The sequence below is a fragment of the Takifugu flavidus genome, chromosome 19 (assembly GCF_003711565.1).
Source record: "Takifugu flavidus isolate HTHZ2018 chromosome 19, ASM371156v2, whole genome shotgun sequence".
Lineage (NCBI taxonomy): Eukaryota > Metazoa > Chordata > Actinopteri > Tetraodontiformes > Tetraodontidae > Takifugu > Takifugu flavidus.
Window position 1 is genome coordinate 9,658,544 of NC_079538.1, and position 137,120 is coordinate 9,795,663.

General features: G+C 47.6%; 11 protein-coding genes and 1 long non-coding RNA gene across 20 annotated transcripts in view; 5 read left to right on the forward strand and 7 right to left on the reverse strand.

The window, feature by feature from the left end:
• Nucleotides 1-2,891: 2,891 nt before the first annotated feature.
• stx7l (syntaxin 7-like) lies at nt 2,892-7,890 on the reverse strand. Of its 2 annotated transcripts, none has more exons than XM_057017099.1 (10): nt 7,491-7,890; nt 6,609-6,702; nt 6,401-6,470; nt 6,232-6,322; nt 5,978-6,115; nt 5,822-5,868; nt 5,653-5,743; nt 5,500-5,572; nt 4,890-4,972; nt 2,892-4,162 (listed from the first exon to the last, which is right to left on the reverse strand). In XM_057017099.1, the coding sequence occupies exons 2-10, from the start codon at nt 6,691-6,693 to the stop codon at nt 4,067-4,069; spliced, it is 774 nt and encodes a 257-aa protein (XP_056873079.1). In that variant the 5' UTR covers nt 6,694-6,702; nt 7,491-7,890; the 3' UTR covers nt 2,892-4,066. The 2 variants fall into 2 exon arrangements, with proteins under 2 accessions (XP_056873079.1, XP_056873080.1); XM_057017100.1 differs by lacking the exon at nt 7,491-7,890 and adding an exon at nt 6,996-7,281.
• A 712-nt stretch (nt 7,891-8,602) lies between these two features.
• LOC130515861 (protein LEG1 homolog) lies at nt 8,603-10,844 on the forward strand. Its single transcript, XM_057016402.1, has 8 exons — nt 8,603-9,060; nt 9,160-9,246; nt 9,347-9,420; nt 9,673-9,774; nt 9,900-10,018; nt 10,087-10,228; nt 10,315-10,411; nt 10,496-10,844. Exons 1-8 carry the CDS (start codon nt 8,763-8,765, stop codon nt 10,645-10,647), a joined length of 1,071 nt encoding a protein of 356 aa, XP_056872382.1. The 5' UTR covers nt 8,603-8,762; the 3' UTR covers nt 10,648-10,844.
• Nucleotides 10,845-12,537: 1,693 nt separating this feature from the next.
• dpf3 (double PHD fingers 3) lies at nt 12,538-23,525 on the reverse strand. Of its 2 annotated transcripts, XM_057016400.1 has the most exons (12): nt 23,363-23,523; nt 18,946-19,106; nt 18,235-18,342; nt 16,906-17,039; nt 16,738-16,833; nt 16,297-16,369; nt 15,903-15,944; nt 15,091-15,228; nt 14,883-15,011; nt 14,592-14,704; nt 14,413-14,494; nt 12,538-14,142 (listed from the first exon to the last, which is right to left on the reverse strand). In XM_057016400.1, the coding sequence occupies exons 1-12, from the start codon at nt 23,392-23,394 to the stop codon at nt 14,075-14,077; spliced, it is 1,176 nt and encodes a 391-aa protein (XP_056872380.1). In that variant the 5' UTR covers nt 23,395-23,523; the 3' UTR covers nt 12,538-14,074. The 2 variants fall into 2 exon arrangements, with proteins under 2 accessions (XP_056872380.1, XP_056872381.1); XM_057016401.1 differs by lacking the exon at nt 15,903-15,944 and having other exon boundaries at nt 23,363-23,525.
• Nucleotides 23,526-23,921: 396 nt separating this feature from the next.
• wdr21 (WD repeat domain 21) lies at nt 23,922-27,063 on the forward strand. Of its 2 annotated transcripts, XM_057016397.1 has the most exons (14): nt 23,922-24,186; nt 24,267-24,384; nt 24,457-24,584; nt 24,726-24,883; nt 24,994-25,076; nt 25,167-25,269; nt 25,360-25,503; nt 25,606-25,655; nt 25,743-25,822; nt 25,893-25,985; nt 26,090-26,187; nt 26,263-26,439; nt 26,563-26,677; nt 26,756-27,063. In XM_057016397.1, the coding sequence occupies exons 2-14, from the start codon at nt 24,278-24,280 to the stop codon at nt 26,986-26,988; spliced, it is 1,569 nt and encodes a 522-aa protein (XP_056872377.1). In that variant the 5' UTR covers nt 23,922-24,186; nt 24,267-24,277; the 3' UTR covers nt 26,989-27,063. The 2 variants fall into 2 exon arrangements, with proteins under 2 accessions (XP_056872377.1, XP_056872379.1); XM_057016399.1 differs by having other exon boundaries at nt 23,926-24,384; nt 25,743-25,807.
• A 76-nt stretch (nt 27,064-27,139) lies between these two features.
• On the reverse strand, nt 27,140-31,893 carry zfyve1 (zinc finger, FYVE domain containing 1). The gene is made up of 12 exons (XM_057016396.1): nt 30,758-31,893; nt 30,439-30,682; nt 30,090-30,350; nt 29,803-30,017; nt 29,617-29,723; nt 29,423-29,531; nt 29,257-29,354; nt 29,060-29,177; nt 28,699-28,869; nt 28,447-28,627; nt 28,267-28,380; nt 27,140-28,187 (listed from the first exon to the last, which is right to left on the reverse strand). Exons 1-12 carry the CDS (start codon nt 31,244-31,246, stop codon nt 27,955-27,957), a joined length of 2,340 nt encoding a protein of 779 aa, XP_056872376.1. The 5' UTR covers nt 31,247-31,893; the 3' UTR covers nt 27,140-27,954.
• A 222-nt stretch (nt 31,894-32,115) lies between these two features.
• On the forward strand, nt 32,116-33,922 carry pigh (phosphatidylinositol glycan anchor biosynthesis, class H). Its single transcript, XM_057016403.1, has 4 exons — nt 32,116-32,770; nt 32,935-33,144; nt 33,221-33,304; nt 33,426-33,922. Exons 1-4 carry the CDS (start codon nt 32,594-32,596, stop codon nt 33,495-33,497), a joined length of 543 nt encoding a protein of 180 aa, XP_056872383.1. The 5' UTR covers nt 32,116-32,593; the 3' UTR covers nt 33,498-33,922.
• Nucleotides 33,923-42,029: 8,107 nt separating this feature from the next.
• rhov (ras homolog family member V) lies at nt 42,030-44,592 on the reverse strand. Its single transcript, XM_057016132.1, has 3 exons — nt 44,278-44,592; nt 44,100-44,158; nt 42,030-43,677 (listed from the first exon to the last, which is right to left on the reverse strand). The coding sequence occupies exons 1-3, from the start codon at nt 44,480-44,482 to the stop codon at nt 43,231-43,233; spliced, it is 711 nt and encodes a 236-aa protein (XP_056872112.1). The 5' UTR covers nt 44,483-44,592; the 3' UTR covers nt 42,030-43,230.
• A 636-nt stretch (nt 44,593-45,228) lies between these two features.
• Nucleotides 45,229-49,681, forward strand: vps18 (VPS18 core subunit of CORVET and HOPS complexes). 2 transcript variants are annotated; one of them, XM_057016131.1, is made up of 10 exons: nt 45,229-45,380; nt 45,494-45,631; nt 45,722-45,863; nt 45,942-46,033; nt 46,183-46,433; nt 46,509-46,862; nt 46,943-48,205; nt 48,336-48,545; nt 48,641-48,877; nt 48,961-49,681. In XM_057016131.1, exons 2-10 carry the CDS (start codon nt 45,529-45,531, stop codon nt 49,255-49,257), a joined length of 2,949 nt encoding a protein of 982 aa, XP_056872111.1. In that variant the 5' UTR covers nt 45,229-45,380; nt 45,494-45,528; the 3' UTR covers nt 49,258-49,681. The 2 variants fall into 2 exon arrangements, with proteins under 2 accessions (XP_056872111.1, XP_056872110.1); XM_057016130.1 differs by having other exon boundaries at nt 45,231-45,631.
• Nucleotides 49,682-50,307: 626 nt separating this feature from the next.
• ino80 (INO80 complex ATPase subunit) lies at nt 50,308-73,849 on the forward strand. 4 transcript variants are annotated; one of them, XM_057016125.1, is made up of 37 exons: nt 50,308-50,466; nt 51,556-51,614; nt 51,727-51,917; nt 52,001-52,152; nt 52,258-52,325; nt 52,394-52,540; nt 52,616-52,736; nt 52,821-53,026; nt 53,114-53,167; nt 53,265-53,468; nt 53,544-53,748; nt 53,821-53,888; nt 53,953-54,174; nt 54,252-54,332; nt 54,689-54,784; nt 55,553-55,612; nt 55,696-55,838; nt 56,254-56,338; nt 56,415-56,532; nt 56,701-56,786; nt 57,518-57,685; nt 57,755-57,888; nt 58,145-58,212; nt 58,288-58,381; nt 58,491-58,704; nt 60,163-60,303; nt 60,473-60,698; nt 67,121-67,248; nt 69,750-69,844; nt 70,130-70,202; nt 70,273-70,431; nt 70,560-70,662; nt 70,755-70,843; nt 71,160-71,318; nt 71,504-71,714; nt 72,443-72,670; nt 72,742-73,849. In XM_057016125.1, exons 3-37 carry the CDS (start codon nt 51,766-51,768, stop codon nt 72,948-72,950), a joined length of 4,767 nt encoding a protein of 1,588 aa, XP_056872105.1. In that variant the 5' UTR covers nt 50,308-50,466; nt 51,556-51,614; nt 51,727-51,765; the 3' UTR covers nt 72,951-73,849. The 4 variants fall into 4 exon arrangements, with proteins under 4 accessions (XP_056872105.1, XP_056872108.1, XP_056872106.1 ...); XM_057016128.1 differs by having other exon boundaries at nt 71,543-71,714; XM_057016126.1 differs by having other exon boundaries at nt 71,163-71,318.
• Nucleotides 73,850-73,938: 89 nt separating this feature from the next.
• Nucleotides 73,939-75,529, reverse strand: chac1 (ChaC, cation transport regulator homolog 1 (E. coli)). Its single transcript, XM_057016133.1, has 3 exons — nt 74,883-75,529; nt 74,753-74,788; nt 73,939-74,639 (listed from the first exon to the last, which is right to left on the reverse strand). The coding sequence occupies exons 1-3, from the start codon at nt 75,051-75,053 to the stop codon at nt 74,256-74,258; spliced, it is 591 nt and encodes a 196-aa protein (XP_056872113.1). The 5' UTR covers nt 75,054-75,529; the 3' UTR covers nt 73,939-74,255.
• A 3,439-nt stretch (nt 75,530-78,968) lies between these two features.
• Nucleotides 78,969-86,794, reverse strand: dll4 (delta-like 4 (Drosophila)). Of its 2 annotated transcripts, XR_008947387.1 has the most exons (12): nt 86,356-86,794; nt 85,956-86,210; nt 85,585-85,642; nt 84,700-84,963; nt 83,188-83,248; nt 82,620-82,750; nt 82,358-82,527; nt 82,036-82,255; nt 80,787-81,525; nt 80,484-80,592; nt 79,556-80,054; nt 78,969-79,517 (listed from the first exon to the last, which is right to left on the reverse strand). XR_008947387.1 is itself a non-coding variant. In XM_057017110.1 (11 exons), exons 1-11 carry the CDS (start codon nt 86,407-86,409, stop codon nt 80,049-80,051), a joined length of 2,067 nt encoding a protein of 688 aa, XP_056873090.1. In that variant the 5' UTR covers nt 86,410-86,794; the 3' UTR covers nt 78,969-80,048. The 2 variants fall into 2 exon arrangements, 1 of the variants encoding a protein (XP_056873090.1); XM_057017110.1 differs by having other exon boundaries at nt 78,969-80,054.
• A 50,298-nt stretch (nt 86,795-137,092) lies between these two features.
• The window catches only part of LOC130516514 (uncharacterized), a 4,149-nt gene continuing 4,121 nt past the window's right edge, over nt 137,093-137,120 (reverse strand). Inside the window, exon 3 of the long non-coding RNA XR_008947508.1 lies at nt 137,093-137,120. This exon is cut by the window's right edge and continues 261 nt beyond it. This is a non-coding gene — a long non-coding RNA (uncharacterized LOC130516514).

Consider the following 137,120-nt stretch of genomic DNA (forward strand, 5'->3'; position numbering starts at 1 on the left):
CACAGCAACGTGGCCACCTGGGAGACCTCCGTTCCCACGTTTCCTCCCCGCCGTCCTCCATCCCTTCACCTTCACCGCTCATTCTTCCGTCCCACCAACGGCGAGGCGGCGAGATCCTGACGTCTGTTGTGTCTGACGGGGTGGGTTCAGTTTGCCCCCCTACATTTTTGTGCCAGGTTACATCCCGCTGGACAAACAGACTCCCTCATATATACGAGATAAGCAAGCAAGGATGGCATTTATGCTGTTCTCACACCAGCTGTGGCGCACAACGAACGAGGCGGGAGGTCCTCCTCTGTTTAAAATGAATAAATCCACTTGTGTTGCAATCAGAGATAACTGCAGGAGAACTCATGTAAGAGTTCAGGAATGTGTTAACACAAATCGCCTGCTAACGTCAGCCAAAACAGCTTTTTAGGCCAGCATTCAGCCCTCAAAGTCAGGCAAGTACAAGCAAGTGTGACGAGATTGTAGCCTCGTTACCAGGAAAACATGGCCGTATCCCCGCGGTGCCTGAGACAGTCGGCCTGTGAGGTGTCCACACGGCAGCCTTGAGAGAGAGCAGCTGGAGAGCAAAGTGATGAGCTAAATGCAACCTAGTTGCATGACAACAGAAGCTCAAAACGAGCAACATTCCATTTCAGGTGGTGGGGGTGTCGGAGTCGGTCAGAGACAAGCAGATAAATATGTTTGTGGTCATTTGAGGAAACCTCTGACATTGTGTCTCTGCTTTCAGGTCCGATCAACTGGATCCCCACTCATCATCCTGCTGTGTTTGAGCGCAGGAGGAATAAACAGTTGTGCACAGGCAGACGGGGGCCTCTGCAGCGTGGAGCCAACAGGTGAGCGCAGCGGTTTCCTCTCCTGTCACATAACTCAAACTTATTTCTTCCTGAGGAAAAACATCAATATTTACTAAAACACAGAGAGGCCTCTCAATAATCCCTCATACCTCGCTGGTGTGTTGTTCTGTTCCGGTGCCAGTTGTCATCATACTGCGCCAGCTCTACCACATTTATGCATAATTTCCCCCCCATGCAAATAATAAATAATCCCCAAGCAGAGCTCTTTTTTTAACAGTAAACACTCGTGCATTCCTCCTGCTGGACTCGTGGGATGCATTCCTGTGCTGCTGGCAGGAATGTGGCCTTGGCGATTCTGGACCAGATTTTTCTAATTCAGGTGAGAGGAAGGTGCACAGACACAGGCAGGTAAACACCACCACCACCTCTCACTCCTTACATTTTACCTCTAGTCTCACTTAAACCAAACCTGATTTATTATTCAGCATAAATCTCATGGAAATTGGGAGTTTATTGACAATCATTCTTTCAAAGACGATGGTTAACCTACTTTTAATTCAGTGGATAACATTAGCACATGTGAAGCAGATAAGTTTTCCATCAGTATGATGCAATATAGTCAGAGCATCTGCTGCAGATGTGATGGAAGGTCACGCAGAAGACAAAACAGGACAGGAGAGGAGGCTAAACTGAAAGATAATACATTCTCAGGCTCTACCAGGGTAATTATTATGGACTGCTTTGGACCCAGAGCTCAGCAAAAGGCTCATTGTCTCCCCTCAAGGGCGCTGGAGTGGCTGCCTGAAACATGAGTAGCAGCTCTGAAGGACAGACTGGGCTCATTCACACGGTCACTGCCAAATAAACCCTCCAAAATTTGTCATGAAAATGGGTTTAATCAAGCTTAAACTATCATTTGTTATGAGGATATGTGATATCCCAGCACATTCATCCTTGGCTGGGATTTTAAGTGTATAGTGGACCATGAGGCTGTAGTACAGGATGTCCTTAAATAATTGGTGCTTATGGTCTTCGGTGAAATACTGCCCCCTGTTGACAGCAGTGCTTTCTTCAATGTGGTACGTTAACATCCATCTCATTATTGATAACTGATACGATGGAATCTATCTTTTATGGACTTAAAGCTAAAATAAATGAAAATATCTGCATTTCTTCACATTGTATGGTTAGATTTCGCTAAACTGCGGCTGCTTGTCTGACTGCAGGCCTACAAATACACACAAAGGAAATTTTGGCCAAAACAAGACTCAACTGTTGCATAACCATTTTCCCTAAAGACCCTTTGTAATTACATATTTACAAGAGCTAATTTACCAAATGGAAAGAACAGCTCATAAACCTTTTCCTAATGGCGCATTTAAAATGATGTCATGCGGCGAGTTGAGTGTCCACATTTGTGACACAACCATTTTATGCTCTTTTAATGACACACATCAAATGATTGGATAACTGTAAGCTGTGGAATCTTGGCAAAACCTTGCCACCCCCCCCCCCACACACACACACACACACACACACACACACACACACTTAATTGAGGCAGTAAACAGACATTAAGGAAAATGACAACCTCATGTCAAACTCTCCCCGTCCTCATCCCAGTCTGTCTCTGGGGAAAAGTGCAGCTCAGCTCTTAGCATCTACCTACAAGTTCCCATGTGTGCAGTCAGCTCCAAATACTCCCTGTCCTACTGACGCCCAGTTCAACCTGTTCTCTGCACAACTGCCTGTTTACACTGTGTCCAAACCCTCCTCATCTCACGCTCCGCGGAGGGAACTCTGCGTCATGGCGGGCCATTGCTTCCACATCCCAGTCCAACACCAACACCGTCTGGTCTGACACACATCAGCTAAAACTCAGCTGCCAGATGTGTTTTCCACCCTTGTCAGAGGTGTGCCACGGGGAACAGCCTTCGTCTACTGAAATTTTTTTTTTCCCCATCTACATCACAGGTTCTTTAACATTAAGAGAACTTGTATCTTTTTCATATACTGCTCTTTATTTCATTCGATTGTAAAACACGACTGATTTTAACTCCCCAGATCTCCAGTTGAAGTGACTCAAAATTATATTTTAATTAAGAAGTGCATCTTTATTTAAGACCATGTATCTCGTTCATTGGGCACAAACAGGCAGCCACGTCTCAGTTTTAAACATTTGATCATCAAATTAGAACAGTTAAAGCAGATAAGAACTATTAGTAATATCATGTGTTAGTAATGCGTATAATAATTCGGGCAGCGTCTACTGCCTTTTTCTCATAACTATTTATTTATTGATACAGTTTCAGTGCTGCTGCAGTGTTGGAAAGAATCTCTGTGGCTTTTCTACTCCACACTTACAGCAGAAAAAAATATTTCATCTTGATAACAATGGAGTGTATAACGCAATATCAACTCACAACAGCATGAATTGTGACGAAGATTAAATAGCACTTAAAACAAATAAGACAACAGGAAGTCTCATAACTACATCATTAATCAGAATATTTGTCCCAAATCAACAGTCTTCATTGTTTTATTAAATTACAAGAAATTCTGGGGGTGGGGAAAATGGCAGCTGCAGAGAATCCAGAGCAGATAATAATCACACCTCTGAGCCTCGGACACCAAACTGCAGCTTTAACATGCAGAAGCCTCCTCAGGTAACAGGTGGGGCTGCAGCGACGCTCCACCTGAGCTCACCTGAGCGGCGTACAATGAATTCAGAAGACCTAAGATGACGTCATTCTCTCTGAAACGGTTTCAGGAAAATGGACCAGCGTGTAAAAGCCACCTACAAGGGGAGCTGCAACAGCGCAAATAATGAGAGGAATCTCTCCTCCAGGCGATGTTTGATCTCTTTTTGCACTAAAGAAAAGCCTGAGACAGAGGTAGCTTCGACAAATGTTTGTTGCTATCTGATTGATGAACCATAGTTATAATAGTTCCAATAGTTCCTCGGTGATGAACCCATAAAATAGTTTTAGTGTGGTCATAAATGCCGTTATCACGGGACGGGGTGAGCGTGGAGTTAGTGACGGAGACGTGACACAAGCTTACAATCGATAGCCGTTTCAGAGTTGGACATTTCATAGCACGGCCCTCAGGTGAGCACCAAAAAATACCCCTCTAAGATCTGGAAGACCCTTAAAGCTAAGGACAGCTGAGCGGGTGAGAGTTAGGCGGAGAAATGAGGGGAGAAAAGACAGCGTAGAGGCCGAGGAGGGTGGGTGGAGGAGGGGGGGAGGGAGGAATGGCCTTCACGATTTGACTGAACCCCAGATGATGAGCCCGACAACAACCGCAGCTATAGCCAGCACGATCATCAGGATGCAGATCTTCTTCCTGGAACTCCGCTGTGAGTGAGAGGGGTGACACAAAAAGTAAGATCATGAAAGGGATTTAGTGGTGAAGTGACTCACAGCTACCACATGAATCATACAGTTTAGCCGTGTGATTTACTGAACGGAGACACAATGGGTGCCTTGTTGGGGAGTACCACCAGAGGGGAGGAGGAAACTGTCCTCAAACTGTCTCTCCCTCTGACAACTTACAGTTTAGTCCAATTACAGCCATTTTAGGCAGAGGAAAACCATTTATTCCTGTTAACGGGGTCATCGGAGTCTATCCCAGCAGTCACTGGGTCAGAGGCAGGACTACGCCCCTGCACAGGTCGCCAGTGAATCACAGGACACGCATACACTAACCCTCTTTTCCTCCAATACTTCCAGGAACTTTTATTACCAGGAATTTATTTAGCTGGATGAGAATATCCATCCTGGTAATGTGTGCGGGCTGATTTTGTAGGGGGACGCTCGCCAACCCCTCCAGAGTTTTCTGTTTTACCGATCATGTGACTGACTTGGCCCTTGAATAACATTCTTTTACCTCTAAAAGCTCATGAATTTTTCTGCTTCTGCAAATCATTTTTAAGACCTAAAAATGTGTCCATAACCTCGTACACGAAGTGGCTGCAATCCCCAGAAATGGAACCTCCTTAATCAAATTGTTTTTTATCATTAATTGCATTTTTAATCACATTATTCCAGGATAAAGGACATTTTTCTCCATTTTCTGGTTTACCTGGTAGTCTGCTGCACGTGACAGCTGCTGCGTGCCGCTGTGCACATGTGTCTCTGCACTCTCCACGTTGGCCTCTATGCTGTCTGCAGCACACACAGGAAAGACTCATTATATTTACAAGTGAAGCACCTGTGCACTAACCTACACAGACGTTCGTAACTCAAACAAGATCCCTGTTTTAACTTATCCATGCTTGCTTACATCATTGGTGAACTATTCCAGGAAAAGAGTTCACCGACCTCTGAGCTGAACCACGAACTTTGTGCAAACTAATCCTGAAATGATCTGTTCACTGTGTTGAAATGTTCAAATGTGTTGTGTCTTGTGAGCAACTGCTTTAAAGATTTAAAAAAAAACAAAGCACTGAGACTCATAACAGGCTAAGATCACCACAAATCAGTGCACTGAGAATCAGATGTGATGATACTGTCCACAGATATGGTTGGCATTCGATTAAATATAAAAAAGCTCTACCAGGTTAGCTTAGCCTAGCATACAGACCATGGAAAACCACAAGCCTGGCCTTGGCCAAAGGTTGATGAGCTGATTAACATCAGGGTGGATGACAATGTTTCAGTTTTGTGGCTGGCGGAGAGGCGGACATTCTCACCAATCATGTCTCCCTGCTCGTGGACCATCATCCCCAGGTCTTTGAAGATGTCGTTAATATCCGTGATGTCAGACTAAAGGGACAGACAGGCAGTTTTGTGTGAGAGATCGTGGCCTCTCCGAACTCTGCGTGTCACTTGACTTTCATCTGCACCTCTAACTGCCTGATGGATAACTCCCGCTCCTGGATCAGCCTCAGGTCTTCTTCAGTGATGGCCTCTGTCTGAGCCTGCATCTGGGAATCACTGCAGGAGCAAAATCAGGTGACACAACATGATACCGATGCTAGCATAAATAATATTAAATATAAACAGTGGAGCTACCTAATAAACTGAGGAACATCTCCAAAGCTGTCTTCTGGTTGTCCTCCCTGTTAAGATAAGGTGAATACATTTGAGTGGACTGTGTGTGTGTGTGTGTGTGTGTGTGTGTGTGTGTGTGTGTGTGTGTGTGTGTGTTCAGCAGAGCTGGTCCCTCACCGACACCCTGGAGCTGGCTCTGACTCTGGCCACGAACTCTCTCTCTCTGTTGGCCGCCTCTCGCTGGATCTTTTGGAAACTGTTCAGAGCAGCGGAGAAGTCGTTCAACAGGCGCTCTTTCTGTATCTTTCTTTGCCTCTGAAGCCAAAAACAGAGCACAAAGTTTAACAGAGACAAAAGTAAAGTTTCCCACCTGTCAAATTCAGGAATGCATGAATATACAGAGATTTTTTTAATTAGAGGTGAAGCAGCACCTGATCAGGGCCGACAGGGAGAGAACTGTACGCCTTCATCAGCCTGTCAGTCTCCTTCGCTAGCTGGTTGCCCTGCTGCTGTTTCTGTTGCCTGGTAACCAGAGACAAAACTGTTACCGAATATAATCGTTTTGTATTTGGAGGAAAACCACCCCGACGATGAGCTCACAGCATCTGTCTGAGCTGGCTGGTGTCCTGCTCTGTTCCCAGCAGAGAAACAGCCCTCTGAAGCTCAGAGGCTGGTGATGAGGAAAGACAACAGTGTGAAGGAAGTCAAACATTATTCACAAACATATCCACATCCTGCTGCTGGGTGTCGTGATGCAGCTTATTTTAAAGGCTCCACGTATGTATGTGTGGGAGAGAGTGTGTATTACTCAGCAGCGTCAGCTTCTGGATGCTGGAGCTGATGTTGTGAGCCAAGGCATTGGGCTCCTCTTGAATCCCAGCATGGTAGGACATGATGGAGGTCTGCAAGGAGAAGAAAAATGTAAACACTCGTATACACTCGTATGTGTCCTGCTATCAGCATTTCCTAACAGACATCTTAATCCAATTATTAAACATTTTCAGATCTAAAACAATCAGAATAATGCAAAACCAAAATGTACACTAGAATCATATGCAAGATTTACTATAGCAAAATTATGAATATGATACATTTAAAAACAAAGGCAGAACTGGTTCATATGAGGCCGTTTGGAGTGTATTTTGAAGCCCACACTTAAAAACAACTTTTATACTACTTTGCTACTTTAACCTACATAGATTCCGACAGGGCCCGGGTCAGGACTTGTAACCCAGAGAAGTGGACTTCCTGTATCGGGGACCAATGCAAATAGATGCAAAATAAGATACAACTCGAATTCTCGACATTCTGTGGCCTGTAAAGTTGAAACGAATCTTTGGGCGTGTTTTTAATGAATCCCGTAAAGTCCCTCCAGCCTGTCAGATCTTCTCCCAGCGACCAAAAAGCGGAAATAAGACAACATCTACAATGACAGGAACACGCCACGGCGCGATCTTCTGCTACTTTCTCTCAGACTACATTACTGTTGCAACGTCGTCATAGCGCCTCTAAAAGTCTGTCATTTGCCTTCAAAATCGCACAATCTCTGATCTCCACTGACGCGCTGTCCGTTCTGACCGGTCGCGGAGAATTTAACGCAACTTTAAGACGACGTTTATCGGTCCCGTCTGTCGGTTCCGTCACTCTTTCGTAAAGGTTCTGATGAGTTCTGGAAGAATTTGTGTTTTACCTTTCTGGCGTCTCGCTCAGCTGCGGAGTTACTTCCTGGTTGTGTGACCCGCCTCGGTCACATGACAGCTGCAGCCGCGAGGCCTGATCACGAGAGGGAACAGATGATGGTGGTGGATGTTCCTGCCCCGATGGATCAATAAGGGCTCTGTTTTTACACGACACTACCCGAAATCACACTTTAAGAGTAAAGAGATTACAGAAAGTTGAGTCCCCCGATCGAAAATCCACGAGTGGGAGAGGAAAAACCGCGAAGTTTGATTTCTGAAGAAAAATCCCAAAATAAAAAGTGATGCGGAGAAAACTCTTCACAGTGTACCGCTTGAGCGCTTTTAAACCTCTCAATCTGTATGACTTTTTTTTTTTTAATGTAAAGCAACCTTTGCTTTACAAACATCAATGCGGGTCCCCCTCTGTTAGCTTAAATGTTCAACGATCGCGTTTCTACGGTAGCCTAGAGTTGACAAATACATTTGAAGATTAAACCTGTTACTGTTACATGTCAGTTAGAATCTGGCACAAATTTGAGCTTGTGGTGCAATAATATCCATTTTTGTATATAAAAAAATAGAGATAGTTGTATTGTAGACGACTTCTGTCGTGTTCCCGGGGTTACTTACATACGTAAGTGCCTCAGTAAAGGGAGCACAGGTCAATTTGTTGTTCATATTTTGTTTTGGGTCTCTTTATTATTATTTTTTTAATTTTTTTAAGTTGAACATCTGCTGTGTGGTATCTGCTGTCAAGGTTCAGGTGTTTTAGCCACAAAGCACACCATCTGTACTTCCTTACCTATACTGAGAACTACTGTCACAACATTAAGATATTATTTTATGCGCTTATTTTCTTTTAAGAGTTTAAAATGACATTTTGTGTGTTTTATCATTATAAATCACACAGGGCTCTGTAACTGGAAAAGATTTTAAAAAATCCTTTTTTTAATATTTAGATAAATCTGCTTCTACACCCAGGAAGGTCTCATCTTTCCCCCTTTATGAACAGCCCTGTCGATAGAATCATAAAACCTCTGGTTATAATTTCTTACATTACATATTTCCTGGCTTCAGGGTTTAATGGGACCTGCCGGTTATTAAACCATTTGTTTTGTTTGGACAATATTGGGCTCCATGTGCACACGTTATCTTATCTCCTCAAGGGTCCACTGAACCATTGTCAGATACAGAGTATTTAAGCCCTGTGTCAACATTTGGAGCCTCAGTCTAGAGTCGCTCCTCTAGGCTCCGTCTCTGTCTGCAGTCCCAGCTCTGCAGCCATGCTGCGTTCCGTGCTCCTCAGCCTTCTACTGTCCTGCTCAGTGTCTCTGGGCAGTTCAGCTGTCATTCTTGACAACGGTGCGCCCATCCTGTGGGCACAAACGTCCAGCCAGTTGTCTGAGTTACCGATGCTGAATGGCACCGTGACTCCCAACCCCTGGAACTACCTCCATCGCATGAGTCTTATCCGACTCACGATAGCGGCCACAGACACTAACATGGGCTTTATTGGGAGCAGCGGCACCGCGAGTCCTCTCTGGGGACTGCCGCTGCAGCTTGCATGGATGCTAACGTCAGGTACACTCATGTAAAACATCTGATACACCAGAGGGTTTCCAAACTTAGCATTGGACACATGCACTATAGATGCAACCTGATTATCTGTTGATCCCACAGGCCGTCTCGCTGACCCAACCGGAGCTTCAACATGTGGCGTCCAAACGGGAGATCCCATGTGTATTTCCACTCAGAGCTGGTGGGGCTGTAAGCGTGACACAAAAACAGCGCTAAAAATAAAAAAAGAGCAAGAAAATAGAGCACCAGATGTGTTTTGGTTTTTTTAAACACTTGTTTCCCTCTTTAGGTGTGAATTACTTCAGTTCTGTGCTGCCCTTCCTGTCTGCTGTGCAGCAAGGCTTCATGGGAGCAGAAGTTCAGGTACTTTCCCGTCAAACCGCAGTATAGATTTGAGCTCATATTCTCTAGCAGGTCACCTTTTGAAAGCTTGCGTAACAGCCCATACCTTGTTTGCTTTGGCAATACTGTTCAAAACAAAAGTTAGCATGCAGCTCCTGCTTTTGATAAACCTATCAAATTCCTATTTTTGTTAGGAAATATAGCACTTCGCTCATCTCTTTTTGTCCCGATGTCATAGTCTAGAGATTTAAAATTGAATAAATAACTGTTTAGGTCCAGCTGCTGTTGCCTGAAGGCGAGGACTTTTGCACCACATATGCCGATTGTGCTGCACGCTTCCCTGACGCCATGTCCAAGTGGGATGCCTTTTACCAGGTATACCAGCACTGCACCTTCCAACCATCTGCCGTTAGGATGGCACCCAGCCGTCCGACCCCCTGCCTTTACTTAAAACTACAATCATATGTTCAGTCTCTGTTTGTCTGTCTGTGTGTTTGAAGGGTCTGAAAGCTTTAGTTGACTCTCCTCTTCCTGAAGGCGTAAAGAAAGACACGCTCCTCGGCCTCTACTGGGCAGCACAAATGGCTACATCGGCTGGCTCGTCGGCCTGCAGCACCAGGTCGCCTGTCTGTCTGCTGTAACAGAAACTGTGAATTATAGGACTAACTCTTCTCCTGGCTATCTCAGGCAGAGACATTACTCCTCCGCAGAAACGTCTTTTGCAAACAGCTGGGTGAGCACAGCCGAGTATGTCGCCGCAGCACATTTCCAGTCCAGTCTGGAAAATTCCGCCATGTTCATCAAAAACCTGCCAGGTCGTGTGCTGAAGGCAAGTACTGACAGCTCCACCTGTGAGTGCATTACTTTACTTAGACCAAATCTTCTCATCTTTTCGTTTTGTCTGTCACGTCGTAGTCGGATGATCGAGCTCCAAACATCGCTGACTTGAGTCAGGAGGAGAACCACACTCTGAGTATCTTCTCCTGGATGTCAACTATCAACAGCATCCTGGGTGATACAGCCGTCCGCACCATTGTCGTCTTGTTTTAGGATTAAATCAGGGGGCTTTGCAGGGTAACAGCGATCGTGTCCACAGGTGGATCTCTGGTGCGGATGTGGAAGAGTGCCATGTGTTCGGTGACCACCAGGGAGAAAGGCAGAGAGATGCTGGGCCAGCTGCTGTTGAACCCCAGCTTCGCCACCAGCAGTTTGCTGACCATCATCACTGAAACGTCTAGAAGCTGCTGAGGAAGCGAGAGTTTTCGACTGACATCGTGGCCCACCACAGAAATCAAACTGTGATTACATTGTTTAACGTATCACGTAGAACAGAACCCCAAGCTTTACCACCACTCTTATTACAAATACCAACAAAAAATTAAATTGTTTATTAATTCAATGCATTGCTTTTGTAAATCACTTAAAATAAATCGAGTTATGATTCATGTCCTTAATCTTAAATACCAATACTTTGAGTCATTATCTCTAAAAATATGTTATGTCCAGCATATTTACTGAACGCTAAGCTAAACACTGTCCTCTAGTGGTCACATGGGGAAGTAATAACCTAGTTGAGAAGCATGATAATCATATACAGTCTGTAGAGTTGTGTCTTGATGCACTGGGCCCTCTGGGAGGAACACAACGCATTTTTACAAGACAAAACACAGCAACATGTACTTTCCACCATTCTGGAATTTTATTACGCTGTAAACATATTTGCAAGCGTCTTTGAAGTGCTAAGTGTCGATCTCTGTTCATCTGCACGGCTCAGGCAGCAGTTAAGAGTTTCTGGTCCTTCCTTCGCAGTTTGTGCCCAGAATCAGCTGCACTGTTTGGCTCATGAGGAGCGTTTTCTCTGTCCTGGAAAGATTGTTGGTGGACACTGGGGAAGCATAGCCTGATCTTCCTGATCCACTTGGTAATGCGACTGGAAAAGCGGATACGTCTGTTCTTCTTCCGGTTTGGTGGCTGTTCCTGAGTGCCTCTGCGTTCACAGCTCCCGTGATGCCAGTTTGTTTGGGAACCTGACAGAAGCTGTTGGTAAGAAAAGGATGTGCAGAACCTCTAGCGGCGTGATCCACTTGTCTGCATCCAGCTGCATCATCTTCTTTAAAAAGGTCCACGAATGTCTTCTTTTCACTTGTGTCTCCATAATTCATCAACTCTGGGATCCCATCAAGGCTGATACTCTGTGTGGTTCTTGCTTCAGGCCCTGCGTCTTCCTCAAACCCCAGATATGAATTAAATCTCCAGCGCGGCTGTTTGTTGTTTTGTTTATGAAAATATAGAATAGTCCAGCACGTCATCTGATGATTGGCCAATGCAGGTGCTGATTTCACTGAGCTCAGCATCATCACCTTTAGCTCTAAAGAGACCGTCTGAGATGGCTAGGTAAACCGCTGAGGCTCCAAGAGCCCACACATCTATGGCCCCACTCAGAGCCATACCCAGTCTAATCTCTGGCACCAATCTTCTGTAACAACCTCAGTTGGCCTTGCTGCTTTGTTTTTTATGATTACCCGTCATTAACAATATACATATTTTATCCATATGATGATGTAACAGTCACTGAACAAGCACACTTCTAAACCCATCCCTGCCGGGCCGTCAGCACCGTCCTCAGCTGCCCATCAACTCATGCACAGCTAGGAAATGTGACCAGCCGTAACGTGACTTGGTCATAATCAGTGGTAGAACTGTCTGTTTATTCAAGGTGATGCAGCTTCCCTACTCTGCACAGCCCACAAACCTCCAACAGGGAAAGAAAGAGTGTGTCTTATGTCTCACCCATGCACCGTCTACCTCCGAACATATTGGATTCCCTTTCAGTACACGATCTGTTGTTTCTTTTTATCTGTTGTGGTTTTGTTAGTACTTAAAATAAAGAAAAGCATAGAGACATAATGCAGTTTCAGGGTATAAATGCGGACTGGAGAAATCGGCAGCAATGCAAAGTGCACTAAAGTGGCGGTGGCGTGCTCTGTGTAGACATGGAATATTAAAATAAAGTCTTGTCTAACATTTGACTAAAACATGTTTGTATGATAGAACCATCCTCTACGGTGATGTCATCAGGAAGGTCGTAAATTCAGATGGATTACAAATGTGGCAGAAGCGTCCTGCTTGAAAGGAAGGTTTAATGGAAAAGTCTTTATTTCCAAACAAAACATATACATATAAAACACAGTACACATTTCAGACCCATTTTGGATCATTTCATTAAACACATCAAGACATTTTGAAAAGGAAGACGCTGGGGGTGAATCCATTACTTACGCAAAGCACAACAAAACCTTTTTTGCATGGTTTTCTACTCTAACACATGATTGTCTGATGAAAAACAACATATGGACAATGAAAATACACACGATGGAAGACGTGATAACCTGTGTTGATGCTTACACCCATTAAAATGTATTTTATTAATGTTATTACTGAACTTGTTTGTAGTCTGCTGCAGACAAAAACTACTTTAGCCACAAATCAGAATGGGAGAGAAAATAGACACAAGTCAGGCAAACTAGAGGAAGTACTCCAGCATTTAAAATAAAAAAAACACAGGTGTAACAGTTCAATAAAACAAGAATAAAGAAGGGAAATGATGATATTTGCATCCACAATATTCCTCATAGAGTTTGGCTAAAACTAAGAAAAGCATGACTAAAGGTCCTGTTTGTGAGATTTGGCAGCATCTAGTGGTAAGAATACAGATTACATCAGACCTAGAAAATTAGTTAAAATGTTTTAGTTAATGAATCTGGAATTAGAATTAGCAAATTTGATCTTTGATCCGCCTTAATGGTTTTATACATTAACATGCTGCTACAAAAGCACGTCTCTATATATTTAAATCCTTATCAAGATGATCAAAGATCTTACACACCGGACCATTTAGAATTTTACATCTAATCAAAACATAATCAGCAAGATCAAAATAATTGTGACAGTATTAATAAAGGTTTTTCAATCGATATCAGCTAATAAAAGTGCAACATATTTGCATGTTTCTGCCCTTTGTCTCCCAAATCTACCGTCTTTAGGCGTTTACAAAATGCTTTCCGGTTGTTTTTGCAGTGTCTAATTGAGGTGCACAGCATCCCTCCAAGGGAACAAAAACCAGACAGCAATAAAAAAAAAATGTCACCGTGCTCTGAGGCACGATGCCCGCGGCTGTTTTATCACCACGTTTCCCAGTAGTGCGAACAATAAATCTGCACAGGGCTTGACAAAAGCCTGCGTTACCAAAACTGAGCCTGTCCAGATATTAAATAATGTCACCGTCAAGTCTAAACACGGGAGAAGAGTAAAGCTGGGAGGGAGAACTTAAACAGACATAACTCAGGATCCCCCCTGCTGTAGATCCTGAACAGCAGACACTTCAACATAAACACACTCCAGTACAAACAGATTCAAATTTTATTTTATTTTTTTCCCAGATGTTTGGCTTCCGCCCAGAAATGCTGCACAGCGTGGGCCATTTTCTGGCTTTGGCAGCAGGCGAGGTAGAAAAACCACTTTATCTTGGCATCGTCTTCACCTGTAGGGTCGTTCGGCTGTAGCTGAGGGTCTCTGTGCCCCACGGAGAAAATTACCCTGATAATTAGCCTGCTAATACACTGTGTGTGTGAGTGTGTGTGAGGAAAGTGTGGGGTGAAAACCTCTGCTGAGGGCATCACGCTTCTCCATAAGCGGAGGCTTTGTCTTTTAGCAGGTCCAGACACAAGTGACAGCTCCAGCTCCCTAGAGAGAGAGAGACAGAGACACAGAGAGAGAGAGAGAGAGAGAGAGAGAGAGAGAGACAGAGACAGAGACACAGAGAGAGAGACAGACACAGAGAGAGAGTGAGAGAGAGACACAGAGAGAGAGACAGAGACACAGAGAGAGAGAGAGAGAGACAGAGACAGAGACACAGAGAGAGAGTGAGAGAGAGACAGAGACAGAGAGAGAGAGAGAGGGGTGTTAGTTTTCATTCCAGACGCCAGTAAAACATCAGGCGTGTGGCTGTTGTACCCTCAGGAGGCTGGGTCATCGGAGGCTTCAGGCAGTACATGTGGTATCCTCGGTCACAGTCGTCACAGAACAGCAGCTGATCCTAAAAGGACAAGCAGAATTCTCCGTGTTAGCTAAACATTTGAAAGATGATCGATGCAGTCTGGACCAGGTGTATCAGGGTGGAGGGTCCGTCTTACATCGTTCTCTGAGGTGCCGCATATGCTGCACGACTTGCACTCTATGCACTGCCACTGGTACGTCCTCACCGCCTGCATCATGTTGTCGGTGAACTGCAGACACGTGGGGTGGCCTGTGGAGGGAGGACGGGGACACTGGAGTGAGTGTGGGGCCGGACGGAGAGTGTGAATGTTTTAGATCCCCGAGGAAACAGCTCGGACGCAGAGCCGATGGGGACAAAATGTGACACTTTTAGTCTTTTTGGTTGTCTTGGCATCAGAAAGAAGCAATCAAAAGATTTTGGTTCTCACCAGAGCGTCCACAGTCGGAGCAGGACACCAGCTCCTCAGCCTGGCCCGTCTTCCTGTTGGAGTCCTGGTCGCCCAGGCAGAAGTCACAGTAGTCGTTGGGGATGATGGTGCCGTCGGGACCCTTCTGAGCTGCACACAACAAGAGATCCATGTCAAGAAAAGGGGCCTTTTCTCACCTCTTTCTAATGTGTGATTATCAGGGTCTCACGTTTGTGGTTGTCTGAGGGCCGCGGGGGGGACGGGGCCGCCTCCGGTTCCTTTTCCTCCTCGCCCTCCTCCTCCGCCAGGTGAGTGTGGGTGTAGTGGTAGCTCAGGCCGGGCCGGTTTTTGTAGCGTTTTCCACAAACTGCAAGAAAAACAAGAGCGCTTGATCAGAAAAACAACATCCAACGGAGCCCCGCCGTGAATTTTTCATTTTTAACTGTTTACGCAAACAAAACCTCATAAATGTCTCACAACCAACTGCCGTGATTACAACTCTGAGGTCGCTTAATCTAAGAGGACATTAAAGGGAGAATTTACTACTGCTGATGCTGCAGTGGAGCTAAGGGAGTCAGATTATGCAAAAATCTTGTGGATCTACAGCAGAAAGGATTGAGGAGCACGCAGACCTGTAGCCATCATAGAAGTATGAAGTGACGGCGCCGGATGTCACTGATTTCTACAAGTTCTCATATATGAGGGATCCAAATGAAACTCCTTTTCACTCCCACTTCTGCAACGGCTACAAAATGGAGGTCACGCCAGCGCCCGTGAGGGTGTTACAAACATGCATCCGTCAGCGCTGGCTGCTGCTGAAGCATCGTTTGTTTGCATGCCGCGAAGAAAGCGAGCGAGCTTTAGGGCACAGCGTAGCGCTAATGTCATGCAAAGCTACAGCCTTGACTTGAGGAGCCCCTGATGCAGCGTTTGAAGCATGAGATCTCTGAAAGGGATTAGCATTCAGGCAGCCATTCTCAAGACTGGATGCCCGGAGACACGGAGCATCTAAGAGGACAAGATGGCGACAGGTCCAGATACCTTCTTCAGCCTTTTTTGAGTTATGCTTTTGTTTGTATCTATCTGGAACAGAAAAGACACAAAGGCAACAAAATAATAAAGGAAAGACAGAACAAGACACAAAATGAGGAACGTGATTCATTTGTCGGGGTTTGTCAGCCCGTCTCTCGGCATCCCCGCGGCTTTCCTCTCCAGAGGGATTCTGCCCGAGTACGTAAGTGGCATGCTAGTCTGGATTAACGGAAAACCCCTTTGTCATGCTGCAGCGGACTGCTCTTAGGACATAAAGAGAGCGGAAAATGAAAGACAAAGGTCTATAATTCATCTCCGATGTCTACAAATACAAAGAATTTGGAAGACGCATGTGCAGAGAGGGAGCCAGCCCCCACCAGGCCCATGTGTTCTCTTCTCTTACTATCACAGACGTAGGGTTTGTCCTGGTCTTCAATGCTGACAGCTTCTGCTCTTCTGCGACTGGATCCTCTGTTCTGAAAGACAACACGGGCACACAAGCGTTGTGAGATTTCTGATTTAATTCCAAATGTTAAAAGGAGATAATAAATTAACAGTACTGAATTAAAAAATATTCTTGAAATAAATGGACATTTTTTGTTTAATTTATAGTATCCTTAGCCCATTATAGTGTTTTTGATCATTTAGAAGGATATTTAAGCGGCTTCCCTTCCATAGGTGCTATCATGCTGCTCTGTAGTGTCTTTTTTTTTTTTAACCAATAAAAAGGCACTAAAAGTGGGATTAGGTTTTCTGCTGATTCCTTGGTTATTTGACAATAATCCCGTCCTCCTAATACCTCTGCTGCTGCTGAAACTCCTTTGACTGTGCTCTCCACACTCACTTTGTTTCTGTTTCTGTTCTTTCGTTTCGGAGTGTCCAGCTCAAACTCTTCGTCGTCGTGGAAACCGTCCCCGTTTTCCTCTGCCTCCAGAACTCTCTACAGCGACACGCGTGCAAACACAGTCATCGAGAAACGGTTGAAGGATCCCGTCTGTCCCGATGAAACTACCTGTATTTCCAGCAAAGTCTCCTCCTCCTTACAGAGGTTGTTTTTTTTCTCCAGCACGCCATCGCCCCTGAGGAGGGCCTCCAAGGCCGTGGAATCCCCTGGAGGGACCTCGCGTTTCGGAGCCAGCTCGGCTTCTAAACGGGGGGCAGAAATTAAAATCTGTCGTTACTGTGGTTTTAAAAAAAACGCCACTACCACTCGTATAGAGGAAGGCCGTTGCAACCATTTCACCATATCTGGGCGCTGCTCGGCCCATGACAGCAGCTTGAAACCATAAGCCCGGTGATGTCATTCTCATGTCACGTGGATCTGGGATCGAAGATCGGAAAGAGCATTTGGGAAGCAGAGGTCAGATGAAATATGCTGCTGAATCATATTATGGAAAATGTAGGATCTGGGAGATCAGGGAGAGTATGGGGAGGGAAGGGAAGCGGCTGCTGAGGCAGGGAGAAGATAAACTAGGAAAATCCAGCCGATCTTCAAGGATTTTCAATTCCATTCCTAAATGACAGTGTGACAGAGCGTCTGTGCAGCGTCACCCGAAGACAAAAATGTCCCCGGTCCGGAAGCGTTAAATAAACATCAGACGTACCGGAGCGCCGCAGCAGAGCAGCACCGACTTTCCAGGATCTCTAAACAAAACAGCCTCTGTTAAAAACAGAGCTTGTCTATTTCTGCGTGTGACCGCTTTTCTGTCTCCCTGGAGTTTGTTTTTAACATTTGGGCTCTTCCAAAGCTGAACTGCATCTGCGGGAAGCTCGGGAATATTATATTACGGCTGGAAGATGGCGAGGAGGAAACAAAAGTGAGGCGAATGCAAAACAAGGATGGGCCTTTATTTCTTCACTTATCAGGCTGCTGTGGCATTCCTTTGTTAACCCCCCCCCCCATGATGAGGGCGCGCATACAAGCACACGCGCGCACACACACACACACACACACGAAAAGGCCAGACTTCCATCTCATAAGATTCATTACATTCTATTGCCTCATGGACAAATGATTAGAGAGGCCCGGTTTAGGGTGCTTCTGTGCCGCTGTGAGGGGGGGTGGGAGTCGTGTGGGGGGGTGTTTGAGCACAGTGCATGTGTGTGTTTGTGAACATAAAGAGGAGGCATTGATTCAGGGGGAAGAATGAACCTGGAGACCTGGGGGGAGAGAGAGAGGGAGCGAGAGAGGCTAACCAGAGCCAGATGGCCAGGTAGCGAACGCTAACGCCACCGAGCTCGCCTGACACTTTGCGCAACACAAACACGACATGTACAGCAACGTGCACTCGCACAAAGGTGGCGGATGTGCCGTGAGCTCTGACAGTTTTTTCCTTTTTACCTAGGCGAAGTTCACACAGGCGGAGCTGGGGGTCGAGGGGCGCGAGGAGTCGTCTCTTCTTTCTCCAACAGCGGGCGGGGTAGGTATACATCTGTCCTGCTGCCTGGCCTACACACACCCACCCACACACACACACACACACATGCATAAATAACACATATGCAACACATAAAAAAGAAAAATCCTGCATTTATGGCCAAATTTTACAAACTAAAGACCCAGTGTTCAAGATTTAGTGCTCTTCCTGACTGGTCAGGTGGTTACAGGGTCATGGGTCCTTTTCTAAATCCGTTCTGCTAATAATTAAGGCCTACAGGAGGAGTGAGTGCCTGATTTTCAGCAGAAATGGAGAGGAAAAAACAGGATAACAACGGGGGAGGGACCGACCTAGAATAAATTCAAATATTGTCTGTTACTGTAGGTCTGCCACAAAGTATAGGGTGTGGCCTGGAGGGCTTTGCATAAAAGATGGAGAGCGGGCTATTTGCGTCCGTCCCTCAGTAAAGAACAGATTGTTCCTTTTGGCTGAAGTGGGGACCCAGATGTGCATAAAGCATTCTTGTCATCGAGTGGTACCTCATATAATATACAGGAGGGGGCTGTTTTATTAAAGAGCTGGTGTATAAATCCATCCTGCCCCCACAGAGTGTTTTCACTTTGATGAGGTCTTGGGTTACACTAGTGCCGTTGCTCGCCCTCCGCCCCGGTCACCTGGCTGCCGCTGGCATTTTTCCATCCAGATGTAGCAGTTGTTCTGGGCTACGCCGGTTTGAGAGTCCAGAAAGGGCATGCGCACGCTGCGCTCGGCACAGAGGCGAGCGTTGTAGCTGCGGCAGTGCTCAATGGCCTCCTGGTAGAACTGGTCACCGAGCCTGATGGCAGACAAACAGAGACAGACACTCGTCAGCCATTTTTGATTAAACTCAGGGTTCACCCCTGTTGAATTGCTTCCGTTCGGCTTTTTCATTTCCATGAAACAATCCCGTTATTTAGCGTCTAACAGCTTTTTGGATGGTTTGCAGCACTAACTTGCCCCGAGCAGCTAATAATTTACATCACCTGTGAGCAGACCCGGTCCATTAGTCAGATTTAACTGTGCTGGCGCCCAGAATGATGCATAGATCCAGGTCTGCGCGATCAAAGCTCACAGGATACATATGGATGTGCTCAGATATTGACCCAGTGAGAGTGCATGCATTATAGAGTGAGCCATCAATATTATTTTCTATAGCCTCTAACAGATCCACTGTTTTACACTCTCAGTGGGTTTCAGCCTTCATTTAATAGCTGAAATCAATGGGAAAATATGGGAATTTTAATGGGTCAGAGCAAAACGAACACTGTCTGCCTGATCATTATTGCCATTCTGAGGCTGCTCTATGTGAACACGTGAAGAATGTTAAAGAGTAGCACCGGTTGTATCCAATCCCACAAAGATGTGCAGTGTCTTGAAGAAGAGGATGGGGGAGGAAAAGCTGTAACAGAGGCTATGAATAAAGCAGGCGTGTATAGATAGAATGTTTAAATTGGGGCTTTGTTGATTTGAGCGCGCTCTTCACCCACGGCCTGTTTACGTTACCAGACATTTATTCACAGCAGAAGGCCGAAATTAAAGATTGTGTCTTAAATATCACCGAGGGCTTTGGGGGCATTTGCAGCAAAGGCACGATCACCAAGTTGTTTGTGATCTCAGTTAAGGTGAAAGAAAGAGGCCAGATGAACGCAGAGCTCTGGTATGTTGACAGACAGGGTGGGAGAGGCCATATAGAGCAATAAATGAAGATTCTTGCAACAGGTAACATAAAAAGCATTCCAGTAATCAAGGCGACAGCTTATAAAAGCATGAATTAGCATGTATATGCTATCTGACTGCAGCGGGTGATAGCAGCCTCAGTCATAAATAACTTAGGATGGGATCAAGAAGGAGAAGACATTACAGCTAATATCACTGTTCACATCTGTCTCTCATAACGTCTGGTGAGGAGGACGCATTCCAAACAGCAGCACCACAACCATGCAATCAGTGAGACCTCTATGGTGGCCTTTGTTTACACGTTTAGCGCCACAGCGTGCGCTCAGTGCGACATCTGCACTGGAACATGTGGTGTTTTGCTAGCTGAGGGTTGTTTTTTTTTTATTCGGGAGACCTACGGAGATGAGGAATGCAGCTGGTGGGTTTTTACAGTACGGCCGAGCAGCGGTCGTTGTGATCCAGACAAATCCGGGAGACTTCCTGTCACATACCTCACATTCCCTGAAGTGAAGCTGCGCCTCATTCATCATTTGCTGCATCCCTGCTCATCTGTCTTCGTCCTGTACTTTTGTGCTCTACTTTTAACTGCCATTGTCCCCAGGCAGCTTCGTAAACTCTTACGTAACCAATTGTAAGTGCTGCGTTCATGTGCGTGCACATGGATCGGTTTAAATGGGTTGTGTGTCCTCAGACATCCTCCCCCAACCCACTGAAAATGATCCCATCAGATTGGTCTTATATAATTCCAGGTTTGCATGTTGGACAACACGTTCTCCTTGGTCACCAGCTTCCTGGACACTGAGGGCTTGTGTCCTCATGATTGTCTCCCATTAACAGAGGAACTTTGTGTGCTCCTCAGTAAAAGCTTCCTCGAGATTGAGCTTATCCGCTTGAATCCAAAGAGTCTTCCGGCTGCCATTCCCATCAGACTCATCACCCGGGTCTGTTTTATTTTCTCTGATAGTTGCGACTAACAGCACACAGAGCTTAAAGAGCAAAAAGCAACCAACCATATGACGATGGAGATGCGAGGACATTCTTCAGACGTTTCTCAACAAGATTTTAGTTATTTTATATACAATTTAAATCACCCAAGTTACTTGTTGTCTCAAACATGTGGGTCATTGCTAATGAATATGGTGCAAAAAATACTCTTTAAACATGAAACTGTTGAAAAGGGTCCTTGGCAGCAGTGGGGTGAGGAGGGCGTGAGTTATCTGCATCTGTGTCAGGAACCACAGGAAGAATGGGAGGAGGGGGAGGAGCCAAGACTGGGATGGAAAGAGGGGGTCTCTACATGTCCCGAGGCACACGTGCTCCCTTTCAGACCCTGTCACACTAATTTCCCCCCAACACGGGGATGTGTGTACGCACAAGCACGCGTATTTGTCTGTCCACAAAGGGAATAACGGGGAAGTGGTGCCAGAGTTCCAGGCCTGGAAGAGGCACAGAAGCTGGAGCCCTGAGCTAAAGATGTCAACATTTAAATATTTTATACCTAAAAAACAAGGCGTATGCTTCGTTTCACCGCTCTCTGGGACACGAGAAGTAAAAGGTTTCCATTAAAAAAAAAATCTGGAATATTTAATCACCTTTGCCTGGAAACCATTCCTGGATATTCTCAATCCCCCAGCTGGGAAAGACAAAGGCCAGAGTTCACCTCTGTGCTGTGGGTGTAGCACAAATGCACTCAGTGAGTGCAGCGAGACAGACCCCCCCCCCCCTTGAAAACCACCAACGCTCCCCTCTCACGCATATTGGGGGAAGGGTGGGTCTCTACGAAACCATCGCCTACACGCGCAGTAAACACTCACAATAAAAACGCACACATGTTGACCCCCTTCATACGCACATAATCACGCATCTACTTGGCCCACAATCCTCACGCGAACGGGGGCACGACAAATCCAGATCCTGGTAAATATGCAGGGGGGGCTGAATTAAACACCAGCTTTTATGGAACCATCTCTGCACGTGAAGCGTGTCCCTCATTTGAATACTTATCATGTCAGCTCTGAATTAATGCCCACTGTGCAAACACACACACACACACACACACACACACACACACACACACGCTCATGGCGGGCCAGGATTAATCACAAGAAAAGATGCAAAGTGTGAATGATTGCCGACTGATGATGGATGGAACTCATCTTGGGTGCATATGAGACTGTGATCCATACGGATGACAGCCATGTTCTGTCAAGCCTGTCAAATTAGTCAGTTACACTGATACAGTTTGGGCCAATTTGACAGTGTTCTGATGCAGTTTGGTTCGGAGGGTTGGGATCGAGCTGCTGCTTTCAGCCTACGCGAGCACTGTTTTCCATTTCGTTGCAGATATGGCAGGTCAGGGGGTGGGGGTCTGTCTGAGAATTTCAAAATATAAACGGCAGATGGGGATTCCCTCCTTCCATTCTCTCTCTCTCTCTCTCTCTCTCTCTCTCTCTCTCTCTCTGTCCCAGCCCCAGCCTCTTTACATGCGTCTCAGCAGATGGACCCAGGAGACCTCTGGGACGCTGCTAATCTGCTGTTCAGCATGACTGCAAAGATATAAGCGACACAACATAAATATCCATATACACCTAATCTGTTTAGAATACACCAGATTACAGGTTTTTCCAGCCAGTGTGCTTCTCTTAGGATATTTCAGGTTGTCAGTGGGTTTAGACAACTATAAAATTCAGTGTTTCAACACCGAAGTGGATTCTCATCTGTATGTTTTACGCAACACATTCCACGTGAGCAATCAGATTTAAATGAGTTTATTCACTGCCAAGCCCTGGTGGCGGCTCTCTTCTCTTTATGCATATTATATATAAACTCTATTTTGGTAGCGCATGCTGCGGAGCTGCAAAGATCATCAAGAAATCAGTTTCTGCATCTCCAACTTCAGGGGGAAAACACGCCCCCCAATTATGTTATAGATTACGGGTTTCCGCTGCAGACATGAAAGGAAGTTAATTTCTGTTATTGGCTGCTATTTAATAACCGGTTATTCAGGTGGCGCAACAAAAAAGCCGCTCTGTGGCAATAAACGCGTGAAATCGATGCAGGTTTGCTCCTGCAAAGGTGACACAGCGTGTCAGTCGCTGTTATTACCGAGGAATACAGTCAAAGACAACTTTGTGACCAAGTGGAACCAAGTGCACGAGTGGACATTTGCGCGCTCGTTAGAGATGCGAGCACTGATCCACGCTTCTAGACCATCATCTTTACTATTATTGCACAACATCACAACTGAACGGCGCGCACGCACGGAGAATGCCCTCAAATGTCCTAGAAATACATTTAGAATGAAAGCACCTTTCGTTCTCATCAAATAAACTGAGAGCAAAGAGTTGTTAGTTTGTAGGGGGGGAAAGTACTCACGATTTCAGAGGATTATGAATGACAGTCGCCATTTTCCTCCTGGACTGTAACGTAATATTCCAAATCTCGGTTTACTTTGGGACCCTTATGGAGAAAAAATACATACATACACAACAGCCAATGCGGTCCTGGGCACTGTGCGCCCTACCAATACAACCACGGCATGCACGTAGAGGGCGTGGCTTACAAAGAGTATTAAAACCAATGGTCAGGGAAGACGTGATCGTTTCATGAAATATAATTAACTTTACTCAAAGTGCTACCAGTTGGAAATGAAAATAACCAACATCCTGAGCTCTGTCTCGCTGAATTGTGTATATTTCATTAGCTGAAGGTGTCTTAGATAAGACAGCAACACGTAAACAATAATGCATCTTGAAATTGTCATTAATCAATCAAAAACTATAGTAGGCGCGGAAAAACCTACTTCTGGCATTACTTTACAACTTGAATGTTTCTTTGTAAGCGATTATATATATTTGTCTCAGACGTGGCTGATAAATAACAACCAATAGATTTCTGTGACGTCATTTACTATTGTTAAATATTAACCAATGAACGTCTTCAGGAGGCGGGTCAATATGGCTGTAGCTGACAGCACTCCGGTTAGCATGTGAGGGGACTTGAATCTTCAAACTCTAAAATTATCAGTTTAAGGGGTTAAGATACAAGAAGTCTTATGATATACACGGAACCTATTTTGATATACGTTGTGGGAACACTTACGTGCGATAAATTTACAATAATCGTGTAGCTAAAGGTGTTTGAAAATGTATTGCTAACGTTAGCTAAGAAAGGCTAATCACAGCTAGTCCAGCTAAGAGGTAAACATGCTTGCCTGACACGTTGGAACCTTAGATATATATTTTTAAATGATCGGTTTGCTATTAATATCCTGCGTCAGAATATTTGGGAATGAAGAAATGGAATTGGCGAGAAGGGCTGCGGCCACACCGACGACCAGGTGCAGGTCAATATCGAGGCTGGCGCAGAGGTCAAAGGTCGACTCAGGAAGATCAGCGGTTTGTCTAATATTCTTGATGATTTTCTGACGGATACAGGATACCAGCTCATCATTTGTGCTGTCTTTGCAGGTATGGACCGAGTGAATCAGGGCCATCATATAGAGCATCTCGTGGGAGACATGAAAACCAGTCTGTTGCTGCTTCTTCCTCTACCTCGTCTTCCTCTCGCTCCTCTGAAACCAGCACTGCTGCACCAGGTCAGGCTCGGCACCAGATGCTGCCACATGAATGTGACAGTAACTAATACTCACTACTGAAGTTTAATCTTTGATCAACAGTTGTGCTCCAGGTATTGCTGTAACAATTGCTCGTGCTTTATTTTACCCTCCCTACCCCAGAGCTGCCTGGCTTTTACTTTGATCCAGAGAAAAATCGCTATTTTCGCCTGTTGCCTGGGCACAATAACTGTAATCCGCTCACAAAAGAGAAATTACAGGAGAAAGAAAGGGAGAAAGAGAGGCAGAGAATGCTGGCAGAAGATGAAAATCCCAGAAAAGTGAGTTTCCTGTGAGATCACTGCAGTCATATGAAATATATACCACATTTATAATAGAATATCTGTTCTTTGTTATGGAAGGGCTCGACTGAAAGTTATCTTTTATCTAGAAAGCACCAAGAAGTGGACTGAACTCATCCTTGGTCCTACACAAAAGGCACCTCGGCCTGTCACAGTTACACTCCTATTGCAGGTAGAGGTCATGTCATAGTTCTGTTAATGTGAACCAGATGCAAATAGCTGTGATGAGGCATCTGAACCGTTCAGTACTTTATGTCTCCAGGCAGGTCCATGAGGTGAAGGTCAGTGGGATGAGACGACACAAACTGGAGATCCAGAGTACAGATAACAGCAACCCAAACACTGACAACTTTAGACTCATAGTGGTGAGAAGAAGCCCTTCACGCATGTGTGCTTCATGACAAGCTTTTTTGAGGTAAATTGTTCTCTGACCCTTTGTTCTTTGGCTCTTTTAGGCAGATTCTGCTTGCGAGCGAGTGTTCACAGTCAACGATGTGTCGCACGGAGGCTGCAAGTACGGCATCATGAGCTTCAGCAGCAGCAGCCAAGGATCTCTGTCTGTGGAGCTGTGCGACAACCTCTACTTTACCAACCGTAAGGTGGGAGTATTCCACGCTAAGCTGAAGCAGTTGTGCTACTTTATAACTCAATGATCAGAATCGTGCACAGGAGGAAATCTGACCTGGCTTTACCTGTTTCAGGTGAACTCCATCTGCTGGGCCTCTGTAAACTACCCAGACTCCCACGTCTTGTATCCTCTTGCAGGTGTCACTTAAACGTTTAAAACTCAAGTGCTGGTTTGATCCCACCTCTGTTCCTTTACTCTCCTGACTGTCAGACTTTGCCTGGTTGGAGCGGCAGATACTCCTGGCTGTGTCAGCTTGCTCCCTGCTTCCCTCTTCAGTAATTCCAATCCAGGTTATGATCAATAGCATCATGTCAACATGTGGTTGGTCGCCTCCCATTTACTAACTTAATCTGTCCTCAGACCAACCCGGGATGCTCTGTAGCTTTAAGATCTCCTCAGCTTGGTCTTGTGCTTGGTGCCTCAACCCACAGTTTGATAAAACCTTCAGCACAGGTCTGTCGATGCCTCCTCTTTATTACATATTTATAACGAGTCTGACAGCCACCACCACTGACCTTTGTAGTGGTGACATCGGTAAATAACTGTTTTGTTTGCAGGTCTCTCTCATAGGGTGATACTGAAAGACGCAGAAACGGGCCGGACACAGACGTACAGCTCTAGCAGCGACGTTTTGGCTCAGCAGTTTGCTCTGAGGGTGAGACATCTCTTCAAGTGAAGGTGTTGGGCCCAGTAGGACACGGAATAGGCACCTGTACCGGTTTGTCTGCAGGTACCTGTGCTGTTTAATGGATGCAGATCAGGAGAAATCTTCAGCATCGACCTACGGCAGCGTGGTCGCAGGGATCACAACTGGAAGGCCAGTCGCTTCCACCAGGAGTCGGCCATCACCTCCGTGCGCGTCCTGCAGGATGAGAACTACCTGCTTGCTGCCGACATGTTGGGCCAGGTCAGCCTTGGTTCAAGCTTACTAATGACTAAGGAGATTAGAAATTTGTGATGAAAGTAAACGTTCAGCAGATTAAGCCAGTCACATAAATACCTGCCATTACTTCTATTCATACTTTTGCAGATTAAGCTGTGGGACGTTCGCGTCACAAAGCCTGTGCAGGAATACAAAGGTCACCGCAACGAACATGCCTATCTTCCCGTCCATGTCTGTGAGCCCGAGGGACTTCTGATGGCAGGTATGAGAGACGCAGGTACCACTTGTGATCAGAAAAACAGCCTTCCAGTCTGAATCCCGTCCTCTGTTCTGCTCTCAGTTGGACAGGATTGCTACACCAGATTGTGGAGCCTAAAGGACGGCCATCTACTGAGGACCATCCCGTCGCCTTACCCTGCTGCGAATGACATGATCCCCAGTGTTGTCTTCTCCTCCAAGATAGGTGGCTGCAGGGGGCTCCCCGGGCTGCTCATGGCCGTCAAACACGACCTTTACTACTTCCCGTACAACACAGACTACCAGGACGTTGGAGAGAAGAACAGTGGCTTTTAAGAAATTGCTTCTGTTCCATTTTTGCCAAATGTATAAAAGGACTCATAAAATAAATAAGCAGTTGATTGACAGCAACGTGGTAAACTGAGATGTTTTATACTTGCTGAAGAAAACAAATGTGTTGGAGTCTTAGTGAGACACAAACTCGCACTGGGTTATTGCATTTTAATACATACTGTATGAGCTTACATGAGGATACAGGTTAACCAAATCCCCCTTCCAGTCATTAGGTAACATCCCAGGTTAATCTCACAGATCCTACATGTTCAAACTGGGCAGCCTGAGTAATGAAGCATCTCCTGTATGAGGGGCCAGCCTCAGAATCTTTTTTTCCCCCCAGAGGTGTGCTGCTAACTGAGCCAGCCACTCTGTAAACACCAGTCTGACCTCATAGCCTGGCTTTAATAGCAGGTTTTCCACAAAGCCATGAAATAAACCCTTTTTTCCTTCTTATATATGAAGGTTGCAAGTAAAAATGAACAGTCTATGTTAGCCTTATTGTCACATCTATTATATGCCCACAACTAAAAACAGATTTGGGATTATGTTAGATGGTATTATTAAGTAGTCACATAAGTTGGAATGTGATGCTACATTTGCTTTCTTCAGATGGTTGGACGCGAGACGGCAGCTGAAACTGGCTGTTGATTCAGAAGACGTAAAACACTGTGTGGTACTGGAAGATTGTCAGATGGTTGTTAGGGTTTCAAGTTTTAAGGGGAGTTTTACAGCTTACCTGATCTCAGTAAACAAGTGTGATAAAGAGTTGCTTTGATAAGGTTTCCTCACTCCCACCTTGATATTCAAGTCTTATTCTTGCGTGTTGTTCACAGTGTGAAAGAGGCATAATCAAGTGACGTAACGGTGTTGTGCTAGCCGGGAAAGTCCAACTGGTAAAAGAACCCTTTTTTCTCAACATGTCAGTTCCGGTCTTTGCGTGGAACCTCGGCCACTCCGCTCCTGTTGCTAGAGCTCCCCGGCTTTCTCGTTGCAGCTGTTGCACACCCTCACTGTGTGGTCCCAGCCTCGAGATGGCACGGCCCGCCGTCCCTGAGAGCAGTCGCCACACACACCCTGGCCACAGGCGCGGCAGTGATGGATGGAGAGGCGAGGGGAGAACTCTCTCTGGCACTCGTTACAGGAATGGATGTCCTGGTCGGGGACCCAGTAGGCCGGGCGGGCTGCGTCTTTTACCAGGCCTGGAAGCACAAAAGGATGCCACCACTGTTGATTTGTACCAGCAGATACTTGTTTAATGCAGTTGGATCTGAGGCTCACCCAGAGGTATGTCGATCGCACCAACTACAGCTCCTAACGTGTTCTGCACGGCCTCCCCGACCTTCCTGGCTATCAGGGTGCCTCCCTCCTCCTCTAAGGCAGCATCCAACAACTCTGCAACATGCAATTTAATAAAATCAAAACGTTAAATGTGTTGCTTCGAATGGAAGCGGTTCGTACCAGTTGGGATCCCCCTGTTGTGGAAGCAAGCGTCACAGACTCGTACGGGTGCCAGGCCCCAGCCCCTCTCCGGGACCGGCCGTGTTTTAGAGGAGCATGAATCACAGAAGCCCTCTCCACATGCACGACAGTGGTGCTTGGTGTCATTGGGTTGGAACTCTTCGCCACATTTATGGCATTTCTAAAGCACACAGATTATTCCTTTAAGATGTCGCATCGTTTCATAGTGATTCAACACAATATGTTACATACCAGGATGAGGGAGTTGGGCTTCCAGTAGGCAGGAGCTATCTGATCAGTGAGCCACGAGGTCACGGCTTTGGCAGGTTTGACGCTGAGTTCAGACACTGATTGAGAAATGTATTTGACTCCATCCAGCAGCCTTTGAGCAGCATTGTTGTTGTCTTTCAAGAAGCCGTCAGACTGAAAAAGAACCCAACAGACAGTAAAATACAAATATATACCTGATAAAACTGTTGCTTTTACAGCAAGGGTCTGACCTGACTGTCTGCACATTTACAAAAAATGTAAATATAGCCAAAATAGGCTCGCATGGAAACAGCATTTAGCAGTTAAGCTACATGAAAAAGTGACTATGCAATGATGTTCTTACCCCAGGCCATACATGCTGGATCTCTGTTCTAACCACAGTTTCCACTGGGTCCTGATTCCCATACCAGTATTGCCTACTTCTGTAGATCACTGCACAGTTCGGACACTCGATAACATACCTGCACAGAGATGAATCTGTCTCACATGTTGGATTTGAACACGTTATTTCTTCTGAAAGGTAAGGCATCGTTTTCTCACCCGGACCAGGCATAGATGGCCAGGCCAAACCAGGGTGAGTCAGAGGACGCTGTCGTTTTGGGAACCACAATCACCTCCTTCCCTTTTTCATAGCAGGCCTGCGGATTAGCACAGATTTTCAGAACCCCCAACAAGCAGGTCTGGCCTCGGCTTACCTTCTGCTTACCTTGCATGTGTATATACGGTTGTCGTACTGTGCAGTGTAGCGGCAGCGGTGTTTGGCCTCGTGGTCAAGCCCCTCCTTTAGGTGATTCATGCTTTTTTTACAGCCCGAGCTGAAAGCGGACCCCCCAAAAATCTTTTTAACCCCTACACTTAATCAGGATGCGATTTGATGCAAGCAAGGACAGCGATACGTACCCACAGCTGAGGCAGATGCTGGAGCAGGTAAAGTACTCATCTGGGAAGAATGAATTACTGCTGATGTGCTCATCTGGAATGTCACCACTGAAGCTCTCACTCAAGGCCTGGCGCAGGAGACAGACAAAGTTAGTAGCACCACACTGTAGCCAGGTTAAACATCTGCCTCCAACCCGCCACCATTACCTGGAGAGCCTTGTAGATGACGCAGGCGGCGCGTGGCGAGCGGGTGGTGTTGTTATCCAGCTGCTGCTCCAGGCTGCGCAGCAGGCCGCTGAAGTCCGTAGGGGGGTTGTAGGTCCGAGTTCCGCGATACTGGATGGAGCTGAAAGCTTCTGGAAACAGTCCCAGCTTCCTGAAGCGCTCCTGAAGAAGGCGGTCTGTTGACTCAGCAGGTTTATCTGGAGAGAGAGAGAAGAAACGATCACATAAGTGAGATTCGGTCGGTGTCGACCCCGGAGTGTTTCCTGTACCTGATCCTAGGAGCTTTGTGTGGACGGTCTCGTGGAAGATGATTACTGCGGGACCGAGAGTGGACAACGGGACATCCAGACCGCAGCGAGCGGTAGTCGCCTTCAGCTCCTTGGCGAAATGTTTCAAGTACGCATCCGATGCATCACCAAGGAACTTGAAGAGGTCGTCATGGAGACGGTCCGCGTGGGTTCGATAGATCACCACATCAGAGACGGCCAAGACTTTAAGGAGCAGCCGCGTTCGTTGACCCTGATTGGCTCCTGATAAGGTGAGGGTAAAACACACTTGGGTCAAACAGCCCCACCGTGTCCGCCACGTTTATTAGATATTGTTCTTTGTGCATCATACCAGCCCCGAGCAGGCCTTCTGTGTCAATGACTACCACATGATGAACAGGGTCCATAGCCGCCCATACCCCTACGGTGCAGGACTCCTGGGTGGGTGAGGTTGTGAACACCTCTCGTCCAAGGAAAAAGGTGTGGTTCAGAGTGTGAGACTTGCCCTCTCCGGTGTTTCCAAAGATGGAGACTACCTTGAGGAGCTCAGTGGGATTGCAACCCAGTCTACTCACAAACTCCTCCTCATCCTTCACCTGAGGATTAAGACAACAATCAGCCTTGTAGGCATGACGATATGTCATCAAAAAGGCTGGAATGCCGCGGTGTACCTGCATCTCCTCCCTCTCATCCACCAAACGGAAGCTGCAAACCTTCTCCAGTTCTGCTTTGAGGATTTCAATTTGTGACAGCTCAGCGCTCCCGCTGTTATCCTGCGGAGCTTTAGCGGTGGGGTAGGGAGACAGGGGGTGCTTCTTCTTGTTGACCCCGCTGTGGGTGCGCTTCTGGCAGTCCAAACACAAGTTGATCTTACAGCCCTGGCAGCGGACCAGCGCTCTGATCCGTCCGCCACTGGCAGAGCAGCTGCTGTCACCTTTGCAGGAGTCACAGAAAGGAACATGGCCCGGTGCGATCCGAACCCGGTCGTGATTCCTCATTCGCTCCTGGCGATGGAGCTCCAGTTCGCACCTGGTACACTGCAGGCTGCCACATTCATCACATTCATATGTGGCTTCATCTGAGCCGCCGCAGGCATAACTCTCCTGACAGCCCAAGACTGTGTTCAACCCTTTATCAACATCTGAACCTTGACGGCTCATCTCAAAACTGAGGTCCGAATGAGACAAGTAAAACAAGCTATGGCTCTGTTAGAGTACGCGTAACCGGATATGATGTACTAATCTTTTGTTTTGAAACCCCCCAAATCGCCAACTCATAACTCAAGTGTTAAACTTTTAATAGATATTGCAGAGTGTTCAGCTAAGGTCCAATGGTGTTTAGTTAAGGACTTGCGTAGCACAGTACGTTGAGATAGTAAAATAAAACACTTTCCCTGAGTAAAATTTACTTTTACTGTTAACCGCCTGCTAGCTAAATTTAGCCATCTTGTCCGGTTCAAACTATTCCATCATTATATGTCAAAATAGGCCTCAACATTCGGCGTTAAACCGAAATTTAGTTGATGTTAATGACACACACGTAGACTGACTCCAGACAATAACAAACAACCTTGGGATCAGTCGACTGACCTAGCTGGATCTACTCTCGTCCCATCAACAACGACACGTCAACTAAATGCTGCCTCTTCATCGCGGTCCATCGCGAATACAGACCGATACAGGAAACGAAAGAGAGGAGAAAAACTTAGCTGGTGGGGCTTTTTAAAGGGTCAGACCGCTGTAGATGTTACTTTTACACCAGCTGATCGGCTTGTTTTCATACAAAGTTCATAAGTCATAAAAGCAATGCATTTTGGGAAATGGAGGACTTGTCAGTCCGCAGGCGAGCTGTAACTGTGTTAATATTCTGCTTCCATATGGCCTCTTTAAGTTTATATTATTATATACTAACGTATGCCCTACTATGTGTTTGTAATGCAGTGACAATGTTGATATTTAATTATCTAAAGTTGTATTTGTACGCAGAACAAGGTACTAGACGCTACCCAGAATGCGTTGCGCCATCCAGCTGCTAAGGTGTTTGCTTGTATTTTAACCAGCGTACACCGACATTGAAGCGGACGGAGACAACATTCATGAACAAAACAACTAACTCCAGGACCTTGGACCTTTACGCTTAAAAGAACGTTATTATAAAAAAAAACGTAAATCGACAGTTTCCACCATCCTTACTTTAAGTTCGTCAGATATCGAAACGTATATTCAGGTACATTTAACAAGTGTACCCTCAGTGCAGTTTAATCGATGCGCCCACACGTCCTGCTTGTGTCGGATTTATCTGTTTTCCCGTCGACACTCTGGTGATTTCATTATTTGCTGTTTAAAATTACGGTAAATTAAATCACGCAGTCGCAGTTGGGTTTTTCCTCGTAGCTGAAAGCCCAGTAAAGCAGCTGACATAGCCTGGGGACTGTTAGCCCAATGCTAACCCGCTTTCAATGGTGATTAGCTAAACATCGATTCTGCTCGTTTTTGTTGACGATCACGATGGAGGATGAATCGTTCACCGACATCTCTGGCAAACCCGTATCTCTGGACTGTCGGAACCACTCCAACTTTTGTAGGGAGTTTACTGTAAGCTCAGCCAAGATCTCTATCGGAAAAGTGCTGGCGTACACCTGCTGTGTTTGGCTCGTGGCATACGCTGTGTTTTGGGTCACGGAGGTCAGTCAAATACTTCTTAATATCCGCAGAAATCTGAAATGCATTGAGTCCTCTCATCCAGATCTATCGTTACTTTGATATAATGAATGCATGTAAATCGAATTTCCCCTCTTTTTTTAACGTGATGCAACTACTAATGAACAGTTCCCTGTCCCCTCCTGCAGAACACGGCTGTCCTGTCCAGCGCCATCCTCATCACCCTGGTTGGCATGACGCTGCACATCCACTTTGTGAAAGTAGACCACGAGTCTCTGCTGGTCATCGGCTCCTTGGGCATCCAGGTGTCCTCCAGCTACGCCTCTGGCCGAGAGACCACCACGTTCATTGAGATGAACAAGATCAAGGATATCGTCATCAACGAAGCCATTTACATGGTGAGACAAGCCACAAAGGTAATTCCTCTGTGAAATCATTTTTAGATCTTCTGAACTGCCGTCGTTCACCTTGCAGCAACAGATCATCTACTACCTGTGTGTGCTGTTGAAGGACCCCTCTGACCCTGACGGAGCGTCGAGCGTCGTACCGTTGTTTCAGGTGAGGCTAATCGCAGCTCAAAGCCGCTGTCTTGAAGGCACCTTTCGGTGTTGATTATCGTCTCGTGTGGAAAATTGACCCTGTTTTTGATGGAAAACATGTGCGTGTCTGTGTCTCTCAGAGCTCAAAGCCGAGGCTGGACTGTCTGGTGAAGGTTTACAAAAGCTGCCAGGAGATTCTTTCCAAGTGCTGATGACAATCAAGTGGTGCATAAATGCTGTGTCTTGAGCTGTTTACCCTTGTTAACATAATATGCAGTTTATTTTCCCGTTTTACTCATTTTGTCACATGATTCACAAATATATGAATGATGTAAATGTACAGAATAATTCAAATCTATTAACAGAAACCTTTTAGCATTAGTTTTAGGTATTTATGCATTTAGATTGTATTATTATTGTAGTTTCTGTATTTTGTATCTAGTTTTGATATATTTTATGATATGAAAACCAATTAATGACAAACAAACCAAGGTTATTGTTATTGCTCACTGGTTGTTTGAGGTTTGCTGATATACCAACTTTCACCAGGAGGTGGCAGCACAATCACACTGCATAATTATCCAAGCCTGCATTACTCAAACAACATAAATGTCAATAAATACAACAAACTTGGGAACATCGTGTCCACTCTCAGTGCTATTTTCATAAGCAAACAGAGAAGAATCTAAAAAAAATGTATCAGTGCGCTGTCAGATGCGTGGCGTGTGCAGTAAAGATTCAAAAATAAACGTTCACACCTTGTTCCTTAAACGCATTCTCACTTCCTCTTAAGTACTAAAGGTGTTTTCACGGTGTGGCGACTGTTGATGGGCTGGGCCTAAACTTTTGGATGTTAACTCGTTCATTTTAAAGGTGACAATTATAAAAGTGTGGCCAGAATGATCTTTCCTGAATAAAATGAACATACATAAAAACACTTTTTTAAATGTTTTAGTTAACCCGTGCTAAGATGATAATTTCGTTCCTTCATCCTTTTTTAAAAATTTGTGTTAAAATCCTATTTAACGATTGGATACTACATGTATTTTTTAGTTTTATGACATGGTAAATAATACAGAATACGCAAGCAGTTTCACAATAAACCGCTAGGAGTCAGTATTATGCGGAGGAAGTTTTGTAGGTTGTTCACAATTAGTCCTGCACATCTGGACACTGCAATAATCACGCATTCTTCTGGGCAATGATGCTAAAAGTATCAAGTTGCACGAATCTATTTTCACTCAAAACATTGACTGTCTTCAAACTCTCTGTAGGCATTTGTTTTACTAGAGGACGCATCTTCAAAGTCTTAGTTCTGCTGTAGAACTTTCATGCATCAATCATCATCATCTAACTGTTCAGATTTTCAATGCTTGTAGTGTTTAGTGGTGTGGAGATGGCCTTCATCAGATTAAAACAAACCTTCTATTTAAGGTGTGTTTGTCTCTGGATGAACTCTGGTGGGAAATCTGCCTTCACAAGATTTTATCTGCAGAAGCTTTTTTTAAAGGCACAAACCCCTTTTAAAAAGGTGATAAAGTGTTTAATGATATGCTTATGGTTTAAAAGGCCTAACAGCTCTGAATCTGAGGCGCCCGGCTCCAGGCCATCTGTCCAGCACTCTCCGAGTCCTGCTCAGACCTGCATGGGCGCTCCATCCTCCACAGGCCATTAAAATAAACAGGAGGGTGTGATTTTCAACAGGGCAAACCTGCGGGAGGCCTCCAGGACAATGTTCACCTCCCAGAGGTGCAAAGTCAGTGACCAGGCGGAGGAGACACCCTGGGAGTGACCGAGTGTGACACCTCAGGGCTCGAGAACTGGCCTCATGAAGCAGCCGCCCTGTCCCTCACAGGTAACGTGGAGGCAACAAACAGAGAGGCTTTCTTTTCAGCAGAGGTGGGGACTGTTAATTACCCTCCTTTATAACAGGGCTTTAATGACACGTTCACCTTTGTGGCTCCTCCTCTAGTCATTTCGAGAACATTAAAAGTGGTTTGTGTAAATTCTGACCTCCTTCTCTGATCTGTGGTAAATGTTTTATACAGATAATCCGAAGGATGAGATCTTGAGGTCAGTTTACAGGGACTGAGTGGTGGGAAGATCGACCTGGAGCCCGCTGAGATGGGGAGTTCCCCTTTTACCACCCGCCGTGCACACACAGAGGCGTGCACCTTCGGGTCGCCCACACGTGGAAAACATATTAAAGATGTGTTTAAAGGGCGTCAGACAGGGTCAACTTAGAAACGGTCTCCTTCTTATAGGAGGATTTTAGATTTCGGCGCCTCCTGCCGTGCCTTCTGACCTCTTGTTGCCTCCTCTGGTTGAATGCAAACGGTTTGCAGAAGTTGACAAAACCAGTTTGTGAGACAATGGCGGGATTGTGTCTCGCTCCTGCGCAAGCCGAGGGAAAATACTCTGTTTTTGTTTGAAATGCGCCTGTTTACCCGCTCAGAACAGTGGTCGGAGGCAGGTGTAATCTGACGTCTGTTTGGATTTGAATGTTTGGCCTCGGAGGGGGGTCGCGGTACTCGGGTCAGCCGTGCGCTCTTGCAGAGCCTGTTGTTTTCTCCTCCACCACAACAGGATGATGTGAAGATAGACGCAACTTTTCCATCCTCTCAGAGAGGAAAACAAGTCTCAAGATGTGTTCTTCAACAAGAGAGAGGTCACCTGAACGGGAATGTTGGACGTTGTGGCTGTTTTTACTCAGGGAGGACGGATTATGCTCGTGTTTGTTGAACTTTTCCGTGTTGAATCTACGTCAGCGGCTCTGGAGGAAGCTGCGATTGAAAAGGTCAAGCCTGGTTGGCTTTGTAGAACCGGTCTTGGCACATGAAGAACACCTACCAGCCACTCAGGAACCATTTCCCTCACATGAACCTGTGACCAAATGCACGTTTCCAGTCATGGAAAGTGCTCCTGATAGCCATCATAGCTTCTTTAATCCTAGAATCGGGGCTCTGAAGAGAGTAAGTAGGCCGTGACACTGAGCTGCTGTGGAAGCGAGCGTCTGCTGTGATTAATAATTCAGTCTCCATGGGCCACTCTTGCTTACTCAGAAACCAGTTTCATGCTGGAAAGTCCCCCCTGACCCCCGCCTCGCACAGGTGACAACCTAAAATCCCAGCTCAGGCTGTCACGGCGTGTTCACCGAAGCTTGTCTCACCTCCGCCAGACCGCCGCCGCTGCGATCTGCTGCTTACCTGGGCAACGTGACACCTGTCCATTTTCTTTTTCAGTTGAAATGCAAATTGAGCTTTTGACTCAAACGGAAAACCAGCTTCCGCCGGCCACGCCCTCGCCGAGCGCCACCTGCGAGCCGCGAGGTGAGCTCCAGCAGACCTGCTGGCAGGAGATAAGAAAGGGAAGGAGCCGGCTCGACAGGTCCGCCCGGTGGTGTGTGCAAACACACATCCGCTCTCCTCTGGGGCCAAGCCTGCCTCCTTTTGAAGCCTCTGGCCTGTACTGGTTCTCTGACTGGTCTGGCAGTGAGCGATGTGATTGCATTTCCCTTGTGACTCCTGCTGAGCGTGTGGGTCACATGTCGGCCCCCCGATCCTGCGTGAGGACCGGCTGAGTCAGGCGGCAAAAAACAGGCCGTAAATGAAAACAAATGTGCCTCTAATTCGCGACGCGCCTGTTCCGATTACCGACCCGGGCCGAGGAAGGTGACCTCAAACGTCCACGCTGATGTCACCCCCCGGCCGGGACACCTCGATCTAATGACAGAGCCTGATAATAAACACATGCGTGTCCCATACGTCACGCATAAGTACAGCACGCGCGCTCTGCAATCAGCTGCTGCGGGTATGCGAGTGTGGCGTGTGGAGCGGTGCCCCCACGCTCGTGGCACCTACAGCTCGCACTACAGCTCCACACGCAACGTGACATCACCAGAGCGAGCGGGCCGGGATCAGGGCCAGTCAGGAAGGAAATGGAGGATGACTGTTTGGTGTCTGACTTTTATTTCTCTCCTTCTCTGCATATGTTGCTTGTTAAAGGCAGAAAAGAATCTGCTGGCTGAACAGAGGAGGAAAGTTTGAAGACATAACAGTCCTTCATTTGGGTGCGTTTGACGCCACAGCTGGAGGCTCATTTACGGGACGCTATAACAGATAATGACAAGTGGTCCCTTGGAGCCCTCCAGCAAGTTTCTGTTACATCATGACAACAGGTAGAAGAAACAACACACACTTGAACGTTTGTACATCCTGTTCTGTAGACATTTAGGCTGTACTCACAGCTTACGTAAGGCTGATCCTGGGACTATTTTCTATATTCACAGATCTCCTGTGTCTTTAAACAAAATCAGATAAAACCACAAGAGAGACTCAACCTGATCAAAGAAATATGCCCGATTCCTTTTATGCAGATTCCACCCGACATATTGTAATATTTTACATTGAGGTGGCCTGATTGTAACTTCATGGAACTGTTTAAAGTTTCTTTCAAACCTGCTTCAATCAATTTGAAAACCAGTTGAATCAATAAAGATAATCAGCCCATTTGGAGGTTACAAAAGTCCAATAGATCTTGAGTGTTTACCGCCTCCCTGTCGCCCTCTTCTTATCCAATCATTTTCTTTGTTAATTTGGCCTTACCATGAAACCAAAGTGCCCCTAATTACTCTATTTAACAATTATACAGATTTAGACTGTTATGGTGCTTGTTCTGGCCTCGTAAATGCTCATGATTCACAAACATTAAAGTACACACTATTTGTTCCAGACCAGTTCCAGGAACCAAAGGCACCCAGTGTCCTTCGCTGCTCTCCCTCGTATTTCGCACTAATGGTTTTGCAACTGTAATTATAACACTTGTGTTTTTGTCTTCCCGATGAGGTCACGCTGGATCGATGTCGTAAACCGGATGAGTAGGTGTGCGCTTACTAACCGGACGGCAACCAGTGACTCTCTGTCAAACAAGTCCAAACACACCTGTGTCGCTCCGACTGAAACGCACAGTCGCCATTGTCGCCGATCCGAGGAGCAGGTAAGCAGGCGAGTACCTGTCACAGCGGTGCTGGTGCTACTACGATGGCTGACATCACCGCTTACTACAATGCCACAGTGTCACAACAACCCCTGCCTCCCGCCTCTCCTCAGTCTCCCCCGCTGTGAGAACGCCTCACCCCCTTGATTCCCAGACGGGCGCCACACCCATCCCTGCAGAGCGGCAGCCAATCCAGGCCCCTCTCGCGGGTGAAAACAATAACCGTCAGTTTTCAAACGGATCAATCACAAGTTGTTTCACCCGTGACTCCCGTTTGAATCTGACTATCCCCCCCCCCGCCGTGATCATCTCTGCACAGAAGGTCGTCCCTTTCAGTTCAAATCAGATGAAGATCACTCTCCTTTCTTTCCCAAAGATAACCCCATCGTTTAAAGGTGATCGTCCTCCTGAATAGCCCGTCAGACGAGGACAGTGTGCAGATAACACCCTGACACCTTCGGGGAATCAACATCCACACATCCCTTCTACTTTACATCACAGAAGCCACCGTCAGAAACACTCCAAACATGCAAACAATTAGAATATAATTGCGAGGAAAAGATTTTAAATACACTCCTGGCTGGATTGTTTGTGGAAGAAAAGTTTGGGGCTGCTTTGATTGGTAAAAGCAGACCTATAAGAGGTCAATCTGGAATAACTTTCAACTCTGGGGATGCAAAATGATCGATTTCTCTACGATTGAATTCACCAGTCTTCTTTTTTTGGGAGCAAAACTTTCATTTCTGCACCAGGCTGGGTCTTAGAGTCATTAACTACATAACGACCTCTGTAGCCCCCCCGTTTGAGATGCTAAATTCGAGCTGAATACACTCTGAAAACGCGCATATCGCCCGTCTACTGTGCCCAGCTTTGATCAGGCGCGCTCAAAGATCTACAGTCATTAAACCCTTCGATGCCCATCAGCAAAGAGGCCCAAACTGACGACATTTAGTCGTTCAAAGCGCCAGATAATGACCCGACTCGACTTCAAGCATCCTGCAGCAGCGAGCGGCTTTATCGGCTGCCGGTGCCGTGAGAGCGTCTGCCTGTGGGAAATTGTTTGCAGGTTCACCCTCCTGGTGTCTTACTCAACCTGAGCAGATGAATCTGTTGACTGTGGGACGGGAATAAACGTTGCTGCCTCCAGGCTCCCTCCCATTGGGGGAGGGGGGAAGGGGGACGGTTCACACCGAAACTGACTGTTTATGTTTTGACAGTTTGTTTTATTGAATCCGGTTTGTTTGTCTGATTGTGTTTGACTCTGGATTTGAAAATAGATGGAAGGAGAAGGAGATTACCTGTTGATTCTTGGTAACACGCTTCACTGCTCAGGAGTGAGCGCGCACGGGCGCGCACGTGTGCAGTCAGTGCAGCAAAGGCAGAATCTGCAGAAATCGGACTTTTCCAGGTGCATTATGGGTCCGGCGCGTGGCGATGACCTTGACGGCGGCGTGACGTCACAGCGGCGCCGAGATCCGGGTCATATGTGGAAGAAAGTGGAAGAAGGTTGGACAGGTTGTTTTGGGGCTTTTTATATATGCACGCGTGGAAAGGCAGATGCTGTACCACACGTTTCAGTTCCTGTAGGGTTCTACATTAATTCCAAACGATACCGGAACGCGCCAGCATTATGGAAAGTCCCCCAGGGACATTGAAGGAAAATTGTTTAAGAAGTCACAGTCACACACACACACAGAGTCCAGGTTCTCAGAAAAAGACGGACGGCAAACACAATAACAATCATTTTCTGGGGAATCTTTTGTTTGTCCGTGTGAACAAAGATGCCGGCGGCTGTGCCAAATCCTCCGCAGGGCATAACTGTTCAAACAGAACGAGGTGCACCAATGAGCTCCGTCATCGGGCCGGCAGACCTGTCGGTGCACCTGCTGATTCCCAGGCCTCAGTGCCAGTTTCGGACTGGAGCCAAACCCAGAGAGAGTGAAACTGGCCCGGATCCAGAGGAGGAGCTGGTTGATGACTCCTAATACGGGCGCTACAGTCGGAGGAAAGGGAGCAGAGCGGGAACCTAAAACCAGCGATTGCACAATGTTGTAGTGCAACTTTATATAAGTGTTGGGCTGTATCACAACTGTTTAATGACTCAAAACCCTGAGGAACATCTGGCTCTTAGGGTGGTGATGGCTCAGTCTGTGGGGAACTGGGCTGAGAAGCAGAGGGTTCTTGGTTTGAGCCCCAGTGCAGGCAAAGCTTGGAAGCTGTTCTGTTAGTAGGGAGGTGCCAGAACACCTTCAGAGCATTGCCCAGGTTTCCTTGAGCAAGGTACCGAACTGACAAATGCTCATATAGGGTTGGACGCTGGGTGAGTGGACCCTGAGGCAAGATGAGAGACACTCGAGTGTTCTCCGATGGTTGTAGGGAAGACGCTGTAAATAATAGCCAACACCTCTGCAGAAACACGCTCCTGGTCATGAAGCTATCATTTAGGACATTAGCTCCAACAGCCAGGCCAGCAGAAACATTTTTTAACAAGCCAAGAGTTTAGTCTGAACCTCCGATGTCCAGAGGTCAAAAGGAAAATATTGGTTTTCAGGGGAAAATGCCTGTTTGAGTCAGGACTGGACAGAAACGGTGGTGAACCTGTAACTGAAAACTCAGAAGTGTTCAAAGGAGAAGGGATGAGTAACAGTTTCAGGTCTGTTGAGCAAACGCTGACGGGAAAATTGGACTTGGCTCGGTCCAAATGTCAAAGGTCATGATGAGATATTATGAGATCAAGGCTACAGTTAGCATCAGGCTAGGGTTAGGCTAGACTGAAACCTTGAGACCTGGTAGACGTGACTTCTTAAAAAAACTTGTGGGGATCATTCTGTGTGTTTGATGATAAGCTTGTGTCCAGTCAGGTGTGTGAGTGTGTGTGTGTGTGTGTGGTGTGTGTGTGTGTGTGTGTGTGTGTGTGTGTGTGTATTCCACCTCCCGACAACCACGCTGTGATCAACTTGTTAGCTGAAACAATAGACGCGTTAAAGCAAAGACGCTAAAAGAGCAGATGGGGAATAACTTGATCTGACGATTCCTCTGCAGGTTAAACCTGGGTTTGCTTTTCATTTCCCTTTTGGCGTCGACCCGAGCTTCCCGGATCATCTTGGCTCGCAACAACTGGTCCCGGAGTCAAAAGGTCATTGTGTGATGTCAGATGTCAAAACCCTCGATCCTCTCCGCGACCTCTCCTTATGAGGTCATTTATTTTTTTTGCCTCAAGGTGAAGGCAGTCCTGCAGTGACCCGCTGATAACAGCCCTTCAAACAGAACCCAGTCATGTGACAGGAATGATGGAACACTGACTAATTGCTAACAGATTGCTGATTTATCGGGCCCGGCTTTTGTTTTTCCATCTCTGACTCACCCGCTTGGACCTGAACACAGCAAATCCGCACGGTCTGAGTAGTTTTCCAAACTCGGGCAGCTTTAAAGAACCGGCGGTGGGTTGAACTGTCAGCTCACATGATTTAATCACCCTTCCAACCATGTTGGGAGACACGGCCATCAGTCACAGCATGGCACTGCCGAACCTCTCCGCATTCATGTGGATTGCATTAGAATCGGTTCAGCGGGAGCACGGCTGGAAGCCAGAGGTCACTTATCATATCTGTGGACCCAGGTCCGGTCCAGGAAAAGTACCAGGAGCGGAGAATCAGATTAGTGGAGACTCCCCGCGGAGAGCAATGGCTTTGTTTTCCTGCCTCCCCTAGATGCTAAATAATCCCAGCAGTCCCAACAATACAGGAGACTTTAGATTTTCCACTCGCTTTATTTGAACCACATCGTTCAAAGTGAACAAAAGGACACAGAAAATGACGCCAGTTGATAATGACAAAAGATACAAACGCTCATTATTGTCCACGTCTTGCCAAATCATGACCCGTTTAAAACAAACAGAGTATTCCGACTTCTATAAGAAGCACAAAAGCAGCGCAGAGCCCGCCCGGCTCTGCTGGCTTTGATACACATTTACATACAAAAGTACTGGTTTCCAGTCACATAGCAGCAGTTAGAGGCCGTTCTGATGCTGCAACGATTGTCATTTGAAGAGTTAAGGAGGGTTTAAATGGAAAGAAAAGGGCCTGGCTGATGGAGGCGGGTGGAGGAGGACTCCTGCAGAGCCCTCTTGGTTCCAGACTGACGGGAGTTGGGTGACGAAAGCCAAAGTTTGCCTCTGGCAATCACAACCTTTCACCCTTCCAAACCCACAACAGTCTGAGAATCAAGAAGAGGGAAATACGAATCTACAGGAGCGCCCGCGAACGCATCCTCCAGCCCTGCTCAGCTGCTGGTGGCGTTCAGTAACCTGGGCGAGCTTGGAGGTGTGTAGAGCGGCTGCGCTAGCAGAGAATATCTAGCCAAACCAGCCCGGGGAGCCTTGACAGGCAAGTAAGAATGTGTGACTTCGCGCTGCAGCCGGGACGTGCAGCTGATGTGTATAAATAGAGCCGTGTCATCAGACACTGAAGGAGGTGACGCCCCAGCTCGAACGCAGAGCGACACTTTCTGTCGCCTTCTGCTTCGTGTTGATCAGGAAGTCCCCTCTGGGACTGGGGCGTTTCTCTGTGAGCTGTGGCCAGGAATACCTGGTTCTTTAAAAAAAGAGCTGCACCAAAGCAACGGTTGTTAACCTCATTAAATAAAACCAGGGTTTGCCTCATTAAAGCGGTTTGTATAATGTATAATTAAGCACAAATGTCTCCGGAGGCCAAACATGAGGAAACTGGAAAAACGGAAGTGCAGAAAACAGCGATGGCGCCTTTGATCCTTTGATCTCTCTCAGCTCCTCCGCTGCCACAGAGGTTTCTCTGGACTGGTGCACAGTCCCAGTATGGAGGAAAACACCTGGAACAACCTCCATGTCTCACCGACCTCGCTGCGATTGTTTTCCTGAATCTTAAATAAATTAAATCACAAAAGAGTTTCGTCCACCAGGGGGAGTCGAGAAGTTCAGACGAAGCAGAAGAACTTCTTCCAGCTGCACCTGGAGAAGGCCTTCACCCGCCTGTCCGAGAACCTCCTCTTTTTGCTCTTGCGTGCTTTGTTCTTAATGGCGGCGAAGATGGCCGCATCAAAGGCCTCCTTCAAGTTCTTTTGTGTGAGGGAGGAACACTCGATGTAGTCCGCCGCCCTGATCTTCTCGCCGATGCTCCGGGCCCGGGAGCTCAGCACGGGCTTGACTTTAGAGCGGTTCAGGTTGATGAGGATGTTCACGTCCAGCAAGAGGTCCGACTGGGTCCCGACCAGGACGATGGGGGAGGACGGGTTGTGAGCCCGGATCTCGGGGACCCACTTCTTGGTGACGTTGTGGAAGGAGGTGGGATTGACCAAACTGAAGCAGAGGAGGAAGACGTCGGTGTGGCCGTAGGACAGCGCTCGGAATTCATCAAACTCCTCCTGGATGGAGGAGAGGCGGAGGGTTAGTTTCTGACAGAAGGACGAGTGAAAACGGGCTGAGTCACCGAAGCGGAGAGGAAACATCGACAGTTGGGGTGAAGTATCATCCCTGAGTCACGGTTCGGCTCCTGACGCCATGGCTCAGCTCACGTGAGCGTCACAAAACGGCAAGTGCAATAAATCTGTCAGGTGCTGAAAAACTGCTCAATCGATGTTATAAAAACGACCAAAATGATCCCAAAACGCTACAAAAATGAGAAGATGTTGCACCATTTGGACCTCTATAAATATTCAGACTCTTCCCACAAACAACGACTTGTTTCAAAAGGAATAACAATTACTATTGTTCAAAATGACGGATTCTCAACACTTTTGAAACAAGGACAATTTTGAGCTTAACATGATTCCTGGGGGGATCTCACCTGTCCTGCAGTGTCCATAAGCTGGACTTTGACCGGAGATCCTTCGACCTGGACCTGACCTGTGGCAAAAGGCAGCAATAAGTTAACTCTAATCGAATTGTACTTCGAAATTGGGCTAATTTATTGAAATTCCATTGTGATTTCACTTCAGGAAAGCTGACAACAGCTCGTGACTCACCACAGAAGACGTCAAAGCCCGTCTGCTGGTACTCTGCCGGGTATCCATTGGAGGTGTAGCTGACTATCATGCTCGTCTTCCCGACGGCTCCGTCCCCGACCAGCATGCAGCTGATGACATCGGGGTCCAGCTCGTCCTCCCGGGTCAGTCCACAGTCGGAGGGGACGCGGGACTCGTGGTAGAAGTAATCCATCTGAGGTGGCATGTCGAGGCGCGCAGGAAGGTGGAGGAACGCGGACACTTCTCCAGCTCTGGCGGATTTCAGGCCGAGAGTCGGATGAGCGTTTCTGCCTTGTCTGACGGGCAGCGTGAGTGGGACGGTACTTATCTGCTGGGTTTCAGGGTTGCGCTCAGGCTGGTCGGGATTTACATAAACACTCCCACCTAAGAGGCGCAACTGTTCTCGCTCAGCGCTCCAGCAGCAAAAGTCCCTCTGTTGATTTTTTTCGCAGTTATAGTATCGCAAATTTATGATTAAAAGTGAATGCAAGAAAAATGGATTTGAATGCAGGTCGTGAAAAAAACAACAGTTTATAGTAAAAGAGAAACTATTTAACCCACAAGTGTTATATGGACGTACACTGCTTGCCAAAACTAATGAGCAAATCCGCAAAAGTACTATGAATTTATAAATATCAAAATAAAACCTTAAAAACGGGCATTACACGTGTACACTTAGGCAGTAAATAGTGCTTAGGCTGCCACATAGGTTTGCTATTAAGATTTGTGTTACACTTTGAAGATGTTTGAACATCATTTCAGCCAAGAGAAGCTACAAATTATTGGCTCACGAGGAAAAATCACGTAAACTAGAGAAAAAATATCAGAATGATGCGAGAATAAAACTTAAATGGATATTTGATGTACACAATCACGAACTGCCCGACAATTTGCGCAAACTGCGCCCCCTGCTGGTAGCATGACCACAATGACAAATGTGATCACATGACTCGTCACCTGATTCTCGTGCCCTCCCTGTGTTGTGCAGTTGGAAGCTAAGCTAGCGGCATGAATGATTGAATTTTAATATTATCATATGTGTAGTGCGTACCGAAATATCACGCCGGGGATTACACACCAGGTCTCGGTTTAGAGGGATGTATGTAAGTAGGCCTGCTGGAGCCTTTTAAAGGAGAACTTAATGCGCTGTCGACACAAGTCGTTTCAGTTTTTGGATGAGAACAGTCATTTTAGCAGCAGCGACATTTATTTATAGGTGGTGAAATAAGGTGGTTTACGCTTCATTCTGCCATGGCATCGATTCTGGACGAGTACGAGGACTCGCAGAACCGAGGGAAAAGCGCTCAGCGGCTAAGTCGCTTGTCGACCACAAACGTCGGGATACCGCACACAGGTGAGCCCCGTCTTATGATTCAGGCTGCACTATGGATGTGAAAACAATGGATTGCGCACTTAATCCTCACACCGACTGTCCCCATTTTAGGTTTCGTCAATGTTAGACTCGAAGAAGAGAAACCCATATTCAACAAGCAGAGGGTCGATTTCACTCCACCAGAGAAGATAAATCATCTTGTCGTCTGCAATAATCAACTCTGCATGAATCTAGGAAAGGACTCCCTGCTGAGGCAAATACTGCAATTAATTAGCATGATGACTGCCCATCTTTATTTCCACCTTGTAACCTGGAAATCTTCTCCACTCAGGATCGACCTGACCAAACCAGATCAACGAAACCAGATTGAGTTGGGAAGAAAAGACGACAGCACAGTCCACAGACTCTTCCTTGACCCCACTGGTGAGAAAAACCCAGTAAACATTCACCTTTCATTCATTCCACCTTTCATTACATTCAGTCACATGCAGTGATTAACTGTTTATTTGGAGGAAAGATATTTTTTTCTGACAACATCATCGACATCCTCCTCCATCTTCTCCATATTGCAGGCTCACATCTGCTCATCGGCTTGAGCACAAGAGAGTGCCTGTATCTCAACAGGAACACACAGAAGGTGCGTAGTCTGTCCCGCTGGAGAGGCCACCTCATTGAGTGCGTGGGCTGGAACAAGCAGTTTGGCAACGAGACCAACACAGGACCCATCCTGGTTGGAACCAGTCAGGGCGTCATCTTTGAAGCTGAGATCTCTGCAACTGAGGCCAGCCTGTTCAACACCAATCCAGATCAGTACTTCAGACAGGTCGGGGCACGTGCAGTTTTTAACCCCGGCGTTTATGACGGGGACGCTGGATGATTCTGATTCCGTCCTGGACAGGTCCACTCGCTCGAGGAGGATGGTAATCCTGCGCCAGTCTGCTGCCTGGAGGTGGAGCGCGGCCTGGAGAACAAGGACTACATCATTGCCACCACCCGCAAACGCCTGTTCCAGTTCGTGGGGAAGGAGGTGGAGGGGTCCGAACAGCAGTGCTTTAGCTCCATCTTCAGCCAGAACCAGGACCAGCTGCCCAGTTTCCAGGAGTTTCCAGCCAACATGGGTTACAGCGAGATCACATTTTACACCTCAAAGCTTCGCACCCTCCCAAATGCGTTCGCGTGGATGATGGGAAACGGAGTTCTCTATGGTCAACTAGACTTTGTCAGGCCCAACTCTCTGTTGAGCGACGTGCAGGTGAGTGTGTGTTATTAAATTTACATCCCATACCCTCTTTGTTTCACATCATTTGTCCATGATCCTCCTGTTGCACACAGGTGTGGGAGTACACCTCGGACATTGACATTAGTGCCAACAAGCCCATCTCCATCGTGCTGACGCAGTTCCACTTTCTGCTGCTGCTCCACGATCGCGTCAAAGCCATCTGCACTCTAAACGGGGAGGTGGTGTACGAGGATGTGTTCCCAGACAAAGCTGGCACTCTGAAGAAGATGATCAAGGATCCGGTTGGTGGGCTGGTCTGGATCTACACCGAGAAGGCAGTCTTCCGCTACCACATCCAGCGTGAGGCCAGGGACGTTTGGCAGATGTACATGAGCATGAATCGGTTCGATCTGGCCAAAGAGTACTGCCGCGACCGGCCCGAGTGCATGGACATGGTGCTGGCCAAGGAGGCCGAGCACTGCTTCCAGAACAAGAGATACCTTGATAGTGCTAAATGCTATGCGCTAACCCAGAAGTATTTTGAGGAGATAGCGCTAAAGTTCATCGAAGCCAAACAAGAGGAAGCACTGAAGGAGTTCTTACTGAAGAAACTAAACAATCTGAAACAGAACGAGAGAACTCAGATCACCCTGCTGGTCACCTGGCTCTCCGAGCTCTACCTGAATCAGCTGGGCCAGCTGGAGAGCGACGGAAACACCATCATCTTCCAGGAGACCCGCAAAGAGTTTCACGACTTCCTCAGCAACCCCAAGCACAAGGAGTGCCTCTTCAACAACCGCAGCACCATCTACGACCTGCTGGCCAGCCACGGCAACGTGGACGACATGGTCTACTTCTCGGTCGTCATGCAGGACTACGAGAGGGTGATATCGCACTACTGCCAGCACGACGACTACAGCGCCGCCCTGGAGGTGCTGTCCAAGCACTGCGATCCGAAGCTCTTCTACAAGTTCTCTCCCGTCCTCATGCAGCACATTCCCAAAAAAGTAGTCGACGCCTGGGTTCAGATGGGCAAGCGGCTGGACCCAAAGAAGCTGATCCCGGCTCTGATGAACTACAGCCAGATGGGCAGCAGCCAGCAGATCAACGAAACCATCCGCTACATAGAATTCTGCGTGTACGAGATGACCGTGACCGAGGAGGCCATCCACAACTACCTGCTGTCCCTCTATGCCAGATACAAGCCAGACTCTCTGTTGTGGTACCTGGAACAAGCGGGCACGCAGGCCTCAGAGATCCACTATGACTTGAAGTACGCCCTCAGGCTTTGCTCTGAACATGGATACCTGCAGGCCTGCGTGCTGGTCTACAGGATAATGGAGCTGTACGAAGAGGCCGTGGACCTTGCTTTACAGGTAAGTGACGCAGTAGGTTGGAAATGCCCCGAGATGAATCGAAATACTGTTTTTCATCAGGTTATTTTCAACCCTGGAATAATACATTTTGAGAAATGGTGCTAACTTGTGATGTGTTCACTGTCCACAGGTGGATGTGGACTTGGCTAAATCTTGCGCGGACCTGCCCGAGGATGACGAGGAGCTTCAGAAGAAGTTGTGGCTGAAGATCGCTCGGCATGTGGTGCAGGAGGAGAAAGATGTGAAGAAGGCAATGAACTGCCTGTCCAGCTGCAACCTGCTCAAAATTGAAGACATCCTCCCTTTCTTCCCAGACTTCGTGACCATTGACCATTTTAAGGTCTGTAATTAGCCGACGTTCAAGCGTGTTCCATAAGAGTCCCATCCACCCTTACTGACAGAATGCAGAAAATAACAAAAGCCCTTTTCCCTCAGGAGGCAATCTGTAGCTCTCTGGAGGAGTACAATCAACACATCGATGAGCTGAAACAGGAAATGGAGGAGGCCACAGAGAGCGCCAAACGCATCAGACAAGACATCCAAGAAATGAGGAACAAATATGGCGTGGTGGATTCCCAGGAAAAGTGTGCCTCTTGTGACTTCCCATTACTCAGCAGGCCCTTTTATCTGTTCCTGTGCGGACACATGTTCCACTCCGACTGCCTCTTTCAGGTAAGGATGAGGCCGCACGCACAAAAACTCCCTTTTGCTGCTGTATTTTCTAAAAACACGGACTTCTCAAATCTCGCCTGCAGGAAGTGACCCCCCAGCTGTCGTCTTATAAGCAGACTCGTCTGGAGGAGCTGCAGAGGAAGTTGGCCGCTACCGCTCAGACCTCAAAGTCCCGGCACCGTCCAGCCCCCAAGGAAGAAGGAGACACCTCCAGCATAGGGAAGGGCAGCGCGGTCACCAGCCGCGAGCAGATCAAATCAGACATTGACGACATCGTGGCGTCTGAATGCGTCTACTGCGGCGAACTGATGATCAAGTCCATCGACAAACCCTTTATTGACCCGGAGAAGTTTGAGGAAGAGAAATCCAGCTGGCTATGAATGAGCTTACCGTGTACTATTTATGTCGCTGGCACTGTAGCGGCTGCATCGCCTCCATCTTTGTTATGCAGCTTTCAAGCTATTTTAAAGACCTTTGTATGCCACTGTCAAATAAATGATGCAAGATGTGGAGCAGGGGAATAGTTCCCAGCTTTAAAGTAGCTTCATTGTGCCTGAGCATCTCTTATATTGACAGAAGAAGGTTCAAAGCCTGAAATCTGACATAACTGCACTATTGATCAATTCCATGCACTTGATTTGTCTACTAGAAATACCGAATCTGTGATCCTTAGCCATTGCGTCGTGCTGGTTTTAGTTTTTTTCATTCACTCATTGTTTAGCAAATCAATGATGGAACATTCAAGCTCACTGTAGCCACCCAGCTTTGTTGTTTAAATGTAATAAATACTTCAGTGTCGAATAATCAGCTGTTCTGAGAGACCAGTGCATCCACGTAGGAGCGTGTATTCATTACATGTATGTAGTCGCACATGAGGTAGCGCAAGCAGACCATGGATATTTGAGGCAGAAAGCTAATTTATGCAGCTAGAAGGTGTAAACGTTGGAATTCCTAAAATTATTCACAGGTCTCTGCAAGTATGATGAAATACACATATACCCATTCCAAAGGAACACTGATTAATGCATTACTGTGCAGTTATGTTTATTAAAAATACGTATTTAATGGGTTCACTAAAATATCCTAAGCAACCCCCCCCCAAAACAACTTTCATTTTATTATAGACGTTAACTCCCTCTCTTTACCTAAAACGGATTTCCCCTGTGGTGACGTCAGACGTAGCTCGGCAATCTTCGCAGTAAGCAGACGCTACCAATCGACCTCGGGAATCAATCGATTACATTTCAGTAGCTTGTCGATTTTAGCTTTAACCCCCCGTGAATGACAGACCCGCGACTATTAGTATTAGAGATGGAGAAGTAATGTAACTGCGACAGCATTTGGTCTTGTGGGTGCCGAGAAGCGGGTCTCCTGCGATCTGGGATCGATTGAGTTGCCTGCTCATTGCTGTCCCCTCGCCATGGCGTCGTGTCTCTCCTCTCAGTAACAGAAAGTGGCCGCCTCTCTGCTGCTGCTGCCGACTCAAAGCTCGAAGACTCACTGGGCGACCCAAACCGCCATTTTGGAGTCAGAGAACCGAGAGTCGGCAGCAGCGGAGAGAGAGACGCAAAGGGGGACACGGGGCCGAGGTGAGAGTCTCCGTGGTGGTTGTTATCGCGAAGGAGCAATGGGGGAAGATGGCCGGGAGGGAGAAAGAATTTGAACATGGGGATCATTCGTTCACCAGGCAATCGAGTCCCCGCGAGTGTCCGCAACAAGAGCGGATGAGGCGCGGGCGAAGGGCCTTGCTGCCGCCGCATCGCGGCTAGCTTGTCTATGCATTCGCCGTGAAGCCAATATCATATCTTAATACATTGTTTAGATGTGGAGGTGGTGGCCTTAAAGAGACAGAACCAATTTGAATACCTCATATTAATGGCACGAGAGGACGTATGTGTCAAAATTGATAAGCTAATGTCTTGTGGTGGCTACAGAAGAGCTGCAAGCATGTCGTCACTGAAAACAAAGATCTGAAAACGGAACCACTTTGGCCAATTAATATGCTGGTTGTTTCCATAAAATAGTTGCTTGGCTGTGTGTGTTCTCCGCCACCTTGACCCTTTACTATCCTTGATCTGTGGTAATGCTACTTACAGCACGGCAGCTAGCTGACAGGCTACACGCCGTGGTGCTGGCCCAAACATTAGCCTTAGCGTAAGCTTCTGCTAATGCTAGCTCTGCTGTGCTAGTTAGCTTACCACATTAGAACGGCGCCATAGCCCAGGAATCTAAGTAGATCATGATATATCTTAAAAATTGAAACACAAATCTTAACTATTTGACACCCCCCCTCCACACTTTTTTTTAGCGTCCTATTACAAAAGGGAATAAACTTTGCACTCGGAATTAAATTAGCCACACAGCTGGTTTATGGTTACCTTGTTAGTGAAAAGTAGAATTATAGAGGATAATTTAGTTAAAATAACTTAAATTTAGATTTCTAAAATAAAAAAAATCACGCTTTACCATGTCAATGAATTACAGTTTTTGTGGGGAAAAGTGAAATCAAGGCTAAAAAAGTCCAGTACAATCAGGTCTCGCACTGATATTGACATTTTAAAAGTTGAATTTAAGACAATACACGTTTAAGCCACATTGCACACAAAATAAAGTCCCTAACACGTGACATTCACATAGTTTATTGTTGTTTATGTGATTATCATTGTTCTTTTCTTTAGGTTTATCGCTTTTGATCATTATCCTCGGATCCAAATCAATGCAGTCAATAATTAAAAAGGTCGGTCTGCTGATTATGACACTCCAAATCTCAATTTTTCTGCCCCGTTTCGGACGGCTGTAAAGCTGCCACTTGTCCCATGTTTGCTCAGACCTTTATTTTATGTGTCCAGTAAAGTCGTTGCCCTCTGGGGCAGGAGCATCTGTGCTCGATGGCATCAGGGCAGGGTGCCCTGATGGAGGTTGGGCCATTGGGAAGCTCCACCTTGGCCAAACCTCTTTACCTCCAGCGGCTGGAGAGAGCCCTCAAGTTAGATGGTTTCCTGCGCCAGACGTCGGGGGTCTTCAACAGAGACATACCCAGGTAGATTAAAGGCGGCGTGCAGGTGTAAAGGCCAGCTCACACCGCTGCCCAGTTTACATCGACTTTCCTTTTTTGTTGGCCAGTGATGACAGCGATGACAGCGACGCAGCTCTGGGGACGGGGTCACCCCTGGGTCCTTCTGCTCCCCACTCATCTTTGACCGTGAAAAGGGAGCCATGTGAGCAGGAGGACGGACTGACTGAGGCGAAGCCCTTTAATGGAGCGCTGCTTCAAGGTGCCAAACATTCAGCAAACGCTTGTTATTCACTGATAATTACACATGACCGCTGGAAGGGGGCTTTGAAGTTCATGCCGTGTGTTTTTTTTGATAACTCTACAGACCACAAGGCTGATAAATCCAGCCTCTACAACTTCTCCAAGTTAAAGAAGAACAGGAAATGGCTGAAGGTATTTCAGATCCACCTCACAAACCCAAGTCGGTGTTTCGCGCCGCTCATCCCCCCCTCTGTTTGCAGAGCATCCTGCTGAGTGACGACACCACCGACTCGGACACAGACTCCGACGACTCTGACTTCAGTTTGTCTCGGGAGGAGCTGCAGGACATGCTGAGGCTCCATCGCTTCTCCAGGCAGCATCAGAGCAAGTTCCACTCCGACCGCGAGGTGCGAACACGCACAGAACACGTTTGTTTGGCCACGTGAACGTTGCATTTATCCCACCTGTGTATATCTGACCAGCTTCACCAGTATAAATACTACAGCACTGGTCTCTTGTCCACCCATGACCCCTTCTATGAGCAACATCGCCACCTACTGGGCCCAAAGAAAAAGAAAATCAAAGAGGAGAAGAAACTAAAGGGTATTTTTATCAGCCCAAACCCGAAATACTGAACATTTCGGTCACGGTTGTTGATGTCGTGTGATTGTGTGTATTCTTTGACAGCCAAGCTCAAAAAGGTGAAGAAAAAGAAGAAACGGGGAGAGGGAGATTCATTGGACGAGGGGCTTCCCTACATCCCCAAAATCTTTGCAAAGTTTTCCCATGATGCACCGCTGCCCGTGGTCAAGAAAAAACATCTCACTATCGAGCAACTGAATGCACGGCGACGCAAGGTCTGGCTCACCATCGCTAAGAAGGAGATCCCCAAGGTGAGCATCTCAAGTAGACCTACACACCCTTTTGAGTGTGTGGTGAGTCCTTTTTGTCCTCATTATCCTTTTACTCGTCTTTTTAAGTCCTTCAAGCAGAAGACATCAGCCAGGAACTTGGTGCTGACCAACGCTAAAAAGGTCCGTGCCTGTGCTGCAACAATACACTCGTAATATCGGCTCTTCAGCTCAACGTGGTGCTCATGAAGGCCAACATCTGCATTTTTTTTAACCACAGCTGGCTCACCAGTGCATGAGGGAAGTCCGGCGCGCAGCCATCCAGGCCCAGAAGAACTGCAAGGAGACGTTGCCTCGGGCTCGCCGGCTGACCAAAGAGATGATGCTCTACTGGAAGAAATACGACAAGGTGGAAAAGGAGCACAGGAAGAGGGCGGAGAAGGAGGCTCTGGAGCAGCGCAAACTGGACGAAGAGATGAGAGAAGTAGGCGGCGGGGAAGCCGTCCGGCGGGCTGCATGGCAGCAGAGACGCCAACTGGTGTTTGGTTTTCTGTCGCAGGCGAAGAGGCAGCAGCGCAAGCTGAATTTCCTCATCACGCAGACGGAGCTGTACGCTCACTTCATGAGCGGTAAGGCCAGCGTGGCGGGGCCAGAGGGAGACAGGGCACAGGAGGACATCTTGAGGAAGCTGGACGACTCCACGACGCAGAGACAGATTGACATCGGAGGAGGGCTGGTGGTGAACACGGGACAGGAAGACTACGGTACGGACCGGCCGCATTGGAGCAACCCGCGGGTGCCAAACAAATGTGGCTAATCCTGTTTGTATGTTGCAGACAGCGAACGCTACAAATCCCAGGCCTTGAGGAACGCCAAGGAAGCCTTCCAGATTCATCAAGAGAGAGTAAGTCCCACACACGCTCACACACACACCTTCGACTGTTCGTGCTTATTCTGAACTCTTGTAGACGCGGATGTTTGATGAAGAGGCGAAGGACAGCCGCAGCGCCTCGCAGCACGCGGCCTGCGGCTCATCCTCCGGTGGCGGCTCAGGGTTCGGAGAGAGCTACAGCCTCTCCAACCCCTCCATCCACGCAGGCGACGACATTCCACAGCCCACCATCTTCAATGGCAAACTGAAGGGCTACCAGCTCAAGGGAATGAACTGGCTGGCTAACCTCTACGAGCAGGTGCGCCGACCCGACCGGTTTTATGGGCAGGATCACTGTTGTCTTTCGTTTTTGATGAACGTGTTTTCTTGCCGCAGGGGATTAATGGAATCCTGGCAGACGAGATGGGGCTGGGGAAGACGGTCCAGAGCATCGCGCTGTTGGCACACCTCGCTGAGGTGAGAGGGCTCGACGCTCGAGGGCTTCTTTGTGCACACTTCAGAAAAGCTTTCCAGAAGATCTTCTTGATTTTTGCTGTCGTTGCTGGCTCATGAAAACATCCAACATCCAGCACCTGCATCCTTTTGCGTCCCACGTTTCTGCCTGTAGATTCCATCAGATGACTCATGACTTTCTTCATTGTTTCGAGTAACCGAGAACTGGCAATGTTTCGGCCCCCTAACACCAAAGTAGCCGATTCCAGGCAAATGTGTGCTTTCAGCCGAGCCGTCAGTGGCAGGAAGTCGCTTGGAATGTTCCTCCAGGACGTCCTGTGGCCGATCGCTCACATGCTCTTGTATTCTGTGTCCCGCAGAGAGACAACATCTGGGGCCCGTTCCTCATCATCTCTCCCGCATCCACACTCAACAACTGGCACCAAGAGTTCAGCCGCTTTGTGCCCAAATTCAAGGTGAGCGTCCGATGGCGCTGCTGACCGAGCATGTTAGGAGGAAACACCTGCGAAATCCTGTCTGGGAATCTCGAAAACAAATTCCGAATAGGATGTATTGTCATCACCTGGCATCACTGACACATACACCCACAGCTGCACTCGAGGGTTCACAACATTTATAACATAGAATCACAAGCTCTGTGAAGGTATAAATAAAGAGTTTAGAATATAACAGCCACATCTTATCTAATTTGCCATGTGTTTCAGAAGTATCCGGTAGGGGGCAGTGTTGCGCTGTGACACACTCCTAAATAGTTATCAATGCGCCGCTTTGTTCTGTTTTTGGTTGGACTCTGATAGGCTGAGCTCCTTCTTGTTTATCAAGCACAACAATATTGAGACTACACACACACACACATTTGTGTAACTCTTTGTCATGCCTAACAATCAGCTGGGGTTGTTTTTGCTTTCTCAGTCTGAAAATAAATCAGCTCATGTCTGTTTCACTAATGAGGTGTGAAAAGAGCCTATTATACAAATTCGAAGATAAGCTTCCTGTGCTCTGAACACAATGGCGCACCAGCATGTCGCTGAGTGATGTAATGATGGTCGGATCGTTTCACATCATTTTACTGCAGCGAGCGGAGCCGTGATTCATGCGGGTTTCCTCTGGCGCCCATCGCATGACTTTTACATCACACGGCCTGGTGTGAGAGTGTGAATGTATGGTAGTTCGGTGTGGTTAAATGTTCACATCTGTTAAAGAGTGGCCTGCTTCTCCGTCAGGTGCTGCCTTACTGGGGGAATCCTCACGACCGCAAGGTGATCCGGAAATTTTGGAGCCAGGTAAAGATGTTTTTTTCCTCACTTGTCCCATTAGCTTTTTGTTCCCTCCCATTAGTCTGACATGTTTATCTACATGTGAACAGAAAACACTCTACACGCAAAATGCCCCGTTCCACGTTGTGATCACCAGCTACCAGCTGGTGGTCCAGGACGTGAAATACTTCCAGAGGGTCAAATGGCAGTACATGGTTCTGGATGAGGCCCAGGCGCTGAAGAGCAGCAGCAGGTAAAACACCCCACCAGGCTGCTGTCTTATCTTAAGCAAACATTCCCGACTTCTTCTTTAATGTGTTTAAATGGGTGTAATGACACATAATGGTTGGGTGGGGCTTCTTTTGTCCCACCCGAATGATTCAGACCAATCACGAGGTCAGAGGTCAGCGACTGGTTAAGACCTCGCAGACATCTGACGTTCAACATTTGAGCTTTTGAAGGTTTAGAAGGTATTCCAAGCTATCACTCAGAAAAGGGGAAAAACAGATTTCCGTTATGTTCAGTCGAAAAAGAAAGTAAAAAGATTCTCATTTATGCAATTTGTATTCAAAATAGCAGGTAATGATGGAATAAGTCTTTCTAACAACTAAAATAAAACAATTTAAACTCTCGTCGTTCTCGGGATGAAATCTTTTCTCTCATTTCAGCGTCCGGTGGAAAATCCTGCTTCAGTTTCAGTGTCGAAACAGGCTGCTGCTCACGGGGACGCCCATTCAGAACACCATGGCCGAGGTGAGTTGTGCGCGTGCCCGAGTCAGCACGTGAACCCGACAGGTGTTGAAAGCCGTGTGTTATTGCTGTCCCTCAGCTGTGGGCCCTGCTGCACTTCATCATGCCGACGTTATTTGATTCCCACGAAGAGTTCAACGAGTGGTTCTCCAAGGACATCGAGAGCCACGCCGAAAACAAATCGGCCATTGACGAGAGTGAGTAGCGGCCACGGTCCCGGAGTCCTTCCTGTTACCCCGCTGGCAACACATTGAATGTGTCCAAAAAGCTTATACACGAATGTAACGGCGTTAAAGTGTGCTGTGCTGAGGGTTTGCAGCCATTTCGTGCTAAGCTTGTGTTGCTAATCAGCCATCATGTTTCAGACCAACTCTCCAGGCTGCATATGATCCTGAAGCCTTTCATGCTGCGTCGAATCAAGAAGGATGTGGAAAACGAGCTCTCGGACAAGGTAAAGGAGAGTAGTCTCCTGTCTGTGTGCGGAAAATCCAAACGAGCCTGATTTTTGACCGCGAACGCCTCCTTTGCATCAGCCTTGAGTGATGGCTGTGCTGGCAGATGTTGTCTCGGTGTCTCACACACACAGAGACGTGTTGTACGAGTCTGTCAGAGGAGCGACGGGGTTCGCGACTCCCCCGCATCTGTCTTTATCCACTCCCCCACCCCCACACCCACGTGCGCTCCCGTCAGCCAGCTTCCCCTTTTTCGGTTAGCGGTTGGGCCTGAACAGTTGTTGTTACTCCGTCTTCATCTAAGCGCGACTCTCCAACCAGAGGGCTTGGTGTGTTTTAAAGCTTGTGGGTCCCGAACCCATAAATTCATTTGCTTGATTGATTCCATGTGTAAACATCTCGCCTGTGCAGTAGTGGTGCATCAGCGGTGTGTAATGGAACCACATGTTATGTGCATGCAGACAGCCTCTACTTTGAAAATCAATCATTTAGCTAAGCAGCTCCAGTTGAGCATGATTTCTTTCGCTCTTTTCTTCCCACACATAATTTGATTTAGTCCTCAAGTTCAGTCGACCGCAGTAACCTTTGACCTCGGACGGTTGGGGCGGATGGATCTACAATGTTTTTGTATCTGATTCATTTGAAGAAAAGTTCTATTTATTGCCTAAAACAACAGGAGCCTGTCAGGAAGCTGTCCCTGACCCAGACTTGCTGCGTCTTCCTTGAACAGATCGAGATCCTGACCTACTGCCAGCTGACATTGCGGCAGAAGTTGCTCTATCAGGCCCTGAGGAACAAGATCTCCATAGAGGATCTGCTGCAGTCTTCCATGGGCACGGCTCAGCAGGCCCACAGCACCACCTCGTCCCTGATGAACCTGGTTATGCAGTTCCGGAAGGTACGGCCTGGGCTGAACAGGTGCTGACCTTTCGCCCTCTTTTTTACTAATCGCTGTGCTTCTGCGTAGGTGTGTAATCACCCAGACCTGTTCGAGCGCCAGGAGACACGTTCCCCATTCCACATGTCCCTTAAACCCTACGTCATATCCAAGTTCCTCTACCGGCACGGCCTCATCCACGCTAATAACCAGGCAAAAAACAAGTAAGAGGAAACTCCGAGACGCACTTCATTTTCACCAGTAGGCCCGAAATCCAAAGAAAACACTTCTGCACTGAACAGAATTTACATTTCTACTTAGATTGTGAAATGCAGCTCCTCAGGAAGTCTGTGTCTTGTGGACATTGGCTGATTTGTGTGTCTCACAGGACAATTATCCCAATCGCAGCTATTACCAGGGTAAACGTGGGACCATATTCTTTTGCACAGTAACTGAATCTGTGACTTTCTTCCCTTTCAGAATTCTTCAAGTGCTGCTGTCTCCCTTCTCTGCAAACCACATCCAGCAGTCTCTTTTTCACAGGAAAGGTGAGCAGATTTAAGCTCTTGACTCTTTGCCCCCTGCTCTTTTTGTATTTACCGTTTTCATCGTTACTGTTTTAGGCGATGACAGAGGAAGCTGTTTCTCGTTTCTGCGATTCATCGACGTGTCACCGGCCGAGATGTCCAATCTCATGCTGCAGGGCACTTTAGTGAGGTGGGACAGGAGCCGAGAGAAATCCGTCTCAGAGTGGTGCTCCTCCAGGCAGAAAGCAGTTATCACCTTCAGATGTGTGATCACCTCGTTTTTATGCGTTCCTTCACAGATGGTTAGCCCTTTTTCTGTCCCTCAAAGCTGCGTATCGGCTCCACCATCAGCGCCTTTTCAGCCTTGAAGAAGGCGTTCAGGAGTCCGCAGACTCGCAGCGGAGCAGAGAAATGTCACAGTCCAAGAGCAAATGTCTTTCTCGCAGGGACTTAATTCTGTGGCTGAACAGACCCACCGAATTTCCCAACACACACGCCAGCCCCGTCCTCCAGGTGAGTTATACCTGCGATTAACCGGAGCAGCACGACATGCTTTAGTCCATAGCTCCAGGTTCCTCTGACCCCCACTTGGCCTTTTTAAAAAAGCCTTGAGGTCACATAGTTGACACTCGCCCGCAGAACTGGAACGGGAGAAGAATTAGATGGATTGATGGTGAAATGAAAGTCAGCCTGTGTTACTTCAGCTTCTACTGGCAGTGAAAGTGAAGCAGAAAAATGGAGTGCGGTGTTTTTAGATTCTCAGGGAAGGACCAGATCTGACAGATGGGTCCTATTGTGGTTTGAACTGGGCGCACTGGTGAGCAACTGGATTCAAACCACTTCCCTAATGCTGTATTATTCTCTCTGTCTAAAGACAGTGATGCTCGGCCATGCGTTCTAAAACACTGCTGTCTTGCCTTTGTGGTCCGGTACACATGTTCCAAGAGTCGTCTTCTCATTCTTCTCCACTTGGCTGATCAGTGCAGAAGCGCCGTGTGATGTGTTGTTTTGTTCCCATCAAAGAGTCTTGGCAGCTCGGCGGGCAAACGCACCACGCCTCGGCCCTTTTCATCTCTCCTCCACTGCTTTTGTGTCTGTTGGGCGCTGACAGCACATAATTCTTTCTCTTTTTTTGAGTTATTTGGCAGCACAGGAACCTAATTATTAGTCAGAAACAGGACAGGATACACAGCACATCTACAGGGTCCAATTCAAACATGAGGAAGACAAACAGCTGCAGCCTGTAGATTCACAGCAAGGTCACTGCTGCAGTCAAACTATTAGTCGACTGAAGAATTCTGCACGCTTTCAGCTCTGTTACACTTGCCTTGAAGGCCAGTAAAAGGGATTTTTGCCTCTGGGTTCTTTTCTATGTCTCATTTTCAGTTTGTACTGTCCCTCGGGCAACATGCCTGTGCTTAAACTGCATTTTTGTCCATGATCTTATCACTGAATTTACCATGTTGGCTTCAACTCCAGAGCCAGTCAGGCGAAAGAACAGTAGGGATGTTTTAGGAAACCATTTTAATTATGAGACAAAGAAACGTACCTAGGGATTGATGGAAGGACCAGTGTCTGCAGAATTGAGAAACGAACCGCTCTAACTAGGTTCTCAGCCCTACCATTAGGGGGCGCTGTATACTCATCCTTTATGTTGTGTCACATGGTGACGAAAGGATATTTAAACATATCTAAAGCTCTACTTAGATCACACACACACACACTTTTTTTTTTCCTCTAAGGATTACACGATGATGCATTCAGTCATCCTACAACACTAAACCTAAAAACAGCATTATTAAATACTTTATATAATATTTTTGTGCCTGTATCCAATATTTTATGTAACATTTTAGGCATGTTTCCCAGGTAAAGACTTACTCAAACTATGTGCTACACTTGTATCTGCATATTTCTATCTGTTGGCATTTTACATTTCTCAGTATAACACAGCATTTGTGTGTGTTTCAGGACCTGGTGTTTACAGCGTTCAGGCCTGGTATGATGGGATACACCGACGCAGTGATCCACTGTCGAAACTCTACCAGGACGTCGCTGCGGCCCTTCCAGCCCCTACTGCCACCCAAGTTTCTGTTAGCTGCTGCCCCCAGGGTGCGTGTGTGCGCGCAAACATCACAGCTTTCCTCACCATCTCCAGCTTAGATCTTTTACTGGGGGAAATTTGACCGAAAATTTACATAATACTCGTTAGCTCACGTCCAAATTTTCTCTGTGTTTGTTGTGTTTTCTCGCAGTTTAATTGTGTCTTTTGGTTTCCTAGGTAACAGCAGTTCTCATGGAGCGTTATTGTGCCGACCGCAGCGCGGAGTACGAGTGGAGGGTCACGCGTGGCGGAGGGGGCACAGTCTTCAAAGAGTGTTTCCTCTATGGCTCCCCCGAACTTGCGTCCGACTGGCGTAGGAGGGCCAATAGCTTCCACCCACGTTGGCCGGGCGGCGCGATGGCGCTCTACCCACGTCATGGATGGTCCTTCATTCGGATACCCGGTAAGGACTTTTAAAGCTGCTTCAGCTGGGAGCAGCAGTTCACATTACTGCAACTGTGAACGGTTCCTCTTCTCCTGCACAAAAACAAAACTCTTCCCATCTGCGATGAGGCTGGAGACCAGGCGGCAGGAATCTGCCAAGTCCCCAGTTTTCTTGCAGACCACCCTTAAGATGTGCGATGATGTAGCGACACTCTCATGGGTAGTCCAGGAATAGCTGCAACATTTGCTTTAGCAACATTTGCGCCTTCATGTGTGCACTGACAGCTTTATCAGATGGTGGCCAGCCAATCTTTCACAGAAGGGTGTAATGGGGGTCTGTGGGAGAATGTACAGAGGCCAGTCTGGGGTCAGCAGGGCAGAGGCAGGCTCATCAACCTCCCCTGTTGCAGCCTGTCTCGCCGCCAGGCAGCCCCATCCCTCACAATAAAATGGAACCGCTGAGATAAAGAGACTCCTGCCGGAGGTCAGGCAGGCAAACACCTACGAGCCGTTTCCATGGAGGCTCGAACGTGGGATCGGGAGCGCTTATCACGAGGGCCCGGGCTCGTTTGAGCAAAGGGTCACCTGGAACTGAGTGGGAGCTGATTCGCTGCCAGCGTTCAGATAACTGATGGATGTCCAGGGTGAGAAAGGCCATTCCAGTTTTACAGACAACACTTCCCTTCTCACTGACCCGTGCAGCCCCCCCCCTTTGGCCATGCATTATGATGACTGCTCCTTTTTTGTGTTTGGACATAGGTTCCTGACACAAACTGTATATGTCCTCTTTATACCCTCAGCCAAGCCTGTAACACACAACAGGCTGCTTGTTCTGCCACTTAAAGATGCCGATAGTGGAATTTTTTAGAATTATATCCATTTATATAAGGGACAATAAAAGGATCCGTTTCTCACGGGTTTATTAACATCTTATACCCATCTATGCACACACGTACTTGTGAGATTGTTTGTGTGTAAAAGTGAGAAACAAAACAAGTATTTGTGTGTCTGTGTGAGAACAGTCTGAAGGCTCTTGTGAAGTTATACGCAGGCAGACAAAGCGAGGAAGTTTAGCTACTGGTCATTGTTCCAGCGCTCGGTTAGGTAACACTAATAGATGGTGTGTGTGTGTGTGTGTGTGTGTGTGTGTGTGTAGGGTCCATTCAGGGAACCATGGAGTGCTCTCACGGGCTGAGGTGTCTCCCTGCAGGATCTCCCATGCTTGCCAATAAACACACACACACAGACACACACACCAGACTGAGGTGGACTAGCTTCACCCCATCACCAGGGCAGCAAACTGATCTGATGTCAGTTTGGCCTCCTGCTCCTTTCTCAGCTTGAGTAGGAAGGAAGTGACCCAACGCGCCGGCACCCGTCCTCGGGCGAACGCATTGTTGCCACATCAAGGCCCAGATATGTACAGTAGCCCAGATGAAGTTTCCCAGCCTCCATCTCCTCTGGGCTCCCGGCCCCACACCTTCCAGAACAAACGGCAGAGCTGAATGACTGTTTGTTTTGAGCGCCATGGCGTGAGTACGGCTGCCGTCTCATATCGACGGCGGAATCTAATCACAGGACTTATTAGAAATCAGGACACCGCGGTGGAAAAAACAATTGAACCTGCAATGTCCTGTGCCTCAAATTAGCGTGTGCTGTTGACGTTGTTATGGTTACAGCGATGGATGTTTTCAGAAGTTGAGAGTGCGGCAACAGTCGAATGAAATCGAATGGAAAAAGTTACAAACTAGAAAAGGCTGCAGACACACGGGAGGGAGGAAACGGCACAACAAGTGGCGCAGCTCCATCATTGTGGGTGACGTGTGACGTGTCCTGGTTGTGTGTCCAGTGACATAACAGCGCCAGCGTACCTCCACTTATGCGGGAACAAAACACACTTGGGCTTTTGAAAAATCGCCCCTCTTTCCACGTCGTTGGCCCCCGGAGAGTTAAAGGTGCAAGTGGGAGTCATCCGTAGCTCAACACCAGCGTGCTTTTAAACACACTGGTTGTTCTGTGCCGCTGGACGCTCATGACAAGTTGCACCTTGAAAGGAAACGGATTTGAACGTGCGTGCATTCACAGAACATTCCAGGGCGACACAGAAATAACTTCCCATGCTGTGTGGCCCCCCTGTGTTGTTTTCGGTAATCACAGGGAACGGCTCTGCTAAATGACGGCCTTCTCACTTCTCACCGGCTCTTTTTTCGGACTTATTGTGCGTCGAGATTTCGCCGCCACTGGAGGAATGTGTGTGACAGAGGCGGCGTGTATCTCGAGTGTGTGATCGAGACAGGCCCTGGCCCGGCCGCTAACATCAGGCTGTGGGAAACGCAATTCCATTTTCCTGTCCCTTCAAAGAAAACCTTGCTCTCCGCTTAAATGGCAGGAAGCGGCTCCTGGGTTCTCTGATAGACGGCAGACACAAAATGGCACTACAATCGTGTGTCTCTACCACACTGAGATGCAGCTGAATTCATGAAAATGTGCGTTTTTCTTTAATTATTCTGGTCCCATTTATGACTCTTAATGTGTCCCCAATAACTGAACTATCAGGTCCAGAACTGGCCTGAAGGGGGCGACATTTGCCATATTTTACCTCCGTACTGACGCCTTAAGACATCAAGACCGCTCATTCCGTCTCAGCCAGCTAACTTCCATCTGTGGTCTGCGATGGGTTTGTGCTGGCCGGGGGTAACGGTGGGTAATCTATCTTAATGACAGAGTTCACAGTGGGCTGCTGTGGTGTGGTGAGATTCCCCCATGAACCTCTACAGACTGTCTGTCTCTGTCCCTGCTTAATGACTCTTTGAGAACCAAGAGAAGTACTTATCTTGCATTTGAGAGGCGAGACGGTGATGCGTCCGCCGCGTCCATCGACTTTCCCCTCACAAATTCTCCCACGTTAACGTTTCAGCGTTGATTCTGCTGACGGGGATCTAAAGGTGACGTTTTCCTGTTAACATCTGGATGGGCCGATGCCACAGCAAGCGAAAATTGCATTTCAGTCTGAATACTGTCAATACACACAGAAGCAGCCTAATATTTCCATTATCGTCAGTGTGGAACAAGTGTTGCCCATTGACTTATTGATCGCAGTGTAATATATCATCATACAGTGAGGGGCTGACTCACATGGCCCCCCATCTGTCTCTCTTTCTCACATAACCATCCAGCCATTTTCTTTCATCAGGTCTTTTTTTTTTTTTTTATTCTGCAATCTCATTGCTGTTAATCTCCTCTTTTTGATGGCATCTGGCCCACTTCCTCCCCTGGCTGAGGGTGGCTCTGCTCTCCGGCTTTAGAGGCAGCAGCGAGAGGGGAAGGGGACAGGACAGTAGGTTGTTCTGGCGTATTAATGAAATTAACGGGTGTAGTTGGTTTGGGAGTATCAGGCGCCAGGCACCAGGGCTGGGCCGGGGTTAATTAGCTGGCAGCAGGCCTCTAATTGGGTCAGGACCGTGTCAGGCCCCTGGCTCTGGCCCTACAGGGATTGGATTACACTGTCAGGGGACAGACAGTAGGGGGAGGACGGCAGAGAGGGTGTGTGTGAGGTGGGGGAGACAGGAGTGTGCTGGGCGCGCACGTTGTGGCAAAAGAGGGAAGCACGGAGAGGGTGTGTGGAAAAGGCGGGAGGAAGGCTGGGGTCGCGCGGCCTAATCTGCCAGCAGGAGGTAAAAACGAGAGAAGATGGGGGGGCGGGGGGCTGAATACCACCGTTAGACTGGATTGGATTTAGGTGGGTGGAGAGGGGAGGGTAATATGAAAGGGGGGATGCAGAGCAGGTGGTGAAGCTTGATATGTGTATCCATAGAAACAGAGAAGTGGTGTGACACCACATGGGATTTGCTCGTGTTCTCGGGGTGTGGTCTAAACACAGGCTCCCTCCTCAGTTTGGCAGGAATAAAAAGTTGTTTTTTTGCGTCCACGCTGGTGCCGCCGCGTCCAAACATTTCTGCATTCCACAGACGCTTCGTTCGTTTAGCTCCTGTTTACGGCCCCTCGCGCGTCCCCCTGCAGCCACATGTAGCTTACTGTAAGCCATAAGTGTTATGTTGGAATGAGACGGACCGCTAAAGCCACCCTAAATCAGTTATTATTTATCTTGGCTTCGCTTTATAGGATGCAGGGTGGGATTTGCGACGCAGATCTAAATATTTTGAACTCGGCCACCTTTTCCTGCAAACCGCACGCACAGATGGAGTTCCGGCTGTTATATCAGGCGTCGGACTGCATTAATAACTGATTAATAGGGGCGTTCAAATAAATCGAATGTCACATATGCCGCCGTAAGTCCAACAACGGCATCCGGATGCTCGAGATGGGAGTTTTTCATGTTGACAGTTTATGCCCTAGAAGAATTGGTTTACAGCCATCCAACATTTATCCCCGAACGACTGCAGACATCCTCAGACGGGGTCTTGAATCCGTCTTCAGACACGATGCCGGGCTCCGAGGGCTTACATATAATCACCTAAACAGAAACAGATTGAGCGCCGCAGCCTTATATGAGCATCTGTAGCCGCGCCAAGTCGCGGTTAACGTCGGGGTGTTTGTCAGCGTGGCCTCCAACACGGGTTGCCTGGTCCGTGCCCCCGGCTGAGCTGGAGGCCCGGTTAGACTGGCACCTGTGGTGAGGAGGCCCCCGTCTCATCTCAACCACAACATCGCCACTGCCGCCGCCGCCACCGCTGCGCTATTACGGCCTGGGCGCAGCCGGAGCCACCACAGACCCCCTTCACTCTCTGTCTGGGGCGGCTTTTTCCCTGTATTCCTCTCTGTGTGTCGCGCTCTCCTCCTTTTACTTTTCAATTCATCCGCTTTTGTTGACGCCAGGGACAATTACAGGGCTTTGAAGGACGGATTTGATGATTGTGTATTTCAGACGTTGCTGTGCTGGTTTCTTTGTTCGCGCAGCGCTGAGCCACAGCTATGCACAGAAACGGAACACCGTGTTCCGAACACCATACAATAAAACTAAAGTTAGCCGAAACTGCAACAGATTAAGTTTATTGTCTGGTGCTATTTGTGTCGTGTGACTCATACGAGCTAGGACGGGTTGTCTTCTTTCTTTCTTTAAATGATTTCACGATATAATCATTTAAACATATATATAATTCACATTTAGTGGTTTAAAACAGGTCAGATAGCAAACAAATCCTGAACTGCCAGCTAATAATTCATTACTCTTTCCGCCGACAGCCTGAAGAGACTCGGGTTTACTAATTTTCCTTGACTAATCCTTTTAATCTTGGCCATTTGTAATGACTTGCAGAACATAACTTAGCATGCCAGCTGCGAGGGTTTTTCCCGCGATCAAATGGGATTTTTAAACCCCCCAAAAATAACATTGTTTCGGACGTCATCGCTCCAACGCTCGGCCGGTTGGTACTGGTCCAAACGTGTTTGACTGGCTATCAGCACTGAGCTGTAGGTGAGGCCGCCACCAGCTCCCCTGAGCCGTTCGCCTGTTCATCTGTTCTATTAGTTCCTCTTTAACATCTCGAAAAGCCCTGACCTTCTCTCGGGGTTAACCTGAAGGGCCTCGGGTCAGAGTTCAGCCCGAGTACACATTAGCATAAAATGCTACCAGATAAAAGCGGCAGGTGTGGTTGGTTTTGTTACCCATCGTGGTTGATTCCATGTTATTAAAGCTCCCGTTTAGTAATTTAGCTTAATTTAACAACGCCAGAGCAGGAAATCTGAGTGACAAGCCTCTTAGCAGGTTTGTGTTGTACATCGAAAGTCTCAGGAACAAACACTCGAGTGCAAATGGTCAACCTGACTCTCCCCGAGGGACTCTGAAGCCACCCTGTCAGCTGACCCTGGCCCTGGCTTTAGGTCCTCCACACTTGGGGTCGTGACCCTGCGGTCAAGCACCACAGTGTGCCTGTCACGGGGTCAATGGCAGCCTGGGCCCCTTTCTTATGGTGTTTGATTGTGCAGGATGACGTTAATTCCTCATAAGCTGCCGATTGAAGGGAAAAACCATTCAAATTCAGAGCCGCTCCCCATATATGGACACGGGATGCGAACCTGGCAGCAACAGGGCACATGTTTTTAAATTTCTTTTATTCCCTTGTGCAGAACTCTGCATAAATCGCTGTCTCCAGGTCTCACTGTCGGTCTCGTCTGCGCTCGTCAGCTGCCCAGTCGATGGAGCACATGCTTCATTTAAACAACCACCAGATCAGGAACAGATTAAGGAAGATTGATCCCGGGGCTTATCCCCTCTGGCGAAAGGATCTTTATCCTCAATGACGTGGCCCCACGGAAGATTCGTATCGATCAGGAAAGAACAACATGCGAGTTGATGAGACGACTTTGCACTTATGTGACTGTTAAATAACCAAATAGTTTAATAGTCTGATAATGAGGGCGTAGATCTCCCAAAGTTATCCTACTCTACCTATCTTAATATCTCTCTTGTTTTTTTCCTAGATAAGGAGAGTCTGATCATGGAAAGCGGCAAACTGCACACGCTGGACGTCCTGTTGAGCCGTCTCAAGTCCCAGGGACATCGAGTCCTCATCTACTCCCAGATGACCCGCATGATTGACCTGCTGGAGGTACCGGCAGAACTCACTGCACTTAAAAAAAAGTCTAAAACACACGTTTTATGGACCGCACGTGAGTCTGACACGTGACCTCATCGACACACCTTCCCGGGACGTCTTGGCATCAATCCTCATTGTTTTGCGCCTGTTCCTCAACTGGTTTGTTTCCACTGGTAGAATATTGAGCACCAGTACCTCTAATCATCCTGCCTGTCTCTTGTTACTGCACTCATTAGAGGGCTAATTAACAGGTCAGGCCTAATTCGCAGGGTCTCATCTGCAGGGGAGGCAGCCAGATGGGAGGGATGACTGGAAGGAGTGAGGAAAGGGGGAGACGGGGCGTGTCGAGGGCTCGGATGAGAGAAAAATAGTTAATGAAAAAGAAGATATGCAGAGACTGGAGGGGAAATACAGAGCATTTGAGCTGCAATCAGGTTTTTTTTTAGTGTAATCAGCATGGAAAACCTTACTGAAGGACTTTCCTTTTGTTGTGAACGTCACCATGGAGCCAAAAGCCTCTGGAACAGCACCAGGACATACTGATTCATCATATAGAAGCTGGCTCCACACTCAGTGTCCTTTTCTCTGTTTTAACAGGGGGGGGTTAAAGACCGTCTTCCTGTCTGTAGTGTGTTTAAAAAGTCAGGGTGAGAATGATCTTGAACGCACCGCGCCAGCTTCCCCGTCCCCTAACAGTAATGGCATCTCTCTCACTATCGGGTTAAAAGATCTACAAACGAATCGGTGTATTTAGGCCATCTGGGTTCTGTTTTCTTAACCGTATTATCTTCTGTTTGGGGATGAAAAACCGCTCCAGATGGAGTTGATTTCCTGAACGCCAGACCGTAAGTGAGCGAGCACAAGCGACTGATGCTAATCTCTCTGATTAGTGTCATTGTTGTTCGCCGCCGGTCCGCTGCTGGTTTTGCAGGTGACATCACAGGCCGGAGTGGCGGAACGGCCCGGAGAAAACTAATATCGCCGGCTTTCTTTGGCAGGGAGCGACGGTGGGAGCGGACCACCAAGTCGCTTGGCTGGCGTGTCTGCGGCTGCTGAGGCAGCGTTTGGCCGCATGGCTGCAGCTATGATTACAGCGCCGCTGGAAATGCCCACACCGACTGCTCGGCCCCAGAGCCATCAACTCGCTATATTTGCCTTTGTCGCTTCCTCTTTGTCATCCTTCCCTGACATGATGAGGAGCGCGGTGCCACATTATGTGATACGGAACATTCAAAATAGATTTAGGCAGTTTTATTGTGAATTTATGGGGCTTTTCATTATGTTTCAGGCGAGGTTTGCACATAATGGCTGCTGGGTTGAGGTCAGCGGGTAAATGGCAGCGCTGCATTTTTTCCGAGCATACGGTGCATTTAGGTTTTATGTATTCCAACAATCGGTTGGCAGGAGTGAAATTAGCGCTCGACTCTCGCAGTGTTGTGGGATGGATGATGGACGATAAATCAAGCAGCGCGACCAGAAATCAACGTCGGGGCTACGCGGCCGAGAAGAAGCTGGCTCCAGCACAGTCCGCAAACGTCCACCGTCTCCTGCTTCAAACGGAGGCGAGCAACAGATTTGGGCTCCCTAAATTAGCATAATTAGCGGAGGGAGTTTTAGATGGAGGATTTCTGACCTGCAGAAATTCCCCCACGTCACTTTTGATTAAAAGCAGCTGAAAATGCACTGGCATTATTATTATTCTTTTTTAAAACAAAACATCTGGAAGGCTGCTCTGGGGTTTCTGCGCAGACAAATCTTTCAGGCTTTCAGCAACATCTGCAACATCCTGCTGGCAAACTCTCAGGATCCATTTGAACAAGGTCAGCAGCAGTTTGGAAAGCGCTTGGCTAATGGTGCCTAATGTAGTGTTCACTCGGAGCAGATGGGGCTGCTGGGAACAGGGCCAGGCGAAGCCCCCACCCCCCCCCCCGGGCGTCATGACAGTGGTTGTTGGGGGGGTCACAGAAAACATAATGTCAAATCATTGCTATCATTGGTAATGACTGCGAGAGGTGAGCTGTGACGGCTCCACGACATCGGGGGCTCTGACATGTCTGAGTGAGGGGGTCAGGGGTCCCGGCTGCACTCACCAACCTCTGCTATCACACCAAACACACACAGAGCAGCTTGTCCGGGGGGATGTGGGATCAGGTTCTGCTGCTCTCAATGTCTCTCTGGGTAGAAAGTGAGGTTTCAGCTGCAGCCAGCGTGCATAAGCGGTGCGGGGTTTTTGATATTTTGGACGCGGATCTGCAGGAAAGGTTCATGTTTCTGAAGAGGGAGTAAAAACTGAAAGGCAGGAGAACATTTGAGAGCTGCCAGAGCTCTGGGGAGAAGGTGTGAGGTTCCAAGTTCCTTCAAGTTTTGGAGGACGAGGGCAAAAAGCAGTGGGCGATCTTGGCCGGGGAGAGTTTAGGAGGAGAATTAGCCCAAACCATTCCAGGGTTTGTTTATTTTTAGTTGTTTTTACTTCAGTCGGTGGGTTTCTGAAATGTTTTGACTCATTTTTCCAGGAGTACATGGTTTATCGGAAACACACCTACATGCGCCTGGATGGATCCTCCAAGATTTCAGAGCGCAGAGACATGGTGGCGGACTTCCAGAGCCGGTGAGTGTGTGTGTGTGTGTGTGTGTTGTGTGTGTGTGTGTGTGTGGTGTGTGTGTGTGTGTGTGTGTGTGTGTGTGCGTGTGCGTGTGCGTGTGCTCGAGTACGAAACATTTATCTGTCTTTTAGTAGAATTTATGTTGTAGCTTTTCATTTCCGTCTCTTAAACTTTTAATAGGCTGCTGTAAACGAATGCTGCGTCTTTGCTCTGGTTTATCGCAGCGCAGCAGCATTTATACGGGTGGACTTTACTGTTCTGTTGTAAACGATACCGTTCCGTCTCTCCAGGAACGACATCTTTGTCTTTCTGCTGAGCACCAGGGCAGGAGGACTCGGCATCAACCTGACGGCCGCTGACACCGTGAGTGGCTGCAGCACATCAGCAGCGCTTGTTGGAGGTCAATAAAGGTCACGCTGGGTTTCTGTTCCAGGTCATCTTCTACGACAGCGACTGGAACCCCACCGTGGACCAGCAGGCCATGGACAGGGCCCACAGGCTGGGCCAGACCAAGCAGGTCACGGTCTACCGCCTCATCTGTCAGGGCACCATCGAGGAGAGGATCCTGCAGAGGGCCAAGGAGAAGAGCGAGGTCTGAAACACAAAGGCGCCTCCTCACGCTCCCAAAGAGGGAGACGCATCCATGAAACGGCCCCGGCTTTACTGCAAATGTGAATTAATTAAGCAATCGATGGATGCTTTCTGTCCTCATGTAACAAGATCCAAAGGGTGGTGATCTCCGGAGGCAACTTCAAACCCGACACGCTCAAACCCAAGGAGGTGGTCAGCCTGCTGCTGGACGACGACGAGCTGGAGAAGAAACGTGAGTTGGTGGTTGTTGTTTTTTGGTTTTTCTTTCCGGAGACCTTGGAAGAGCGGGAGGAAACAGGGGGGATAAATTGCCTCTCCCCGCAGTGCGTCAGCGGCAGGAGGAGAAGAGGCAACAAGAGGAGAGCAGCAAGGTCAAAGAGCGCAAAAGGAAGAGGGAGAAGTACGCCGAGAAGGTACAATTGTTGGCGGGAACTTCCTGTAAATAGCAGGACTTTGCTCTGCGAGTCCCTAAACTCTAAAAAAAAAAAAAAGAAGTTAAGACTTTTCTCCGTCTCTGAGGACGACGATTATCCAGAGGTGGGGGGGGATCATTAGATGACATCCTTTGGGGATCCGATCCTTACCAGGTTTCACCACAATCTGGCTGGTGATTGTCGGCTTGTCTCGCCGTGCACGTGTCGGACGCCCGGACCAGCTGGACGCAGATGTTCCCGCTCACGTTAAATGATTGATGGTGCCACAGAGCCTCTCTTCTTCACGTCTGCCCAGCAGAAGAGGAACGAGGAGTCGGAGAGCAAGAAGAAGAGGGAGACCAACCTGGTCATCTCCCACACAGCCTCCGCCGACAACTCCAACCTCTCGGCGGACGGAGACGACTCCTTCATCAGCGTTGAGATGGACTCGGCCATGCCCAGTCCCTTCAGCGAGGTGAGGAGACTCGGCGGGGGGGGGGGGGGGGGGGGCTGCGTACCACTGTATATGTTAGCACCCATCCATCCTCTTGATTCCACTCTAAATTTCTTTCTCATCCCTGCTCTCCTCTCCTTATTCCACACATTCTCCTGCGGTTCTTTCTCCTCCGACGTGTCCCGGTTCCCTTTACTCACCCCCAGACCGTGTGTGTGTCTCCGTGTGCTCCTGTGCATGCTCAGATCTCCCTCAGCAGCGAGCTCCAGCCCGGCTCCTTACCCCCGGACGCCGACGCCGACGAGAGCAGCAGCGACATGCTGGTCATCGTGGACGATCTGGTGTCGTCCGCGCCGCAGTCGCGCGCCACCAACTCCCCCGCGTCGGTGTCGGGATCGGCCTCCGACAACATGAACGGTGAGATGATGACAAAACCCGTTTTCAACGCAAACCACGCCCACCGCGTGTCGGTGCCGATGTTCTGATTCCAGATAATCCTGCTGCATACAGCGCGTGCGGCTCCGCTTAAGCCTCAGCCTCCCAAAGTGCCAAAAACAAAGTGTTTTCCCATCGCCGTCGCTAGTTTTGGGTTTTATGGGCTTGCGTGCATCAGCAGGCCGTTACATCATGCACGTCTGTACCATGAAGCCCGTTATTAGAGGGAATATTAGAGGGAATAGGTGTCTTGTCTTGGCTGCGGTTCCTCTGCAACTTCGCCCCCAAAGTCACCCCGTTATTTTACTTTGTTTTAACACGGCGTTCTGGGACGCACGGACGGCTTTGGGGCGGCTACGACGACAAACAACAGAGTTTGTAAGTGAAAGTTGGCGCCCACGGTGGGTCGCGAGAGGTCGGCGAGGTTTGAGAAGTGGTGCGCGTGCCACAGGGTCTGGATGGAGACGCAGAGAAAATAAAGATCCGGTGGTTACTGTAGGGGTCACGCAGTGGTGGGGGGGGGGGGTTTAGGCACATCACCAGTGAGATGATGCAGACGCTGGCTCCTGCTCTGCTGACAGAATGGAAAGTTGTTTTTTTTCTAAGGTTGTACTTAGGGAAGAGACGGAGGGCGATCCATGTGATGTCATTGTTGTTGCGGAGTTTTGATGGACCGATCATTGATAAGTTAAGCCCTGTTTGCTGTTCAGGGGTTCTGGGCCTGGACGCCATCAGCCCCGGCCGGGGCCGGTCGGGCCGGAGTCGGGGGAGACCTAAAGGATCGGGAGGTGCGGCCAAGTCGGGAGGGAAAGGACGCGGGCGCAAGTCGACGGCGGGCAGCGCCGCGGCGATGGCGGGGGCGAGGGCGGGTGCAGCGGCGGCGTCTGCGGCAGCGTTCGCAGCAGCGTTTTCCTCCTACAGTTTCAGTGTCTCCAAAGGTCAGTGAAGGCATCACAAACGCTCTCACCTTTGATGTCACGCGGCCTCTTACGCGCGTCCTTCCTTCCAGCCGGCCTCTCCGCCACCAGCCCCCTGCAGCCTCCCCTGGCCCGCTCCGGGACCGGCGCCGCCTTCAACGCCAGCAGAGGCTCCTCCCCGCACGTCAGAGGGGGCACCGCTGGGCCCAGCCCCCACAAACAGCCGAACCACAACCAGCAACACAGCAGCCCCGGAGCCGCCAGGAAAGGGAAGGGAACCGCCGATCCAGGGACCCGATGACGGGCTCACGCCCAGAAAACTGACCTCCTCTCACTGTGACCACCACAGGAGCTCTGTGCCTGGACTACAGACTGATCTTCAGTTCCTACCTGCGGTTCAGTTTTTCCGCTCATGAAGGAGAGCCGTCTCGCGTTGCTGTAATTGAATTTCTACAACCCATTTATAGACAGACTGAGATATTTTTTTCTCTCCTTGACACGAACCAAACGTGAACAAACAGCAGCTGAATCTTCGCCTGATGCACTGAGCAACGTCTTCCGTTTCTTTTACTTCTTGATCCTTTTGCCTGTGTGTAACGTGATTTGGCCATTGTCTCCCAGCGAATGACTCCAAAACAGAAACATTGACCCACGTCGACAGCTTTTCTACTAAAGCTCTTATTTTTCTAACAGTGTTAGCGTCCACTGCAACATTTGTCTACAAATTCTCATAGAAAACCTGAAAATTACACTTTGTGTGGTGAAATGGTGTTTAAAAAAAAACAAAGGCACCCGGTTGACTTGGCATTGCTGCTAAAGATAAAGAAACTTTTAAAATTTTCTCTTAATTTTGATTATTTGATTGACTAATATTTAATTTATTTGAGGTGTGCAAATAAACAAATCATGATAAGAGCATAGGAGGCATTCACATGTGAAGTGTGAATTGTGCCGAGCTAATTTTTTTTTTTTTAAGATTCTGAGAGAAGTGTTTTTCTTTGGGGAGAAGTCGGTCAAGTCGGAGTCCTCTATGTTGAGCACTACAACTGTAATATATGTACAATAATGAGAGCGACATTTCCTCTGGCTTTTCTGTTCACCTGTCTATTTTTATAGGTCGTGTGTACATATGAAGAGGCGCGGCAGCCGGTTTTGCTAACGGAAGGGGCTAATGGAAAAAATAAAGGAGTGTTGAATCAGTTCAAGTCTCGACTGCTCCTGGCCAGCTGTTGCATCACCTCTGCACCATTAGTTGATGATCGCGAACAGGATGAAAAACAGGGCAACGGTCACATTTTAACATTTTATTATTGCACTGAATGGAGCGGCAACAACAAACTGTCAAACAGGTCATTACTTTAAAACGGTCATTTCATGGACAGATGTTCAGATGGACGGACCGCACACCCAACTACAGATGTTTACAGAAATCAGACCACTTTCCCAGATGTGCAAACAGGTCCAGTGTTAAGGCAGGATGAGAGAAATCACACAAGTACAGTACCATGCTTGTTTTAATCACTGACTGGATTCGAGGACAGATGACATGCAACCGTTTTCATGCAAAGCCTCCGTTAGTGTAATGTAGTGTGACAATGGGTACAAGCTACTGGGCCGCCAACAGATGCGCCACTACGCTCAGTGCTGCTGCCTCCACAGAGAACAGGTGATGGTCTTCCACGTGCGGGCAGCTCTTCCTCATGAATTCAGCCAGCCGCAGCAGGTACTCGAGGTTGTGACCCGTCTTCCCCCTGGATATGGCGATGCGGGTTCCGATGTCTTCTGGGCTGGCCGGCCCCAGATACAGGGGGTTGTCTGTGGTGGCGATGTACAGCAGCGCCTGAACCGGTGGCTGGTTCTCCCCATCGGCGAAGAAGTCGACCATCTTGGCGATGTAGCCGCCACGCACCATCTCCCGTACGTTAAGGTATTTGAGGGCCTCCTCCACCTGAGCGCCCGTCACCTTAAACGCCACACCCCAAGTGCACGCCTGGAGAGAGAGGACAGGAAATTCAGTCAGGGTTGCGAGTTTAAACCCATCGCTCCAGCGATGCTGTGCAGGATCTCTGGAGGATGCAACAGGATGTGAGGCCTTCCACTTACGTCATCGTCTTCAATCAGCGTCACCACTCTTCCGGGCTAAGAATGAGGAAAAAAGAGAAATGACGTCATGAGCGGTGCTAATGACGCACAGCAGCGTTGCACAATCACCGACGAACACACTCAAACTTACCAACTCGTCGTTCCCACGATGGAAGTTATCTCCGTGCCAGAAACGCCTCTTGTAGCCTTTAACGTAGCCAACCTTGCTTCTTTTGTACTTAAAATCTGGCTTCCACACCAGTGAGCCGTACCCGAAGATCCACAGGCTGCTCTTCCCAGCGATGATGTCTTGAGGTTTCATGGTTTTTTGTACCAGAGGTGTTGACGATTAGACGGTTCGATGCTCTTCAATCGATGTTGTTAGCTTGAGGTGCCTAGCTAGCTAGCGTTAGCTTCCTCCGGTCCAGTAGCAGTGGTACCGGCTGGCTCGCAGGTATACCGCGGACGGTATTTGAGCCCAACTGCCTATTAGCAGTGGCGAAGATGGAAATTCGTTGATGTTGCCTTGCACTGTGCATTGCCATTGCATTAGATTGGCGCATTATGCCTTAAAAATCCATGGCCGCCGCCTTGGCCTTCGGATCGCTGGAGGAAAAAAGAAGGAACGCCACGTTCGTGCCAGCTGCTTCGCCAGCGACGGTTTCTCGAATTTAGCTCTTAAAAGAGAAAAGTTGCGTGTTCAAAGGGTTGGTGATGCCGGTTTAGGCACGTCAGACTAATTCTTTCGCCTCTACCCGACAACACAGCGGCTCAACCCGTTCCTTCGATGGAGCGGCGAAGCGGAGTTTGAGTATTTATACAGATCTGATAAGTAGGCGGGACAATGATTCCAATTTTAGCCAATCACATTTGAGAACGGCTCCGTGCCTTCGTCCTTGTCCAATAAAATCAAACGCAGGTCTACTAAGGCGGGATTTAGGGCCAAAGCATTAATATGATTGGCTAAATGTTTATCTGACGCGCCCACTCCTTCCCAACTCTGAATGGATATTGACGTGTCACTCCAGTTGTCCCAATTGCTGATTGGTGAAATTTGTTGTCAATCTCATAAATTTCTGAGCCGGTCGGGCTGATGCAACTTTCCCCAGCGTTTCAAGGCCCTTCTTGCAGCAGGTGGGCAACACTTCAAGACGTTGCATCATTTGTTACGACGCCTATGCGTATTCAGTTCGATCCAAATCACACAAACAACATTGCACTGTAAAAATTGTCGTCGGTGTAAAAAAATAAAAAAAAGGGCTAAATAACACAACAGTTTGTCGTGAACCTCGATGTAAAGTATCAATGACAAGTCATATATGGCTGATAACCTACACCAGAGCAGGGGGAGAGGCCATCTAGTGCCATAGTTCCAACATCCAAAACAACGCTGTCATCCGGCCATCAATCCAGGCTCTTCAGCTTGCTGGAAAAATGGAGAGTTGACATTTGGGTGATAGTTTTGTTGTGTTGGGTATTGATGCGCAGGCTGGGTTGTTATTTACCGCCCCGTTTTTTAACAGGTCAGCTGTTCCCTTTTGTCAACAAACACATGCGTTCTTTTACACTAAACAAACACAGGCAGGGTGGACGATTCCCACGGGCCCCAGTTGTGTGTGGACAACCTGACTGTCCAGGAGGAATGTACGAAAACTCCCAGCATTCCTGCTGGATACCAGCCTGCTGTATCAACGGACTCATCTGTGCTCAATAGATTATCTATAAATAGATGGCATTATCTGCCATAGTAAGAGGCTGCACAACTGTAGGAATCCCAAGTATAATTCTGTTTTTGAGTGACTTTCCTCACTTCCTCCCATTATGCTCTGGCTTTTTCTTGAACTTGCTGCGACAGTATCGGCAGGCGAGGCCAGGCTGACAGCACTAACTCGAATGTGATCCAAATTCCTATTTATTTAGTAATATCAAGCCACCTGGTCAGTTTTACTTTAATTTTTTTAAAGGAAATCATTCAAATGTTAATCGTAAATAGTTGTCTGAGTGGATCGGAATATTTGTGCTCATTTCTGCAGCACTCGCTGCAGGCGCCGCTCGTTTTTTTTTTGTCGTTTTGTTTTGAGTGTGATGTAAGCGCTCTTAGTAGGTCAGGTCAGCCTGAAACAGGGTTGCAGTGACAGGGAAAGGGAGGAAAATAACAGGTAGGTAGTGTTCCGCTTTAATGTCCAGCATGTGGCCTTTGTACTGACACCCAGCGTTGGTTGTTGAGATGCCCTTAAGAGCGCAGTCATCAGCATCATTAGGAGTAAATCCACCTGTGGTGTGTGTGTGTGTGTGTATGAGTGTGTATGTGTGCACAAATGCATCCAGGGCGTGAGAGAGTTGCAGAAATTCAAAAATCCCATTTCAGAATCTGCTTCCTGTTGTCTCATTCATGACAGCGCTGTCAGGCGCCTCTCACAGTCAGGTGCTGTGTGTGTGTGTGTGTGTGTGTGTGTGTGTGTGTGTGTGTGTGTGTGTGTGTGTGTGTGTGTGTGTGTGTTTGCGCTCCTCGAAAGCCCAACGCCATCTGCTCGAGCCGGGGCGATGCGTGACAAAATCTCCTGGCGCTTTCTGCCTTTTTTTTGGGACCACGGAGGAAACAGGAAGTGATGTCACAGGGTCACAAACAGGATGCTGTGATCATAACACAATGAGAAGGCTGCGGGGACCCAGAGGGCAGAGAGCGAAGCCCCGGCATCGCTGCTGCCTTCCAGCGTGAGGCAGGGTTTGAGTCTGCACAGAGGTGCACGAGTGACCATGGTGGGAAAGAACTCTTCAGCCCTCTCAGGCCCGGTCGGGTAACGGACCAAACCACGCGGGGGAGGAGGAGGAGGAGGAGGAGGAGGGGAGTTAACTGATTCATTTTTCTGATAAAGTGAGTGTTTTTCTAGTCAGGCCGGAAAAACTCCTTTTACCAAACTTGTTTTGCCCCAAATGCATACGCGTCTCCATCAGAAGAGGATGCCCAGGTCACCGGGGTTAGCAGGATGTGAGCGGGGGGGGCACATCTCTCAGTCCAGCGTTGATTGCTGCTGATTGGGGCTGTTGAATATCTCAATTAAGTGGAGAGAGAAGAATGGAGGCGATCAACGGCAAAGATAACAACTTAGAAGCCACTTATGAGAAAATGCAACTGAGCTCAACTGAAATTTCTGTGATTGGTGCATTTTGGATTTATTAAATCTGATATTTTACCTGTGCACTTTTTTTGAAAATCTAATCTCAAAGATCTAAATTTATATCTAATATTTGGGCACTTCCTATGCTTGGATTGTGTCGTTGTCCTTAATTAAAAGTACAACTACTTACAACACTCCAGTATTCCGAGCTCCAGTATTCCGAGCTCCAGTATTCCCAGTAAATGGGAATCATTGCGAAACGTACCTGGCTAAAATCAATTTTCAGCTAAAAGGAATTCTCAAAACCCCCAGAATTACCCAGTCTGACTCACCACTTTATCACTCTATTTCTCTTATTTACGTGGATTCAAACCAGATCAACTGGCCCCCATCTGGCCTCCCCTCCCTCCGGTGCCAGGCCCACTCCTCCCATTTCTTTGCACGACTGTTCAGAACCAGTGAAATATTGCTGTTAACCCCGAAGGCGCTCGGCCGCTTGTGAGCCTGTAAGTGCTCTCGTGAGGTTTTTTTTCTCTGTGTTTTTGTGGTGGTGGTGGGGGGGGGGTCTACGCGCCGTGTGACACACAAGCATGACGAGAGGCCTGGCATATGCTGCTGTTTTTATGGCACTACAGACTCCCCCCCCCCCCAAACCCAGTGGCATCTGTTTGGTTGGCTGATTGTGTGTGTTATGAGAGCTGGGGTTGGGTGGGGGAGCGCTCCCCTTTGCCCCCCCAGTGCCTGGCTTTGTTTCGCCATTTCCAGCACGAGGGGGGTGGCGACTGTGGAAATGGATTTAAATTTCAAGCCAATTTGAGAGGGAGAGCTATGGGTGGGGTGGGGGGGCAGAGGCGTTTCCAGGAATGACTCAACGTAAGAATGCCGCGCTGTTTTCTGACGTTACATAGGGTGTGTGAACGTAAAGGCGCAGCTGGATTTCATCCCCCTGAAGCCCCCCCTGAAGCCCTTTACAATCGAACCCAGGTTGAAAATCTCCCTCCGAATAAAATGTGAGACTCTGACGGACGTTTACACTCCTTTTCATTATTAAAAGCCATTTTCAAACGTAGCTTTCAGCCTTTCCCCCCTGGTATTTACTGACCTCAAATTAAAAACAGTTGTCTGGGAAGTTTTATTCTTCAGAAGTTTGGTCCTTATAAATATGCATTATATACAAAATAATATTATAAAACATATAAAGAGCAGTGTGTCATACTTAAATTAAACTCTGGAAATAATCACTTTAAAAAATTACATTATTGGTTCTGAACTCTATTATAGGCAGGCAGTGGTGTGACAGTCTCTTCTCCTGGTTCGGAGTCTCTTTGATTCTCTCAGTTACGTTGCATTAAAAATACTTTTTTTTTTATGCAACTCTTTTCTTTCCCTTGGATCTCGCTGGCACGGCACTGGCTATCATGCCGTCGTGTTGTTTTTCCTTCCACAAGCCCACGTTGATTTTAAAAAGTGATCTTCCCAATTTAGTCCCGTAGTGCAAACGATCCAAAACAAAGAGGAGAGGGCAGGAATTTGAACTCCTCTCTTTAAGGCTTCTCAGTGAATTTGGGCTGCATACAATCTTCTTCGATGCATGGAAAAGTCCACCCGGTGATTCTCACATTGATTGACAGTTGAAGATTGGTTTGGGACATTCAGAACTCTCAGCACTGGCGAGGTCGGAGCGCCACGGCGGTTGAGCCCGGACCTGCGTCTTGCATAGCAGGGGAAGGTGGCAGGAGGGCGTGTGTGAAGGGTCATATCCTAGGCACCTTTGTGTTTTCTGTTTTCATCTGATTGGTTGGCTGCCAAAGTCATCATGATTATCGCTTAAGGCCAGGTCAGGTACGAGGGACGATCGATGATTAGCCTCCAGCACCGTCTTCTGTCCAGCACGGCCCGGGATTACAAATGTCACCAGTGTTCTTTACACTTTACGACGCGTCACAAACGCAGAGGTCCTTCACTGTACAGGATTTTGCATACAAACACTCGGTGGGTCAACATAAAATTTCCTTTTTTCGTTGTTGTCCTTGCAGAGCAGAGGTCTCTGCCCTGTCCAGTTCTCAAGTGTTCCAGAGCAGCAGTGGACATCTTATAACAATCTCCGGTCTCTTCTCGGCATTTTGTAAACAATCCAGAATGTGACATTCTGCCTCGATTGTGTCTGTTTTCCTCCGTCCAACCGTTTCCCTCACAGTTTATACCTGTCGAGGACAGAAGGGAGAGTGAGACGTTGCAGCAGAACTACCACTGGGGACTGTTTTAACAACACTTCAGAACCATAATAGGTCAGACGCTGTGGTGTTTGCTTATTTTCGTTGGATATGAGGATCTTAAAAATTCTTCCAAATGCCAAAGTAGTAAAGCATAGCGCCTTCGAGACCTAGCTGAGCCAAACATGCGCGAGAAAATATTCGGATTCTCGGCCAAAATGGCCCGTGGTCAGGATAAAAAAAACAGGCGATGTCACTCATGGAGACCGTGGACTTCACCCCTTTATGTCCCCACTGCAACACAGCTCGTGCTACAGCCTCACGTGGTCGGCTGTCACGGATGTTGGTGCACTAGTGAGATATAGCTCACTTGGGAGGGCGTGATGTGTTTCACATTGAGGATCTGCATTTTTGGCTTACCTCGGTTGCTATGACGCATTCCCTCCTTTCCTCCGCTATAACGAATACCGACTGGTACATGGAGTCTCTCGAGGAGCATATCGTTGATATCCTACACTCTGGCTTTTCACTGCAAACACAAATCATGGACAGCTTTAGAGCAAACTAGAAGCACATGGCAGCGTCAGGCATGCACATGTCCAGCAGCCCATGTGTAGCTCAGCATTTGTCAAATGTGTATATAAAACCATTCAACTCCATTTACACCGGATAGGTCCAAAAAATAAGGCATAGTCATAAGTGCCCAAGTGTGGGTCCTCTTACCTGTACATTCGATTCAAGGGCATTTTGTCCTCTAAACATTTGTCATAAATTAGACTTTTATCCTCTTGCATCTTTTCATCCTTGAACTCTTTTGATTTGGAGCTGTAAGGGTCCAAGTGGTAGTTTTTGTGGATAAAGTTCGATTTCTCCATGTCGCAGTCGACTTCGAGGCTGACTTTCTGGTTGGTGTTCTTCAGCTGGGACGCTGGGATCAGGTTGTCCCTCTGGACGCTGGACAGGTTGTTCATGGTCTCGGTTTCCGCCTGCTCTCTTTGGGCCTGCCTGTGGATGTGCCTCAGAGCCAAGCCCACCATGCACAGCAGCACCAGCAGCGCCACCAGCCCCACGGCCAGAGACACGGCCGCCCACTGGAAACCATCTTGAATTTCTCCCTTCGCCACGGGAGACGTGACAGCAGCGAAGAATTCACAGCGAGGTCCAGTGAAGCCGACCTCGCAGGTGCAGGTTGCCGGAGGTTTGCCCGGACCTCCTCCGCCGACGCAGCGACCCCCGTTAAGACAGGGCCGAACGGAGCACTCGTCCAGGATTTTGTCGCAGTTGCGTCCACCGTAGCCGGCGGGACAGACGCAGGTGTAGTCATTGATTCTGTCCTGGCAGGTGCCGCTGTTGAGGCAGGGGTTGCCGGCGCACTCGTTGATGTTGATTTCACATCGCTGGCCAGTGAATCCGGCACGACAGCTGCACATCCGCATGCCACTGTGGATCACACACAGACCCCCTGCAGAAGAGGAGACAGATGTTAGCATAAACAGCAAAAACAATCCTCGGTTTTGCATAGTTCAACAAATATGGCGAACTGCACAACCAAACAGACAGCAACATCAAAGCAATTCGTTTCCTGAGCAGAAAAAAAAGTAGTAAGCAGGCCAACAAACCCATAAAACATTTCAGTCATCGCCATTAAATCCATCGAGTATCTGCAGCCTTGTGTATTGTTGTAATCTGGGGCCAACACAAAAGCCCTGCCTGTTTACCTGGGACAGAAACCGAACCGTGTGGGATATTTGTCCTCTTTCATCAACAACTGCAGCGAGCCGTGGACGCATTTACAAGCTGCGACTACGAGCTGCCGAGTGTTTATACGCAGGACAATAGACACCGAGTTCCCACCAATTCCTGTTGTTTCTCACTGCTTCCAGTTGTAAGAATTCGAAAAGGGGGAAAAGGAGCGAGGGGAAGTTCAAGAAAGGGGGGTGGGAGGGGGTCAAAGAGGAGAGGAAGACTGTACCATTAGCACAGGGAAGCGACGTGCACTTGTCCACTCTCTTTTCACAGTTGAGTCCTGTGTAGCCGTGGGGACACTCGCACATGTAGCTGCGGCCATTGTCCTTTTCCCAGCACTCGCCGCCATGGAAACAGGGCGAGTCTGCACAGGTCAGCAGTCTGTGTTCACAGTGGGAGCCCTCGAAACCTTGGGGGCATGTGCACACGTAGCCGGTTTCAAGATTCTGGAGGGAAAAGACGGCAAGAGAGGACAAAGGTTATTTGGCGGATAGTCGACAGAGACGCGCCTAAATATTCCCGTTTCGGATCTTCCGTTTCCAACTCACCGTGCATATGCCTCCGTTCCTACAGGGGTTGCTGTCACACTCCTGCATCTCCAGCTCACAGTTGACTCCCGTGAATCCGGGCAGGCACGTGCACGTGTAGCTGCCCTGCCCGGTGTTCATGCAGGTGGCGCCATTCACACAGGGGTGATGATGTGTGCAGAAGTTGAGATCTGGGAAACAGGAGAGGCGACTCGCATTGAAAACGAGGAAACTATTTTGTAAAGCCTTCAACTTAATCCAAATTAGGGGGGTCGGGTTGTACCTTGGTCACATAACAGGCCTCCCCAGCCCTCCTGACAGTTACACTGCCCTGGCAGCTCGCAGGTACCGTGCTTACAGGCCGGATACTTTTTACACTCGTCGCAGAATGTGCCCTGCCAGCCTTCTCTGCATCTGCAGGAGGGAAACAGTTCGTGTTTAGTTTATGGATCCTGTGAATGCTATAAATTTGTGGTTATTTCCATGAGCATCCTTTTCCAAAGGCATGCGTCGGGGAGTCTTTTTAACGTTCCGTGATCAGGCAGAAGCTTGAGCGAAGCCTTGCGGTTTAGTGTATCAGCCTAACAGGTTTAACCTCAATTTTGGTCTGATTCGGCTGTGATGGATTTGCATCTAAAATGAGGGCAAAATAGGATTCGGGGAGGAATTTCTCACAGTGATGTGTGGGAATTATGCCCACTGGTGAGTAAACATGGGGCAACGGAGACACTTTATGGCACCAACGGCTCATATTTTTTAAAATACACATGCAGGAATATATGGAAGAAGATTATAGCTGCAAATTCACATCTAGTTTTGTATATATATTTGAAAAAGATTCTAACACTCACACACACTCCCCAGGTTTGGAGCAGTTTCCGTTCCTCTCGCTGCAGCCTTCTAGACAGATTGCTAAAAAAAAAAAAAAGAAAGGGGGGAGAAACGAATATATTTTTAACATCCAGTTATTACGTTTCACTCACCAAGGCCACAGAGATCTTTGTTTCTTACAGATCTAAACCTGTCCTCCACACCCCCAGCTGCCAGGGAGAATGGGAGGGGGAATTTAAAAAAAAATCGGTTGAGGGTTTTGTTTGTCCTTCTGTAAGTGCCCGGTCTTACATGACACTGATTTGAACGGGACAACCTTCCAGGCGGCGGCCGGTGAGCGGCCGGTTTAGTCCGGAACAGATGCTCGCTCTCAATAGCAGACAGCTGTCACTATTGTTGTTTGCGGTCTGCGCCACCATATTTGCAGCTGCCACTGCCGCGCGCCCAACAATGGCCAGGGACTCCGCGTCGCTGGCGCGTGGCGGATAATCGCGCCACGATTAACCTTGGCGCGTGCTGCCGGCACCCCACCGCTCGTGGATTAAGTTACCGGGCACGCGCTGCACGGTGCTTAATGAAGGTGCAGCAGGAAACGTGATATTTTTTCCTACTCAAACACGGCTCTAATTTGACCCGCCGACAGTAAAGTAACCTGAAATTCCAGGTACGCAAACACCTGTGGTGAGCTAAAATGGCATCTGTGTTTGATAGGTGAATATTTACGCTGTAAAACACCACAGTGTGTCAAATTTGCCTCCACAAAACAGGGTGAAATTTCTGCAGAAGTTTCAATAAACTTTTAACGATTGACCCAATAACCTGCTTAACTACAAATACATTGATTCGATAATGCCTCCTTTTCCACCATCACATTTTAGAATAAGACATCGGAAATGTCGTCTACGAGCGGCCTGGACCGTTTAAATTGAGGACACGGGGCCACTGGAAGCCAAACCGGAAATTATAGTGTCTGAAAGATGCCTAATCTATCTTTCTAGTGTATATTTTCCATAGTCAGAGATGATTGATGTGTCTGTAATTGAAGCACGTGACCCCATCTGGTTAGAATTTGGCTCCACTGTTAAAATAGCACATGCCAATTTCTCCCTCAGCGCCCAGAGTGATATGGATGACAGATAGGCTGTATCACATGCGGTCACATATCCAGCACATGGTAACTATTACTCTCCTGCTGCCTCTTTTCAAGTTGCTCTTTGATTAATCTCTTTGAAAAGGGCCCTTGGTACTGTGGAGCCCAATGCCACCGGGTCTTCTAATAGGTCTGGACAGAGGTACAGAAGTGCTGATCCCGTAGGTGATATCTTCACTGAGTTCCACACCAAAAATGCTAATGCTTGTTACACTCTTTGGCCGGTGACCTATGACCTTCTGGGCCCACATGCGTTCTTTTAATTGTAATTACACCAAGTTCAGTCTGCTCAAACGGCCCCGTGCGAACATCTGGCTCAGCCTCTGGATGACTCTACCAGAATGCAGATATGCGGGCGCGATAAACTTTAGGGTGTTCTTACGTTCTTCGCAGTATTTGCCCTTCCATCCCGGCAGGCAGGACAGCTGCCCATCCCAGTTGCAGGTGTAGTGGCCGAATCGGTCGTCCCTGGGCGTGCATTTTTTGGAGCAGCTCTCTCCGTAGTAGCTCTCGTTGCAGATGAAGCGGTAAGAATATCTGAGCTCTGTCTGTTTCACCGTCAGAGCGTCCTCAGCCCAGTCAGTTCCTACCGCCAGCTGGCTCCGGATGGCAAATAAGCTTATCAGTAAATCTTGGTTGTTTGAGTCTGAAAGATGAAACAAAAAAAAGTAGAAGGAGGAAGTCAGTGGGAATAAATTACAGGATAATTGTTCACCTTATTGCATGATTGCAGTTTTATAGCCACAAGTGGTAACTATTGAATAACTTTCATCATATCATATTGATGAAAGGCAAACTCTGGTTGTAATTTCTTTTTTTCCTCTTCTCTCTTTCCATCAGCAAAAAAAAAAAAAAAAAAAAAAAATTCCCAGGGCAGTCTCCTCTTCCAAAGGGCGGAACAGAGTAAGGTGTAAAATACAGGAAAATGTAGTCGGGGGGATTTGGCAGGCACCGCGTCTTCTCACCAAAGACCACAGCTCTTTCCCACGCCAAAAATAAACCAGAGGAAGTTCAATTGTATTGGGTATAAGAATGAAAAAGGTGTTCTGAAGTTCAGATCAAGAACAGAACAGGCGTGAAAATGAGTTAAATTGTAAATGGGTTTTTAACACAGAAGGTGAGGTGAGGAGCCTTCTAGTGACTCATTTTGGATTATTGTAGTATTTTCTGAGCCAGCCTGGGTGTAAAACGGGGGCACTTGGAGAGCATCGTGACTTAAACGTACAGACAGAGCTCCCTCCTGTGGTAAAAAAATGGCTGCACTTACCTACAGGTAGATTTCCATAAGGTGAATGCCAGGCCTCAATTATTAATGAAAATGACCCCTGGGGAGAAAACACACTCAGTTAATTGAGATCCCACTTTGCACACAGCTCCCCACTAAAGCGCATTACAGTGGTTGTGCTCTCATTTGTTTTGAGGTCGGCTGTTTCACCAGTTTAGAGGACATGTGTGCGTTAGATTCTTCTCGATTTTGAAGTGAGCGTCGTAGTGAAGCCTGTTTGTCAACACTGTTACCTAATAATATGGATTAGACGCGCTGGCCAGTACGGGTGCGCTCACGAAAGTACTGTGGCGTCATAATAACGCTCACTGGAATAAAAGAACTCCAGTGTGCGCGCCGGTGCGCGATCTTACCGGCCATCCGAAGTTGAAAGGTATCTGGATGGGTGAAGCGCCGCTGTCCTTGGCGCTGAACGAGTTCGTCCCCAGCACTGCTGTCATTGTACTCCCAAAGATGCAGTCACCTGGCGAGACCACCGCCTGATAGTTCTTCAAGCAGATCCTGAAATAAGTCCTGCAGTGGGGTTTGCACGCGTTTCCGTTTGCCAGCAAACCTTTGTGATTTTTAAATTCGTTCAGACTGAGCTCAAAAACGCCGGATCCAAACACCTAGAAGAGAAGGAAAGACGATTTAGGACCGGCGCGGTTATGCACAGCTAATGGTTTTTTCTGCTTTTATATTCTAAAAAGAAAGACGTAGCTCTCCGTGTTGGCGCTGAGACCACAGGGGGAGATGTCTTATCCTCCTCCATACCTGTGATATCAACGTGGTGCTGAACGCGATGGTAAAGGTGAACCAAGCTGCCATCCTTGTCGCTTCTCCAGGGCAGCCGCGTCACCAGCCGAACAAAACCTCCCTACTCCAAAATAAATAAACCAAGAAGGAAAAACAAAAACAAAAAACAATCAAAAAAAGGCGTGTAAATCCTTCTTTTCACTCCAAGGGAGCTCTCAAGTAGCTCCTTGTGTGGCGTGCGTCAAAACCGTTTCCAATTTCCAAGTTATCCAAAGGTGAGGGAAGACCAATATCCACAGCCTCGCTTCCTTTCTTTCAACAGGCGTCCTTTCCTTGCATGGTACTATACTCCACAATTGTCTCCCCGTTATGTGCGCGCAGCTCGAAACTTGTTTTGGTGCTGAACTGGGTGCGTCAGTGCGCCACGGATGTTCTCCACTCGTCTTATTACTCCTGAATGAACCTCAGCCTGCCTCCTCCCAGATATATACACTCCGCTGCTCATTACATAAACTGTCAGTCACGCCGCTGACACCGCCCCCTCTACATATTCAACCCCCTTCCCTCCCAACCCAACAATTATCCAGATTTAATACCTACTGGCTCTGCGCTGACTGACCACCATGGATACTGGGCGATTATTAACAAGCCCAAACATCTGTTGACTTATTTTTAGTGCGCAATTCGCTGAACTGGCGAGAGTATGGACAATGAAGGAGAGCCGAAACTTCAGGAATGGAAAGCAGGAATTCAATTACTCCTTCTCCTTTCGCCCTTTTACCCTCGGTTACTCTCAATTGCACGCCTAATTAGCCCTTTACACGTCGTCAAGGGGCCATACGCACTATTTTATTCCTGACTGCATCCAGACGGGCTGTATTAAAAACAGTGACGCAGAATTTTGTCTAGATCTTGCGTAGATGCGAGATTCACATTTATACCCACAGTGCGCACAAAAAATCTAAAACGCACGTTCAATTAAGAGTTGATTTTTTTTCATTATCAAAAGACCAATTCCTTGAACGTAATGCTAATCCTATATCTCCACATTGTGTCCAATTTCCCCACTTTCCCACCCCCCACCACGTTATGTTGGGTGTGTATTTCATCTTGGCGGTGGCGTGCGCCCCTTCATGCCCACCCAAGCGTTTAACGGTTTAGCAGCAGCGTGCCTCCTATTGTTGCGGCGCGTGTCCTTTCTCGCCCTCATGCGGGTGTAATGTGCGGGACGGGAACATTTAACTATTCAGCTGTATGTAAATGCGCCCCCCACCCCTCGTCGCTCCCTCTCTGCGTGTGTCACACACAATCACCTGCATGCGTAAAATGGTTTTATTTCTCCCAGTTGTACCCTCTGACGGCTAATGGGAATGGCCTGTGCTCCACCAGATAAAGTAATAAATAAATGGCCTGAAATCGGCAGCACTGATCTCACATTACTAATATATTTACATTTGGATTATTTACACCCGTTCTTGATTCATTTTTCACTTTGTAAAAATGCGCATTCAGCTTCTTTAATTAAATTAACACGGACGAGGAATTATGTTCCTGAAAGTGTCCCTTCATCAAATGCAGGGAAGAAAATTCGCCTTCCATCTCTGCCCCCCCATATGTACAGGTTGTTTTCTGGTAATCTGATTGGTTGTGTCGGTTACTCGATCACCCGTGTCTCTCTCATTTACCATCTGGTGGGAGACTGGCAGCCCGACGCACCGTTTTGGATCGTCTGTTCGCGAAGGGAGCGAGCCAGTTTCGCTCCGACCTGTTCATCTGAATTCTGTTGGGCATCCTGTCGTGCGTTTGTGCGGGAGAACTCGTGTAATCCCGCAACAACACCCACGAGGATGTTGTTATTTGTCGCGCTGTGATGTATTTAATCAACTCCTGCGTGGAGGATGTGCTGGGCGTCTGTCAGAAGCGGCAAAGTGCGCGTGTTATTAATATGGAATAGTCAGGTTATTAATATGACTATTAATATCACATGGTTCCAATGTGATCATCACGCTTGATGCCAGTGGTGTTGTTCCCCTGACCTTGAGTGTTTGCCTTTCATCTGTTTTCCTACAGTAGCTGTGAGCGAAAATGGAAAGCGGCTATATTTATTCAGTGTTTATATGAGCCAGACACAGTGGATCGGTCGAATGCTGCTCATATTGACACACCTGTTGTTTCTCCAATGGGTCCACGGAGACACAATGGCGAGGCTTTATGCAGCTCCTTTCAGTGTCCGCATGCACTCGGCTGCCGGTTCTGCTACTTGTTGACTCAACAATGCTTGTGATATTTTTGTGAGCCAATCTTTTGAAGGTTTGGATCGCTCTAATGCAGCTGCTTAAGTGCGCTCTCCTCCCTTTGTTTAATTTAGCAACATCCTCCATCTGCACCATTCTGGGTTTTAAATCATAGATGGAGAAATGGGTCGTGATTCTCTGCTGCAACATCGCCCTTATCTGCTTTTATAGCCGTGCTGTCCAGTCCGGCTACCCTGGAACGGTCATAAAAACAAGTGACGATTGCGGCTTATGGTGTGTTTAAGAGGCGAGCACAGCTGATAACACAAAATTCTCTTCATAATGAAAACGGCGAATGACATGTGAGCCACATGTTCTTTTATACGCAGATGTAACAAAGCACATATGTGCTGTCATAAGTCTGTCAGATGACATTTTTTTTCATTCTCTGCTCACTGGATTTGGATTAGTTGAACTTTATGAACTTGGAAAAACAACAACTTTTGTCTCTCAGCACCCTCATTTGCAAAGAACCAGCAGCAATGCTGTCAACAGATGCTTTTGTGGTCTTATTTATAACATCTCCCACTGAAAAAGCATTGTATTGTTACACCCTTATACGATGCCAGAGAACAGCTGGAGGCTACAGTGAAACCAACTGCTCGCTGTGGCTCATACCGATGATGTTTGGACCCTTATCATTCCACAAACTGGAGGCAAGGCAGCAGTGCCCCGATGACTGGATCACTTCAGGCCTTTACCCGGCTCCATTACAGCCCCTCCTTCAGCCCACTGGGATGACAAAAATGTGGATTTGTGGGTACTGGTCAGAGTGTTAGGTCCGTTTGACGGATGCCCCCACAAATGTTTGTGGGTTTGGAGGAACGCTACCGAGCCACGGTTCCTGTTCTCACCATTCTGCGCCAGTCTTTCACGAATAAACAGTGATCTTCTGACAAGGGAGCATAAACAGGTCGATCGGCCGTGCAAAAGAATATCTATTGTTGTGGGTGGAATGTATGAAATGTTGCCACATTATTCCAGGATGACGTCGTGCTGGCATTCACAATTTTGAGCTTCTTACGAGTCGTCTGAAGTGTGGAAGCTACCGAATATGTGTAGCCTGGAATGACATAAGCGCCATCCTCTTGAATAAATATGCTTTTCAAATATATTTACACATGTGCTTTCTACAGTATCAAGTCGAGGCAGCGTGGACGAAGAAACGCTGAATTGATCCCACAGTAAAGCGCGACTGCAATAAAACAGCGAGAAGAGATGAATATTCACAGTTTTCTGAATTTACCGTCGTTTAATGGCGCTTTACATAACTAACGACCTCAGAAATTCATCACTTGATTAGTTTTAGCCTTCAGCTAAAGTGCGATTCTCGTGTTAAAGGGATACTTCAGTGTGTGATGGAGAGTGAGTCCACAGAAATGTTTTTGAGCTGTAAGAGCATCGATTAGGTGTTTCTCTCTATTGTCCAGGTGATTTGGCCCTTTGACCTGACAGTTATGTGGCAACAGATGGATCTGAACCTGTTGATCCTGCCACCGGGACGCCTTTATTGTCCATCTATATTTGCTCTGCTTGATGCCCCTTATGTCTGGAGTCCAGCTGGACGTCGCCATAAATCATCAGTTAAAAGGGAGGGCCGGTACGAGGCGGCTGGTCGACAAGTGACGTCAAAGGTTCAGACCGGCGAGGTGCCGTTTATGAGCAGCTCTTCAGAAGTCCGGGGCGACCTACATAAACGAAAGCCTCGGGGATTCTGGATTTCTCATTTGCTCCACTTGCAGGTGAAGGAAAAGTACGCGGGGCCATGAATTAGGCTGAAACCGATACCAGTGAGTCACTAATGTCAGCGTGATCATACTGACATTTCACTGGAGCGTAGCATCCTCCAGCCCGCCGCGCCACGTCCTAACCTATGCTTTGTGTTGGAACACTTTCTTTTCTTGGGCTTTCTGGTGTTTACTGCAAACAGCGGCGCTCCTGCACCGACCTGGCCTTTTGACAAGTACACAGGGAACAGGATCCAGCAGGAATGCCGACGCTGCCTTTTCGGAGAAATGTGGGATCTGGAGCAGAGTGCCAACGTCAGTTTAAGAAGGCGAAGGCAGCAATTCTGTCAGATTAAAATCACACAACTATTGGAGGCTTGATGTCTGCTGCGTTTCAGTGATCTTCGACATTAGAATTGACCACCAGGTGGGGATATTTCTGTTGTCAGCCTTTTAGATAACTACGACCCGATTTGCTACAAGTTTGCCCGTTTGCAGCAGCTGCAGCATTAGCTACTCATTAGTGTAGCCACAAGGGCAACACTGTCGTTTCCAACACGAGTTTTATTGCTCATTTATGAAGGGAGGGAAAGGCTGCTGTGATCTCCCCTGGAGCTTTGATGCTTTATTGTCAAACGGTTGCGTGAAACATAGCTGGAAACGTGCCCTTTTGGAACCAGTTCACTCACAGATTGAGTTCTTTAGTGGACATTGTGCATCCATATTTTTGTAATGTGACTTTCCAGTTTAATGTTTCAGTTAAATGACAATAACAGATATTTATTCACAGAGGAGTCCTGGTTAAGTGGAATTCTTGTTTATTTCTACTTTATTTATTTTCCTGCCCACTTTTTACTTCTGTTTCCATGCAGTTACCTCTACTTTCTTCTTACACATTCTTAATTTTGACCTATTTTGGGATTTACGTCATTTAAAAAGAGCAAAGGCATTAGCCCAATACAGATATTGAATTCAATCATGATTGGAAGAGGAGCTATAGGACCTCCTTTTAGTTTGTCTTCTCTAAACGTGAGAAGTGAAGAGGTCTACAAGAAACACTCATGCTGAGTGGAGGACATACGAATATGTCCACGACAGTGGGACGAGACGACAAAATGTCCGGAAGCACCAGCGAGGAGGCTCAGGTAAGCCCCTCTGGAACTGTGGGCATACCTGCAAGAATTCACTGAAGTGTTGGATCCAAAAACAACTCTTTCCAATTGCTCTGCAGCTTACATGCAAGTTTCATGGTCGGGGATTTCAAAAGGTTGTTGTCTGCAGGAAAAAGTTCGAGGTCACCTACAGCAGCAGATACCATTGCAGGGCACAGAAAAGTCCAGCTCTTGATTTTGAGAATCACAAGAGAAAAAGGAGAAGGAGCCCTTGCGGCTGTCTGCGCTGCACTATAAATACACTCATGGATGTTCTTCTTTCCTATGTTTCAGTTGGTGGAGTGAGTATATTACACTTACATAGTGCTGTAAAATGTATGTATTCATTGTCCCAATATTCAGTAGCTGTATGCTAACATTGACTTAAGAGTTTCACAACAATCTTTAATCTTTAATAATAACAAACTCCAATTAAACCTCCTTCACTGACCTAATTTGTCCTGATTTTTGTCCTCTGTTCTATAGGACTTGACCATACCCAAACCACTTAAACAATCAGAGCGCAGTGAGGGCTCCCAATCCTGGGAGGAGGAGGTCATCTCTTCAGTACTGCGAAAGATTATTCCTCAATAAAGTACCAAGCAGCTGGACACTTACTTGGGGTGCCCAGGCGATCCAGTTGAGGTGCTCAAGTCTTTCCAAAGCTGTGTGCCAGCTGTCACTTAAACTTAAAACGGACCCCTCAGCATTAGCAGCCTGCAAAAAAAAAACCTAGTGTGGCAGGACTGAATGTCAGGCTAATCAGTGCAGGCGTTGACTCCACTACTTTAGCGGCTCAACAAACCCTTTTTGTAGTTCTTTGTTGTGTGCCAATGGACTTCTTCTGTACTGCTTTAGATCCTTGAACACACACACACACACACACACACACACACACACACACACACACACACACACACACACTCAATACAAAGCAATTATAATGAGAGTTCTACCTAGTTTTGTCCTTAAATGGTATTTTTTTTGTCTGACTTCATACTTTATTTTACTTTTAAGAATAATTTGACCAAATTAGTTTTACACCCCTGTATCAACACATCTTCTAGAGTATTAAATGTGTGCACTTTTGACACCACTAAATATCTATGACTTTTTCCTGGAAATTGGTTAATATAGAGTGAGGATTTTGGAAAAACCCCCTGGAAAATTGAACTCGTTATATTGGTGGTTGATGACATTATGGGACCCAGATGGGAATTATTCAGAAATAGGATGCAGAGGCTGTTATTACTGACATGATGTCAGTGTGTATAGATTTTGTAAATTCACTGCCGTCTCTGCTCTTCAACTCACGTAGCCATGGCAACACAGGCTATACACTGTGTGCTAAATTTAGTGACGCTGCTCCTGGAGTTGATAAAAGCACCAAATATCCAACATGAAAGAACCTTCACTATTAAAACGGGGGCTAATATCACTCACTACAGACAGCGACTGGGTTTTGGGGTTGTTTTTTTTCGATCGCCCCATCCCCATTAGGAGCCTTAGACAGTGGATGGAGTCAGCACTGGGAAGAAAATCCCACTTTGGGCCTGAATGTCCCGGTGGAACGGTGCCACAAATGTGGGTGTTTAGGAGTGAGAGTGAAGTGGGTGTACGCAGCCTCTCCAAAGCCCTAACCACAATGAGATTAGTGTCAGTTGGCAGTATTAATCCCAGTAGTCCAAGCTGGCCCACCGTTAGTTGAGGAAAACACGGCGGGGGGGAGATTCAAGGTTGGCTTGAGTCGGCTGGGGCGACTTAACTTAATAATGGATTAATCAGATGCTTTTGCATTTTCGTTTTCGCATAAAACGAGAAGCAAAACAAACACTCAACAACAGCGTCAGACGTGGTGAGATGAAAGATTTAATGGTGCTTTTATCTTAAGTGACGTGATGAAAGTCTACCCCGAACTTGTTCTAACGTGGAAACGATTATCATTAGGTGGTCAGGCGTGTTTGACTTTAACACCTGTATTTGTCGGGAACTCAAAATGTTAATTAAATATGAAATCATTTTTTAAAACACACACATTTGATTTTAGCTCAGACTTTTTTAGCTCAACCTATTTGATGAAAGTGCTATCTTTGCAGAAACTGCCTGACTCCCCCAGCAGAGACATCCCCGGGCTCCCCTCCCTTCCCCTCCGACGTTGGTACGATCCAAAAAACCCTCGGTGGTTTGTTTGCTTGGGAAAAGAGAATATCCTCTGAGGTCAAGTCAAACAGGATGTGTTTGAGTGTGGTCCTTCCCTCCCATTGGCTCTTTGTAATAACGCTCTCTGCGGGACAGATGCGCGCACCCCCACATGTGCACAAAAAAGTGCACGTGCGTGTTCACATCTGTAATGACATATGTGAAAACTGCCTGCTGGCTGCCGATGTGACATGCTATCCAGTTGTATTTACCTAAAAATGCGGAGTTTGTGATTGGAACGGAGTGCTGGGAGTGGGAGTGTTTGAATAAGCCCTCGCGTTGGGAAAATGTCGGATGGTAAAACTAACAAACAAAGGCTGACGCAGATGGAGACGCCACTTAGCCGGCGCACGAGCGGGCCGTCGCTGCATCAGCGTCTGCCCGTCGCTAACTCTTCGAACCTCCAGAACAAATCAGAGTCAGTGTCAGTGTTTGTTAGCTGCAGTTTATCCAAGCAAACTGGAGATTTAGCGATTTCGCAAGAAAAGGCCCAGCAAATTTAACGCGACCGTCCGCAAACATGGTTTCATCAGAGAGATGTTTATTTTGTGAAAGGCTATCCCCGGCGAGGGTTTTGCGTATGCTCGCTGTGCACCGGGGCATTAAAACGGATCTAGTGGTGCTTTTGCTCGAGACCATAATGGAAGGATCCCGATTTCAAAAAGTGTGCTTCACGTTGTTTGACTCGTCTTGATTTGGAAATGATACACATGGCCTGCTGCCACATTACGCAATCCTCCGGCACGGCGAGGGGATGCAGATTCTCCGTCCCGAGTCCTGCCAAACCCAATCACACGAGCGCTTGTATACAGTCAAATCAACCCCGAATCACCGCAGATGTCATAGTGCGTTTACATGTACACAGGAGCGTGCTCTTTTCCTAACTTCATGCATGCTGGAGCTCCTGCAGAGGGACGTGGAGCCTGCAGTGAACCTGGGAGACGTCCACTGTTACGCCAGGCTCCCCTCCTGAATGTCAGCTCAGGCAGTCGGCCTGGAGCCGGACACGGACGGCGGCCTGGCGGCAAAATAGTGGTCACGCCAATCAGGCCACTGCAGGTCTGCAAGTCACATTTGTATCTCAGGTAGCGGAGGAAAGGTTAGCGGCTAAAAAAGGAATCAGCTGAGAGTGACTCCACAGGTACTGAACAGGTTCCGACATGGTGGTCAGTGTTTATTTCTGTTATCAGTCCGCAGCTCTGCTAAATACTGTTCAGCTGTCTGTTTATATCAGAGCTGTGGCAGCACGTACTGGTTATACTGGGACAGAAAGGGCTCCAGTTTGTGAGACGAGAGAGGCTAAATAAAGTGGTTGTAGTGGGATAGAGAGGCTAAATGGGCTGTTATAGTAGGATAGAGAGGCTAAATGGACTGTTATAGTAGGATAGAGAGGCTAAATGGGCTGTTATAGTGGGATAGAGAGGCTAAATGGACTGTTATAGTAGGATAGAGAAGCTAAATGGACTGTTATAGTGGGATAGAGAGGCTAAATGGACTGTTATAGTGGGATAGAGAGCTAAATGGACTGTTATAGTGGGATAGAGAGGCTAAATGGACTGTTATAGTGGGATAGAGAAGCTAAATGGACTGTTATAGTAGGATAGAGAGGCTAAATGGACTGTTATAGTGGGATAGAGAAGCTAAATGGACTGTTATAGTGGGATAGAGAAGCTAAATGGACTGGGAAAGTAACTTGAACCCTGCGAGGCTTTAGGTAAAGCTGGATGGAGATGTTTAGGTGAATACCAATTATAATGTGGAATGCAGACAACAATAACCAGGTGTGTTTATGGCTGTTGCGGCGTTGCACTGTCGAGGGCTTATTACCACGAGTACTGTATGTCAGACATTATTCCTGAATGTTGTAATTTAGGTCAAATAAATCACAGATGACTCAATTATCCTGATGTTTTGCAAGACCACATCTACAGCGCACATCCTGCTGAGTTTAACAGATGATGGTGTCACGAAAAGGTTAACCGGCTACGGCTGGAGTCCAACATGAAAGCGCGGAATTTGCCTTTAACTGCCGTCACTTTTTTCCACCATCGACCCCCCCCCCCCCCCGAAAAAAAATTCTCAGATTGCGCAAAATGCCCCATTGGCAGAGAAAAAAGAATGGAATATTGAAAAGGAGGTAATAGATCTATTAGAAGACCCTAATAGGAGGCCATTGGCTTGGAAATTGAATCAGTTCGGAAGGAAAGGTCAGAGGAAATGACCGCAGGGTCAGTGAACCCCACCTCTTAACCACAGGAAGGGCTCTGTCACAATCGCGTCCCCTGCATCCGTGACAACCTGGCTAAATTATGTCTGATGGAAGGAGCACGAAAGACTCATCAGCGTTCATTTAGCAGCTCCATAACGGAGGATTCCAGCCTCCCATCAACGCCACCAAATCAGTCGCACCTTTCAGAAGACGTCTGAGCCTGCGCCCCTCGATTTTGGTGCATTATGGAATTAAAGAAGCGGCGCCTTGTCGCCGTTCCCAACTTGCAGCACGAGCTGAGGAGGCTAATCTGCAGCCAAAGTGGCGTTTGACCCGAGGAGATGATGCGCCTTCACAGGAAAGACAGCTGGGCATTTGAAACACTGAAACACACACGAAATGCACGTTTCCTCCCGTCCCTACGCTTCCACGCGTCTCAGCCATTCCCACCCCGGTGGCAGAGCCCTCGGCGAGGTGCCGCCTGCTCATCAGCTCTATTCATCCATGATTTTGCTTCCAGTAGCTGTTTTTTTTCCTTCCCTGCAGTGATTTGTGGCAGCCTCGAGGTGCAGAGGATGAGACGAAGGAAGTATGTGAGGAAAAACTGTCGTGAGCTGGAGGATGAGCGTAATGATATTTCTGATGGTCCTGTGGTATTTTTGGATAGCCGTTGTTTTTTCCTCCGTAAATTCCAGGTTCCGGCTGTTTTTCCTTCTCCTTGTTCCCAGCCTGTGAACGCAGGGCCGCTTCCTCTCCCTCCTTCCTATTCTGAGCCTCTGATTGCATGGAAGTGGGGGTGGTGAACAGGATAATGCGTGCATGTGTGTGTGGGGAATCTGGAGGGAGAAATGTTGTAATATGTATATTTTTTTCCGCTCCCTGAGTCACTTCAGACTAATGAAAGCTGGTGTATCTCCAGTGTTGGGTGGAACCGCTGAAAAAGATGCGTGTTAACTGTTCTCCATGTGTTGTTTTTGCTGATCCAGCCGGTGATGGGAGGTGTGTGTGCGTGCGTGTGTGTCTGCACTCCATGGAACAGAGAGATGGGTCTCGCTTAAGCCAATCCCGGCTCGGAATGTTCACACTCTTATTTTATTAAAGTCTTTTATTTGACACTTGCATTGCGGTTTCTTCACAGCATTCAACCTCTATATTCTCCAGCGTTTATACGCTCGGAATTTCATCCAGCTTCTGCCGCGTGACCTTCGATTTCCATCCAGTGTTGAAACAAACACTTGAAATAACACTTTGACACGCTGGGGATGTCTTTGTTTGTCTGAGGGAGTTCAGCCGGCGCATTTCTTCCTTTAGGAACCAGGATCGAAGTGTTGCCGTGGCTGCGGAGTCCAGGACCTGGGCTATGTTGTGCAGTGCACCGAATAAAGCACGGCGGGATTTCTCTTTGAGTAAATTTGGGAATTGAGACTTTACATCTTAACAACCGCGTCTAGTAATCTAATTTTCTGGGGCTCGAATCACAAATATGTTCTGGGCCAGTGGCAGAGGACAGTTCACAGTTTACTCTGCGTAGGTGGAAGTGAGTCTCACAAATGTCAATGAAAGCACAGTGGAGAAAACTCCAGAACAGGCTCTGGAAAACCTTTGGGAAAAAAAAAAAGCAGGACGATGACCTCTACAAGAGTTCCCTATTTTGTTGGAAACTGGACCTAAATTGCATCAATTTCCAGCTGAATTTGATCGCAGTGTTTTTTCTCCTGAGCTAGCCAGGCGCTAACGCAGATTCAAACATGCTGTCAACCAACAATTCCCTCGAATGTAGAGCACTAATTTACAGCATAAAGCGGTCGGTCAAAGTCGAATGTCAAAGCAATGTATGTGTGTGTGTGTGTGTGTGTGTGTGTGGGTGTGTGTCCTCAGTGTTGATATAGAAACAAAGTCACACTACAGCCCGTTCCTCTGTTTATTGCACAACAAGCGGCACAAACTGCCGCCATCTTGCATTCTTCCCCCCGTCCGCAGTGCTGTGGTTGAACGTCGACGGTTAACGCGCTGACGTGCACACAAAAGCACTATTTCAGGATTTCTCTCTGGGGTCTCTTGACTGTTTTATGCAGCTGCTTTGTCAGATTTATAGGCCTTACAGTTTTTTCCCTTTTGGAGAAGAACAGTAGTGGTAGCAGGTTTTCTTTCTAAAATCTGGCTCTTTAAATGACTATAAAATTTGTTTTTACATTCTCTCCTTGCATTGCAATATTTAGATTTTACTAGATTTGACTCTTTCCTGCTTCCCTTCAGTGACCTTCCAAGGAGATCTTGGCCGGCAGTTAAGCTGTTTTAGCTGTTTTCATTCCATCTATATCAAGATGGGAGAAGGATACTGTAGCATTTTTTGGGGATTATGGAAAGTGACTCAGGAGCTTTCTGCTGGAAAACCACGTCTTCTGATCCTCCCTCCCCGCTGGAGGAAGGCGATATGGCTGCTGTTATCTGACTCTAAATCTTTCAGCCATATTTTTGCATATCTGCAGCAAAGCAATATGATTTGTGTTTGTGTTTGTGGGCCTGTGAGTGTGTTTTCACGTGTCCATGAAAGCCAGAGTTGGACCAGAGATGGACAGACAGACAACCGGCCAGTGTGAAGTTTTGCTTTACGGGGAAGGACGGAATTTGTCCTTTCCTGCACTCGTACATCAATATGGCAGATGTTTCCTAAAGGATGGATCATGAGGCCTTTCAAACACATTCACAAACTACCTTAATTGCTGTTTGTTTTGTCTCCCCCCGCCCGGCATTCTGGGCCTTACGTCAAACATCTGAGGAGCATTTTCAAAACAAAAAAGGAGCTTGTATCGGCTCATGCACGTTTGTCTCTGGGACACACGGGGGACTGTGCATTGTTCCCAACCTTTTATCCCCCCTCCAACCATTTGATCTCCCAAAAAGTGCTCGGCCTGTCCGGGTTCACTCGTTTGAACCCGGCAGCGAGTCCCATTCATGGTGTTTTTCCATTTCTGTGATGGGTATTGAGAGGCGATAGGATATCAAGCGCACCTAAGTGCTTCCGTTTCCTCCCTCTTTTTATTTTCTTTCCTTTCCTCCGTGGACTCTGCCTCTCTATCAGGGGCCCCACACATGCTCCGTGTCACGTCCTGTATCCCGAACAACAAGGATTCGCCGGACACCACCGGAGATCAATGTACAACTTTGATGCAAAGTTGATGGCGTTAACGACATTTCCTCCCCTGCAGGGCAACAACAGCGGTGCATCTGAGGCCGAGCAGATACACCAAAGGGGCCATTACTCAAGTTTTGGAACGCGATCAGCTCCCATCCATGGAGTTTAACCCCAGAGCGAGGGTTCCAAGCTGTTAGGGCCTGTCAGACGTGCGGGACAAGCTCCGTCCTGACTGGCATCTTAGTTTTCCTTGCAAAAGGGAAAGAGAGGAATGACCTCATGCTTGAGTGACTCAACGTTGTGCCTTAAATCTTCTTTGTTTTAAAGCAGAGGAATGTCAGTGAACGCACCACGGCGAGGACTGACACATTCAGGCCTGCGGCTTTACATTTGCTCTGTGGCAGAAGAGTTACGGGAGCGCGGTGCAGAGCTGCCTCCAGCCCCTGCCCTCTCCGTGGCAGCGGTGATTCATGTGATCGAGGAGAGTGTGGGAGGGGAAGTGGGGTGGAAGGAGAGGAAGAGAGGCAGGAAGTAGGGGGGAAAAGCTGGTCTATCAACGAGGCCTGATAATGGAGACCCACAGGAAACTGCTGAGGAGGATTTTCCACGATGTCGCACCAGAGCCCCGGCGCTGAAGTTGTTTCACACACACACACACACACAACACACACACACACACACACACACACACACACACACACACACACACACACACACACACAGCTCCCAACACTTGGATCTTTAATCCCACACATGCAGGGCCCACCCACTCCCACGAACCAGCAGCCAAAAAGCTTCACGTTAAGCGCCTCGATCGGCGTCTTTAAATTGATCCGTCAGCACCTTCTCCTTATCTCCCTCCCTGGCTGCACCTGCTCCACCGGCGGCATCGTGCCAGCTTCTCCATCCCGGCTTGTGATTGGCCGAGCAGATCAGAGGTGGCGAGTCTTGACAGATAAACAGGGCGAAAATGCAAATCTCACCGGGACGGATGTGCGTCTTCAGAAAGTTTAAAGTGCAGGTCTGCGCCGAGCCCTCTGCGTCTGATCTCACATCAAAACACATTCATCACATTCGAGACAAAGCCGACCGAACGCGCTTAGCGAAAGGTGTCCAAAAAGGAACTCGGCTCCCGGCCAGATGGACTTGAATGGACGGCGATGAGGCATGTGTTAATATGTGTGTGTCGAACATGTTTGTCCCGTCCTCGGACAGGGAGGGGCCCTTGTTTTCCTTCTGCTCTTCCCTTTGGTCACGCTGTTGTTCCCCCCTCCCCCCAGCATACATCACATCCCATTAGGAGGGCTGCTGCAGCCGCTGCTGGGTCCATCTTTCCCAAATGCACGCTGTAACGAGCGTGCAGACACACACACACACACACACGCACACGCAGCGTGGGCCCAGGAGGAAAATCAATGCTGAGAAGACCTTGCCTCTCTTCCTACGGTGCGGTCGTTAGGGAAATGGCGAGGCAGTTCCCTCTGCGTGCGTCTGCTGCTAATGACATCTTTAGGCCTTCATGCTTTGGGGCTGCTGCTGTTTTTGCAACAGCTAAACGCCTCCGATCACCTCCTGATGTAGAGTTTCTGCTGCGTCGGATGGTTTACGAGCGCGTCCCTGGCTCTACGTGGTGTGCCGCTTGTTTCAGAAGCTTCCCATTCTCAGGACGTCCTGTGGAGCGCCCCCCCTCCCAATACACACAAATATGCACCCACACATACTTTATCCAATCCGTCCCCTCCTCCACCCCTCCGCCTCCAGCTTCTTATCTCTAGTGTCCAGGCAGTTGCATGTTTGTTTGTGTGTGTGTGTTTGTGTGAAAGGACACAGTGTGTCGCATCTGTGCGTGAGAGCATTTTTGTGTGTGAAGGCAGAGTGATAGGTGTGAAGTACAGTCACCGAGGTTGCCTTTCAAGTCCCCCACCCCGCCGTGGCCAGTCAGGGGTTGAGGGGGGCAGTTTTAAGTTGCACAGCTCAGTCAGCATAATTGCAGCATCATTTGTAGAAATTATAGTAATAACAAAGAAAAGTGAGAAATTAGTTTCACACACAAGTTTCACTGCATCCGCCGTATCACGCTAGCTAGCCGCAAGCTATCTGCGTGGTTGGCAATTTTCGGGACTATTCCTTCCATCGGAGATGAGAATTTAGGAGCAATCAAAACATGTAATCAGAGCAATGAGGTGCAGATGGTTTCAGTTGGGTTTGAGGGTGGATGAAGTCAGGCTCTCCTGACAGCATGTTTCTGTCTGTGTGTGTTTGCAGCGTGTTAAAACCCTGGCTCCAGCTGTTTACAGGCGCGGGGGGAGAGGTTCCTATACTGCAGAATTTATGCCTCCGCCACGCCAGAAAAACGAAAGTTGCCTTCTGAGAACGTGGGACGCAAAGATGTTGACTCACAGTTGATTCTGGGGATGTTTGTCACAGTTTCTTTTGTTTACCTCTTCCGCGCACACGTCCTGCCTTTACTGAAATATTTAGACTCGTCTGTTTTTTTCCCTTTCTGTTAGCATCTCTGCGTTGTTTGAGCGTTGCCGTGTGGGAGCGCTCCTCCATGTTATCTGTCACTTTGTGTCTTGCTGTGATTTGGGGATTGTTTGTCTATGTTTTTTGCCTTGATTATTATGGGATGCAGCTTGCTGCTGAGCCACTTCCTGTTTATTGTCCTCATCCTGGCCCCGGGATCATCACTGACATCACAAGGTTGTTTACGTTGTGGGAACCAAGGTAAGCTATATTTAAAAGGAGCGTGAAGCCATCTCTTGACTTTGACCTCAGAAAGGTCAGCTAGTACTGCTGATATATGAAGGAGACAAAGCTAATAGGTTTAAGGTGAATCTCTCCTCATCACCTCCCGTTAGAAGCACGTTTCTTTTGAATTAAGATGAGCTCGTTCATTGGTCACTGAAGGATGAGGATGTCCCAGAGCAACATATTTCTCATGCTCAGCTCGTCTGCAGCTAATCGCCGTCCCAGGGCATTTATAGAAGTATCGCCGCATTTCAGTGACACGTTTTATTATGAGTTTTGTCTCTTGATGAAAAGCAGAACAACAACTATAGGAAAAACAAACAATCACTGTAAGAAAAATAGTGGCTTTTGGATATTTTTTTGACAGAGGTCAGTCACCTCGGATTCGGGAATCTCTGTGTTCGCTTTCCAAAAATGTGGAGGAAATCTGCAGCCCGAGTGTGTCAGCCCCCCAGTCTCTCTCTCTGTCACACACACACACACACACACACACACACACACACACACACACAATTGCACTTTTGAACCACACTGTTCTGCAGGGATTTTTCTTGTTGATGCAATCCAGCAACTGAAAAGCTGCATACATATGCAAACGATGGCGTTTAATTGGTTCCAAACACCTTAAATTCACCTTCATCCTTCACTTGAGATGATGATTTGGTATTCAGCTCATCACTCTGCCAGTTAGCTTAATAAGAAGAGTGACGTGCGCTTGAGTTAGCTTTAGCTTAGCGCACGGATGCATCAATGTCTACAGCCACCTCCTCCACCTCCACACCTGGACAGGTGACCACTCAGGAAACTGCTCCGATTGGCACATTTGGGTCAAGCAAGCAGAGCTTGTGGTGAAAAACACGAAAAGGGCTGCAGGAAAGATGGAGGTAAAGAGGCCGCCTGGCTGTGCAGAGTCCACCCTGGAGAGAGTCATTGTGCAGGGTGGAGACTCTTTGCTGCCCCGGTGCCAATCAGGTCGACAACTGCGCTGCCAACTTCTGCTGAAACAAAACTGAGGAGGGAGAATGCAGTTGGCTCTCGATTTATTTTCTCCTCCCATTTCCTGGAAGGTCCTTCATTTTGTCCCGTCTGTCCGCCACACTAATGCACCCTGACAACAACACACCTCCCATTAACTGGCTAATTTCCCCTCTTGTTGCGTGTTTTTGCAGAAGCCATTAGGTCCTCGTCAGAAGGAAGTTGTCAGTAACTTTTCCTGGACGACGTTCTGAGCTCAGCAGATCGTCAAAACCGGTCTTTGGTTTGTTTAGAGAGTCAAATCAAAATTTCAAGTTGCGCATTTATTTATTGATCGTTGTTGCCGCCCCCATCGCCCATTTTGTCGCGACGGTCTGCACGTTTCGTTATCTGTCGCTACGTGATCCGTTCCTTTGCTCTTTTCCCCGAGAACATTCAAACTCGGGGCTTTTGCTGGGATAACTCCCGCTTTACTCAGATGAGCGTCGCTAAATCCTCTCTGAGTGAATCGGGAACCGGGAGACGATGTTTTCTCTTCACTTGTCACTGTTCTTTTCACAAAATCAGACTCACAATAACGAATATAATGGTTTTTTTATGTGCAGTGAGGGTGATATTTGCTCTGTGGGGCTAAAGCTACAGGCTAGGCTAATAAATCAGCACATTTTTCGTGGCTGCTGTACATGAATGGGGCTCATGAGTGGAGCTGTTACACTGTTTTTGACTTCCTTTAACTTGCTTTGTGCTGCTGTTCTGGCCGTAATTGCCCTGCCTCCACACACGGGGTGGTGCTGATGTGGCGGCGCTGCAGCCTCCTTCGCTGCGGCTGCTTTCATGCTACTTCAGGGGAAGTCGAGCTTTCCTGGTCAACAGCTTGTCAACAAACGTGCTGATTATTCTGATTATCTGCCACTTTCAGGCAACATTGCGCTGAAGACCAGACGGTGAAGTCAGACTTTGCTCGTCTTGTTTACTACGGTTCCTCGACGTGAGTGGCCGACTGAGTAGCGTGATTTAAGGCCGCGCCCTCCCCGCCACCACTTGTTAATCAGCTTCAGGAGTTGTCGCTTTGGTCGCCATGGCTACAAATGCTTCTGCTAGTCTAGGTTTCCTCTCCCCTCTTACCTTTCCTGACATCCTTCTCTCTCTCTCTCCCCCTCTGTGCTCATGGCCTTATACCTCCAAGCCTGGGAGCGGAATTCTGGGAACATTTTTCCATGTGAAACAGCGAGGGTCAGCGCAGGGGTGTGACGCCACGGCATTGTTCCCGCTGCGAGGAGAGGAACCGTGCGCCGTGAGGCCAATTCCTGTCCGCTCCAAAAAAACAGCCACTTTCTCACACCGCTTTCCTTCCTCCGCCAGACAGCTCAAAACAATCCCAGAGTGTTTGTGGGTACGAGGTAGAGCTCCACAGGCCAGAAAACAAGCCGGTGGTGGGAGAGGGAGATGAGAGGTATTAAAAAAGGAGGAGAAAGGCTTTTTTTTTCCTCTATTGGTTTATACGGCGCGTTTATGGGCCATTGAAAACAAACAAAGGGGAACGAAAACCCCACCGTGCCCGGCTCGCACTCCTTGAAACAAGAGGCGCTCTGACAATGTATCAAAAGTGGGCCAAACCAGCAGGCTTTGGCGTAATATTCCCATGAAAACCATCGCTGCTACCCTGGTTGTCGTCCAGTTGCAGCCATTCTGACCATATAAGACAGTGTATCATCTGTTTAGAGGGTGAGACAATATCAAAGCAGCCAAACAAGCCCTGTTTCTACATCAAAGGGTGGAGCGGACTCCTCTTTTCAGAGCTCAGCTACTTTGTTTAAAGTTTATATGAAAGTTTTAGTGAAGCCATGAAGACATCCAGACCCTGCACACGCTTAATAAGTTCCAAATGCCTGTCTGTGAGTGTGTGTACATGGGCTGTATTTGCTAAGCAGAGGCGGCCCTGCATACATACGTGCACCTCTCAGACTCAGATGATCCTCCGCTCCCTATTTTTGTCCCCGCGACCAGCTGTCCTATTGTTTTAGGATATGCAATCTGTACTTCATGACACCTCAAAAGCAACATTCTTCCCTGCCTTATCATAACTCTGCTCACTGTACGGAGCCGATGCTGGCAGGAGTCCTTAACTCTGTCTTCGCTGTGTGCTTTCCTGTCGACTGCCAGGAGGAAACCAGATAGGAAGGATGAGCCTTCCAAAATTCCTCTCATACGTAAAAAACGGGTGACGTTCCTAATTTGGCACTCGGCTTCCTTTTGAAACATCCTTCAAGGGTCGTTTTGGCTCACTCGTCGGACTTTTCATTTATCTTTCTTTTAATGAGTGTTGTTTGTTATTTCTTTACCTGCTCTGGGACCTGAGAGCAAAGCGGAGGATGGGAAATAGCCGCGGCTGCTCTCTAGAGTTTCCTGCCTGTTGTCGGGTTCGTCTGCGTGCGTGCCCCGTCCTCCGTCCTCCTCCGTGCTCGCTCTCTCCAGACCGCCCGACCCCCCTCTTGTCTGACGGGTCCTTTGTGTGTACGTGCATGCGTGGGCTGGATGTCTGGGAAAGCCTCTGACACAGCTGAGGGAGGAGATGAGCAACGGGCCTAATATAGTTTCACAAGTGTGTATTTGCATTTGTGTGTGTGTACCATTAAGGAAGCACCTGTCCCATGTGAACGTCTGTTTTGTTGCATTTATCTGACCCCTCTCACATCAGGTGGCTTCCTGGTGTGCGTCAGATGCCGTTGCCCCAGACCTGCTGGGATTGGTTGATCTAGGCTCCGCCCCTTCCCCTGCAGGCTCCATTGATCTTTATTGGGCCGTCGCTTCTTTCACAGTTCTTCCAAGATCCAACATTAGACACAAGGCTGCGACTTTTTAACCCTTCCGCTGGTCTTCCCAGAACAATTGGAAGTATTTAATAAAGCTTTTGGTTTCAATTTGACCATTTTATTAACTTATTAACAGCTAATTAAATTTGATTCATGAATTTTGATGACGCCTCTCTAATCTTTACACGGATCTTTTGTAGAGCAAATGAAGCTATATTTCACAACACAAAGGGAAATACCTAGAATTAAATCCAACAGAGCGCCTCATGCAGGTGTTGATGTTGCACCAGAAACTGTTTCAGCCTCTGAGCGAATGGAAAACGGAGGTTTCAGTATCACCTGAGAATGTTGCTATTCCCCATCAACAGCCAGCAGGAGCCAGAGGCTGAGCTTCTTAAAGCTTCCCGAGATATCGGTGAGAAAGTCACTTCACAACTTCTTATCCTGAAGTTCTGGGTAGGTTTATCCTTCAAGTGACATGAGTGCAGGCTGGACCAGTATAACCAATCTATTCCAGTCACAGTAACTGGGGATGCACCACTGACAGCAGTTGTCAACACTGGTCAGAAGTAATATATTTATTTGCAAATCTCTGTACGCCTATTTGGGAGGTAAAACCCGCCTATACTCTTCCTATAGCGACTTTAAAAGGTACTTGAGACACTTCCTCAACATCTGCGCTCAGCGTAGCTTTACATTCAGATCAAAGTTGCGTTTCAGCTGGTAAACAGGACACTCGTCCTGTCCTATTCTCATCCTTCTGATGATTGCTCTTCTGTCTGTTCTAGACCCACTCGGCATTGTTCCTCCAAAAAGGTCGCACTTTAAAACGCCACCAAAGTTATGAGCTCAGTGCCCTTGTTTTGCACTGCCACAGGCCCTAAACCACTAAATCTGAGAAAAGCACATTTTTAATTGTCCTCACAACAATTCTGCCCTATTTTTTTAACCTGCAGCCAGCGAAGGTTTTGAACTTTGTTTGCTAACCAGCAGGAGTCTTTTTCCTTGATCCCTTCAAAGGCGGTGTACTGTATCCTCTGATCCGAGCCCAGGACACCACCAGCTGGGTTATGACACACCCTGTTTGGGGAATTAAATGATGGTGGGAGAACAGGAACAGACTGAAACCCCCACCCCCTTACCCCCCTACCCCCACCCTTGCATCCATCCATCAAATAATCAGGTACTTGTGTGCTCCTGTTTTCTCCAGAAACAGATAACCTCCTTAACACTGTGATGCATTATTGATCCCGCTAATGAAATCCTATTCACTTACTCAAGGACTCAGCTGCTGACGGAACCAGTTTCTTCAAAGAACATCAGTTTGAAAGGAAAACTAAAAGGAAAAATGGCTCCTTTATTGTGTGCTTTACTGTCACACACGGCAGAATTGAACAGAAGTGCTAAATAAATGATAGAAGGCAGTAAAAGAATGATTTGAAAAGGACCCTTTCTCTTACTGCCCTTGTCTGGACAAGGACAAATCCTCCCCTTCCCCAAATAACAATGCGTGAAATGTCAGTCTAGCCCGGCATTTTGATAATAACCGTTCCCCATTAATCCCACATTGCTCTGTGCTGTCCAGGTTTATTCCTTAAGAGCATCCCAACTGTCGCACGGAGCTGATAAATAGACCCTCAGGACAGCAAACGTAAGTGCCTTTATGAGTGGCAGTAATCGAATGTGGCTTAAAGGAAGTGATTCAATTACTTTTGTGTGTCACACGGCGTGCGCTCCACCTTTCTGTTCTCTTAGCCTAATGGCATAAGGACTGTAAAGAAGACATTCCCAATGACCTGGGTCTTTATTTTGGAAATCCATAGTGGGGATAGGGAATTTACAGGGATGTCACTGTTTAACACCAACACAATTTAACACTTTCAAAAATGCTGTACAATCTCCTTTTAGAGAGATACTTCTTGTATTGGGTATGGCATTCTGGAGATTGTTTTTCTGCATGCAATACGGGCAAATATGGGAGGCGCAATGATGGCGACAGCCTGCTGGAGATAATGCATGAGAGTGCAGCCCATTTTTGGAGTCCTATCATATCTAGGGAGATACAGATGTTGTCACTACAGTCTGGTTAGTCGCAACGAGTCCTGAACTTTGTCAGCCTTCTGTTTCTGCTCAACAGCATTTCGGCACCCGCGGGAGAAAACAAGGTTGTTTTCAACATTTCGGAGCTGTGAACCTGAAGGATTCAGGTAGTGCGAGTGCACGTGGTTGTCATGAAAGTTTGTTGATGGGCTGCTCTATATGTCGCAACCCCTCCTCCGCAACTAGTGGAACAAGGAAGTGGAGCAGGATCTAAATGTAATAAATGAGTAGGTCCTGCTTGGTCTCCTCATGGTAACCCCACCATCCCTCTGAAGCTGAAGGGAAATAATGAGCCTAATTAACTCAGGGGTCATTTTCAAGTAATTTCCCTTTTAGTGGACAGGGGTTTGATACCATTTGTTTGGGGAATATGTCCCATTATCGGTCAAGTCCCAGGGATATTTGGACTCTGGTAAATTGGATGTCAGAGCAACCTACAAGTGTTCTGATTGGCAACTGAGACTGAAGCCTCTGTGTGTGCTCATTAGTGCTGCCTGTTAACAGTCAGAGTTTAGTTTTTACCTCGTAGCTGAGTGCGACATTATCAAACTGAGATGTGTTGTGTCACCCATGTTTTTGCATAGGCGTCGTTGTGTTTCTGTGTGTGTTTTTGTGTGGTGGGGGAGTCTGTGTGCATGTGTGGGTTTCCCATCTGGGGCTTGGTTCCCAGGGATATTCGCTCCCCGAGGCAGAAAAGTGACATTGACCAGAGTCTGATTTGGTGGGAGAAACATGGCTCCTACATACGTACAGTGGAAAACAGGGCCTCTCTCTCTCTCTCTCTCACACACACACACACACACACACACACACACACACACCACACACACACACACACACACACACACACAGAGCCATCTGGGCAAGGCAAATGTCAATTACATCCAATTCACCTCATGCCACTCACGAATCAAAGCACCATTACAACAATTGTGTTCACTGTACTTCAATAATTTATGTGAGTCATGAATTTCCTACTAATTTAGCTCCATTTCATTAATCTCTTCAAAAACCTGCCTCAGTTGTTCCCTGATATATTGGCCCAGTCATTCCAGATTTGTCAACTTCAAGAGGGAACTATTTTACCAGCTTCATGTTGTCGGGTTTATACACAGTACGTAGATGGGTTTTTCCAGCAGTGCTCAGGGAAATGTGCACGGAGATAAAGGAACCTTGTGGAGACCACCATCCATCTTGTCTGCGTGTGATTAGGCGACACAAATTAATTCCACTACTGTCAGCGGGGATCAGATGGATGCTTGATGCACTCCGCGAGGGAGCAGTTTCTTTAAAAATAGGAAGGTTTTACCAGTGATGTAATCTGAACTCCACAATCCCCTTTAAAATAGACCCAGAAGAGATTTAACTCAATATTCATCTGGAAAAAAATGGATTGTATTCTCCTGTTTCTGGCCTCGGTAGATCAAAATCAACATAACACAGAGGAGTTTTTCAGTTGCGTAACACGTGTTGTTGCGCTGCATCTTTTCTCGGGTATATTCCGCATCACTGTGGTATCAGTGGCTTTTGCAATGTCTTATAAATGTAGACAATGTGTCAAGATAACCAATTTGATGGTAAATAAATGGCGCCGGCCAAGTGCCTTTTGCGTAAGCTGTGAACGATGATTTACTTTAGACTGCAGACAACATATTAGCAATAACATGCCTGAAATTGCACGGCAGCTGTGGTTGGGAAATTTGTTTTTGAGGAGCCCTACACATGCACCACAGCCTGGACACTCTCCTTATCACTCTTATCCTGCGTGTCAGATCTTGTCTTGGAGGATTCTTATCGCTGCTGCCTTCACATCAGTCTGCCTACAGCTTGAGGGATTTTTTTCAAGTTCTCTATTTTGTTCCAAATAAGATATTTAAGAGCACGGACAGCTCTGCTGACACTCGGGTTCCCTGGAGAACTGATACGCAAAAAGATTGATGGTGTGTTTATCTTGGTCTTGATTGCTGCAGCAACGCTCACACGAAGGCTTCAAAAGCATAAAAAGGCAACGGCGTGAAGCACCTGTGGCTGCCTGAGCCTCAAAACCAAAGCTATCCTTCAGCTTTTCCAGGCATTCATGTTTTTCATGGCTTGGTCTAGAGAGGTTGCATGTCACAGCAACTGAAATGAAAATAAGAAGAGGTGTATGGCATCTCATCAGGCTGAGCCACAACAGCACATTAGTCCCACAAAAGTCCCAAGGTCATGCAATTTTTCGGGCATTCCAGAGGCTGGAAGAGTGACAGCTCGCCTGGTGATTGTCTGGCTCCGGATTAGCGGAGGGGAGAGAAAAAAAACATATCGGACCAAAAGAGCAACAAGGGAGGAACCCTCAAAATGCAGCAGAATGCAGATTTGTCATTAGACAGAAGGAGGAGAGAGAGAAGCCGTCCGTGCTGGGACCAGTCACACACTACTAGAAAAGTTTAGCAATTGTTGATAAAGTAAGATAAATGAATTAAATGATTGCTCCAAAAGTCTTAACACGCATTTTTCTTCTCTTGTAATTTATCATGTTGAGGAATCATCAACTTCAAACCGCTGCTGTGTAACAGCGCTGCCAAAATACTTCGCATTTTTGAGAAAGTTACCCCGAGGTGAGCGCAACTTCCCAGGCCTCTCTCAGTTGACTTTGGCTGGATTTAAGGTTAATATTTTAAGAAGCTACCTGTTTACTTCTGCCAACAAATTGGGAGGATATTAGATTTTTTTAAATCTTTTACACTCACGTGTGTTGGCTGAGCAGGTTCGGATTTGAACTGGGGAATTTTAAGGATCAGTATTGTATCACTTTTTTTCCTTGGTTATGTTAAGATGAAGAACGCTTCTCTGAGCCTAGCACGGATGCACGTTGGTGGTGAACAGTCCGAATAGTTTACATTGTCCCTTATCGAAATATCGCACGCGCATTTAAAAAAAAAAAAAAAAAGCTCATAAACTGTTTTGGCTGCTGGCATTGTTGTTCTTATCTTCCTGACACCATGCCTCTGTGACAAGCAGAACATGGCACAATGAGAATAAAGCGGGGGGGCGGGGTCAATGTGATCTTGAAAATGCTGGGTTCCTTTGAGTGCCATCTCTGAGCGTGTGCACGACACTGTGTGTGTACCGTACACCTGCAACTGGAAAGAACAGAACCTCTGTTGAGGGTGATGACAAAAAAGTGGTTTATTTTTCCATTATTTTATTGTAAATATTGCTGGAGGGTGCCATGAACGCGGGGAGGGGGAAACTTGCTGGGGATGAAAATAATTTCAAAACAATGTTCCAGGGAAGAAATAAAGGTGACGCAGCCTTTTGTGCATGTAGTCACAATCTGGTAGCAGGACCAAAAGGACCTTCTCCTCCAGCTTAGGTGGGTCTCCTGGTAAAACCATTAGGCCACAAACGTGGAGCACAATGAGTGCAACGCAGCAAGATTCTGCCGACATATGCTGACAATAAAGAGTAAATTTATATAGCCTTTTTCCAGCCCCCATAATGGGGCTCTTTACATTGTAAAAGAAGTAGGATCTCACACATGGAAAGCTTTCAGAACCCTCAGTGGGCTTATAGAGGTAGACAAGCTGCATTATTTGATCATATGTGATATAACTAATGTCTGGGAATCATAAGCTGTTCAAAGCACAGGTCAGAATTCTCCCTAGGCCACTTCGTTTAAGAGCAGGGACTTGTTTTGAAGGAAAAGTAGGAAATTGCCGCTTTGTTCAGTTTTAACGGTCTTACGGCGAGACAAGTCTGCTTCTTGTCTTTGTGAAGTCTGAACCAAATATCGCTTCAATAGTCCACGCCGAGGCGGCTTTTGGGGAGTAACCTGTGCCTGACCTGAGTGGCCATGCCGAGCTGTAACACGATGCGCCAGCACGCGGTTCACCTCTCTTCGCTTGTTCAGCAACCTGGCCAAATAAGAGACGCAGTAACTCAGGCATCAAAAAGCGTTTTAAATAACAAGCTCAGCCAAGGAAAAAAGGGTTTGTGTCTCGGCAGGCCCCGAGAGGTCAATTAGTCAAAGGACGAACGGCGAGCGTTTGGAAGATGCTCGCTCGTTATTTTGCTATTCTGCTGATGGGTTTGGAAAGAGGATCTCCAGCAACGCGAAAGAAAGGAAACACCCGACGCCTCATCTTCTTATCTTCAAGTTTGACTTTTTTCAGTCCGTCATTTTCCGATTCAGGCAGCACTTTTCCTCCTCGAGCGAGGACGACATTCGATACCTAGTTTTGAGTGGAACGTCTCAGTGATTTACAATCACTTTGCTGGCTTTATACCTTTAGGTCTGATGATAGCCTCGTCAGAACATGGCATCGGTTCGAGACCCCCCCCAAAATAATGCAGTTCCTATTTATCTCAGCTGCGCTTTTGGTGGAAATTGTAGAAGTCATACCTTCTGGTTGGGTGTATGTCTATCTACCAGTTGGGTTCCAAAACCATCCAATACAGCAACAAACAGTTGTGATCCAGTCCCTTCATCCTCAGTATCAGACTATAAACTATGGACGTTACTGTAAAGAGGCCACAGCTGTCGGCAGTAAGAAAGCATAAAAACGCCAAAGTACTCGGCCGGCATTACGCTCCATCCAAATGTGGTCTTGTCGTCCAATGACAACCTCATATTTTAGACCCAATAGACCCAATAACTCAAGTGATAACTCTATAGAGGTCCTCCCAATATGCTCCTAAATGGTGTTTATGGTTTCAGGATTTCGTGACAGATTCTTGGAAGCAGCAAACAGAAAAATGCGTCTGGTTGTTTTTCCCACAGGCGTAACACACTTAAACAAAGGCAACAGCAACTGGAGAGGGATGAATAACGATTCTTTTTTTGTGTGTCGGGGGGGGGGGGGGTCTACTTGCCTAGCATGAGCCCCTTTTTTGCAGGTATTTTCTCTACCCACAGTTTTCCAGGCAGGTTAAGAGAAAACAGATGTCCTCTAATGCACAGGAAGCATTTTAATGTTTAGGATCCAAGCGTTTGTGACACTTCGTGTCCATGTGGGAACGATAAAAGGTGAATTCCGTGACGTTGTGGGTCTGCCTGGTGAACAGACTCAAAATGATTGCTTTCGCTGGAAGGAGGGATTTCTTTGAGTTATTAAAATCTGCCAGGACCTCTGTGGAGTTTATTAAAGGGACTCTCTGGGGCGGCTGCATTCGTCAACAGCGTCGTGTAATTTCCGTTTTGGGCGGGTTGCAGTTGGCGTGGGTTTAAGTGCTGAGAGATATCATGTATATGTGTATGTAAATGTTTTTTATTTTCTTTGGATGAATGGTTCGGTTCAAGTTTTCGGTGTTTATCAACAGTGTTGGAGCAGACGCGTCACCAGTCCAACTCTCATTTTGCACGGCAACAGGAGAGGCACAAAACTGCCGTTAAATCCTAAAAATCTGCTCCACAATCACGTACAGTTAGAGCGACGTTTGCGCTCTCTCTCTCCTGAACATCTGAACAATCGAATATGTGTGATACTCGGTAGATCAGAACCAACCTGCCAACGGCCCTCACGTCTGTGCCTAGACTTTACAGGGTCTATTCCCCATCTCGACACGTCAAACCTCATCAGCAGGTTTTTCCGTTGCATCGTTTCAATGCATTTTAAGAAGAATCGTGGTGGAAACTCCAGAAACGTGGAAACAAAATGCCTTACTTCAATCACCCCTGCACTCGCATGTGGGCCAGAGTTACATATATTCATAATATTTTGACTGTTTGATGGATTTGGTTTTAAAAAAAACAACAGCTTTTGCACATTTTAGGGTCAAAGTTGATGTTTGCAGCAAAACTGAAGCTCGTGTGATCATGGCTTCAGTCCTAAAGCTCTCTGTCCTTTAGGGAGATTACGGGAGACGGGGTAATCCTCGAGTGATTACAACTCGGTGCAAATGTATGAGAGAGTGATAACTTAATTAACAGCGCTGGCTCGGTCTGGAGAGGCTGGTACTAAATCTCCTGCCTGGAAAGGATGCTCGAACCTTGTTCCCACCTGCACCCTGTATACATCCTGAATGATGCCTCACAAAGCTGCAGTACCCTGAATAAGGCGTGCGGCTGTTGCTGTGCTGACCATTGGTCCAGGAAATTGGTTGCGATTGGGCGGAGAAGCCAGTTCAAGCGAATGTGTGTTTGTGAGTATACAGTCGTGAATGGAACGTTCCCTTTTCCGCTCGACTGTTGTAAGCTGGCATCGTTCTAACAGCAACACGGACACCTGCTCCCGGAGGCGAAGACAGTCGCTGCTACATGTTTGCAAAATACTGACGCGTGCGCTCGTGTGTTTGTGGTGAGGGTGAACGGGTTAGTGCTGCCAAACTATGACGGCTTTGGGTTCGATTCCAGCTGTCTGCCTTTCTCTGCAGAGGTTCCATTCTAAACTAAGCATTCTACAAAGTGAGGACATTTTTCCCGGTACTCCACACTTCAAAGGAGTGTTTACAGGTCAAGAGATGGTTATAAGGTTGAGGTTATAATTGGGATTAGGTCAGGGTAAGAGTCACGATTAGGGTTAGAGGTTAGTTGGGATGGTTAGGGTTAGGGTAAGGGGCTGGGCTATGCATTATGCCTATGAAAGTCCTCACAAAGGTAGAAGTTCAAAGATCCTTGTGTCCTGGTGACCTGTCCAGGCTGTTCTCCTGCCTCTCACCCTACTGGGAAGGACTCCAGAGCCTCCGGTGACCTTACACAAGTGCTGGTAAAGAGAAAATGAAAACAGCAAACTGCTGACAGGAAGGAGAGGTGTTTTCAGCGTTACATTACAGAATTCATTATTTGTATTTGTCACGTATCGTGTTTATATAATCACATCCAATGGCAGCAGCAGCAGCGGCAGCAGCGGCTGGGGCTTGTTGACAGCTGGGCCGCGCCCCTCGGGCCCACCTTTGAGCGGTTCTTGGAAGGAGAGGCTCCGATGATGGCGTGCAGATTTTACACATCACAAACAAGTGATGGAACCACACTTAGGAGCTGACAGTCTGCTGACAGATCTTTAACTACGACGCTCTCGCACACGGCGTCAAAAATGCTGCGTGCTCAGATCAGGCAGCCAAGCCTTAACCAGTGAGCTGCTAATGGCTGGATTTCTCATCGCAGATATAACCTGATGTGTTTATTGGCTTAACTTTATGAACTACTCTTGATTTTTCTAGAACTTTGATTCACCAGCTTTTCACCTGTCGTCAAATCTCCGCCTGCCACAGTTGAATAAACACGGCCCCCGCCAATAAATGCCTATTTGAATTTCGCCCGTACAAGATTTGGAATTCCAGAACCATTTGTCACTAACCGACGGAGGGGGTCGTGGCGAGGGCACCGTCGGGCTGCTTTCTCACTTATCAACGCCATACGCCCCGTGTTTTCCGCTAATGTTGCGTGGGAATGAGCTAACGCTGGTTACAGTGATGTCGCTGCATGATTTGCAGCCTAAGACTATAGAGTGCAGCATGTAGCCGCTCTCATTCCTGCGATGTGGAACTGTTGTGCTCGGACCCACAGGGGAGCTGTTTGCTGTGGCACTGCTCGTTCTGTCCATTGTTCCTGCGGTCTTAACGACAGACTCGGCGACAATGGGAATCAAAATGGACACTCTGTGCCAGCGCGATACGCCTGTATGCTTAAAGTTCATGGGAATCGTAAGGGAACTTTGGCAGGTTAAACCCCGTCAACATCCACGGCCAGAGCGCTTAACTCATTTTCTGTCTTTTTTGTATATTTGGCCAAATTCCAATCAGCGTTTTTTCACCTGTCACGTCAAGGCCAGGTGAGTTTATCCTTACAAAACTATTGAAACATTGTCTGACAGGCAGCTTTTCCCTGTTGGGCTCATTAATTCAAGGCCAAAGCTTTGCAAAAGCAAGTGATGGTTTTGTGAGACGGGTCCCAGTGACCCTCTGTCCTCCGTTTCCTGGTGAACCGGCCTCTCTTGTCCCCCCGTTTCACGGGTGAAGAGGTGCGACTCATAAAGCCTTGTGCCGGAGCCTGAGCAAATAAACAAGTGGGGGGGTGATTATTCCAGTACACACGACTCGGCTCATTCAGAATGAATTAAGGGTGACCCGGCTCGCAGCGCAGATAAGCCGAAACCCCCCGTCGCTCTCGGCCCCCTCGCCTCTGTTTTCTTAACTAATGCCCTCCTTCCTCGCTCCCTCCCCGGGTCGTTTAATCACTTTAAGATCTGCATAGTCTCCGCTCAGCATTCAGGAATGAAAACGTCAAAGCAAATTATCAGAATGAGCCAATTCAGACATCCCGTGTGCGTTCTCAGCTCATTGGCCCTCGCTGGGTTCTGGCTGTAGCCTTCGGCGGTGCTAACTGGCATTTGCTAACATCCATAGCTGCAGCAGGTTTTTGTTAGGTGTGTTTTTCTTCTGCTGAAGGAAATTGGTTCTACCGGGGATTTTTTTTTTTCCTTTTTTGATCATTTTTGCAAACATTTCCCATTGCTGGTGCCAAGATCAGAGGGAAGAGAAGGTGAATTCCTGAACTCTTGATATGAATCAGAGGAGTTACTTCAGTTAATATCAAATCAAACTTGTGAAAACTCCAAACTTATAACATGGACAACGTTGATTCAGAGCTAGCTACATTTTTTCCTATTCTTCCTTTACAACGGAAGAGAAATGATGTTCTATACATTCTCCGGGCCAGCAGAACCCTGGTTTGATTTATGCGGTGTCATAATGCGGACATATGGATCTATTATTGCGCAATAGGAATATGGCTATAGGTAAGTCACTACAGGAGAAAATAAAACTAATCTTCTGGCCTTTTTGAGTCATTTCTGTTCCACATGGATGGTTTGCAGATGTTTCCTCGCTCAGGCTCATCGGTGAAGTTGAGCAAGAGAGGGGTTTGGATTACCCTCTCTGGGTTCTTCTCATGCTGAGATGGAGTTGAAGGTAGATAAAAGGAGTGTTATTCTATGATTAGAGCCTCTTAATGACCCCCCCACCACCCTCCTTCCAGATCAGTCATCGGCCGTCTGGTCTTTCTGGCCAGCATCACGTAAACCGCAGACCTCTGGTCCCCATTAGTGCCCCACCCCCTCATACAGTATCTCTGAGTCCGCTGGTTAAAAGACCCAGACGGGTTCCGTTCCACATTAGTTTTTGGCCTGGCATCTGGCCGCTCTGGCATGTTTGTGGCGCTGGGCCGTGGCGCTCCTCGATGACTGAGCAGCATTGAGTTTCCCCCTGCTTTGGTGCACAGACGGCAGCGACTGTGAGGGCTCTGGGGCCGGAAGGACAGGAATATGAAAAGCGAGCACTTGGGGACGAGGGCAAATCTGTGGCCTTCCTGTCACAGGCCCGAAACAGTCAGGAAACGGCTGCTTTTGCTGCTGTTTTCAAAGAAATAAAACTAAAAGTAAGAAGACTGGACTCTCGCTATTACATGGCAGCGTGCGCCGTTTCACAACCCGATTAGTCACGTTTTAAGCCGAGAACTATTTGTCTGTTTGAGTATTTATAAAATTGCTGTTGAAATCAAAAGGAGGACGTGCGAGTTCCTTCCTTGGCTGCCAGGTTCTCTCTCGAACTGCTCGGTTGCATAACGACAACGTCCGTGATTGTTTTGAGTCGGGCTCCTCTCACTATTGGTCACAAAATATTGCAACAAGCAATCAGAGACAGCTCCCCGCGCATCCTCGGAAAAATCTACTGAGTGACAGTGGCCATGGCAACAGCCCGGCTCTGCGCGGCTCCCTTGCACCCCCGCGGTGCGGCGTTTGATGGCAGCTAAAGGTGTTGCGGAGTAATTGGGTTGCGGATCAGTTGAGAAATGTCCCCTAAGGTGTGACAGAATGTGAGAAATGGAGCAGGTGGTGGGAGCCCAGAGGCTCTCCCATACCCGCTGCAACGTTCAGGGCTGTTTCCCGAGCAGATGTAAAGGGCTCTGCTCTGTCCTCCTGTCTGCGTGACAGCCCAGCGCGCAATAACATCGAATAAAATCCACCGAATCACTGGGTTATAGAGGGCATCTGCGACGCTGAGCTTTGCAAAACGCTGAAATGTGCATCCAATCTGACACCAAATTCAAGGGATTTATGCATCTTGGCACCACGAATCTGCAACAGCTGAGCGGTGCGTGAGGACGGGGGCGTCTGGGTTGCCCCAGGACAGCGCTAACCTGTCACGTTACACACGGACCGACATCCACGAACAGCGGCAAGGCTGAGTGTCGTGATCGAGGTGGGGGAAGTCACCTGGTGTCGCCATGTTGACCAATATCGCCCCATAATCCCTCATTCTTCTCTTCTCATATTTATTGGCTTAGGTTGCAGATTTTTTACTTTTTGAAAGTCAATGTGAATGTGAATTTCGTGAACTTGTCTCAAGTTATTTATTATCTACGCTGATATTAAATGCCAATTTTTCAGGCACGGGGCGTTAAACTTGTCTACAGGTCCTTTTACTCAAGTCTACGGAGCCATGAAACGACACTGATAAACAAAAGAGTCCCAGTTCCTGTGCTCGCTCCCATAAATCTGGAATGTCCAGAGCGTGAAGGAAGTGTGTTTAAATCATCAGTGAAGTGCTGCTGGTCGATCACAGGGGGTAAAAAAAAAACAAACAAAAAAAACATTTCCATAAGACCCTTTAGAATAAACATAACTGCCGGCCTAGGTGGGACACAATGGTGTGAAATTGTACCCTGGTGCGGGGCATCTAGCCCGCATAGCAACAACGCTGTGCGGCGTGCCAGTCGGAGGGATTAAGTTGTTTTGAAGCCACGCTTGATTGTGCTGCAGATAGTGAGGGAGGCCAGATAATGGTAGCCTCCCACAGAGCTGCAGGGAACCGCGAGGCCGGTCGCGCTGGAAACTGTTTGTGTTTGTGTGAGCGCCCGCATGCTGACGTCCACGCATTCACCTGTTTGTATGGTAATTCGAATCAGCAGAACCTGAGCAGGCCCGCCCGCCCGCCCCGCGCCTGAATTATTCAAAAACTCCAACGACTGGAGGGTCCGCTGGTGGCTCGCCACCGCCTTCGCCAGGAAGGAGATGACCGAGAAGGAAAGGACAGGAGGTAGCCGACTCGCTGTGCTGGAAAGGGCTCGATCACCCAGAGACAACATGTTTGAGTGTGAAGGGACCAAAAATCCACCTTAAATGTTAATGACGAGGCAGATGATTTCATCTATGGTGGAGCTCCAGATCTGAGTTCAAATTTACTGCAGAAATGATTCCACTGAAACCATGATGTCACCTTCCAGCCTCCTCCTAATCTCCTCTGCCTCTCTTGCAGCTGCCTTTATTTCACCCAACCTAATTTGGCCAGTAAAACAAATTGCGGGCATCTGACCATCTGGTCTTGTCGAGCAAAAAAAAGTCTTTTCCTGCCCAGTCAGTGGGCCCAATTTTATTAACAACACTGGGCAAAAGGCACCCAGGAATTAACCCGGTCCTTAAGTATACTGCGGGGGCAAGAGGCCGGGCTCTGAAGGGGAAGTGAAGCCATGAGGATAGTGATTTGTCAGCGTTGTGGCTGTGAAAGGGGTCCTCGCGGGGGAGCAGGGCCTCTGTATGAGTCTCCAGCTGGCAGGGAATTACTTGGTTCAGTAGAGCAGGTTGGTGAAGCTGTTCAACATCCAACACGTCGACCAGGCTTGAAGGAAGCCTTGCGAGGGCCCCCAGAGGCCCCGGGGGCTACTCCTAGTCTGGTTTGTGCCAAATCAGCCGGCTCCCACCGTGGTGTTGATGGAATCCCGTGTTGTTGGGCAGATTTAGGCACGTAGGACAGTGTTCGCAGTGTCTGACATGCATCATTTATCTCACAAGGAACACTTATCCTGAAGTATAAAGCAGTTTACTGTTGTTTAACAGTTTCCCTCCAACAATGAGACATGGACAAAAGATGCAAAATCAGTATATTGTTTTTTGTCAGTAAATTGGACCTGGAACTTGCGTGGGCCCCCTAAACACTGGTTAAAAGCCCTCAGGCAGAAAGGCAAATAGTGCTGCCTATGATAATGTGGCCAGCTACATGAATATTCACACACATCAGAGCCACTGCGAGCTGCAGATAGCAGCTGGGGCCCAGAGCCTGGGGCCCAGATACCCCTGCTCATCCTGTTCAGAGCCAAGCTGCTACCACAACTGGACCCGGACGGACTGCGAACAAATGGCACAAAGGGCCAGAGGGCGTGAGGGGTAAAAGTAAGGCTACCTTCACACTGAAAATGAGATGTTTTTGTCCACGTCTGTAGAGAAGCAGGAGCCATCGCACGGCAAGAGGCCATTTTGAAAAGGATTTCCACACTGTTTTTGTAGTTGGAATATCCTTTTTAATTGTTTTAAAAGTGCCAACCACAGTCATACTTTTCTTTTAAGTAAGCTCTTTCATGTGATGCACACTTAAATATACAAAAATAATCCACAAACAGCATGTTTTTTTGTAATCAGCCACACCCTAATGTTCATTTCTCTGCATTATCATGTAGCACACGCAACAGTAATTAGCGCTGCTGATACATATAATAAACCTTATATAAGCTTTCGACAATTTAATGTTTTATTAAAAGCAGTTTATCGTCTCTATCATATTCCAATGAGTCCAGTAATGAGCAGCAGCGATGCTGACATAATGAAACACCTGTCATGTATCTCACAATAACAACATAAAACAGCATCTGTAGGGATGGTTTCTCCACTTTCATTGCTGCCTGGAAAAACACACAGGTGCGCTTAAAAGTGCACTCAAGCCATAAAACAGCTGTTTCTGCTGGCCCGCGCCTCTCAAAATGCACTTTATTAGATGTTTTATCAGTGTTTTGCACTGATAGACGTCCATTAAAGAGATAATGTGCATATGCACTCCATCTCCATCCAGTAAGTCATAAAAATATGGATTAGTAGGCATGTGTCACGGGGTGTTTTCATTTTTCTGCTGAATTGAACATCAGGCAATCAAAGCTGAGGTTGCCTGTCAGCAAATGGACATTAATGGCTGCCTGAAAAGCAGATGTTCTGTCTGAGTCAATATCGAGACCAGAGAATTCAAACTGATACAAAATCACTTCACTGCGGAGCTTGAGACAGTGGCAGGAAAAAACCTTCTTTTAACAGGAGGAAACCTCGAGCGGGTCCGAGCTCATATGTGTGTTGGGGCCTTCCCGCTGATGGATGAGAGGGAGGAGAAAGAGGAGAACAAACGCGTGATAAAAGCTGTAAACAATAGGGATCTTTACTCTGTCACCATCAGATAAAGACTCTTCTGAACCAACGATTAAATCACAATCACGTCAGACAACACCTTATGGACCCGTTTGTTCCGGCTGACTTGTTTTCCGTACGAGGCGGCTGATTTTACGGATGGCTGAGAAGTGTCAAATATCAGGTGCGGTAACCATGTCGCCAGGTAATACTGTACAACCTGTAGTGAAAAGCATCCAGGGTGCCTGTGTAGAACAGCCCTATCCAGTGACAGTACATACAGAGACCAGAGGACATCCATCAGGAAGTCCTGAAAACCACGAGCTCACAGCTAAAGCGCTAGCACCAGCTGCTAATGTTAGCTGCTGAAACGACTGACGTACGTCCCCTTAATGGTTCTGCTGGGATTGTGGTGATAAAGAGGCATTTTTTTTGAGTGACGGCTGCGTATTGACGCCTCTCAAACCCTCATATTATCCACCTAAGCTGTCATCGCATTCCGGTTACAGAAAGGCAGAAATAAATGGGGGGGGGGGTGGTTGCATTTGTCAGGCTATGAGTGAAAATCCCTTATCACATTTCTTTCCTTCTCCACGGAAGCATATGGTTTATTTTTAATAGGTCTTTTCCCTTTTCTCTTTGTCTCACTTCCTTCTTTTTTTTCAATCTATTAATCTTTCTTTGTCCATTAAACCCTGGCGGTTATTATTCTCTTTTCCGCCCTTTTTTTTAATCACTCCCCTGTTCTTTCTACATCCATCCATCCTCCCTACTGTTTGACAGGGCGTGTGTGTTGTTTTTATCCCACTGACATCGGGTCTCTTCCCAGGGCACGTCCCGGGACCAGTGATGGCTCCCCTGGGTCCTGCCCCCACATCGCCTGGTGGAATTACGGCCCATCCCGTGCACACGCAGGCACTCGTGGGGCAAACACACACACACACACACACACACACACACACACACTTAAACATGCAGTTCACATATTGTGCACGCCAGCAGCAGCAGCACACATGAAAGGCGTCCACAGGCCTTTCGCAGGAATGTGCGTGTTCGCGCTCACATATGCGGCGCGTGTTTATTCAGGTATATCCTTCCTGACTTAGCCAGAAAACCTGTGAAGTCATGTGGTTACATCTCCACCTTTTTGGAGGGGAAAGTTACGAATGACTGTCAAAAAGGAAGAAAGGGAAAACGAAAAGGTCTCGGGGGTCAAATGGAGACCCTGAAAGTGGATGTAGTGAGGAACGCAACCTGGAGGGTATGAAAGTTTGACTTCATTGACTACAAAAGAGAGGAGGGAGGGCTGAATAGAGAGGTTTTCACCGCCTCTGATGTCCATTTCCGAGCATTTGCTGACCCGAGAGTCACCTGCATTTTGCATCTGGACGAGGGAAGGTGATGATGGATCACTCGCCTGCTCTGTGTACTCCATTAGGCCGTTAGCCCGGATTGAAATCCTTGCTAATAAACAAACCCGCGAGTGGACCGAGCGGCGAGCCTGCGGTTCATCCGCGGTGCTTTCAGCCCATTTTATGTGTGTACTTTGACCGCTGGCAGCTTTACTACTGCCTGACGAATTTACACATGTACGATACGTCCTGCACGACACACATGGTTCCACACAAACAAGCCCCCGATCGGACCCCGAGCCGCACCGATTGGCAGATTTTTTCTCGTCTGGTTTTGACATTTCTTTTCTCAATTTTGAGTCAGAATTCTGTTATTTTCACACGTCGGTGTTGCAGCATCATACGATAACACACGCATAAATGATCCCCACCCAGATGTTCAGCTGCAAGTTTGTAAATTATGGCTCCGATTCTGATTGTACAATTAATCAGCGAATGCTTCAGGGCCCGGCTGGCTTGTGATTGATTACCCGCTGCCATGCGAGGTCCAACGAGCAATCGCATCCTGAATATTGTAGAGAACTGTTGAAGGCACGTGCAAATCTAAGCTAGCATTCGAGATAAAGTTGTCCAGTGATGAAGCCACATGCAAAACCAATATGCATGTGTCTATATTTTTATTAAAAGTAGGTTCAAGTATGGAAACTATCAAAGAAATATGGAAGAACGTGGGAGCGGCTTCAGAGAGTGTTTTATACCAATAATCAGGTACACATGGGGAGCTTGTTACAGTGTGTGGGTGTGTGTGTGGGTGTGTGGGTGGTGTGTGTGGGTGTGGGGGGGGGCAGCAGTGAGTGCTGGGTTAGGCGGTGGCAGCAGGGGGTGGCGTGAAGGAGTGATGGCAGCGGTTGAAGGAGGAAAACGATCCTGCATAAATCCACCTCTCCTTTCACCTCCCTACTCTTGTTTTCCACTGACAGCTGCCGCTCTTGTTTTCCCTCCCTCCTTTTGTGCATCTCGCGCTCCTCCACTCTCTGGTGTCCATTTCTTTCCCTCCATAATCCCTCTCTATTCTTTCCTTCCCTCTCCTTTCCCATCTGGGTCATTATATAATGCCGCTTCAAAAATATTTAGTAAGACTAATGTGGAGGAGTCAGTTCCCCTCTTTCTCTTTCATTCTTTCTTTTTAAAGCATGATTCCCAACTATTTGTGGACTTTGCGACGGTCATTGACCCCTACTGGCCTCCAGGTGAACTGCATCTTATTTAAAGCTGTACATTTGATCTAAATCCACTTCCGGAAGTGTCCAAACATTCATGGTTAGGCCACACATGCATCCAAATTGTAATTAGTGCTAATCCCATTTAGCTTCTCTCCCTCCGTCCCTGGCTGCACATGTGTAAATATCCATTTCAATATTAAAACATGTTCGATGCAGCTCTAAGCCATAAATAAAGGCCATTTTTCTCTCCAGCTCTTTCAGTCCAGCTCCGCTTGCCGCTCCATCCCTCCCTCCCTCCCTCTCTCTCCTGCCCACTCAGACTCCTACGCAGCGCTTATCTACCTCTCACCTACATCCTCTTCTTTTGCCTCTCTTTTCCAACTCGTTTTCTGTCTGTTCGTACGCGCGTGCTTCTCTAAACCGTCTCCCTGGTCAGACGTGGACGCTGATGTGCCAAAAGCAACTGTAAAATAGAGCAGATGAGGAAATGTGGACTTGTGATGAAAAGAACCGAGACTCGGAATAAAGCTCTTTTCGTTAATGATGTCACTCAAACGAGAATATGTTAAAGTATTCTTTGTGTGTAAATTTTACACACGTACATGCACACACACACACAAACCACACACACACACTCACAGTAAGGCAGTAGAGTGTCTCCCTTTTACACACGACTGTAAATTACCCAACACTTCCCGATCAATTATTCATAATCCTTAATTAATTATGAAACAATCAGTAATCCAACACCAGTCCGGTTCGCTTGTGGTTGCCTAGTAACCGTGACCCATATTAAATGCCACCATTGTTGCCCATAACCAGAACACCAATTTCTTTTTCCCTGCGGTGCTTCAAGCCTGTGGGTATTATACTGGAGAGTAAATAATGTGTGTGTGTGTGTGTGTGTGTGTGTTCCTTTATATGCTGTATAGTCAGGACCTGATACCCATTTCACTTGTAAAGTGAGGACATTTTGGCAGGTCCTCACAATTTCAGTGGGTTGTTTGAGGGAGAAGACCTGGCTGATGTTGGGTTTAGGTTACGGGGACGGGTAATACAAGGTCCTCACAAAGGTAGGACAAGCGCGAGCGTGTGTGTAGATGCAGAGTGAATGTGCGGCCGCAGCACACTGGTTGCTTTGAAGATTGATCACACAGGGTTAACAAGGCTGATTAATAATGTAGTGTTTTGGCTCATGAGCTGCGGCCTGGTACCAGACCACTAATGGGACACGCTGCCACGAGCGCGGGCAAAAAGCACGAGGGCTTGTGGCCAGACGGTGATGTTAGAACACGTCTGCGGGGACACAGAGGCGGCCGGGGTGCCTGTTGTAAAACTGCATCAGCAGGTTTCTCTATGATCCTCAGAAGGCCTGAGTCAATGTTTTAGAGAGGTTTAGCTTGATTAGTGTACTTTCTTCCTTGGGGGTTTACCTTACTTTGGGGGATCTGCTTAGTCAAACAATTTATAGAGAGGATCCAACAAGATATTTTTATCCGTGCAAATTTGAATATTGACCGAGGTTTTCACGCTCAGCCCAGAAAAAGTTGCTCAAATGAGAAAAGACTGAGTGTATTGTGTGTTTAAACAAATGCAGGTTAAGTCCAAGACTGTTCCTTTTTTTTTCTTTTTACTCAAATAGAAACACACCAACATTCACATCCTTTTCCACTGCAGCAGATAAACACGTCCCCATAAGTATAGAAAGGTTTTTTTGGGGGGGGGTTTCAAAACAGTGTCAGTGACATGCAAAAATATCCTTCAATCTTGAGGAACATCCTGCCTCCAGCGACTGTTTGTTTGTGTTCCATCCACGTCAGACGTCTCTGTTCTCTCCACAGCGTGGACCTGCGTGGGCCCGCATTGGAGGTGGGGGAGAAGAAGGCCGTCGAGTCGACGGCGCGAGGAAGACGGCGAGAGCGGGATAAAGGTGAAAGACAGAGGGAGAGAAGTGTGAAGATGGAGAGCAGTTGGAGGTGAAGGGGAAGGAAGGAGCACCGTGTGACCAGACTGAGGTTCCTTCCTCGCCGGCCTGAGAACCAGGAAGTAGAGCTGCTTGTTCTTGCATTATTGGGACTAACAGGAAATGCAGAGGTCTTCAGGAGAGGTAAAGCATGTGGATGAGGTGAGTGTGATTTAGTTTCTGGGTAAATGTGAAGCTGCACAGAAAACATCTACTGTATTTACAGTTTAGGCACCTTGTAGCCAACTGAAGCTGATGGGAGAGGAGCGGTTTCCTCCTCTATGGTAGCCAACCACCAGAGGGCAGTGATGCGCTGTTCTCTGTAGCTTCTAACGTAGCGGCTTAGAAACTACTCTGGAAATGACATAAATTAGCCAAGAGGAACTCAGATTCCCTCAACAACAAGTATTCCTCGCACATGCAGTGGAAAGAGGCCACAAGGTGACATTAATTAAATCCTTCCTGTAGAATTCCAACTTTATACACTTTCACAGGAAAAATAAAGGTCATCCAGCTTCAGCTGTTAGCAATTAGCCTGCTCCAGAACAAACACCCCTGTATGTTGGCCTAAAGTCTTCCACCTGTCATCTCTCCCTAAAGTCAACGCTGGAAATGAAATTTATGGCTTTTATTATTTGCTTATATGTTGCTCTAATAGTCCAGGAGCAGCTTTGTTTTTCTTTTTTTCATGTCCATCACAAAAACACACCACCGGTGAAACGCTGCATTGTGGTCCGTCTGACGCTGTTGATGTTTCCACACAGCCCCTGTGTTGTCGTCCGTGTCCCACATTCCATCTGAGATTCTCCATTTTGACGCAGAAATTAGGGAGGCCTGGCTTCAGGCTGTGTCGCGGTCATCTGGATCCGGGCTCTGTTCTGATTGTTTCTTTACTCCTGGGCCGGGCGCTCTCTCTTTTTTCCTTTTTGGCTCTGCCTGCAGCGTTTCTCAAACACACTCCCCAGCTGAATAAATGAATGACATCTCGAGCAGGATCAGTGGCTCTCTGCTCCTGCCATGCGGGCTTGCTAGCAAGCCAAAGAGATCATCAAAATAATCACTGTTGCCTGTGCAAACAGCGTGCAGGTGCTCACAAGATGAGACAGGGCCCCCCGCGCCAGCTCGCGAGGGCCAGGGAGCAGCAGGTTGCCTTGGGAACCCTCGGCTCCCCTTTTCTTGTCATTACTCCCCCCTTTTAATCTGTGCCATGCTTTCAGTGAGGAACCCATCCCCCTTGATATATGTACACACAATACATGCGTGCACACATATAAAAAGCCCTGCACAAATAGGTAGGCTGGAACACACACACACACACACACACACACACACACACACACACACACACACACACACACACGTGGACCTCAGGCCTGTAAAGATAACCAAGCAATCATATCCATCAGTGAGTCCCATCAATCTGTCCGTGCCTCCACTATGTTTGGATTCCTACTTAAATAAAGCCATTGTCAGAATGTTTTTCTTCCATTATTTATTAATTATTGGACAGAGAGCGCGTCCGTGGGTCGGCTTTACAAAAGCAAGTATGCTGCTTGCCCACCCTCGCCTCGCCTCGCCTCGCTCGCTCCCAACCCTAACCCTGGGTTCTGCATAATCGCTGCCTCCTTGAACAACCCCCAACCCCTTCAGCCTCAGCACCACCCCCCACTGCACCTTTGTTGCCAACGCACCGTTCATATTGAAGCCCAACGCAGTGTCAGGATGCTGGAGATGTGACCCGCGTTTGGCACAAAGGTCGCCCCGATCGGTCCCATCCTGACCCTGGGGGAGCCGCCCTGGAGCCTCACACCCAAACTGTTCACACGGCGTTCCAGATCCAGGCCGTAAATCAAAGCGTGGATGTGAGATCTGGACAAAGTGCATGTTTTCCTTTTGATAAAAGTGGCCCGTCGGAGCGTTGTGAATGTAAAGTCAGGATGATATATCGGCGCTGTTCTGCATTCTTCGCCGCGTTGTGTTTTATGGGCTTGATTTGGGTGTGTCTAAACACGGCTTCGCTGGCAGGACGTGAGGAAAGAATGAATGAGTTTATGATCCAGGAGATGCAGACAGGCTTTGGTGCTGTGTGTGTGTGTGTGTGTGTGTGTGTGTGTGGTGTGTGTGTGTGTGTGTGTGTGTTAACACTGAAACACTGCTGCCTCTTAGTGGCAGCTGCTCTCCACCCATCCTCTTTATCAAATAGGGTAGAACACTTTAACCTGACGTAAGAGTCTTTTTTTGAAAATAATTAAAGCCACTCAACTCAATAGGAAGGATTTTGTTGCTCACATCAACCTTTTACAGATTATTTAACACTTATAAGTAAGTGAATTAAGAATATTTGTTTTTTGACTGTTGTTAACCTATTTTTTTTAAATTCAAGTGAATAAAGAGGAAAAAAACGTTGTGAATTAATTTGTTTTCAAATCAGGGTTGGCGCCTTTAGTAAAGAGGTGATCTATAAATAAATAATGAATGCGGTTGCAAATTTCTAACATTGAGAGCCTCCACCTGGGCTAAAAACGCTGCTTTGATGAGTTCCAACAAAAGCTGGCACCGCTCCGGTGCTCTGAAGGTGTGGCTGCCATCAGTCATTCTCCCAACGGCGTGCCAGTCTAAACTCATGCTGGGAGTCACTTGGGTCAACAGATCTGTCTGACATTGAACACACACACTCCCACACACACACACACACACACAATCATACACTTGCAGTTGGTGTGGGTCATGGGAACCGGCCGGTGCGCTCACGCTGTGTTTATTCTGTATGGTTTCCTATTTGAATGCGTCCTTCTCACGGGACTCTTAATGGCTTCCCCTTTCCCAGGGCAGAGCAGTGCGATCAGACCTTATCCAGGTCATGCCAGGAGACCGCAACCTCTCGACCCCGCGTCTTCCTCAAGGACCACTTGTTCCAAAGTTGTGACAATGCACCCGGCTCTCAGAAAGATCGTTGAGGGCCTGGAATCTAAAAGGTTATTTGGAGACGCACCTTAGTTTAATGCTGATGATTTAAAACACGGGAATGTGAGGAGGAGGGAGGGTTCCTGCCACACGAGGGCGCTGTTGCTAAATGCTATTTCAAATGATCGACAGATCCCGGAGCAGCTGGTGGCTCGCCACCCTAAATACAGCCACCCTAAATACAGCCCCCATCGTCTGTAGATGCAGGAGCACAACAGCCGTGGCGGTTAAACAATAGTTTTTCTGCACCGCTTCAGCCACCTCGAGGTTTGATATTCAGCAGCCATGCAACAAAACGTTCACCCCGAAATGAGAGGTGACCGCTGTGGAGACGGGGGTGAAATCAAGCATGGCAAACGGAGGGGGGGACAAAAAAGGCTGCCAGAATCGACTCATCAGGATGCAGATGTTTAGTATGGCCCGACTTGTGCCTGATATCGATCTGAGCGTTGCACCTGGATCGATGCCTTCAGAGAGGGGCCTGCTGGGTAATATCCCCTGGCCTATAGGCGCTGAGAGTAAAGGTCATAGCCTCTTCTACTTCATCCCTCAATCCATTAGTCTTCATTTACACCTGTCTCAGCCCAAAGCACTCCCCTGCATTTTACTGTCCACTAGACAAGCTGATTAATCACAGAATTATCTTAATTATCCCTCATTATTTCGATGGGCAGCTCTAAAGTGTCATGACCAGCTTCATTTTTATATGTAATAATGACCAATGCAGCCATAAAAACAGGGGTTAATGCAGTGAAATGGATAAAACTGAGGACATGACAAACTTCTCAGACAGTCTAGACGGGAGTTGTTCGCCCCCAGGTCCGTTGTTGATTAAGGGTCTTGACAGGCGATGGCACCCTTTAATAAACACCAGCGCCACTATATTCAGCCTCCTCCTGATTGCTGCTGCATTAACCCCGGTTCCAGGCATGGAAATGAACTCACTCGCGTCTGGTGGAGCCGTGGATGAAGATAAGTAGCGGGGCCCAGCGGGGTCATTAGTGGAATGGAAGAGGAATGGAAAAGGTTAGTAATTTGAGCTTGTGCTAATTGGATATCAGCATTAATGAGAAGCCGCGGCCGAAGAGAAGAAGATGGAGGTCTAAGTGGCCGGTGCGGAATGTCAGGAGCGCCGTGGCCTCTCCTCCAGAATTGAATGTGGTCATGTGACGAGGTGTCCGAGAACGCCGGCGTGTTTGAGACTTGTGCAGATCATTTGATACTCCGCCTCGTTAACCTCGACCTTTCTCCTAATTACAAATGACTGCCTATTACAGCCTCCCCCTCCTCGTGCGTGCTTATGAGCACGCCGATGCATCTTAAGAGATAATGAGTAATCACGCAGTCTGCAAACAGGCAAATGCTGCATGTTTGCAACAGCACAGTCGTCAGATAATCGCTGAATCCTTGTTTTCGTAAAAGGGCAGCCGCTACCGGAATTTACCTTTGATATTTGTGTTATTTAGTATAGGCTTGCATTAGCAGCGTGGCATTAATCTCAATATGTTTGCGAAGGGGCCCCTATAAATAAATGCACTATGCATAGATCGTTGCAGTGTGCGGTTACTTCTCCGCACATGACAATCACACATGTTATACTTGTCACTTTTTTGCTGTGTTATTGAGATGATTTCCTCAAATTTATTTACTGGCTGCAGAGTTTGACATGCAAAGGGAGATATTTGCCTCTCCTGTATTGGGATTAAAAATGTGCATCATGTGTTGCAGTTCCACGCAGCGCCGTTAGGTGGCAGTGAGTATCTGGAGGTGAGTAGGCGTGAGACGGGGGCATTAAATGGAAATAAAAGTGAATGGTGTATCCTCTCCTCCAGCACTGGTGCTGAATGGTGATGGCAGGTCATTTGCTGGAGATTTAAATTTGACAGCCGGTTTGATGGACCAGTCTGCTCTCTCGGGCACTCTGCGCTGAAGACATGAATAAAATAGCAGAGGAGCAAATGTGCCTGTTCAGATTCCTGTTGAGTGCTGGAAAATGTGGGCGGATGAAGCCGAGCAGCCTCAGTGAGCCAGGTGTGTAAGTGAACGCGCCTCTGTCTGATGTTTATCGCTGACATGGACTTACTGATGTGAGACAGCCGCCAAGAACCGGGGTTGAACTTTGGTTCTTTTGATTTTTAGTTCATAGCGGCAACACACACACACACACACACACACACACACACACACACACACACACACACACACACACACACACACACGCCCACACAAACATACATATTTCAGTTCATTTTGAAAGCATGTTTTAAAATGAATCGGTGATATTTTTGCCACCCGTGTTGTGAGTGATGTGCAGAGGAGCAGCAGAACGTCACAGGAATCCAGCTGTTATTCCCAGCACAGCTGCAGGCGGCAGCGGGAGCGTCATCAGGAGGTGACACGAGTTCAGGCTTCCTTTGGCTGAGAAGAAGTTGTGAGGGCCGGTGGACTCCACAGCAGGACATGCAGGTTGTGCAGGTTGTGCATGATGTTTACCGTGACGTGACTGCGGTGACTGCGGGTGCTGTTAGAGCGCCGAAAATAGCGTCAAACGTGAAAGAAGAAGACAAAAGACGCAAAGACTGAAAGGAGAAAAGATTCTAGCATCCACCCAAGGATTTCTGCAAACACCTGTCTGAGGAGACAACTTAAGTATCTAAAAATAGAGGCTCTTCCAGCCTCTGCCCCCCCTCTCTCTCACGGCCCCCCTGGGTCTCAGATGGCGCTGGTAATTGGTTCAGAGAGTTTTTGCACCAGCACTTTTAAATGAATTCTTACTTTGCGAGGCAAACGCGGGCGATGCTCCCCTGTGGGGAGGAGATCTTTGTGTGGGAGCTCCTCTCCTCCGGCCTCCTCTGCAGGCTCCTGCTGCCTGTCAGCAGAGCTGAGACGCACATAAATCAGCCAGTCAGCCCCGAATATGTGGCCGGAAAAATGAAGTAATGGTGATAAAAGACTGGAGTGAGCAGTGGGAGCGCTGATATAAACAGGTTACACGGTCGTGTTGTGCTTATTAAGTAAAAAGTGAGCTGGGGCGACACTTGCGGATAATAAAATCCACAAGGAGACGGCAAAATGTTAATACCAGGAATAGGAAATGTTCCCACGAGGCACCAGAATTATCTCAGACAAAATGAGTCTTCAACTGTTGGTTTCTCTCTGTACCCCTTTATAGATTGTTGGAATTGGAAAGAAAAGCCTTCTCAGATGGTGTGAGCCCCAGGAGCTTGACCAAGTCACATGACCGCAAGGGGGGAAATAAAGCAGTCAGATTTTTGGAATTTTAGGATCGTTTTAAAAGTACTGGTTGTGGTGGCATCTGGGAAAAAAGGAAAATCCAACAATAAATGTAGCTGAAACTAAGTGGTAAATGGAATTTTATGCCGCCGCCGCCGCTGGGAAATTGGAACGAGCGCCTTTGACAATGTCGTTTTTTGATTCCACCGGTGCATCTAGACGCTGTTTTGTCACAGGTTTTCCAGCTCGGAAAACAGATAAACGTGTGTGATTTGCTTCCCGCCTCAGCTGTGGCAGCCCTTCTAAACAGGCACAGTTGGCAGAAGATTCGGGGATTACAGGATGGAGCCTCGCTGCCAACCGCAATCCAAAAACAACACGATCTGTCCGGAAAAGCAGGATGTCGGGAGTGCTGCTCCCTGCGGGATGCTGCGGGACCGAGGGGATATCTGCAGCCAGGAAATTTCAAATACTTCTTTGTTTTTTTTTAATAAACTCAAGGTGGCGTCTTTGGAGCAGCCTGCAGCGACATCAGTCCCCAAAACATCGTTCGATTTTCCATTTTTCTACTTGAGAGATTGATCATCGCTGGCTTGCAGCCTTTAGCTGATAAACAGCAGTTTATTCCGAATGCAGATCCCAGCCTAATGTCAATAACTTCAGCTGTTCCACTCCAGCGCTTTCAGCGAGCCTCCACAGCCTGAAAAAAATCATTTTTGGATAACAAACAGACCAACTAAATGCATATTTGTGCACGTGTTGGGTGGCTGCGTTGGGGATGTGTGACATTACGAGCTTGAAATTTGAAAGGTGAAAATTCTCTAAAATGGCGGCATTCTTCCGTTTGGTGCCGCGCTCCCGCTGCTCTGTCGTTTAAATTCCTGCACAGATGAACAAACGTTAGAAAACCCTTCCCTGTCTGTCAGGAAGAGACAGAGTGAATCGATTGCTTCTGGCAGCGCTATTTGCTGTTCGGTTGCCGGGTAGTTTAGCTTGTTTGCCCAAACGCCGTCTGACATTTCGCTGAAAAATATTATCTCATCCCGACTTTAATGGAAGCAGCTGATGGCTGACATGGTGTTTTCATTTGAAATGACTTTCTGTTCGTTTTAAGCTGGGGCTTCATGATTAGCATACCTCGCTACGTTCCCTGATCTCTGTGTGATCAAAGAGACTTTGACGGGACAGATTTTTCTGAAAAAATTAAAGATGCTGTCCATTTGGCACATCTGTACACCATCCCAGACCTGCAGCTGCATGTGTTTGATGGCCAGTGACTGAATAAATAAAAATATGTTAATCTTAGAACTAATACAGAGTTTACAGTAGCTGCGAGTCCTTTTTAAAATCAGAAAAGGTACAAGTGACCAATGTTTTATGAGCGTTTTTATGGGGATGAAGCTAACACTGGCCTTCTGGTCCTGGAGGGCTGTAATCCTACCGCCTTGGGAGGACAGAAAACCCTCCTGGATTTGCCAGGTCTGGGTCCCAACACTCCCAGTTTAGATCGTACCCCCATGGCATCCGTTCCTTATCAAGGTCGCACTAGGAACTGGAGTCTAGACCAGCAAGACTGGTAGAGACCCTGGCAGACCACCGCTCCGGCTGAGTTAATGCTCCTGCCGTGAGGTCACCATGCCAACCACCACCCAACCTCTCCGCTTACACAAGTGAAACAGCTGGAGGAGCTCTCCATCCTCAGTGTCTGCGGCCGTCCTGTCTTCAGAGGATTTCCAGCATGTTGGTTTCTTTCTTTGGGAACAACCTTAATTATCCAGTTGGTGGCTCAGAGAAAGGTGTGTGTCTGCGTGTGTGTGTGTCTGTGTGTGTGTGTGTGTGTGTGGGACCGGCACGGTCTGATCTAAAGGCACTCAGGTCTTAAGATGAGGTGTTTGAGATAAGATCAAGAGGAAGATACGTGGCACAGATGTGCTGTGTATTTGTATTTTAGAGGGAGATAAAGGCAGCGGGAGGGCAGGGTAACCCCGGTAGGAGCAGAGCGACTGTATTGGACCTACTGTTTGCACAGACTGGGGAAGTCAGGCAACAAGATAAAATAGAAAAGAAAAAGAAAATGAAGGTCATCAGATGTGTAGCCACTTTTTACAGCTCATTTCTCCCGACCTGGATGACCTGTTGCCATGGCAACAACACGGCGCGTACGTGCGAGTAAAAAAAAAAAAAAGCGTCTCACTCTGCGAAAACCTCGCTCGCCATCCAGCACTCGACGCGTCCTCAGAGACCAGCTCTCCTGGCGTGAAACAGACCTTTGCATCTCGTGCCGGCGTGCGTCCGTCTGTCCCGTCTGCGCGGTCTGGCCGCGGCGGTTGCTAGCTGGTCCGCGACCCTGGTCCGAGGAAACCGCTCAGCGGGTGGTGCGGTCACGCCGAGGTCAGACACGTGATCACGTACAGCCTTGGGGACCTCAGGAGGCGCGTCAGTGGCTTCCTAAAGATGATGTTTGTCTCTCCATGAAGCTACAGGAAAGACAATTAACCGGAGTGTCGACAGGTGGAGGTGCTATATTGGTTTGGGAGGCCGGTGTCGCCGCTCCGCTCCCCGGCGCCACCCTGCTTGGCCTCTATTGCTCCCCGTCTGTTTGATGTTGTTCCGCTCTCCATCTGAGCTGCACCGCTCAATAACTCTGGAGACACCTGAGAGCCGCCGATGGCCGTTCCGGTTGATCCATCCGGCTCCGGGGGATCCAGTCTGACCTTTCCGAAGAATTTGGTCTCCGAGGTGATGAACAGAACCTCGGCAGTGAAGAGTGTAGCTCGGCGCTTTATGGAGGTGTGAAGAAGGGATGGAGTGGAAACAAAACCAGCAAATGTAGCCGTGGATGGAAGTGTGGAGAAACTCGTCCTGGCATTTTTGGTGGTTTTCTTCCTTCTGTAAATGTTTGGTCTTTTATTAGCTTTGCTCACTAAAGCATTTTGGAGGCTGTTTTGAAGAATTGCTCATAAATAAACATGAATTCTCACAATAGCATGAGCCGGGACACTCAGAATTTCATCCTGGAAACAGAATGAATAGCTTTTTCCCAAATGCTTCATCATAATTATTCCCAACCTTTCAGCTATATTAGATGCAGCTGTGCCCAACAACCAGGCAGAATTAAACACAAATTAGGAGGATTCTTTGCATGAAGTTTAATAAATTTGTTTGGGCTAGAAATAAATTTGCCATCAAAAGTAATGTGCCTGCCACTTTATGGATATTAGGGTGCGATTTCCCCCCCCACTTCAGCGCACGTGTGTTAATGCTGATGCTGAGCAGGCTGCAGTAAAAATAAGTACTGCTTATATCACAGCTGCTCTCCACAAACTGGAAAATGCTGCTGTTTTTCCTTCAGGTGCACAATTTAGACCATAATGAAATAATCGAATAGTTTTTCTTTATTTAACAAGCATATACACTCCAGTCCTGTAGGGGGCGCTATGGCAGCCGTCATTGTGTGAAGGCCCCTGCAGGAACCTTCACCATTTATCTGGTGTTTTGGAAAAACCTTCGACTGAAACTTTCCCTGATACGGTTCATTCAACTGACATCTTTTGTTGCAGGTCACATCAGGCGGCCCCCAGGGTCGTTACTCATCATTTATCTCCAATATCTCTCCTAGCTCTGCTCTCACGCTCCCCCGGACTGACTGCCGAGCTGAGGTAAAATCACGGCTCTCCCACAGTTTTCTCAAAACCCACCCATCCATCCATCCATCCCTCTATTCATCCATCCCTCCATCCATCCATCCATCCATCCACCCATCCATCCATCCATCCATCCACCACCCACCCACCCATCCATCCATCCATCCACCCACCCACCCATCCATCCATCATCCATCCATCCATCCACCCATCCATCCATCCATCCACCCATCCGTCCACCCATCCGTCCATCCGTTCATCCGTCCACCCATCATCCATCCACCCATCCATCCACCCACCCACCCACCACCCACCCACCCATCCATCATCCATCCATCCATCCATCCATCCATCCATCCATCCATCCATCCATCCATCCCATCCATCCATCCATCCACCCCACCCCCCATCCATCATCCATCCATCCATCCCTCCATCCATCCATCCATCCATCCATCCATCCATCCATCCATCTGGCTCTTGGTTAAGTCTCGCCTCAAATCCAAAATCCTCCTATTAACTTTTTAAGCCTTTCTCAGCTTTGCCCCCTCCTTACCCGTCTGACCTCATCCATGTTGCTGCCCCCTTCCTACCCCCAGATCTTGCCCCTACCTACACCCTTCTGACTCCCCTCCACCAGCCACAACACCACAGGCTACAGAACCTTTAGCCGTTAAAGCTGTTTCGCTCTCTGATTTTAAATCTGCTGCCTTTATGTTCTGTGATCCCACTTCTGCTCATGATGATATCATTTCATGCTCTCTTTAGTTTCTGCTATGCATTTTTTTAACCTTGAACAGTGTCCTTGAGTGCTCAGAAAGTCAAAGTGTTGTATTATTATTATTATTATTATTATTATTATTATTATTATTAGAGACCGGTGGAGGGGCTTTTCAGGGGGCTTTTTAGCTCGGAACAACCGAGTCTGTGGACAATGAGCTAATGGCTAAATGTAGGACGCACGCTGAGACAAACTCACAAGCAGCTGAAGGATCTTAAGCAGGACTGGCAGGTGAAGGGCTGATCTGAGGGAATTTTCCTGGAATTTGAGTTGCTGTGGAAACACCAACCGCTTCCCTGGAATTTTCTTTACCCAGCTACATAAATTCCTGCAAATGAGATTTCTGGGAAATTTTAGAGGCATCCTCCACGAGCCTTTTTGCGAGTCTGCACGGCATCATCTGTGTTTGTTCTTCACTCTTATCGGGGACGCTAACGGTTGCAATTTGCCACGTGTGCTGCCGCTCACAAGCTCCGCCTGATTCGTTTGCACTCGTCTTCGCAGCAGAAAACACGATTTCTTCATCATTCTATCAGCAGCACTGACAGGTTGTTGGGAAGAAAAAGAAAATCAATTAAAGCCGATGAATGCATCAAAGATATTTCCACGGAGGATGAGGAATATAGGGAAATCCCAAGCTAACGGCTCACGTGCTCACCGAGCATCATGCGTTGGTACAGCTGTACGACATTTCCATATAGATTGCCTGTCCGTCATTTCAATTTTGCTGTTGCAGGAGAGGCAGGACTGATAAATATAGACTGAGAGGAGCAGCGAGCCGAGGGATATAGAGGTTATGAGCGGCTGTGTCATGGGAGCGGAGAGAGATCTGTGATATCTGCTTAGTGGAGCTACGGTTGCTAACGGAAATTCATGCTGTAGTTTAAACATTCTGCCTCAGTGGTGTGTGTGTGTGTGTGTGTGTGTGTGTGTGTGAGTGTGAGTTTTCTGCAGTGTAACATCACATACGTGTACAGTTTATCAATAAAGACCACACAGATGTCTCAGAAGAAGCTCGCCAGGTCTGTTTTTAGTGGTTTAAGCCAGTATGAGATCAATATTCCTTGTTTTGTTCATGGAAACATGGAAATGGAGAATTAACACGAGACAAAAGACCTTTAATGA

Coding starts and splice junctions, on each gene's coding strand:
- stx7l (XM_057017099.1), bottom strand. CDS start 6,693: ATGTCCTACCATGCTGGGATTCAAGAGGAGCCCAATGCCTTGGCTCAC. Junction 6,323..6,400: donor AGCCAGCTCAGACAGATGCT/GTGAGCTCATCG, acceptor TCTGGTTACCAG/GCAACAGAAACAGCAGCAGG. Junction 6,116..6,231: donor TCCCTGTCGGCCCTGATCAG/GTGCTGCTTCAC, acceptor TTTTGGCTTCAG/AGGCAAAGAAAGATACAGAA.
- LOC130515861 (XM_057016402.1), top strand. CDS start 8,763: ATGCTGCGTTCCGTGCTCCTCAGCCTTCTACTGTCCTGCTCAGTGTCT. Junction 9,247..9,346: donor CACTCAGAGCTGGTGGGGCT/GTAAGCGTGACA, acceptor TTCCCTCTTTAG/GTGTGAATTACTTCAGTTCT. Junction 10,412..10,495: donor AACTATCAACAGCATCCTGG/GTGATACAGCCG, acceptor TCGTGTCCACAG/GTGGATCTCTGGTGCGGATG.
- dpf3 (XM_057016400.1), bottom strand. CDS start 23,394: ATGGCGACTGTCATTCATAATCCTCTGAAATC. Junction 15,012..15,090: donor GCCCTCAGACAACCACAAAC/GTGAGACCCTGA, acceptor TGTTGTGTGCAG/CTCAGAAGGGTCCCGACGGC. Junction 14,705..14,882: donor CTCCGACTGTGGACGCTCTG/GTGAGAACCAAA, acceptor CTCCCTCCACAG/GCCACCCCACGTGTCTGCAG.
- wdr21 (XM_057016397.1), top strand. CDS start 24,278: ATGAAGAAATGGAATTGGCGAGAAGGGCTGCGGCCACACCGACGACCA. Junction 24,385..24,456: donor TCGACTCAGGAAGATCAGCG/GTTTGTCTAATA, acceptor CTGTCTTTGCAG/GTATGGACCGAGTGAATCAG. Junction 24,585..24,725: donor AACCAGCACTGCTGCACCAG/GTCAGGCTCGGC, acceptor TCCCTACCCCAG/AGCTGCCTGGCTTTTACTTT.
- zfyve1 (XM_057016396.1), bottom strand. CDS start 31,246: ATGAGCCGTCAAGGTTCAGATGTTGATAAAGGGTTGAACACAGTCTTG. Junction 29,178..29,256: donor GCCATCTATGCCTGGTCCGG/GTGAGAAAACGA, acceptor ATCTCTGTGCAG/GTATGTTATCGAGTGTCCGA. Junction 28,628..28,698: donor AGCCCAACTCCCTCATCCTG/GTATGTAACATA, acceptor TGTGTGCTTTAG/AAATGCCATAAATGTGGCGA.
- pigh (XM_057016403.1), top strand. CDS start 32,594: ATGGAGGATGAATCGTTCACCGACATCTCTGGCAAACCCGTATCTCTG. Junction 33,145..33,220: donor TCAACGAAGCCATTTACATG/GTGAGACAAGCC, acceptor TTCACCTTGCAG/CAACAGATCATCTACTACCT. Junction 33,305..33,425: donor GCGTCGTACCGTTGTTTCAG/GTGAGGCTAATC, acceptor TGTGTCTCTCAG/AGCTCAAAGCCGAGGCTGGA.
- rhov (XM_057016132.1), bottom strand. CDS start 44,482: ATGCCACCTCAGATGGATTACTTCTACCACGAGTCCCGCGTCCCCTCC. Junction 44,159..44,277: donor GGGCTTTGACGTCTTCTGTG/GTGAGTCACGAG, acceptor CTTTTGCCACAG/GTCAGGTCCAGGTCGAAGGA. Junction 43,678..44,099: donor TTATGGACACTGCAGGACAG/GTGAGATCCCCC, acceptor TCCTCCATCCAG/GAGGAGTTTGATGAATTCCG.
- vps18 (XM_057016131.1), top strand. CDS start 45,529: ATGGCATCGATTCTGGACGAGTACGAGGACTCGCAGAACCGAGGGAAA. Junction 48,206..48,335: donor CCGTGGACCTTGCTTTACAG/GTAAGTGACGCA, acceptor CACTGTCCACAG/GTGGATGTGGACTTGGCTAA. Junction 48,546..48,640: donor TGACCATTGACCATTTTAAG/GTCTGTAATTAG, acceptor CTTTTCCCTCAG/GAGGCAATCTGTAGCTCTCT.
- ino80 (XM_057016125.1), top strand. CDS start 51,766: ATGGCATCAGGGCAGGGTGCCCTGATGGAGGTTGGGCCATTGGGAAGC. Junction 53,469..53,543: donor TGGACGAAGAGATGAGAGAA/GTAGGCGGCGGG, acceptor TTTCTGTCGCAG/GCGAAGAGGCAGCAGCGCAA. Junction 57,889..58,144: donor AATAACCAGGCAAAAAACAA/GTAAGAGGAAAC, acceptor CTTCCCTTTCAG/AATTCTTCAAGTGCTGCTGT.
- chac1 (XM_057016133.1), bottom strand. CDS start 75,053: ATGAAACCTCAAGACATCATCGCTGGGAAGAGCAGCCTGTGGATCTTC. Junction 74,789..74,882: donor ATCGTGGGAACGACGAGTTG/GTAAGTTTGAGT, acceptor CCTCATTCTTAG/CCCGGAAGAGTGGTGACGCT. Junction 74,640..74,752: donor CGCTGATTGAAGACGATGAC/GTAAGTGGAAGG, acceptor CTCTCTCTCCAG/GCGTGCACTTGGGGTGTGGC.
- dll4 (XM_057017110.1), bottom strand. CDS start 86,409: ATGGCAGCTTGGTTCACCTTTACCATCGCGTTCAGCACCACGTTGATA. Junction 81,526..82,035: donor GTCGCTTCCCTGTGCTAATG/GTACAGTCTTCC, acceptor CCTCTTCTGCAG/GGGGTCTGTGTGTGATCCAC. Junction 80,593..80,786: donor CCCTTGAATCGAATGTACAG/GTAAGAGGACCC, acceptor TTGTGTTTGCAG/TGAAAAGCCAGAGTGTAGGA.